The sequence below is a fragment of the Ranitomeya imitator genome, chromosome 2 (genome assembly GCF_032444005.1).
Source record: "Ranitomeya imitator isolate aRanImi1 chromosome 2, aRanImi1.pri, whole genome shotgun sequence".
Classification (NCBI taxonomy): Eukaryota; Metazoa; Chordata; class Amphibia; order Anura; family Dendrobatidae; genus Ranitomeya; species Ranitomeya imitator.
The window spans coordinates 360,631,135-360,775,313 of NC_091283.1; the positions used below are offsets into that span (position 1 = coordinate 360,631,135).

At 46.6% G+C, this 144,179-nt stretch overlaps 1 protein-coding gene across 3 annotated transcripts; it reads left to right on the forward strand.

The window, feature by feature from the left end:
- The first annotated feature begins 48,092 nt into the window (after positions 1–48,092).
- Positions 48,093–94,710, forward strand: LOC138663839 (oocyte zinc finger protein XlCOF6-like). Of its 3 annotated transcripts, XM_069750189.1 has the most exons (8): positions 48,093–48,158; positions 53,210–53,924; positions 54,901–55,051; positions 55,177–55,356; positions 55,440–55,563; positions 55,647–55,741; positions 56,749–56,839; positions 92,779–94,710. In XM_069750189.1, the coding sequence occupies exons 3-8, from the start codon at positions 54,974–54,976 to the stop codon at positions 94,347–94,349; spliced, it is 2,139 nt and encodes a 712-aa protein (XP_069606290.1). In that variant the 5' UTR covers positions 48,093–48,158; positions 53,210–53,924; positions 54,901–54,973; the 3' UTR covers positions 94,350–94,710. The 3 variants fall into 3 exon arrangements, with proteins under 3 accessions (XP_069606290.1, XP_069606291.1, XP_069606289.1); XM_069750190.1 differs by lacking the exon at positions 53,210–53,924 and having other exon boundaries at positions 48,103–48,158; XM_069750188.1 differs by lacking the exons at positions 48,093–48,158; positions 53,210–53,924 and having other exon boundaries at positions 54,960–55,356.
- Positions 94,711–144,179: the final 49,469 nt, after the last annotated feature.

Below are 144,179 nucleotides of genomic sequence, written 5' to 3' on the forward strand. Positions count from 1 at the left end.
GACAGAGTTCTGTGCGGTCAGTATTAAAATCCTTTCAAAAATATCCACAGCAGATTATACAAAAAATTCCTCCATCTAACTAAAGACGTGGAACGTATATCTGCAACTCCAGAGAATCCTACACTCAGAGCAGGAATACAATCAAAAAACAAGCACATAGCTTGTGTGCCATAGAAAGAGAAACAGACACTTATCTTTGCTGAATTGGCAGCTAAGCAGGTGAAGCCAGACAGAGATCCAACACTTCCCAAGAAACATTGACAACTGGCAAGGACTAATGAGTCCTACAAACCTAAATACCCCAGTCAGCATTGCAATCAGCAGATGCACCTGTCCAAGACTGCAGCCCAGGGACAACTGCATTACCACCTACAACCACCGGAGGGAGCCCAAAAGCAGAATTCACAACAGTCCTGGCTGTGGGCTGCTGCTGGTGGCCGCTGTTGTGGTGGCAGTTGAGGTTATCCGTTGCCGGCGGCGTTTCTCTACACAAAAATAAAAGAAACGCAATATTTAGACACCAAAAGTACAGGGCTCTAGACTTAAAAAATAAAATAACTAGGCGCCATTGACAGCAAAAGTTAGGAGCCAATTGAAATTTGACTGCATCTGTAATGTATACAATATTTCAGCTCCCCTCTAATGTCCCTTATGCAGTCATAAAATTGCAATGAATGATGGTTAACTTACGTGACGGTCCGGGGTGTGGTCTGCTGCTGGTGGCCGCTGTTGTGGTGGCAGTTGATGTTATCTGTTGCCGGCGGCGTCTCTCTCCTCTCTACACAAAAATAAAAGAAACGCAATGTTTAGACACCAAAAGTATAGGGCTCTAGACCAAAAAAACAACCTAGGCCATTGGCGGCAAGGAGTAAAATTGAATTTTGAGTCGCCAAATGTACGTACATATATAGAACATAGGAAGCGCCTCACGGCAGCGCGCGTCTCCTGATTCCCCCTCCTGGCAGTGCACGCAGGGTTGCCAACCTCCTCGTAATGATTTCTGGACAATCTACATAACAATTGCGGACATCCATAAAATTTAAATATGGGGGTGGAGATTCTGGAACCCCTGACCTGACCATTTTTTCACGGACACCGCATTTGCTCTCAGACAATACGGACATGAGAAAAAAGTGGCATGTTTTTCTAGAATTTCCAGGACAAGTTGGCAACCACGAGCGCGAGTCTCCTAATTCCCCCCTCCCGGTACCGTGCGTCTCCCAATTACACCATACTGGTACTTGCCTCGCCTTGTCTCCGCCCGCAACTCTGCCAGATGAAGTGGGTGTTTGTAGCGGAGGTCGGCCCACTTTTTCCGCAGCTGCAGCGCACTGAGGCGGATGCCAAACCTCCGCTCCATCATGTGCCCAATGCGGCGCAGCACTTCTTGTTTGTGGAGATTCGGGTGGGCAGGGCGAGTCTCCCGGCCCTCGTAGTCGAGGGCATCCATCTTCTTGACGAAGAAACGGACCTCGGTCTGCCCCAGAGGAGCAGATCGCTGTCTCCCCGCCATTTTTGCAAGAAAGACGCTGTACGGCACCGCCTAACCACGCCCATAGGAGGTCCATGCTGCCGCGCGATCCGCATCGCTATAGCGTCTCCGTTTATGAACACCGTCGCGGTTGTGACGCCGGTATACACTGCGTCACGTTTGTGGCGCCGGCTCCAGAAATCACTCTTTGGCATTCCCGTTTTCAAGCTGCAGCGCTCATCGTCCTGGTTTCAGTGTTTCAGTGGCTTGTACAGTAATTTTAGGGTATCTATGGGGTATGTCTGTTGTGTCAACACTGCTTATTAGCCCTGTGTATATATTAAAGCCTACGTTAACATTTTTGTTGAGCGGTGCAGCGTCGGCGACGCAACGCAGAACGCAAATGTAAACGCATGCACAACGCAGCGTTTTGTGATGCATGCATTAACTTTTCCATGGTTTTTGGCGCAGAAAAAGACTGCATCATGCAGCGTCCTCTGCGCCCTGACGCATGTGACACATGCGTCACAAAATGCTAGGGCAACACATGTCCATGCAGCCCCCATGTTAAAAATAGGGGCGCATGACGCATGCATCGCCGCGGCTGCGCCGAACGCAATGCTAATGTGAACGTAGCCTTATAATTGGCAAAAACACGATGTGTGAACGCTACGTTACAGTATTGGATGTCTTGTGTCAGTTAAGCAAATCATATGTACTAATTTTTTTTTATTTTGCTTTTTCAGGTTGCCATGTCTATTACAGATGTACCTGTGATTGTAGCGGCTGCGTTGTTCTGTCCTCACTAGCTGAGGCAGGCTCATACGTAGCTATACAGTCAGCTAAACCGCTATACCGGGGTCCAATAAGGAGACTGTGGTTGAGCCTGTGCTTTATTAAACGTAGTGGTATATTGATGCGGTGAAACTGTGAACAATGATATACATAGAATCAGTGCATGGTATAGAACAGATACATAATACACATGATATACATTATGCATAACATTTAGAAAGCTAGTGACTAAACTGGGAGTACAACTGGCTAGGCTAGGCTAATATGGAGCAGAAATATCTACGGAAAGCATAAAGACATACCGGCAATGCAATCGCAAGGGGGATGAAGTGAAGCGTCTTTCCTTGAAGGCAGACTGAAGAAAGTGAAAGGAAAAATGGAGGGAAATGGAGGCTGAGCTACCATAATGCATTGCAAAGGAGGAGGAGAATCAGACATGGATAATACAAACACAGAAGATTGAACTGTCAACATAACTCTGACCGCTAGAGGGAGCCAAAGCACTAAAAACAAATAAAGATATGAACATCCATACTGAGAAACCTGCAATTACGCAAACAGATAATCAGGGTAACAATATTAGATGGCGGAGACAGAACACTCCCAGTCTGGCATCAACGGATGTCACTACTCCTTTCTTCCGAAGGCAACAATAGGACCAGTTCAGATACCGGTCTGGAAAATGTCTTAGGTTCATTCCCTTTGGTCAACCTTAGCTCAACTTTGCGGACGTTGCCGTCCTTGCTCAGGAACGTTGCGGTAACTAGGCCAAGTGGCCACTGGTTCCGATGAATTTGACAGTCTTTCACAAGAACAAGGTCACCTATGTTCAGATTAGGTTTAGTAGATTGCCACTTCGTCCGTGGCTGCAGGGTAGACAAATATTGTTTGCGCCACCTGTCCCAGAAAGTATTTGCAAGACTTTGTACCTGTCTCCATTGGCGCTTGTAGAGGTCCTTAGCGTCGAATCCTCCTGGAGGGGTACTGGACAGTCCTGTTTTCTGGGTAAGTAAAGTAGCTGGAGTCAATAACAAGGGCTCCTCAGGGTCGTTAGGAACTGGAACCAGGGGTCTTGCGTTAATTATAGCTGCAGCTTCAGCCATGAAGGTGATGAGACTTTCGTGGGTGAGCCTCGCTGCTCCTTCTTGAAATAGTCTTCCTTGGTGCTTGACCAGATTGTGGTAATGTTGTACGATTCGGTAGGCAACGTGGCATTTTCCGGGAAGTATAAGAGGGAATTTCTCCACAAACTCCATCTCAGCTTCTTTGAGTCGGCCTCCTACTCTCAGTAGGCCGCTGTTGTCGATGAATGGGTCGAGTTTTCTCAAAACGCTGCTCGCTGGTATTGGAGCTTTTTTAATAAGACATTGGATTTCTGCAAAGTAGGTTTCTCTTTGAACAGTGAGGATGATGTGATTTCTAGAGAACTCTAAGTCGGAAGTAACGTAGGTATTTTTACAAAGATGCCAACCTTTACATTTTTCTGTGCCACAAGTTCTGGTGGTCCTGAATGAGCGAGCTATATGAGTCAGGCAGGTAATGGCTCGAGTAAGTGACTTCCAACTTGAGAATCTGTCGAACCTGCAAGATCCAAGCTGGATAACAGAGGTCACTGTATGAAGGGTAGACACCTGAGGGCGGATTTCAGCATCTGAGTCCTCTCCTACTAGTTCAAAGGTGTCTGGAAAACATTCCTCAATGTACAATAGTTTTGGTCCCGAGAGCCACGTTGTGCTTCCTAGTCGACTTGCGTCAACTGCTCTAGTTGCATGATCTGCGGGATTCTGGTCTGTGGGTATGTAATGCCACTGCTTTGGATGAACTGATCTCCTGATTCGTAGCACTCTGTTATTGACATAAACGTAGAATCGCCTGGTTTCGTTGTGGATATATCCCAGGACTACTTTGCTGTCTGAGTAGAACTTGGCCTGTGTCAGGTCGATATCCATTTTGGATGCGATGAACTCCGCTAACTCAATGGCTAAGACTGCGGCACAAAGCTCTAACCTGGGTATAGTGTGCTCTGGTTGTGGTGCGAGTTTGGCCTTTCCCATGATGAAACCAATGTGGCTCTGACATTTGGAGTCTACAGTTTTGAGGTAGGCAACAGCGGCAATTGCTTTGACAGAAGCATCTGCAAATACGTACAGTCTTTGGCTCTGTATCTCAGTAGATGGCACAGGGGTGTACGGTCTTGGCACATGCAGGTTGGAGAGTGCCGCTAACGAGTTCTTCCACTCTTCCCACTGGATCTTCTTATCAGGTGGCAGAGGTGCATCCCAGTCAGATGTTTCCCTAGTTAAGTCTCTTAGTAGGGCCTTGCCTTGTATAGTAACAGGAGCTGCGAAACCCAAGGGATCATACAGACTGTTGATGGTAGACAGGACGCCTCTACGTGTGAAAGACCTTTCTCCCTGGCTGACCTGAAAGGTGAAAGTGTCTGATTGTAGATTCCAGAGAAGCCCGAGGCTGCGTTGCATTGGTGCGGGGTCTGACCCCAGGTCCAGGTCTCTGAGACCATTACATAGGTCCTGAGAAGGGAACGCTTCCATGAGTTCTTGGCTGTTTGAGGCTATTTTATGAAGCCTAAGGTTTGAGCAGGCAAGCATGTCCTGGGCTCTCCTGAGAAGACTGATGGCAGTCTCATTTGAAGGCATGGCTTTTAGACAGTCGTCGACATAAAAGTCCTTTTCTATGAATTGTCTGACATCTGCTCCGTATTCTGCTTCTCCTTCCTGAGCCGACCATTTGAGTCCGTAAATGGCAACTGCAGGGGAAGGACTGTTGCCAAAGATAATAATAATAATAATTTTATTTATATAGCGCCAACATATTCCGCAGCGCTTTACAAATTATAGAGGGGACTTGTACAGACAATAGACATTACAGCATAACAGAAATACAGTTCAAAACAGATACCAGGAGGAGTGAGGGCCCTGCTCGCAAGCTTACAAACTATGGGGAAAAAGGGGAGACACGAGAGGTGGATGGTAACAATTGCTTTAGTTATTCGGACCAGCTATAGTGTAAGGCTCAGGTGTTCATGTAAAGCTGCATGAACCAGTTACCTGCCTAAGTATGTAGCAGTACAGACACAGAGGGCTAATACTGCATAAAGTGTATGAGAACATGATGCGAGGAACCTTTTTTTTTTTTTTTTTTTATTATAAATAGGCCACACAGGGATCGTTAGGTTAATGCATTGAGGCGGTAGGCCAGTCTGAACAAATGAGTTTTTAGGGCACGCTTAAAACTGTGGGGATTGGGGTTTAATCGTATTAACCTAGGTAGTGCATTCCAAATATGTGCACTCTCATGCGATACTCTGTGACTTCTTTAGTAGGATCATTGTCTCTGTACCAGAAGAATCTTAGGAAGTTCCTGTCTCTCTCTCTCACAAGAAAACAATGGAACATTTGCTGGATGTCAGCGATGAAGGCAATGGAATCCTTACGGAAGCGCATAAGTACACCCAGTAGTTTGTTATTGAGGTCTGGTCCTGTCAGCAGAACGTCATTCAGGGAGACATCATTAAACTTAGCACTGGAATCAAACACGACTCTGATCTGGCCTGGTTTTTTAGGGTGGTAAACTCCGAACATGGGTAGGAACCAGCATTCTTCAGAGTCTTTGAGAGTGGGAGCTAGTTCTGCGTGACGGTTTTCAAAAATCTTTGACATGAAGGAGAAAAAGTGATCTTTCATCTCTGGTTTCTTTTGCAGATTACGAATGAGGAGAAACGTTGTAATGCCTGATTTCTGTTGTTCGGTAGACGTGGTCTGTGGGTTTTGAAGGGAAGAGGTGCGACCCAGCTGTTGGTCTCATCTTTAACGAGTCCCTTGTCCATTACCTCTAAGAGCAACTTGTCCTCTACCGACATTGCCACTTGGTTGTCCTGCTTAGTTCTCTGGAAGACTGTGCACCCTAACTGATCCTCATAGCTTCCCGACACTATACTGCTGTCGTGAGTAAAGTCTATTAGATGGTTGGGCAGTTGGATGCTGTGTGGCAGCTCCCTGACATGGAGCTCATTGTTACAAGGTTGAAACAGAGATGGACGTCCTTTCTCCAATGTATTTGTCAGCATGCTTGTCACAGAAGATGGGGCGTGCATGCATCCCAAGCATACGTTGCCAATTATGACCCATCCTAGATCTAGCCTTTGGGCATAGGGAGCATTGTGAAGTCCATTGATATGACGTCTCACTTTATGAACCTGTAGGATATCTATCACCAACAGCAGAATTATCTGGGCCTGATGGTCGAGTTCCGGTATAAGGTGTGCTATTCGTTTTAAGTGAGCGTGATGGATTGCTACATCTGGTGTAGGGATTTCAGATCTGTTGTCTGGGATCTGGTTACATTCGATGATCGTAGGTAGCGGTAGGCAGAATTGTCCATCTAAAGACTCGATCTGGTAGTCAGTAGCTTTCCTGCCTGCTGTTGTCACAGTACCTGCACACGTCTTTAAGGAGTAGGGAGTGCTTGGCCCTTTGATGTTGAATAGGTCAAAGAACGTTGATCTAGCCAAGGATCGATTACTTTGATCATCCAAGATAGCATACAGTCTTACAGCTTGGTCTCTATGGCCCTTCGGGTATACTCTGACGAGGCATATTTTTGAACAGGACCTACTGTCTATTGTCCCTTTGCAGACCTCGGTACATTGTGAAGTGATCTCTGGCGTAGCTGTATCAGTGCTCCTTTCCTCCCCGCCATGCTCACTGTTAGCTGGCGTGTTTTGTGTACTCCATGGAGCTGGGCCAGGGTGTAGAGCGGTGTTATGATCTGTGGTGCCACATTCTGTGCATTTTACACTGACCTTGCAATCCTTGGCGAGATGAGCTGTGGACGAGCAGCACTTGTAGCAGATACCGTTTTCTTTCAGGAAGCTTCTGCGATCTGGCATAGATTTTCCTCTGAAGGCTCTGCATTTCAGGAGAGGATGAGGCTTCTGATGAAGTGGGCACTGCTTGTAAGGGTCCTGCACCTTTGTCTCTGATTGGGAGCAGCCAGCAGACCTGTAATTAGAATCTGAAGAAGAAACATAAGTCTTGTGTACTGCCACAGATGTTCTGCGTGGATTTGATTTGCAGGTGGTGATGGTGTGGCATACGGTATTGCAAAGTCAAAGCTGGGATCGTTTCTAATTCTCGCATGTTGGTGTATGAAGTCTACAAAAACAGAGAAGGGAGGGAATGGAACGCTGTGTTTGTATTTGTACGTGGAACCATGTGTGAGCCACCTCTCCTGTAGATTGTAGGGCAACTTCTAGACTATAGGATTAACACCTCTGGCTGTGTCGAGAAATGCAAGTCCCTGTAGGTCGACCTCGTATTTGGCAACTTGGACTTCCTTTAGCAAGTTGCTTAGCTCTCTAAGTTTCTGGAGACCTTTGTTAGATATTTTAGGAAAGTCATCGATTCTTTTGAACAAGGCTTTTTCTATTACTTCTGCTGAGCCGTAACACTCATCCAGCCTTTTCCAGATCTCTTTGAGGCCAGTCTCAGGGCGGTTTATATTAATGTCTCTGATCCTTACTGTGTGTTTGACTGACTCTTCTCCCAGGTATTTGACTAACAGGTCTATCTCTTCCCTGTGTTGTAGCCCCACGTCTCTAATGACATTTTGGAAGGAAGCTTTCCAAGCTCTGTAACCTTCAGCTCGGTCAGTGAATTTCATGAGTCCCTTGGCAACCAGTTCACGTCGTGTGAAGAACTTGGCAAATTCTGTCGTGAACCGGTTGTCAGCAGAGTATACTGGTGATGGATCGCCCTGATAATGATGTGAGGTGCGTTCGTACCTGTTAGTGTCCTCAGGGTGGCGCCAGCCAGTGTCGTATTGCTTCGGTCTGACGTGAGGTGTGTCAGCAGGGTGATTCATGTTGGTTACCTGGTGAGGGGCAAGGTAGTCATTAGCAGAGTTGTTTTGCCTCACATTTTTGAGTTTGTTTCTGTCCTGAGCCTCGTGACGACTCTCGCTCACTTCGCTGGAGGTGTCGTATTCTGGTTTTGGTACTGGTTCAGGGTTATAGTTTGGATCAGGAAGGTCATTAACATACTGAGATGTGCGTTGTGGTGAGTCTTGCAGTGGAAACTCCAGATTCGACGTACTGCTTTGGCTATGCAGCTTGGGATTTTGCGCGGCTTCTAGCGATTCTGCTTCGGCGAGGGCTGCGGCAGCTTCCCTTTTTGCTGCTAGGCTTTCTAAGGCGGCATCCACACGTGCCTTCTCTAACTGCGTTCTTCTCTCTTGGTCGGCTCTCTCTAACTGCATTCTTCTCTCTTGGTCGGCTCTCTCTAACTGCATTCTTCTCTCTTGCTCGTCTCTCTAAGCGTGACCTTCTCTCTTGCTCGTCTCTCTCTAAGAGTGACCTTCTCTCTTTGTCATCTAGGCGTGCTTTTTCTAATTTAAGTTGCATCTCTTGGTCAGCAAAGCTCGCTCGTATTTTGGCGGCTTCAGCATTTGCGCGGGCAATGGCGACCGCGCTGCTGATGGATGTTGTCTTTGAGGAGACGGAAGTAACAGATCTTGTCCTATGTGATTTGTGAGACATGGTGTCTTGTGAAAGTGCTTGGCTGTGCAGAGATTGCTGCAGCTGTATTCAGTCTCTGTGTAGCCGGTGACTTGAATCCCACTAGTTGGATGGCTGCCGTTTCACTGTTCTGTCCTCACTAGCTGAGGCAGGCTCATACGTAGCTATACAGTCAGCTAAACCGCTATACCAGGGTCCAATAAGGAGACTGTGATTGAGTCTGTGCTTTATTAAACGTAGTGGTATATTGATGCGGTGAAACTGTGAACAATGATATACATAGAATCAGTGCATGGTATAGAACAGATACATAATACACATGATATACATTATGCATAACATTTAGAAAGCTAGTGACTAAACTGGGAGTACAACTGGCTAGGCTAGGCTAATATGGAGCAGAAATATCTACGGAAAGCATAAAGACATACCGGCAATGCAATCGCAAGGGGGATGAAGTGAAGCGTCTTTCCTTGAAGGCAGACTGAAGAAAGTGAAAGGAAAAATGGAGGGAAATGGAGGCTGAGCTACCATAATGCATTGCAAAGGAGGAGGAGAATCAGACATGGATAATACAAACACAGAAGATTGAACTGTCAACATAACTCTGAACGCTAGAGGGAGCCAAAGCACTAAAAACAAATAAAGATATGAACATCCATACTGAAAAACCTGCAATTACGCAAACAGATAATCAGGGTAACAATATTAGATGGCGGAGACAGAACATGCGTTGTTGGTAGAAGCTCACAACCAGCTGGAGGCTCAGGCACGGAACACTCGTGCTAAGCGACAGCGCCGCATGTGGACCAGACAGTGGCTGCAGAAGAGGAATGAATTGTCCTATATGGGCCTAATAAGGGAACTGCAGGAGAACAACCCGCATGATTTCAGGAACTACCTGCGAATGTCGGAGGATTCCTTTAATGCCCTACTTGCAGCTGTGGAACCTTATATCAGGCGGCAAAATACCAGGATGTGAGCTGCTGTCCCTGTGGATGAGAGACTGGCTGTCACACTGCGGTTCCTGGCGACTGGCAGGTCTATGCAAGACTTGCATTACTGCGCAGCTATTTCCCGATCTCTACTCACCGTCATCATCCCAGAGACATGTAAAGCAATCGTCTCAGCTTTACACTGCACTTACATGCCTTTCCCGGAGACCACGGATGATTGGAAACAGATTTCCCAGGGATTTCAGCAGCAATGGCAGTTCCCTAATAGCGGTGGGGCCTTGGATGGGAAACATGTCCGCATCACCCAACCACCACACTCCGGCTCATTTTTCTACAATTACAAGGGTTATTTCAGCGTTATTCTGATGGCCCTCGTTAATGCAAACTATGAATTTATAAGTGGTGCTGTAGGGATGAACGGGAGAGTATCTGATGGCGGAGTTTTGGAGCACACCGATTTTGGGGAGCGCTTGAAAGAACACAAACTGGCCTTGCCGCCCAACAGCGACACTACTGGAAACATGAACATTGTGTTTGTCGGAGATGAGGTGTTCCCACTGCATCCCAACCTTCTGAAGCCCTTCTCCCAGAAAACTCTGACACCGGAGCGACACATTTTTAATTACAGACTTTCCAGAGCTAGATGCGTTGTGGAGAATGCTTTTGGAATTATGGCAAACCAATTTCGGGTTTTCCACACTGCACTCAACATGAAACTATCGTCTATTGACTCTGTGGTGCTTGCTTGTTGCGTCCTCCACAACTTTCTACGCCGCCGTGATGCCAGTGCATACAGCCCTCCACAATATGTTGACTCTGTTGACCAGGCAAACGGAGATGTAACCCAGGGCGAATGGCGTCTAGATGAGCACAGGGTTTCAGGCTTGGAAAGTCTTGGATCCGGAAGGAACTATGATGATGCGACGAATTGCAGGGAGAAGAACTGTGACTTTTTCAATGGGCCAGGGCCTGTCCCATGGCAGCATCAACAGCAGTAGCGTAACTGTAGCCATTTCTTTTACCATGTATTATGGATTACATTTTTTTGGGGTTGATGTGCTCTCGTGTACCATTTTTTTGATGACCCATGCAATTCCTTTTTCTGTAAAAAATGTCTACATAATGATATATATATTTATGTACATTCTCTAGTTCTTTTTCATACATACCAATAAATATATCTATCTATGCACATACTCTACTTCTGTATCAAACATATGAATCCTGGGAGTCCGCAGCATCCTCTGCCCTAGCGCTTTCATGATGTTCATATATATACTGTATAGTAGATGGTGACCCAATTCTAACGCATCGGGTATTCTAGAATAAGCATGTCCATGTAGCATATTGCCCAGCCACGTAGTATATTGCCCAGCGACGTCGTTTATTGCCCAGCCACAGAGCCACGTAGTAAAGAGACTTAAAAAAAATATATTTTATTATTATTTTTTGACATGACATTTTTACTGTTGATGCTGCATAGGGGATTACGGAGTAGGGGAGGGAGTAATCGGACTTGTTTATTAACATATAAATATATTTATATACTCACCTTCCGAAGTCCCGTTGAAGTTCTGCTATACTAACCCTACGCCGCCTTTCCCTGGGACCGTAAGCTGCCGCTTGCAATGGAGCGGTCCCGCAAGTGGGAAAGGCGACGGAGGGTGAGTATAGCAGGTGTGATAGCAGGTCTTTTTTTTTACATGAAATTTTTTTAAACTATTGATGCTGTATAGCCATAGGGGATTACTGACCCGGCGTCGGGCAGTGAGTGCAGGGGAGTAGGCATAGGGGATTATGGAGCTTATAAAACAGAAGTCTCTATTATTTTCAAGACAAGAACCCTACAGATTTTGATAGTAGGTGTCCATCTCGCTGTACTAGTGTGTGGCCGTAGGAGGTCCTTGGGCTGACGGTCGCTGATGTTCACCGTTGATGTGTCGCTCAGTTTTCCCTCTGCAGTAGTAGGCAGACCCCCCATAGGCAGATCCTGTAGTATTAGGCAGACCCTGTAGTATTAGGCAGACCCTGTAGTATTAGGCAGACCCCCCATAGGCAGACCCTGTAGTATTAGGCAGACCCCCCCATAGGCAGACCCTGTATTAGGCAGACCCCCCATAGGCAGACCCTGTAGTATTAGGCAGATCCCCATAGGCAAATCCTGAAGTATTAGGCAGACCCCCCATAGGCAGACCGTGCAGTTTTAGGCAGACCCCCGATAGGCAGACCCTGTAGTATTAGGCAGACCCCCATAGGCAGACCCTGTAGTATTACACAGACCCCCCATAGGCAGACCCTGTATTAGGCAGACCCCCCATAGGCAGACCCTGTTGTATTAGGCAGACCCTCATAGGCAGATTCTGTAATATAAGGCAGCATCCCTTATAAAAATAAATACTCACCTCTCTTCTTCTTGGTTCCTGCGCTTCTCTGAGCTCCCGCTCGTCTCCTGACAGCATCCCTGTCAGCGTCGCCGACGTCAGACGCTCACAGGGGGATGATGGGGGAAGGAGCGCAGTGCTCCTTTCCTCATCATTGCAGTCAGCTGTACCGGCTAAATGTTGACCCTGCGATGACAGCCGGGGGGGAACACTGCTGGCACCGGGCCGCCCGTCTGCTCAGGTGCTCCATAGCGGCCGGCGGCAGAGCAGAGAGATCGATTCTCCCTGCTCTGCTGAAGAAGGTAACTGTATCGGCGTGCTGCACGTGCTGATACAGTTACAGTAGCGTAGCTCCGGGTGGGCCCCCTCAGAGCACCGGGCTCCCACAGAGCTCCCACAGAGCACCCTCTACCCTCCCTTACCCTCCCGGTAGCTACGCTACTGAACCACAGATTTTATGTAATCAAGAAAGGTATACAATCTATAGGGAGCGCTATGATACAGTGGATAGGGATAAATTTAAAATGAGAAAAGTCCGGGTGACCCATGGTGCCTGCTGGGGCCAGTGTGCAGAGATAGTCCAGCATGACCGCTGTGCGCGCTCTGGCACACGTGACCGCGGGTCCTGAGGGTAACATGAGGAAGAGTCCTGGCAAGGATGAATTAAGAAATAGCCCAGTGAGAAGCAGCTCTAGACACATGCCCTCAGAGAGGGATAGAGAATAAAAACAAAATAGTGTGCGGCCTGTGGAGGAGCGCTGAGAGACCGAATGGGTGAGGATAAAATTTTAAGGTGCAACGTGTTTCAATAGTACATCACCTGATGAAGACGGCGTCTTGCCGTTGAAACGCGTTGTGGAATTTATCCATTAATTAAGGTTTTTCAGTTTTTGATTTTCCACAAAAATTTTAAATTACCAATACATTTCGTTCAACTTCACTATTGTGTTCCACTTGTCATTTATTCTTCACCAAAAATTTATATTTGGTATCTTTATGTTTGAAGCATGATATGTGGGAAAAGGTTGAAAAGTTCCAGGGAGCCAAATACTTTCGCAAGGCACTGTATATATGAGAAAAAAGGGCATAGAAGTTCAGGAAAAGAATATCTTGTCAACCATTAAGCATGGGGTGGATAAATCATGCTTTGGGATTGTATTTCAGCCAATTGCCAGGGGATCATTTCTCTGTTACAGTGAAGAATGGATTCAATGAAATTTCAGCAAATTCTTGATGCAAACATAGCACTATCTGTAAGGCCTGTTTCACACGTCAGTGTCTCCGGTACGTGAGGTGACAGTTTCCTCACGTACCGGAGACACTGACACACGTAGACCCATTAAAATCAATGCATCTGTTCAGATGTCATTGATTTTTTGCGGACCGTGTCTCCGTGTGCCAAACACGGAGACATGTCAGTGTTCGTGGGAGCGCACGTATTACACGGACCCATTAATGTCAATGGGTCCATGTAAAACACGTACCGCACACGGACGTTGTCCGTGTGCAGTCCGTGTGCCATGCAGGAGACAGCGCTACATTAAGCGCTGTCCCCCCCACTGGTGCTGAAGCCCCGATTCATATCTTCCCTGCAGCAGCATTTGCTGCAGGGAAGATATGAATAATAGTGTTTAAAATAAAGATCTATCTGTCCCCCGCCCTCCCACCCCCTGTGCACCCCCCCCGCTGTTCTGAAAATACTCACCAGGCGCCCTCGTTGGCTGTCGCTGCTTCCTGGTCTGGCCGCATCTTCTCCTGTATGCGGTCACGTGGGGCCGCTCATTTACAGTAATGAATATGCGGCTCCACCTCCCATAGGGGGTGGAGCCGCATATTCATTACTGTAATCGGCGGCCCCACGTGACCGCATACAGGAGAAGATGCGGCCAGACCAGGAAGCAGCGACAGTAGCCACAATTTTGCATCAGCTGACTTTTCTTTTTGTAATTTTAAAATATAAAAAATGGCAACACATACATTTTTTAAATGTATCATCTTTAACCTTAGCCCTTTTAGAGATCATTTCATTGTCAACTTGTGTAAGTGTTTACAATAACAACTAGATGGGTATTTCCTGAAGGAACTACAGATAGTGCTTTGGAATGGTGCCCGGGCTGCCCCTGCAAGACTTTCACACTTGGGTGCCCCTCAGGTGGTCCGATTTGGTAGGCGGAGTCACACTGGGTCTGATTTGGTGGGTTGGGTCAATCTGGGTCTGATTTTGTGGGCGGGGTAAATCTAGGTCTGATTTGGTGGGCAGGGTCACTCTGGGTCCGATTTGGTAGGCGGGGTCACTCTGGGTCCGATTCGTTGGGCGGGGTCACTCTGGGTCCGATTCGGTGGGCGGGGTCACTCTGGGTCCGATTCGGTGGGCGGGGTCACTCTGGGTCCGATTTGGTGGGCGGGGTCACTCTAGGTCCGATTTGGTGGGCGGGGCCACTCTGGGTCCGATTTGGTGGGCGGGGTCACTCTGGGTCCGATTTGGTGGGCGGAGCCACTCTGGGTCTGATTTGGTGGGCGGGGCACCTCATGGACCGATTTGGTGAGCTGGGCACCTCAGGGTCCGATTTGGTGGGCGGGGCACCTCAGGTGCCAATTTGGTGGGCGGGGTCACTCTGGGTCCGATTTTTTGGCGGAGCACCTCAGGGTCTGATTTGGTGAGCGGGGCTCCTCAGGGTCCGATTTGGTGGGCGGGGTCACCCTTGTGGGTCACTTTGACCTTTGGGCGTCCTGTTATGATCCGGTGACCTTGGAACTGCATGAGAACTTTCACTGGAGAAAGTGGCCACTATACTGACCGCAATCCTGAACTTAACACCGCAACTAGAAGTAGCCGTGGAGTGTAACTAACAAACCTAGACACCTTGTCACAGCCGGAGAACTAAATACCCCTAAAGATGGAAATCGGAATATTATCTTGCCTCAGAGAAAATCCCCAAAGGATAGACAGCCCCCCACAAATATTGGCGGTGAGTCGGAGAGGGAAAAACATACACAGGCAGAAAAACAGGATTTTAGCACAGGAGGCCACTCTAGCTAGATAGGACAGGATAGGACAGAGTTCTGTGCGGTCAGTATTAAAACCCTTCAAAAAATCCACAGCAGAATATACCAAAAACTTCCCACATCTAGCTAAAGATGCAGGAGTGTATATCTGCAACTCCAGTGAATCTTACAAACAGAGCAGGAATAAAACTGAAACAAGCACACAGCAGTGTGCCACAGATACAAGAACAAAACACTTATCTTTGCTGAATTTGGCAGCAAGCAGGAGAGGCCAGGCAGAGATCCAATACTTCCAAAGAAACATTGACAACTGGCAGGGACTAATGAGTCCTGCAAACCTATATACCCCAGTCAGAATTGCAATCAGTAGAAACACCTGTCCAAGACTGCAGCCCAGGTACAACTGCATTACCATCTACAACCACCGGAGGGAGCCCAAAAGCAGAGTTCACAACAGTACCCCCCCCCTTGAGGAGGGGTCACCGAACCCTCACCAGAGCCCCCAGGCCGATCAGGATGAGCCAGATGAAAGGTACAAACCAAATCAGCGGCATGGACATCAGAGGCAAAAACCCAAGAATTATCCTCCTGGCCATAACCCTTCCATTTGACAAGGTACTGAAGCTTCCGCCTCGAAAAACGGGAATCCAAAATGTTCTCAACAACATATTCCAACTCCCCATCAACCAACACAGGGGCCGGAGGTTCAACAGAGGGAACAACGGGCTCCACATATTTCCGCAATAAAGATCTATGGAAGACATTATGGATGGCAAAAGAGGCCGGAAGCGCCAGACGAAAAGACACCGGATTAATAATCTCAGAAATCCTATAAGGACCGATAAACCGAGGCTTAAACTTAGGAGAAGAAACCTTCATAGGAACATGACAAGAAGACAACCAGACCAGATCCCCAACCCGAAGCCGGGAACCAACACACCGACGACGGTTAGCAAAACGTTGAGCCTCCTCCTGTGACAACACCAAATTGTCCACCACATGAGCCCAAATCTGCTGCAACCTGTCAACCACAGAATCCACACCAGGACAGTCAGAAGGCTCAACCTGCCCAGAAGAAAAACGAGGATGAAAACCAAAATTACAAAAAAAAGGCGAAACCAAAGTAGCCGAACTAGCCCGATTATAAGGGCAAACTCGGCCAATGGCAAAAAAGCCACCCAATCATCCTGATCAGCAGACACAAAGCATCTCAAATAAGTCTTCAAAGTCTAATTAGTTCGCTCGGTCTGGCCATTTGTCTGAGGATGAAATGCAGAAGAAAATGACAAATCAATGCCCAGCTTGGCACAAAAGGCCCGCCAAAACCTAGAAACAAACTGGGAACCTCTGTCGGACACAATATTCTCCAGAATACCATGCAAACGGACCACATGCTGAAAAAACAACGGAACCAAATCCGAAGAGGAAGGTAATTTAGGCAAAGGCACCAAATGAACCATCTTAGAGAATCGGTCACAAACAACCCAGATAACAGACATTTTCTGGGAAACAGGAAGATCGGAAATAAAATCCATAGAAATATGCGTCCAGGGCCTCTCAGGGACCGGTAACGGCAAAAGCAACCCACTAGCACGGGAGCAACAAGGCTTGGCCCGCGCACAAGTCCCACAGGACTGCATAAAAGAACGCACATCACGCGACAAAGAAGGCCACCAAAAGGACCTACCAACCAAGTCTCTGGTACCAAAAATGCCAGGATGACCAGCCAACACGGAACAGTGAACCTCAGAAATCACTCTACTAGTCCATCTGTCAGGAACAAACAGTTTCCCCACAGGACAGCGATCAGGTTTGTCAGCCTGAAATTCCTGAAGAACACGTCGTAAATCAGGAGAAATGGCAGAAAGGACCACCTCTTCTTTCAGAACACCGACCGGTTCAAAGACCTCAGGAGAATCAGGCAAAAAACTCCTAGAGAGGGCATCAGCCTTAATATTCTTAGAACCCGGAAGGTACGAGACCACTAAATCAAAACGGGAAAAAAAACAAGGACCATCGAGCCTGTCTAGGATTCAGCCATTTGGCAGACTCGAGGTAAATCAAATTCTTATGATCGGTCAAGACCACAATATGGTGCTTAGCTCCCTCAAGCCCATGTCGCCACTCCTCAAACGCCCACTTCATAGCCAACAACTCCCGATTGCCGACATCATAATTGCGTTCAGCAGGCGAAAACTTACGGGAAAAGAAGGCACACGGTTTCATTAAAGAACCAACATGATCCCTCTGGGACAAAATGGTCCCTGCCCCAATCTCAGAAGCGTCAACCTCAACTTGAAACGGAAGAGAAACATCCGGTTGGCACAACACCGGAGCAGAAGTAAATCGGCGATTAAGCTCCTGAAAAGCGGAGACAGCCGTAGAGGACCAATTCGCCACATCAGCGCCTTTCTTCGTCAAATTGGTCAAGGGTTTAGCCACACTGGAAAAATTAGCAATGAATCGGCGATAAAAATTAGCAAACCCCAAAAATTTCTGAAGGCTCTTCACGGATGTGGGCTGAATCCAATCATGAATGGCCTGAACCTTAACCGGATCCATCTCTATAGATGAGGGAGAAAAAATAAAGCCCAAAAAAGAAACCTTCTGCACCCCAAAAAGACACTTAGACCCTTTCACAAACAAGGCATTGTCACGAAGGATCTGAAATACCATCCTGACCTGTTGCACATGAGACTCCCAATCATCGGAAAAAATCAAAATATCGTCCAAATATACAATCAAGAATTTATCAAGATAATTCCGGAAGATATCATGCATGAAGGACTGAAAAACAGATGGAGCATTAGAGAGTCCGAATGGCATCACAAGGTATTCAAAATGGCCTTCGGGCGTGTTAAACGCAGTTTTCCATTCATCACCCTGCTTTATACGAACAAGATTATAAGCCCCCCGAAGGTCAATCTTCGTAATCCAACTAGCTCCCTTAATCCTAGCAAACAAATCGGAAAGCAAAGGTAAAGGGTATTGAAACTTGACCGTGATCTTATTCAAGAGGCGATTATCAATACAGGGTCTCAAGGAGCCATCCTTCTTAGCAACAAAAAAAACCCCGCTCCCAACGGTGTAGAAGATGGACGAATATGCCCCTTCTCCAAAGACTCCTTAATATAGCTCCACATGGCGGTATGTTCAGGTACAGACAGGTTAAAAAGTCGACCCTTAGGAAACTTACAGCCTGGAATCAAGTCAATCGCACAATCGCAGTCCCTGTGCGGAGGAAGGAAACTGGACTTGGGCTCATCGAATACATCCTGAAAATCAGACAAAAACTCCGGAATTTCAGAAGAGGAAGAAGGGGCGATTGACATCAAAGGAACATCATTATGAACCCCCTGACAACCCCAACTAGTCACAGACATGGACTTCCATTCCAAAACAGGATTATGTACCTGCAACCACGGAAAACCCAGCACGATAGCATCATGCAAATTATGCAACACCAGAAATCGACAATCTTCCTGATGGGCTGGCGCCATGCGCATGATCACCTGTGTCCAAAACTGGGGCTTATTTTTAGCCAAGGGTGTAGCATCAATACCCCTTAAAGGAATAGGGTTCTGCAAAGGCTGCAAGGGAAAACTACAGCGCCTAGCAAAGTCAAAGTCCATTAAGTTCAAGGCGGCACCTGAATCCACAAACGCCATGACAGAAAATGATGACAATGAGCAGATCAAGGACACAGATAACAGAAATTTAGGTTGTACAGTACTGATGGTAAATGAACTGGCGATCCTCTTTGTCCGCTTAGGGCAGACAGAAATGACATGGCAAGCGTCGCCACAATAAAAACACAACCTATTGAGACGTCTGAAACCTTGTTGTTCCGCTTTAGACAGAATCCTATCACACTGCATAGGCTCAGGAATTTGTTCTGAGGCTATCGCCATAGCGCGCACAGTTCTGCGCTCCCGCAAGCGCCGGTCAATCTGAATGGCCAGCGACATAGAATCACTCAGATTGGAGGGCGTGGGAAACCCCACCATAACATCTTTAACGGATTCAGAAAGACCCTTTCTGAAAATTGCCGCCAAAGCATCATTATTCCATTTAGTCAATACAGACCATTTTCTGAATTTCTGACAATACAATTCAGCCGCCTCTTGCCCCTGAGATAGGGCCAACAAGGTCTTCTCAGCTTGATCCACCGAATTAGGTTCATCATACAATAATCCCTATGCCTGAAAGTAGGAGTCCACATTAAGCAAAGCCAGATCCCCAGATTCCAGGGAAAATGCCCAATCCTGTGGATCACCACGCAGCAGGGAGATGATAATTTTAACCTGCTGAATGGAGTCACCAGAGGATCGAGGTTTCAATGCAAAAAACAGTTTACAGTTATTTTTAAAACTCAAAAATTTGGATCTGTCACCAAAAAACAAATCAGGAGTAGGAATCCTCGGCTCCAAAGCAGGAGTCTGAACAATATAATCCGAAATACCCTGTACCCTAGCAGCAAGCTGGTCTACACGAGAAGCTAATTCCTGAACATTCATGCTAGTGCAAGGCTCTTCAGTCACCCAGAGATAAAGAGGGAGGAGTAGACAAAGTAGACTGGAGAAAAAAAAATGGCTCAAGAACTTTCTTCCCTTCTTCTGAGATGCATTTAACTCATTATGGGCCAGTTGTACTGTTATGATCCGGTGACATTGGAACTGCATGAGAACTTTCACTGGAGAAAGTGGCCACTATACTGACCGCAATCCTGAACTTAACACCGCAACTAGAAGTAGCCGTGGGGTGTAACTAACAAACCTAGACACCTCGTCACAGCCGGAGAACTAAATACCCCTAAAGATGGAAATCAGAATACTATCTTGCCTCAGAGAAAATCCCCAAAGGATAGACAGCCCCCCACAAATATTGGCGGTGAGTCGGAGAGGGAAAAACGTACACAGGCAGAAAAACAGGATTTTAGCACAGGAGGCCGCTCTAGCTAGATAGGACAGGATAGGACAGAGTTCTGTGCGGTCAGTATTAAAACCCTTCAAAAAATCCACCGCAGAATATACCAAAAACTTCCTACATCTAGCTAAAGATGCAGGAGCGTATATCTGCAACTCCAGTGAATCTTACAAACAGAGCAGGAATAAAACTGAAACAAGCACACAGCAGTGTGCCACAGATACAAGAACAAAACACTTATCTTTGCTGAATTTGGCAGCAAGCAGGAGAGGCCAGGCAGAGATCCAATACTTCCAAAGAAACATTGACAACTGGAAGGGACTAATGAGTCCTGCAAACCTATATACCCCAGTCAGAATTTCAATCAGTAGAAACACCTGTCCAAGACTGCAGCCCAGGTACAACTGAATTACCATCTACAACCACCAGAGGGAGCCCAAAAGCAGAGTTCACAACAGGGTCCCCAAGGCCACTTTCAACTTAAAACTGCCCGGGGTCCCTTAGAGGCCTTGAAACTACCCAAGGTCCCTTAGAGGCCTTAAAACCGCCCAGGGTCACTAAGAGGCCTTAAAACTGCCTGTGGTCCTTTAGAGGCCTTAAAACTGCCCGGGGTTCCTTAGAGCAGGGGTCCCCAACTCCAGTCCTCAAGGCCCACCAACATGTCATGTTTTCAGGATTTCCTTAGTCTTGCCCAGGTAATAATTGCATCACCTGTGCAATGCAAAGGAAATCCTGAAAACATGACCTGTTGGTGGGCCTTGAGGACTGGAGTTGGGGACCCCTGCCTTAGAGGTCTTAAACTTTACGGGGTCCCTTAGAGGCCTTAACCCCTTACCGGCATCGGACGTACTATACCGTCCGATGCCGGCTCCCCTGCTTTGATGCAGGGCTCCGCGGTGAGCCCGCATCAAAGCCGGGATATGTCAGCTGTTTTGAACAGCTGACATGTGCCCGTAATAGGCGCGGGCAGAATCGCGATCTGCCCGCACCTATTAACTAGTTAAATGCCGCTGTCAAACGCAGACAGCGGCATTTAACTACCGCTTCCGGCCGGGCGGCCGGAAATGACGTCATCGCCGACCCCCGTCACATGATCGGGGGTCGGCGATGCTTGTATATTGTAACCATAGAGGTCCTTGAGACCTCTATGGTTACTGATGACCGGTGGCTGTGAGCGCCACCCTGTGGTCGGCGCTCACAGCACACCTCCATTTCTGCTACATAGCAGCGATCAGCAGATCGCTGCTATGTAGCAGAGCCGATCGCGTTGTGCCTGCTTCTAGCCTCCCATGGAGGCTATTGAAGCATGGCAAAAGTTAAAAAAAAAAGTTTAAAAAAATGTGAAAAAAATAAAAAAAACATAAAAGTTTAAATCACCCCCCTTTCGCCCCAATCAAAATAAATCAATAAAAAAAATATCAAATCTCCGCATATTTGGTATCGCCGCGCTCAGAATCGCCCGATCTATCAATTAAAAAAAAGTATTAACCTGATCGCTAAACAGCGTAGCGGGAAAAAAATTTTAAACGCCAGAATTACGTTTTTTTGGTCGCCGCGACATTGCATTAAAATGCAATAACGGGCGATCAAAAGAACATATCTGCACCGAAATGCTATCATTAAAAACGTCATCTCGGCACGCAAAAAATAAGCCCTCAACCGACCCCAGATCATGAAAATTGGAGACGCTACGAGTATCGGAAAATGGCGCAATTTTTTTTTTTTTTTTTTTTTTTTTAGCAAAGTTTGGAATTTTTTTTCACCACTTAGATAAAAAATAACCTAGTCATGTTAGGTGTCTATGAACTCGTAATGACCTGGAGAATCATAATTGCAGGTCATTTTTAGCATTTAGTGCACCTAGCAAAAAAGCCAAACAAAAAACCAATGTGGGATTGCACTTTTTTTGCAATTTCACCGCACTTGGAATTTTTTTCCCGTTTTCTAGTACACGACATGCTAAAACCAATGATGTCGTTCAAAAGTACAACTCGACCCGCAAAACATAAGCCCTTACATGGCCAAATTGACAGAAAAATAAAAAAGTTATGGCTCTGGGAAGGAGGGGAGCGAAAAACGAACACGGAAAAACGAAAAATCCCCTGGTCATGAAGGGGTTAAAACTGTGCCCGGTGTCCCTTAGAGGCCTTAAAACTGCCCAGGGTCCCTTAGAGGCCTTAAAACTGCCTGGGGTCGTTTAGAGGCCTTAAAACTGCCCGGGGTCCCTTAGAGGCCTTAAAACTGTGCCCGGTGTCCCTTAGAGGCCTTAAATCTGCCTGGGGTCCTTTAGAGGCCTTAAAACTGCCCGGTGTCCCTTAGAAGCCTTAACCCCTTAATCCCATATGACGTACTATCCCGTCCAGGTGACCTGGGACTTAATTCCCAGTGACGGGATAGTACGTCATATGCGATCGGCCGCGCTCACGGGGGGAGCGCGGCCGATCGCGGCCGGGTGTCAGCTGACTATCGCAGCTGACATCCGGCACTATGTGCCAGGAGCGGTCACGGACCGCTCCCGGCACATTAACCCCCGGTACACCGCGATTAAACATGATCGCGATGTTCCGGCGGTACAGGGAAGCATCGCGCAGGGAGGGGGCTCCCTGCGTGCTTCCCTGAGACGATCAGTACACGGTGAAGTACTCACCGTGTACCGAGCGTCTTCTCCCTGCAGTCCCCGGATCCAAAATGGCCGCGGGGCTGCATCCGGGTCCTGCAGGGAGTACTTCCGGGTCGCCTGCAGGTGCTGGTAATCCTGCAGCGATGTCAGTGAGATCGCCGATCTTACAGAGTGCTGTGCAAACTGTAAGATCAGCGATCTGTGATGTCCCCCCCGGGACAAAGTAAAAAAGTAAAAAAAAAAATTTCCACATGTGTAAAAAAAAAAAAAAAAAAAAACTAAATAAATAAATAAGTAAAAAATATTATTCCCATAAATACATTTCTTTATCTAAAAAACAAACAAACAATAAATGTACACATATTTAGTATCGCCGCGTCCGTAACGACTCGACCTATAAAACTGTCCCACTAGTTAACCCCTTCAGTGAACACCGTAAGAAAAAAAAAAAAAACGAGCCAAAAAACAACGCTTTATTATCATACCGCCGAACAAAAAGTGGAATAACACGCGATCAAAAAGACGGATATAAATAACCATGATACCGCTGAAAACTTCATCTTGTCCCGCAAAAAGACGAGCCACCACAAAGCATAATAAGCAAAACAATAAAAAAGTTATAGTCCTGAGAATAAAGCGATGCCAAAATAATTATTTTTTCTATAAAATAGCTTTTATCGTATAAAAGCGCCAAAACATAAAAAAATTATATAAGTGAGGTATCGCTGTAATCGTACTGACCTGACGAATAAAACTGCTTCATCCACTTTACCAAAGGCGGAACGGTGTAAACGCCTCCCCCAAAAGAAATTCATGAATAGCTGGTTTTTGGTCATTCTGCCTCACAAAAATCGGAATAAAAAGTGATCAAAAACTGTCACGTGTCCAAAAATGTTACCAATAAAAACGTCAACTCGTCCCGGAAAAAACAAGACCTCACATGACTCTGTGGACCAAAATGTGGAAAAATTATAGGTCTCAAAATGTGGAGACGCAAAAACTTTTTTGCTATAAAAAAAGCGTATTTTAGTGTGTGACGGCTGCCAATCATAAAAATCCGATATAAAAACCGCTATAAAAGTAAATCAAACCCCCCTTCATCACCCCCTTAGTTAGGGAAAAATAATAAAATTAAAAAAATGTATTTATTTCCATTTTCCCATCAGGGCTAGGGTTAGGGTTAGGGCTAGGGTTAGGGCTAGGGTTAGGGTTAGGGTTGGGGCTAGGGTTGGGGCTAGGGTTGGGGCTAGGGTTGGGGTTAGGGTTGGGGCTAGGGTTAGGGCTAGGGCTAGGGTTAGGGTTGGGGCTAGGGTTAGGGTTGGGGTTAGGGTTGGAGCTAAAGTTAGGGTTAGGGTTGGGGCTAAAGTTAGGGTTAGGGTTGGGGCTAAAGTTAGGGTTAGGGTTGGGGCTAAAGTTAGGGTTAGGGTTTGGATTATATTTATGGTTGGGATTAGGGTTGGGATTAGAATTAGGGGTGTGTCAGGGTTAGGTGTGTGGTTAGGGTTACCGTTGGGATTAGGGTTAGGGGTGTGTTAGGGTTAGGGTTTCAGGTAGAATTGGGGAGTTTCCACTGTTCAGGCACATCAGGGGCTCTCTAAACGCGACATGGCGTCCGATCTCAATTCCAGCCAATTCTGCGTTGAAAAAGTAAAACAGTTCTCCTTCCCTTCCGAGCTCTCCGGTGCGCCCAAACAGGGGTTTACCCCAACATATGGGGTATCAGCGTACTCAGGACAAATTAAACAGCAACTTTTGGGGTCCAATTTATCCTGTTACCCTTGTGAAAATACATAACTGGGGGCTAAAAAATCATTTTTGTGAAAAAAAAAAAAATAATTTTTATTTTCATGGCTCTGAGTTATAAACTGTAGTGAAACACTTGGGGGTTCAAAGTTCTCACAACACATCTAGATAAGTTCCTTGGGGGGTCTAGTTTCCAATATGGGGTCACTTGTGGGGGGTTTCTACTGTTTGGGTACATCAGGGGCTCTGCAAATGCAACGTGACGCCTGCAGACCAATCCATCTAAGTCTGTATTCTAAATGGCGCTCCTTCCCTTCCGAGCTCTGCCATGCGCCCAAACAGTGCTCCCCCCCCACATATGGGGTATCAGCGTACACAGGACAAATTGGACAACAACTTTTGGGGTCCAATTTATCCTGTTACCCTTGTGAAAATACATAACTGGGGGCTAAAAAATCATTTTTGTGAAAAACAAAAATAATTTTTATTTTCACGGCTCTGCGTTATAAACTGTAGTGAAACACTTGGGGGCTCAAAGCTCTCAAAACACATCTAGACAAGTTCCTTAGGGGGTCTACTTTCCAAAATGGTGTCACTTGTGGGGGGTTTCAATGTTTAGGCACATCAGGGGCTCTCCAAACGCAACATGGTGTCCCATCTCAATTCCAGGCAATTTTGCATTGAAAAGTCAAATGGCGCTCCTTCCCTTCCGAGCTCTGCCATGCGCCCAAACAATGGTTTACACCCACATATGGGGTATCAGCGTACTCAGGACAAATTGCACAACAACTTTTGTGGTCTAATTTATTCTCTTACCCTTGGGAAAATAAAAAATTGGGGACAAAAATATCATTTTTGTGAAAAAATATGATTTTTTATTTTTACGGCTCTGCATTATAAACTTCTATGAAGCACTTGGTGGGTCAAAGTGCTCAACACACATCTAGATAAGTTCCTTAAGGGGTCTACTTTCCAAAATGGTGTCACTTGTGGGGGGTTTCAATGTTTAGGCACATCAGGGGCTCTCCAAACGCAACATGGTGTCCCATCTCAATTCCAGTCAATTTTGCATTGAAAAGTCAAATGGCGCCCCTTTCCTTTCGAGCTCTGCCATGCGCCCAAACAGTGGTTTATCCCCACATATGGGGTATCAACGTACTCAGGACAAATTGTACAACAACTTTTGGGGTCCATTTTCTCCTGTTACCCTTGGTAAAATAAAACAAATTGGAGCTGAAATAAATTTTGTGTGAAAAAAGTTAAATGTTCATTTTTATTTAAACATTCCAAAAATTCCTGTGAAGCACCAGAAGGGTTAATAAACTTCTTGAATGTGGTTTTGAGCACCTTGAGGGGTGCAGTTTTTAGAATGGTGTCACACTTGGGTATTTTCTATCATATAGACCCCTCAAAATGACTTCAAATGAGATGTGGTCCCTAAAAAAAAAATGGTGTTGCAAAAATGAGAAATTGCTGGTCAACTTTTAACCCTTATTACTCCCTAACAAAAAAAAATTTGGTTCCAAAATTGTGCTGATGTAAAGTAGACATGTGGGAAATGTTACTTATTAAGTATTTTGCATGACATGTCTCTGTGATTTAAGGGTATAAAAATTCAAAGTTGGAAAATTGTGAAATTTTCAAAATTTTCGCCAAATTTCCGTTTTTTTCACAAATAAACGCAAGTTATATCGAATAAATTTTACAACTATCATGAAGTACAATACGTCACGAGAAAATAGTGTCAAAATCGCCAAGATCCGTTGAAGCGTTTTAGAGTTATAAACTCATAAAGGGACAGTGGTCAGAATTGTAAAAATTGGCCCGGTCATTAACGTGCAAACCACCCTCGGGGCTTAAGGGGTTAAACCTACCTGGGGTCCCTTTGGGGCCTTAAAACCGCCTGGGGTCCTTTAGGAGCCGCAATACTGCCCGGCGTCCTTTAGGGGCCACAATACTGCCTGGGGTCCCTTAGGGGGCGCAGTGGGCTTCTACATCCACTTTGGTGCATGTTCTCTTTCAGCGGCATGGTCATGTGATTAAGCTAGATTTGCATTTGTGCTCTGCTGTTCCTTTCACTTTAAGAGCTGATATTATCTGGCAAAACCTGTGTCCTGGCTGGGTCATGTAGAGTTCATAGGCGTTGGCGCACTTACTTTTGCACACCCGGGGCGTACTTATTTTTGCACACCCGGGCGCACTTACTTTTGCACACCCGGAGCGCACTTACTTTTGCACACCCGGGGCGCACTTACTTTTGCACACCCGGGGCGCACTTACTTTTTCACATCCGGGGCCAGGGGCTCACTTACTTTTGCACACCTGGGGCCGGGGGCGCACTTACTTTTGCACACCCGGGGCCGGGGGCGCACTTACTTTTGCACACCCAGGGCCGGGGGCGCACTTACTTTTCACAGATGGGACGGGGGCGCACTTACTTTTGCACACCTGGGGCGCACTTACTTTTGCACACATTGGGCCGGAGGCGCACTTACTTTTGCACACACGGGGCGCACTTACTTTTGCACACACGGGGCCGGGGGCACACTTACTTTTCACACACGGGGCCGGGGGCACACTTACTTTTGCACACATGGGGCACACTTACTTTTGCATACCCGGGGCGCACTTACTTTTGCACACCCGGGGCCGGGGGCGCACTTACTTTTGCACACGGGGCACACTTACTTTTGCACACCCGGGGCACACTTACTTTTGCACACCCGGGGCGCACTTAATATTGCACACCCGGGGCGCACTTACTTTTGCACACACGGGGCCGGGGGCACACTTACTTTTGCACACATGGGGCGCACTTACTTTTGCACACCCGGGGCGCACTTACCCGGAGCAGGGGGTGCACTTACTTACTTTTGCACACACGGGGCCGGGGGCGCACTTACTTTTCACACACGGGGCCGGGTGTTGTAAATTCTGCTCTTGGGTTCCCTCCAGTGGTTGTAAGTGGGAATGCAGTTGTCTCTGACTCGCAGTCCTGGCCAGGTGTATCGGATGATTGCAATTCTGACTGGGAGATTTAGGTGTGCAGGATCCTCTAGTCCTTGCCAGTTGTCAATGTTTCTCTGGAAGTGTTGGATCTCTGCCTGGCCTCTCCTGCTTATCTGCCAAATTCAGCAAAGATAAGTGTTTTGGTTCTTGTATCTGTGGCACACTGCTGTGTGCTTGTTTCAGTTTATTCCTGCTGTTTGTAGGATTCACTGGAGTTGCAGATATACACTCCTGCATCTTTAGTTAGATGTAGGAGGTTTTTTGTATATTCTGCTGTGGATTTTTTGAAGGGTTTTAATACTGACCGCACATAACTCTGTCCTATCCTGTCCTATCTAGCTAGAGTGCCTCCTGTGCTAATCCTGTTTTTCTGCCTGTGTATGTTTTTCCCTCTCCGACTCACCGCCAATATTTGTGGGGGGCTGTCTATCCTTTGGGGATTTTCTCTGAGGCAAGATAGTATTCCGTTTTCCATCTTTAGGGGTATTTAGTCCTCCGGCTGTGACGAGGACTAGGTACACTCCACGGCTACTTCTAGTTGCGGTGTTAAGCTCAGGATTGCGGTCAGTATAGTGGCCACCTTCTCCAGTGAAAGTTCTCATGCAGCTCCAAGGTCACCGGATCATAACAGCCGGGGGGCACTTACTTTTCACACACGGGCCGGGGGCGCACTTACTTTTGCACACACGGCCCAGGGGTGCAGTTACGTTTGCACACACGGGGCGGAGGTGCACAAACTTTTGCACACACGGGGCGGGGGTGCACTTACTTTTGCACATACGGGCAGGGGTGCACTTACTTTTGCACACACGGGGCGGGGTTCCCAAACTTTTGCACACACGGGGCGGGGGTGCACTTACTTTTGCAGACATGGGGCGGAGGTACACTTTTGCACACACGGGGTGGGGGTGCACTTAATTTTGTACACACGGGGGCGGGGGTGCACTTAATTTTGCACACCCGGGGCGCACTTACTTTTGCACACCCAGGGCGCATTTACTTTTGCACACTGGGGGCGCACTTACTTTTGCACACCCGGGGCCGGGGCGCACTTACTTTTGCACAACCGGGGCTGGGGCGCACTTACTTTTGCACACACGGGGGTGCAGTTACTTTTCCACACACGGGTCGGGGGTGCACTTACCTTTGCACACACGGGGCGGGGTGCACTTACTTTTGCACACGGGGGTGGGGGTGCACTTACCTTTGCACACACGGGGAGCACTTACCTTTGCACACCCGGGGCGCATTTACTTTTGCACAGTGGGGCGCACTTACTTTTGCACACATGGAGGCAGAGGTGCACTTACTTTTGCACACACGGGGGCGGGGGTGCACTTACTTTTGCACACACGGGGGCGGGGGTGCACTAACTTTTGCACACATGGGGCCGAGGGCGCACTTACTTTTGCACACACGGGGACGGGGGCGTACTTACTTTTCACACACGGCTCCGGGGGCGCACTTACTTTTGCACACCCGGGGCGCACTTACTTTTGCACACCGGGGGCGCACTTACTTTTGCACACCGGGGGCGCACTTACTTTTGCACACCTGGTGTCGGGGGCGCACTTACTTTTGCACCGGGGGCGCACTTACTTTTGCACACCCGGGTGTCGCGGGCACACTTACTTTTGCATACCCGGGGCAGAGGGGGAAATTATTTTGCACACCTCGGGCCGGAGGAGCACTTACTTTTGCACACAGGGGGGTGGGGGTGCACTTACTTTTGCACACACGGGGCGGGGTGCACTTACTTTTGCACACACGGGGCGGGGGTGCACTTTTGCACACACGGGCCGGGGGTGCAGTTACTTTTGCACACACGGGGCGGAGGTGCACAAACATTTGCACACACGGGGCGGGGGTGCACTTTTGCACACACGGGGCGGAGGTGCACAAACATTTGCACACACGGGGCGGGGGTGCACTTACTTTTGCACACACGGTGGTGGGGGTGCACTTTTGCACACACGGGGCGGGGGTGCACCTACTTTTGCACACATGGTGGCGGGATGCCCTTACTTTTGCACACATGGGGCCGAGGGCGCACTTACTTTTGCACACACGGGGTCGGGGGCACACTTACTTTTCACACACGGGGCCGAGGGTGCACTTACTTTTGCACACATGGGGCACACTTACTTTTGCACACCCGGGGTCGGGGGCACACTTACTTTTTCACACCCGGGGCCGGGTGCGCACTTACTTTTGCACACCCGGGGCTGAGGGCGCACTTACTTTTGCACACCCGGGGCTGAGGGCGCACTTACTTTTGCACACCCGGGGCAGAGGGGGAAATTATTTTGCACACCTCGGGCTGGGTGAACACTTACTTTTGCACACACGGGAGTGGGGGTGCACTTACTTTTGCACACACGGGGGCGGGGTGCACTTACTTTTGCACACACGGAGGCGGGGGTGCATTTACTTTTGCACAGACTGGGCGGGGGTGCACTTACTTTTGCACATACGGGGCAGGGGTGCACTTACTTTTGCACACACAGAGTGGGGGTGCAGTTAATTTTGCACACACGGGGCGGAGGTGCACAAAAATTTGCACACACGGGGTGGGGGTGCACTTACTTTTGCACATACGGGGCGGGGGTGCACTTACTTTTGCACACACTGGGACAGGGTGCACTTACTTTTGCACACACGGGGCGGGGGTGCACTTTTGCACACACGGGCCGGGGGTGCAATTACTTTTGCACATATGGGGCGGGGTGCACTTACTTTTGCACACACGGGACGGGGGTGCACTTACTTTTGCACACCCGGGGTGGAGGTGCACTTACTTTTGCACACACGGGGTCGGGGTGCACTTACTTTTGCACACACGGGGAGGGGGTGCACTTACTTTTGCACATGCGTGGGGAGCACTTACTTTTGCACACACGGGGGCGGGGTGCACTTACTTTTGCACATACGGGGCAGGGGTGCGCTTACTTTTGCACACACGGGGTGGAGGTGTACAAACATTTGCACACACGGGGCGGGGGTGCACTTACTTTTGCACATACGGGGCGGGGGTGCACTTACTTTTGCACACACGGGGCGGGGGTGCACTTTTGAACACACGGGCCGGGGGAGCACTTACTTTTGCACACACGGGGGTGGGGGTGCACTTACTTTTGCACACTTGGGGCGGGAGTGCACTTACTTTTGCACACATGGGGCGGGGGTGCACTTTTGCACACACGGGCCGGGGGAGCACTTACTTTTGCACACATGGGGGTGGGGGTGCACTTACTTTTGCACACTTGGGGCGGGAGTGCACTTACTTTTGCACATATGGGGCAGGGGTGCACTTACTTTTGCACACACGGGGTGGGGGTGCAGTTACTTTTGCACACACGGGGGCGGAGGTGCACAAACATTTGCACACACGGGGTGGTGGTGCACTTACTTTTGCACATACGGGGCAGGGGTGCACTTACTTTTGCACACACGGGGACGGGGGTGCAGTTACTTTTGCACACACGGGGCGGAGGTGCACAAACATTTGCACACACGGAGAGGGGGTGCACTTACTTTTGCACACGCGGGGTCGCACTTACTTTTGCACACTGGGCGGGGGTGCACTTACTTTTGCACATGCGGGGGAGCACTTACTTTTGCACACACGGGGGCGGGGTGCACTTACTTTTGCACATACGGGGCAGGGGTGCACTTACTTTTGCACACACGGGGCGGGGGTGCAGTTACTTTTGCACACACGGGGTGGAGGTGCACAAACATTTGCACACACGGGGCGGGGGTGCACTTACTTTTGCACATACGGGGCGGGGGTGCACTTACTTTTGCACACACGGGGCGGGGGTGCACTTTTGCACACACGGGCCGGGGGAGCACTTACTTTTGCACACACGGGGGCGGAGATGCACAAACATTTGCACACACGGGGTGGTGGTGCACTTACTTTTGCACATACGGGGCAGGGGTGCACTTACTTTTGCACACACGGGGACGGGGTGCACTTACTTTTGCACACACGGGGCGGGGGTGCACTTTTGCACACACGGGCCGGGGGTGCAGTTACTTTTGCACACATGGGGCGGGGTGCACTTACTTTTGCACACACGGGGGCGGGGTGCACTTACTTTTGCACACACGGGGGCGGGGGTGCACTTACTTTTGCACACACAGGGCAGGGGTGCAATTACTTTTGCACACACCGGGGCATGGTTGCACTTACTTTTGCACACACGAGGCGGGGGTGCACTTAATTTTGCACACACAAGGCGGGGATGCACTTACTTTTGCACACACTGGGCGGGGTGCATTTACTTTTGCACACACGGGGCGGAGGTGCACTTACTTTTGCACACACAGGGGCGGGGGTGCATTTACTTTTGCACACAGGGGGCGGAGGTGTCCTTCCTTTTGCACACATGGGGTGGGGGTGCACTTACTTTTGCACACACGGGGCGGGGGTGAACTTACTTTTGCACACAAGGGGGTGGGGGTGCACTTGCAGCGCCCCAGAAACCTGGTCGTTGCAGTAATGTCGCTCTGCCACTAAGGGGAGTGATGATACGTCTGATGGCGCTAAAGGAGTTCACCTGACCAGGTATCACCAGCACACATTACACTTCACACTCCGGCCACTAGGGGGAGCAAAAGGTTCTATTTATTAGGCCACTCCTCACACTTTGGTAAAACTGGGGGTTGGATAGGAAGTTAGTCAGAAGCTGGCTGGGTTTTGTCCAGGCAACATCCCGTGGCAGGGGGTGTTGCGGGGAAGATTCAGAGGGGTCCCTGTCAGGCGTGGGAACCTGGCAGTGACTTAGCGACAAGGACAGATCGTTACAGAGCCGCGCCTGCACTACCTTGTGGCGGCATCTAAAGAAAGGACACGAAGTGAGGTATATTGTGGAGAAGTGAGAAACGAGATCAAAGCACAAAGGAGAGCCAGTAGGAGTCGTGCCCCGAGATTGAGGCGCGTAGCCGGTGGCCAGAACGCCGAGGAAGTAACTGACTCCAAGCATTACTTCAAACAGAGGCAGGACAGTTGATTTTAGGTTGGCTGTCTAACATACTTCACCTAAGAAGACATAGGGGGCAAGCGTGGAGAGGGGCGTCTCTAGGGTCCCAGAATAGCTCCGAGCCTTCCCGTCATACGGGTGCGTCCTAGCCATAACAAACAGGGGGACGAAGCAGAACATCTGAATAGAAATGACAGTTGTGAGGACTATCCCGAATGCTCAGCAGGGAAGGACTACAACACACAGGCGGTAGTGGTAGGCACTGATTTCCACCTGCAAAAGGAACTCTGGATGTGCCTTCGGACCGGCCGGTCTCAGACAGCCCTGTTAACTGTGCTCTGGATTGTGGATCCTGAAGTCACCGGTAAAGAGGTAAAGAGACTGCAACCCTGTGTCCTCGTTATTGACTGCACCTCACACCATCGCCACCTACACTACTGGGAAGCCCTGGGGACTCACTTCACCTGTGGGAAGGTATTCCATCTAGCTGCTATCACATCACCCCCAGCGGACCCCAAGCAGGGTCGGTCACCCTGACCAAACACCACAGGTGGCATCACAAACACCTAACAACTTTTCCCACCCTTTCATTGGGTGCCCCTTAGCAGGGTCATGGACCGGGTCCAGCCACCGTGACAATCCTAGGACTGAGACAGAGAGGACCGGTACCGAGAGAACCTGTGGCCCTGTGTCTGGGGGCGCTCCACACTTACTTTTGCACACACGGAGGCGGGGGTGCACTTACTTTTGCACACACTGGGGGGGGGGTGCACTTACTTTTGCACACACGGGGTGGAGGTGCGTTTTTTACCCCTGCGGATTTCTATAATGGAATGGGTACAAAAACGCCTCAGATTCGCAAAAAAGAAGTGACATGCTACTTCTTTTAAACAGCAGCGTTTCCGCAGCGGATTTTCCGCAATGTGTGCACAGCTTTTTTTTTTTTCTCATCGATTTACATTGTACTGTAAATCAATTGCGGATCTGCAGCGTTTCTGCACCGCAAAAACCGCTGCTGATCCGCAGAAAATCCACAACGTGTGCACCTAGCCTTAGGCTATGTGCACACGATGCAGACTTGCTGCGGATCCGCAGTGGATTTTTCCGCGCAGAAACGCTGGAGATCCGCACTGTGATTTACAGTACCATGTAAATCAATGTAAAAAAAAAAAAAAAGTTGTGCAGATGGTGCAGAAAAATCAGTGCGGAATTGCTTCAGATTTAAAAGACGTGCATGTCACTTCTTTTGTGCAGATCTGCAGCGTTTCTACACCCCTCCATGATAGAAATCCGTGCTGGCAAAACCCGCAGAAAATCCGCACAAAATCCGCATAAAAACCGCGGCAAATCCACGGCTGAGGATTCATTCTGCCAGGAGATGCAGATTTTGTGCAGAAAATTCTGCACCACTTTTCCTACATGTGCACATAGCCTAAGTGTTAGGTAGACCATTTGCTATTTGATGTGTGTGATTAGGTAATATGGGTGAAAATATTATTAGGTGATTGTGGGTTTGAATGTGTGGTATTGTTTTGCCATTAGTGTTGCAGTGTAATATATATATACCGTATATACTCGAGTATAAACCGAGATTTTCAGCCCAAATTTTTGGGCTGAAAGTGCCCCTCTCGGCTTATACTCGAGTCAAGGTGGGTGGCAGGGTCGGCGGGTGAGGGGGAGAGGGCGCTGAGGTATACTTACCTAGTCCCAGCGATCCTCGCGCTGTCCCTGCCGTCCCACGGTCTTCTGTGCTGCAGCGTCTTCCCCTCTTCAGCGGTCACGTGGGACCGCTCATTAGAGAAATGAATAGGCGGCTCCACCTCCCATAGGGGTGGAGCCGCGTATTCATTTCTCTAATCAGCGGTGCCGGTGACCGCTGATAGAGAAAGAACTGCAGCACCGAAGACCAGCTGTGACAGGCAGAGGGAGCCGGACGTCGGGACCAGGTAAGTATGTAATATTCACCTGTCCGCGTTCCAGACGCCGGGCGTCGCTCCATCTTCCCGGCGCCTCCATCTTCCCGGCGTCTGCGCTCTGACTGTTCAGGTCAGAGGGCGCGATGACGCATATAGTGTGCGCGGCGCCTGATCAGTCAGAGCAGAGACGCCGGGAAGATGGAGGCGCCGGGACTGGACGCCGGGAGCTGCAAGCAAGAGAGGTGAGTATGTGTTTTTTTTTTTTTATTGAAGCAGCAGCGGCACAGATTTATGGGGCACAGCTATGGGGCACAATGAACGGTGCAGAGCACTGTATATGGGGCACAGCTATGGGGCACAATGAACGGTGCAGAGCACTGTATATGGGGCACAGCTATGGGGCACAATGAACGGTGCAGAGCACTGTATATGTGGCACAGCTATGGGGCACAATGAACGGTGCAGAGCACTGTATGGGGCACAGCTATGGGGCACAATGAACGGTGCAGAGCACTGTATATGGGGCACAGCTATGGGGCACAATGAATGGTGCAGAGCACTGTATATGGGGCACAGCTATGGGGCACAATGAACGGTGCAGAGCACTGTATGGGGCACAGCTATGGGGCACAATGAACGGTGCAGAGCACTGTATGGGGCACAGCTATGGGGCACAATGAACGGTGCAGAGCACTGTATATGGGGCACAGCTATGGGGCACAATGAACGGTGCAGAGCACTGTATATGGGGCACAGCTATGGGGCACAATGAAAGGTGCAGAGCACTATATGGGGCACAGCTATGGGACAAAATGAACGGTGCAGAGCACTATATGGGGCACAGCTATGGGGAAATATGAACGATGCAGAGCACTATATGGCACAGCTATGGGGAAATAATGATCTATTTTTATTTTTGAAATTCACCGGTAAATGCTGCATTTCCACCCTAGGCTTATACTCGAGTCAATAAGTTTTCCCAGTTTTTTGTGGCAAAATTAGGGGGGTCGGCTTATACTCGGGTCGGCTTATACTCGAGTATATACAGTATATATATATATATATATATATATATATATATATATATATATATATATATATATATATATATATATACAGTGGGGCAAAAAAGTATTTAGTCAGTCAGCAATAGTGCAAGTTCCACCACTTAAAAAGATGAGAGGCGTCTGTAATTTACATCATAGGTAGACCTCAACTATGGGAGACAAACTGAGAAAAAAAATCCAGAAAATCACATTGTCTGTTTTTTTAACATTTTATTTGCATATTATGGTGGAAAATAAGTATTTGGTCAGAAACAAAATTTCATCTCAATACTTTGTAATATATCCTTTGTTGGCAATGACAGAGGTCAAACGTTTTCTGTAAGTCTTCACAAGGTTGCCACACACTGTTGTTGGTATGTTGGCCCATTCCTCCATGCAGATCTCCTCTAGAGCAGTGATGTTTTTGGCTTTTCACTTGGCAACACGGACTTTCAACTCCCTCCAAAGGTTTTCTATAGGGTTGAGATCTGGAGACTGGCTAGGCCACTCCAGGACCTTGAAATGCTTCTTACGAAGCCACTCCTTCGTTGCCCTGGCGGTGTGCTTTGGATCATTGTCATGTTGAAAGACCCAGCCACGTTTCATCTTCAATGCCCTTGCTGATGGAAGGAGGTTTGCACTCAAAATCTCACGATACATGGCCCCATTCATTCTTTCATGTACCCGGATCAGTCGTCCTGGCCCCTTTGCAGAGAAACAGCCCCAAAGCATGATGTTTCCACCACCATGCTTTACAGTAGGTATGGTGTTTGATGGATGCAACTCAGTATTCTTTTTCCTCCAAACACAAGTTGTGTTTCTACCAAACAGTTCCAGTTTGGTTTCATCAGACCATAGGACATTCTCCCAAAACTCCTCTGGATCATCCAAATGCTCTCTAGCAAACTTCAGATGGGCCCGGACATGTACTGGCTTAAGCAGTGGGACACGTCTGGCACTGCAGGATCTGAGTCCATGGTGGCGTAGTGTGTTACTTATGGTAGGCCTTGTTACATTGGTCCCAGCTCTCTGCAGTTCATTCACTAGGTCCCCCCGCGTGGTTCTGGGATTTTTGCTCACCGTTCTTGTGATCATTCTGACCCCACGGGGTGGGATTTTGCGTGGAGCCCCAGATTGAGGGAGATTATCAGTGGTCTTGTATGTCTTCCATTTTTTAATTATTGCTCCCACTGTTGATTTCTTCACTCCAAGCTGGTTGGCTATTGCAGATTCAGTCTTCCCAGCCTGGTGCAGGGCTACAATTTTGTTTCTGGTGTCCTTTGACAGCTCTTTGGTCTTCACCATAGTGGAGTTTGGAGTCAGACTGTTTGAGGGTGTGCACAGGTGTCTTTTTATACTGATAACAAGTTTAAACAGGTGCCATTACTACAGGTAATGAGTGGAGGAAAGAGGAGACTCGTAAAGAATAAGTTACAGGTCTGTGAGAGCCAGAAATCTTGATTGTTTGTTTCTGACCAAATACTTATTTTCCACCATAATATGCAAAAAAAATGATAAAAAAACAGACAATGTGATTTTCTGGATTTTTTTTTCTCAGTTTGTCTCCCATAGTTGAGGTCTACCTATGATGTAAATTACAGACGCCTCTCATCTTCTTAAGTGGTGGAACTTGCACTATTGCTGACTGACTAAATACTTTTTTGCCCCACTGTATATACTAGCTATTGAACCTGTTCTACGCCCGGGTGTCGAGCATTTATATTGGTATATGGTCTCCATCCTGGTATGTGCTGCTCCATCCTGCGTCCCCATCCTGTCATGTGCTGCTCCATCCTGCGCCCCCATTCTGTCATGTGCTGCTCCATCCTGCATCCCCATCCTGTCATGTGCTGCTCCCATCCTGCGCCCCCGTTCTGTCATGTGCTGCTCCCATCCTGCGCCCCCGTTCTGTCATGTGCTGCTCCCATCCTGCGCCTCCATTCTGTCATGTGCTGCTCCCATCCTGCGCCCCCGTTCTGTCATGTGCTGCTCCCATCCTGCGCCCCCGTTCTGTCATGTGCTGCTCCCATCCTGCGCCCCCGTTCTGTCATGTGCTGCTCCCATCCTGCGCCCCCGTTCTGTCATGTGCTGCTCCCATCCTGCGCCCCCGTTCTGTCATTTGCTGCTCCCATCCTGTCATGTGCTGCTCCCATCCTGCGCCCCTGTTCTGTCATGTGCTGCTGCCATCCTGCACCCCCGTTCTGTCATGTGCTGCTCCCATCCTGCGCCCCCGTTCTGTCATGTGTTGCTCCCATCCTGCTGCACCTTTCTTTAATTTGCTGCTCCCATCCATATGCCCCATACGCTGCTCCATAAGATGCTCCATAGTATATGCCCCGTATCAGGTGGCGTAAGTAACAAATAGCTGTGGCATGAAGCTGTGGCACTTCATGCCACAGCAATTTGTTACTTGTGCCACCTGATTCCTTTCCGCCGCCATTTTCTTGGTCCTCCTGCTGGCGGAATCGGCGCGTGCGCAGTCCGCGCTTTCCGGCGCCATTTTCTTGAAGACACATTCCGGCAGCAGGACCAAGAAAATGGCGGCGGAAAGGAATCAGGTGGCGTAAATAACAAATTGCTGTGGCATGAAGTGCCACAGCTTCATGCCACAGCAATTTGTTACTTACGCCATTCCTTTCCGCCCATTTTCTTTGTCCTCCTGCTGCCGGAATCGGCGCCTGCGCAGTCCGCGCTTTCCGGCGCCATTTTCTTGAAGACACACCTGCAGTGTGTCTTCAAGAAAATGGCGCCAGCAGTGTGTCTTCAAGAAAATGGAGCCGGAAAGCGCGGACTGCGCAGGCGCCGATTCCGGCAGCAGGACCAAGAAAATGGTGGCGGAAAGGAATCAAGTGGCGTACATAACAAATTGCTGTGGCATGAAGTGTCACAGCTTCATGCCACAGCAATTTGTTACTTACGCCATTCCTTTCCGCCCATTTTCTTCGTCCTCCTGGTGCCGGAATCGGCGCCTGCGCAGTCCGCGCTTTCCGGCGCCATTTTCTTGAAGACACACCTGCAGTGGAGCCGGAGTGTGTCTTCAAGAAAATGGCGCCGGAAAGCGCGGACTGCGCAGGCGCCGATTCCGGCAGCAGGAATCGGCACCTGTGCAGTCCGCGCTTTCCGGCGCCATTTTCTTGAAGACACACTCCGGCTCCTCTGCCTGTGACTGGTAAGTCAGAGGGCGGCGCCGGCGCGCATTAAGCGCGTCATCGCGCCCTCTGAACTGTCACAGCAGAAGAGCCGGGAGACGGAGCCGCACGCAGCGCTGGAACGGGGAAAGGTGAATATACTTACCCTCCTGGCGGTCCCTGACTCTCCGGTGGAGATCGCGGTATGCGTTCAGTGCTTACGCATACCGTGATCTCCTATTAGGTATATACTCACCCTCGGACGCGCCCTGCTTCTTTCCGGCAGCCTTCCTTCCTAAGAATCAGTGCTTGCAGGACCTTGCGGTGACGTCGCGGCTTGTGATTGGTCGCGCGAGCGGTCACATGGTCGGTCGCGCGACCAATCACAAGCCGCGACGTCACCGCAAGGTCCTGCAAGCGCTGACTCGAAGGAAGAAAGGCTGCCGGTTAGTACCAGGGCGCGTCAGAGGGTGAGTATAGCGATATTTTTTATTTTAATTCTTTATTTTACACTTAAATATGGATTCCGATACCGATTTCCGATATTGCAAACATATCGGAACTCGGGATCGGAATTCCGATACCAGATTCAGAAGATCGCCTACTTCATGGCCGACCCCACACAGGGGTCGGGTCGGGTTTCATGAAACCCGACATTGCCAAAAGTCGGCGACTTCTGAAAATGGCCGACCCGTTTCGCTCAACCCTAGACACTGGTATTGCTATAATCGCACCAACCTGAAGAATAGAGTTGTCTAATCACTTATACTGCACGAGGAACGGCGTAAAATATAAAGCCAATTCTTCACCTGCTGTTGATTTTTATTCATTCTGCTTCCAAAAAATTGTAGCAAGACTCAGCTCATATTTATCCTGTGCTCTACGCTGAATGCTTAAACCAAGGTTTCCATGTAAATCTCTGAAATAGATGATTCAGACAGAACCCCTACCTAAAGATTCCGTATTAGTGGTGAGCGAGCCCTAAAATGTTTGGGTAATTGTTAATTGAGTAGAGCAAATCGTAATGCTCTTAATGTGTGCCAGACTGCGAGCAGCCAAGACATCCCAGTCCCCACCAAGAAGACAACTGTTCATGTTCTCCTCCTCATCTTCAGGCTATCCCTGCTGAATAGACGTGCGGAAGGTGGTGTGAGTAGTACCATCTGTAGCGCAGGCAACCAGCTCCTTTTCCTCTTCATTAACATCCAATCTGCATTGAGAAGATGATATGAGGCTCGGCTGTGTAGCATCACCCAGTATCGTTTCTTTCTCAATCCCGACTTGCTTCACCTGCAAAGCCTCTTCTTTAATTGTGAGCAGCAAGCATTTAAGTAGACAGAGAAGTGGGATGGTGACACTCATTATGGTGTCATTGCTGTTCACCATCTAGGTCAAGTCCTCAAAGTTTTGGAAAACCGCACAGATGTCACATATCCATGCCCACTCATCAGCTCTTTTGTGCGGAGTCTGACCGGAATACCGATGGGCAGGGTGTAGCTGGTATTCTACTGCCCTCCGTTGCTTACCAAGCCTTGCCAACATATGTAAAGTTGAGTTCCAACACATGGTGACATCGCACACTAGTCGATGAGCTGGAAATTACAAAAGCTGCTGCAGTAGTGCCAGGGCGGCGGCAGCTGTAGTTGACTTGCGGAAATGGGCACACACGCATCATTTGCTCACAAGTAACTCGGGCAAATTTGGGTAGGTTTTGAGATATCGCTTAACCACTAAGTTGAGCACATGGGCCAAGCATGGGACATATGCGAGATTGCCAAGCTTCTGTCACTGGTGTGTCAGAGGCTGCAGTCGCACTACATCTAGCTGCAGAAGGTCTCAGCAGTTAGCTTTGCAGACTCCTTCCTAGTCCTTGTGATTTTAGGACCCAGTGGCAGCCTCCCCTGGCTCTAATTGGCACACCTGGACCCAGCTTGCTGCTGGAAGTAGCCGGTGATATTTCCATTTCCGACTGTTGAGGCTTGGAGCTATAGCAGTTAGCTACCTTCCTCTTTGATGTTTGTAGGATGTCTGTGTTTCTCTCTGAGTCCACTCAAGCTAAGTGTTCCCCTTGTTTGTCAATCCCATCTATCTTTAGTTATAGCGGGAATTGACCAGTGTCCAAACTGTCCTTCCCTAAGCTGGGCTTACTGCTAGGGTTAGGCAGGGTTTAGGTATCCTGCTCGGTGATAAGTGCGGAACCTATATAGGGACACTTAGGGCAGACAGGGTAACATTAGATCTGCCTGGGGGTCTCCACTCCCAGCTTCCCCAGTGTTGGGCTCCCTTCACCTCATCCACTTGTGTTATACTTAGTCTTTCCTACACTGTACGTGACAGCTTCTGAGCCGCCAACAGTTCATGGCCATTGTCACACAACATCATGCCTGGTTGCAAGTTCAGGGGTGAGAGCCACAGATCAGTCTGGTCTGTTAGACTGTTATGACCTGGTGGTTAGGAGCACCCGGAATGACCTGATAGTTAAGCCTCATACAGGACGAGCTCTGGGATGTGGGAACTCTGCTGACCGCAAGCCCTAATCCTATCACACACATTAGAAATAGCCGTGGAGCGCTCCTGACCAGACCTAGGCGCCTCGTCACAGCCTAAGAGCTATCTAGCCCTAGAGAAGGAAAATAAAGCCTATCTTGCCTCAGAGAAATTCCCCAAAGGTAAAGGAAGCCCCCCACATATATTGACTGTGAGTAAAGATGAAAGTCACAAACGCAGAAATGAAACAGGTTTCAGCAAAGGGAGGCCAGACTTACTAAATAAACAGAGGATAGGAAAGGTAACTTTGCGATCAGCACAAAAACCTACAAAAGACCACGCAGAGTGTGCAAAAAAGACCTCCGCACCGACTCACGAAGCGGAGGGGCCACTCTGCATCCCAGAGCTTCCAGCTAGCAAGACAAAATCATGATAACCAGCTGGACAAGAAAACAGTGAACAAGTAATGACTATCAGGAACTTAGCTTCTGCAGGAGAAGGCAGGTCACCAGAGAGATCCAGGAGCGAACTGAACAAATGCAAAAACATTGACAGCTGGCATGGAGTAACGATCTAAGAGGAGTTAAATAGAGCAGCCAACCAAAGGATAAACCACGTCACCTGTGTAAGGAACCTCAGAAGCCGCAGCTTCACTCATAGCCACCAGAGGGAGCCCATAGACAGAACTCGCCGAAGTACCATTCACGACCACAGGAGGGAGTTCGACAACAGAATTCACAACATTAGACCTTTCAACAACTCTACGGCTGTGTGCAGTTTGTCACCTAAGCAGATTAGCTTCAGCAGAGCCTGTTGGTCGAAGTAGTGCTGCAGTGCTTCCAGCTTGTGACTTATGTTGATGTTCCGGAGATGGCGGCTGAGGAGGAGGAGGTACAGGAACTGCTGTAGAAGGTGGGGGCAACCCTGATTAAACCAGGGCCCTTAATTCTCAGTGTAGGTAGCACATGTTCTGTCCCAGGGTCTGACTTGGTCCCAGCTTCCACAATGTTCACCTAGTGTGCCATCAGGGAAATGTAGAGTCCCTGGCCACAAGCACTTGTCCAGATGTCCATGGTTAAGTGGACTTTCCCATTAACAACATTGGTCATGGCACGGCTGATGTTATAGGACATGTGCTTGTGTAAGGTGGTGACGGTACACAGGGAGAAATGGTGGCTGCAGGCGACCGAGTACCGAGGGACAGCCACCGCCATGAGGTTGCAGAAAGCTTCCGTCTCCACAAGCATAAACTGCAACATTTCCAGGGCAAGCAGTCTGGAAATGTGGCCATTTAGTATTATGGCTTGTGGGTGATTGGCTGTGTATTTACGCTTGTGTTCCAAGGACTGGGGTAGGAACAAATGAACGCTGCACTGGGACAAGGACTTGGATGTGGTTGCTGTGGTGGTTGCAAGAGTGCAACGATAGGTACAGAGTGGGAGGAATCTTCACCTACATCACGGATAGGGGATTGGAGTGCACGTAGGACAAGGGAGAGGCAGTGGTGTCACCCGCAGTCACTGTTTCTGGACCATGGCTTTCGGTCCAAGCAGTCAGGTACTTTGCTTGCATGTGCCTGAGCGCCAGACTCAGAAACATCTAAACCTTGGTCTTGGCAATTTCACCCATGTTGGTGTTCTGGGAAACAGTTGCCAACCTTGTGTTTTTGGCCTCCCCACTGTATGTTTTCATGCTGCGGATCCCTCCCCCTGTGCTCTGCTGTCCTTGCTCTGCATGTCACCTTTCCAGGTTGGGTCAGTGACTTTATCGTCTACTTGATAGTCCACCACATTGTCTTCCACTTCTGCACCTTTGTCCTCCTCCTGACTTGCTGATGTAACAACATCAGTTGTTGGCAATTGTTTCTCATCATCATCCATCTACTGCAACAGTAATTGCATGTTCCCACCATCGCTTTCTGGTCAGCGTGGATGCTCAAATATTGGGCATCGCTACATGCGATGTTCCGCTTGAAATGTGCAGTGTGAGAGGCCAGAATCTTCAGAGGGTCCAAGTGTGGGATCACTTGTCTTCATTCACTCGGCATGGTGGAAGGAAGGAGGATCAGGGTGAGGATTACGTAGTCCAGAAGCATGGCTACTGAGACTGGACCGTGTAGAAGACAGAGTGGTGCTGGCAAAGTGAGTGTAAGCATTATCTGATATTCATCCTTATTCTGTGTGTGGGAACCAAAAAAGGGTTACTATATGGCATCACGAATGGGAGTGAGGATTTATTATATAGCATAGAATATTATGTGGGGCATGTCGTATTATTACAATGTGCAGGGAGGATGGCGGTACTGAGGGAGCATTACACTGTGTGTGCCTAAATATAACATTTCTTTAACAACCCCACAATTTGTGACTCTTCAGGATAAATAGCTATCTCACCATTGAATTAGAGCTGATACTATGAAGTTAAAGTGACTAAGCAGACTTTCTGTCATATCCATATCCAATTGTGGTAAGTCTGGTCGCAACAACTCTCGTCTCTGCAGCTCGCGATGCGGAGCGCAATGCTCACCCTGCTGTTCTTTACCCGGCAGCGGGAAACTCCCCTCAGCTTTGTGCGCTTTTCCTTTTATCTCGTCCCTCCCACGTGTTTCAAGAGGTTGGTCCTTCTAATTATTCTTTCCTCCAGTCAACAAGGGAGGCATCAACTGTTCTGGACCTGGCTCTGTGCAGGCATCGGCAAACAGGTCTTCTTCCGTACACATCTACTAATAAAACCTATATATTTTAGGCCACAGTCAAAAAGCAGTTTGTTCCTCGGAGTCGGCAGCTGAATCTGTTTCTCATAGACTCGTCTTCCATAACAGTAATTCTTGTCTCATTTATCAACACTGAAATCGGGATTCGCAATACAGCAGGAGATAATCATTACACGTGACATGAGAAATAACTACTTCATGATGAGGACGACATCTTCATCTTCTACTACGGCTCTAGAAACATATTTGACCAGAGTCCATCACTGACTCCATCACCACCAGCCGCCTGTATGAATGTTTCTGGGTAAGACTGTGTGGAGGGCAATAGTCACTTTACTATGAGAGTAATACAGGTTTCTTTGGTTCCCGTCTTTCATAGTTGGGTTGTTTTGAATCTATCAGCGGAAAAGGAACAAAACCATTGTTATAAAGTGACATCGCAAAAAAAACTTAAATATAGCATTGTATAACAACCCCCCAATTTGTCACTCTTCAGGGTTGGATTAGAGCTGATACTATTAAGTTAAAGTGACTAAACAGACTTTCTGTCACATCCATAAAGGGGCACTTTTCCGTTTTTGTCAGAACTGTCCGTGGATTATTAGAGGTGATAGTTTCCCCCCAATTAGAAGGGACACCTGTGGATATGGGGGGTCTTTACCTGCTATAGTTCTGCTGGGATTAACTCGATAAAGTGCTGGAATCAATTTCTCCAAAATGGTTAAATGGTGTCTGTAACGTCAAGGTCTTTCTATGAACTTTCTTCCTCTGTTTTCTGCCATATTTCTATTACTCTCTAATCATCAATGTATTAAGTCCTATAGAAACTGTGGAGAAAGAATCATTTCTAATTCTGTGTTTCCAGGATTCTTCTTGTGGGAATTGGCTGCGATATCCCCTGCGCAATATATTTTAAGTATAAGGCTATGTGCACACATTGCGGATTTTCCCGTGGATCCGCAGCGTTTTTGATGCTGCGGATCTGCAGCAGTTTTCCATGTGTTTAATAGTAGCATCTTAACCTATGGAAAATCAAATTCGCTGTGCACATGCTGCGTAAAAAAATGCACAGGAACGCAGCGTTGTTTTTTCCGCAGCATGTCAATTCTTTGTGCGGATCTGCAGCGTTACTGCACCCATAGACTTTCATTGAGTTAGGCATATCTGTATCAAAACCGCAGGTGTAAAAAAGATCTGCAGTTTAGCTGCGGGGGAAACGCTGCAGATCGGGAGGGAAGTGTGTGGGCGGAGCTATGAGCATGTCTGTGTGTGCGGGTGGGGTCTGCGGGCTGTCTGTGGGTCTGCTGGCTGTCCGGGGAGGTCTGTGGGCTGTCCAGGTGTGTGTGCGGCGCAGTCTGGGTGTGTGCGGCGCTGTCCTGGTGTGTGCGTGTGTGTGTGTGTGTGTGTGTGTGGGCTATGCCTGTATGCCTGCTACAGTGATAGACACATTAGCCAATAATGGGACAGTAGTAGCCCCATCATCCGGCTAATGTGTTGAATGTAAAACAAAAACCCAAAAAACACATACATACAACATACAGAACATGCAATATATAGCATACAGCACATACTGTACATACAACATACAACAAAACATACAACATACAGTACAAACAACATATAACATACAGTACAAACAACATATGACATACAGAACATACAACATATGACATACAGAACATACAACATATGACATACAGAACATACATGCAACAGAACATACAACATATGACTTACAGAACATACAACATATGACATACAGAACATACAACATATGACATACAGAACATACAACAGTACATACAACATATGACATACAGCAGTACATACAACATATGACATACAGTACATACAACATACATATAGACATACAGTACAGACAACAGAACATACAACATAGAGTACATACTCACAATCACCTTGATCCCCGAAGCCATTGCTCATCTGTAAATATTATTAAAATAAAAAACAAACAATATACTCCCTGATCCGCAGATATCCAATTAAAATGAGTGTCCCACGACGATCTCCCATGGAGAGCTGCCACATCGGATGATGCGACTACTCTCCAGGGGCCCCGGCGATACAATGACGGAAGGTATACTTCCGCACTGTATCCCTCTGCCGCTGTGAGAAATAATTCCTACTCTCACTTGTGGCACTGCTGTGTGGGAAAATTCCAACGCAGCTTTGCCATAAAGTGAGACCAATGAACTCAGGTAACCTCTTCAGTGGTGCACTGTAGGAGCCATTGTCTCCTGTCAGTGTGTCATTGGAGGCCCTATAGAACAGTGACATCACCCAATGTCACTGTTCTATAGGGGAAATTGTCGTGGGACACTCGTTATTAATTGGACTACGGCGGTAAGTGAGTATACAGTTGGTTTATTATTTTTAATTTTTTGCAAGCGATCGAGTATGGTAAGTATGGTGAAATTAAGAATATTAAAATACTTTTTCTGTCTGTCTATTTTTGTAACCCTTTCACTACTATTGGATTAGTAATAAATAGGCGTCTTATTGACGCCTCTCCATTATTAACCGGGCTTAATGTCACCTTACAATAGCAAGGTGACATTAACACCTTATTACCCCATATCCCACCATTACAGGGCAGTGGGAAGAGAGGGGCTAAGTGCTGGAATTGGCACTTCTTATTTTTAGCCGGGGGGGGGGGGGGGGGGAAGGGGAGGACAAATATCCATGGCCCCTTTCTAGGCTATGAATCTCAGCCTACAGCTGTCTGTGTAGCCTTTCGGGCTATAAAGTATGGGTCCCCCTATTTTAATTGCCAGTTAAGGCTACACAGACAGCTGCGGGCTGATATTCATAGCCTGCGAAGGGGCCATGAGTATTACCCCCTTCCCAGGCTACAAATATTCGTCCCCGGCCATCGGCTTTCCCCCTCTGGTGCAGAAAATTAACTATGGATATATCTATCAATAGATATATTTATAGATATATCTATAGATACTGTAGGGATTGTACTCGCTCAGGTGCGGCAAATGACACTCTGGAGGCACGTTTCATTAAAAGTTCACAGGTTTATTGCTCCATAAACCACATAGCAACAGGAACAACAGGTAAACAGTCTTACTTCAGACAGTTGAATCCTCAATGTCCATATTAGAGCTCCGCTCTCTCTCAGATCTGTGGGCATACAGGCTGTGCCCTGTCCAGCACGTAGGCTCTCCAGCCTAAATATGGTCTCTGTGTGCTGTTCAGGACGTCTGTCCCCACTTGGAACCGTCCAACACACAGGCCACTCTGCACAGGGAAGTCTGTCCACCCTGACAGACTCCCAAACACACTCTCCACATGGGCTACACACACCTCTTTACATAGGTGTAACCACACCCAGATACCTGTCACATGGCCAGTCAGGTGAGTGTGACATCACCACAGGTCCTTCAACACAAAACCATCTTAGGTATTCAAACACGCCTCTTAGGGTGGGTTTGTAGGTGAGTGAACCCACCCATCTCTCCAATCACCTGGAAGCCTTCCCAATGTAAACAAATCCCTCAGCAGTAGATCTGCTTGAGCAAAACATACCCAGGCTTCCATCACAGGGCCACCCACCTCTGCGATACATACCGTCCATTAATAACATGACCTTTAGCCACGCTACAATACATAGATATATCTATCCATATATCTATCTACATCTATCCATAGATATATCTATAGATATATGAATATATATATCTATCACATTCCTTCCATCTATCTATCCCATTCTTTCCTATCTATCGATAGAAGGAATGAGATAGATGAGAGATAATAGATAGATAGAAGGAATGAGATAGATAGAAGACAGATCTATAGATATCTATCGATCTATATATACATCTATCTATCTATAGATCTATCTGTCATCTTTCTATCATCTATCTATACCATTCCTTCCATCTATCTATCTATAGAAGGAATGAGATAGATGATAGATATAATAGATAGAAGGAATGAGAGATAGATGATAGATAGTATAGATAGATGACAGTTCTATAGATAGATAATATCTATCGATCTATCTACAGATCTGTCATCTTTCTATCTATTCTATCTATCTATCTATGTGTGTAATAAGTTGCGGGTTGGACAAATGTAAAAGAGGAGGTTGGACAAGAAATGACATCACAAATCTTTTTTTTTTTGTCCACTTATACATCTTTATTTAGCTTTCACCTGCGTTTTCTGCCAAGAGATGCAGATTCAGTGCAGAAAAATCCGCAGGGAAATCTGCAACGTGTGCACACAGCCTAAATGTGCCAGTAATGGGGGATCTCCACATCCCTCCACCTGCAGAGCCCCCACTAGATGAGGACAAGGCTAAATCCAACATCAGGCCCATGTGACCATGTGAGGAGATGATGTCACAGGAGGGGCGGAGCCTCTTCCTCCATTGCAAACCTGATACCAGGAAGATTACACTGAGGTGATTTGGGGGCACTCCTGTGTGGATATTCCTGCAAGGGGGGCTGCATGTTTGAGGGGCGCACAGGGAACAGGGAGACTTTGTATTTGTTGGATTGGGATCTGCGTGGCAAAGAAAGGGTCCTGTTACTTGTGTGACTGGGGGTCTGCATGGGGAAGGAGGGGTCCTGTTCCTTGTGTGTGGCTGAGTTCTGCATGGAGAAGGAATGGTTCTGGTAGTGGTATATGTGTGTGGCTGGGGGTCTGCTTGAGGAATTAGAGGGTCCTGTTACTTGTATTTGGCTGGGGGTCTCCATAGGGAAGGAGGGGTCCTGTTACTTGCATGGGGCTGAAGGTCTATGTGAGGAAGGAGGGGTCCTGTTACTTGCATGGGGCTGAAGGTCTATGTGAGGAAGGAGGGGTCCTGTTACTTGCATGGGGCTGAAGGTCTATGTGAGGAAGGAGGGGTCCTGTTACTTGCATGGGGCTGAAGGTCTATGTGAGGAAGGAGGGGTCCTGTTACTTGCATGGGGCTGAAGGTCTATGTGAGGAAGGAGGGGTCCTGTTACTTGCATGGGGCTGAAGGTCTATGTGAGGAAGGAGGGGTCCTGTTACTTTCGTGGCACTGGGAGTCTCCATGTTTAAGGAGGGGGTCCTGTTACTTGCGTGTGGCTGCGTCCTGCGGGTCTGCATGAGGAACGATGGGTTCCTGTCACTTGTTTAGGGCTTGGTATCTGCGTGGGAAGGAAGGACTTCTGTTACTTGTGTGGGGCTGCATGATGTGGTCTGCATGGAGAAGGAGGAGGTCCAGGAATCTTTGTGTATCTGTGTGCTTGGGGTCTGCGTGGGGAGGAGAGGGTCCTGTTACTTGTAGGTGGCTGTGTGCTAGGAGACTGTGTGGGGAAAGAGGGGGTCCTGTAATTTGCATGGGGAAGGAAGGGGTGCTATTACTTGCGTGTGGCTGGGGGTCTGCGTGGGGAAGGAAGGGGTCTTGCTGGTTGCATTGGTCTGCATGCTGGGGGCTGCATGGGGAAAGAAGGGTTCCTGTCACTTACATAGGGCTTGGGATCTGTGTGGGAAGGAAGGACTTCTGTTACTTGTGTGGGGCTGCATGTTGTGGCCTGCGTGGAGCACGAGGAGGTCCTGGAACTTTTGTGTATCTGTGGGCTGGGGGTCTGCATGGGGAGGAGAGGGTCCCGTTGCTTGTATGGGGCTGGAGGTCTCCATGGGGAAGGAGGGAGTCCTGTTACTTGCATTGGGCTGAAGGTCTGTGTGGAAGAAGGGAGTCATGTTACTTTCGTGGCACTGGGAGTCTGCATTGGGAGAAGGGAGTGCTGTTACTTTCGTTGTACTGGGGGTCTGCGTGGGGAGAAGGGAGTGCTGTTATTTGAGTGGGGCTGGGAGTCTGCATATTTAAGGAGGGGTTCTGTTACTTGCGTGTGGCTGCGTCCTGCGGGTCTGCATGGCGAACGATGGGTTCCTGTCACTTGGATGGGGCTTGGGATCTGCATGGGAAGGAAGGGTTGCTGTCACTTCTGTGGGGCTGCATGATGTGGTCTGCGTGGAGGAAGTCCTGGAACTTTTGTGTATCTGTGTGCTGGGGGTCCTGTTGGCTGCATTTATCTGTGTGCTGGGGGCTGCATGGGGAAAGAAGGCGATATGTCACTTGCATGTGGCTGCGTGCTGGGAGTCTGCCTGGGGAAGGCAGGGGTGTTGCTGCTTGCTGGAGGGCTGATGTGGGGAAAGGGATGATGTTTTTTGTGTGGGGCTGCATGGGTAAGGAGGTGATGTTGCACGGTGCAGTGCAGGATAATGTGTAAGGCCAGTTTCACATTAGCGTTTGCATGAGCTGCGGAGGGCTGCGGACTTCCTCCGTGTAGCCCCGCCCTCGGCCACATCGCCGCCGCTAGCTCTGCCTACTTCTGCATGCGGCCTGCGTATTTATCTTTAACATTCGGTACGTAGGTCGTGCGGCTGTATGCGGATGCTTCCGCATGCGTCGTTTTGACGATGTGGCGACCAGCGTAGAATGCAGCTTGTAGCAATATTTTTTTTTCTCCGCATCGTCAAAATGACGCATGCGGAAACATCCGCATACAGCCGCACGACCTACGTACCTAATGTTAAAGATAGGTACGCAGGCCGCATGCCGGCCGCATGTAGAAGTAGGTGGAGCTAGCGGCGGAGGTGCGGCCGAGGGCGGGGCTTCACGGAGGAAGTCCGCAGCTCATGCAAACACTAATGTGAAACTAGCCTTATGTCACTTGCTTTGGGCTGCATGTGGGGGGGTGTTTTGAATATATAGCGCCTTTCCTCATTAATAATATTGGGTGATGCAGGTCTGCAGGTTTACGCCCCGCCACCAGGAGGCTCCAAACTGCGTAAAAAAGTCTCTAGGTAGCGGGCTATATACTCTCTGCTCAATTGTATCCCTCTTTTGTACAAGTACTCCCACTTATTGGTTATCATTGCATTCTTCTTTTCTCCTTTTCCTCATTGGGGGGACACAGGACCATTGGTGTTATGCTGTTGCCACTAAGGGGCTGACACTAAGTTAATACAAAGAAAGCTAGCTCCTCCTCTGCAGTATACACCCTCATGCTGGCTCCAAGAGAATCAGTTCATGCTTAGTGTCCGTAGGAGGCTTTTTCATTTTAACTTTTCAATTTTTTGATTTTTACTTTTCTCTTTTCTCTTTGGATGAAGAGGCGACGGATCCTTACAAGGTTCCGATCTCCCTAGACCAACAACAGGCAGGAACGTGGAGTGCTGCCTCCACGTACCCCCTCCTGCGACATGGAACGCCATGCCTGAGCTGATTTTTAGGGCCTACGGGTTCCTTAAAGGGCACCTTTCTCCCCGCACCATCAATAGACAAGCACATGGAGTGTCACCTCCATGTACCCTCTTCTGCAGCCAGGCCTAATGCCGGTCAACCAGCCCTGTCCATCCTGTGGGATTGAACCCCGTGGATGTACAGAGGCACTTTTTTGGCATCCATGCAGCCCCCACTGCATCACCACTGTTAAAGCGGAGGATACAAGGAGGCGGACGGTCTCTGTCCACCGCCCTATGAAAGAGATGGTGGATTGAGGGTTCACCCTTTATCACTGCACCGTCCAAAACCAGCGGCGACAGAAGGGAGGACTTAGGCTACGTTCACATTTGCGTTGTGCGGGGCTGCGTCGGCGACGCACCGCACAACGCAAACTAAAACGCTGCGTTTTGCGACGCATGCGTCCTTTTTTGCCGAAAAATGGACGCAAAAAAAAATGCAACTTGCTGCGTCCTCTGCGCCCTACGCTTGCGGCAAAAAAACGCATGCGTCGCAAAACGCAGCACAACGCATGTCCATGCGCCCCCCATGTTAAATATAGGGGCGCATGACGCATGCATCGCCACAGCAGCGCCCGACGCTGCGTCGCACAACGCTAATGTGAACGTAGCCTTACTGTATCCTGACCTGCTGCATACAGCTGCGTTACCTTCCACCCGGTAAATTCTCTGGGTAGATGCTAGAGCTGGAGGGCTCTGAGCAAGCGGTCCGGAGCGGGACTGGCATTGGGGTCCCATACTGACAGCAGGTGGACGAACATCCGGCTTCTCATGTTCGGCACCAGCACTTAAAAATTTAGCCCCGGCTTTGGCCTTGTGCAGGCCGCAGCTGGAGACTCTGATGGCCTTGCTCACTATGCAGATCTCGGTGGCCATGTTTCTCATTACCCTGCCGCCTCCGGACACACACTGGCATCTGGAAGCGGCTTCCTGGCACAAGGATCTTGAGGCATCAGCGCTGAGGACAGCGCTAACCACATCAGGAGTGCCACACTGCAAAGATGAGACAGGGGACACAGGATCTGGGTAAGGGAGCGCTGCACTATCGCTCTCCCGCACCTCTGCTGTACCCCATACTCTGTAGGAATCCCTTTTACAGGTGCACATAGAGGGGTACATCATGTCTGAGCCTAAGGCACCAAAGAAAACTTATAAGACTATTAGGCTATGTGCACACGTCAGTATTTCTTGCAGAAATTTCCTGACAAAAAACGGACATTTCTGCCAGAAATCCGCATGCGTGTTTTTTGCGCGTTTTTTGTGCAGATTTTTTGCGTTTTTTTCCGGACACTCCAAATTAATGGGAAATCCGCAAAAATAATGAACATGCTACTTCTTTTTGCGGAATGCGTTTTTTTGGCGGAAAAAACGCAAACATGTGCACAAAAAATGCGGAATGCATTCTAAATTATAGGATGCATAATGTTCGCGATTTTTAAGCGATTTTATAGCGTTTTTATCGGGAAAATCCGGAACATGTGCACATACCCTGAGGCCATGTGCACACGTTCAGGTTTTTTGGCACTAAAAACGCTATAAAAACTCATTAAAAACGCATACATTATGCATTCTATCATTTAGAATGCATTCTGCATGTTTTGTGCACATAGATGCGTTTTTTTCCGCAAAAAACCGCATCGCGGTAAAAAAATGAGCATGTTCATTATTTTTGCAGATTTTCTGCGTTTTTCCCGCAATTCTATGCATTTGGGAAAAACACACAAAAAACTCACCAAAAATGCATGAAAAACGCGTGAAAAACACGGTAAAATCGCGGTAAAAACGCATGCGGATTTCTGGCAGAAATGTCCGGTTTTTGTCAGGAAAATTTCTGCAAGAAATCCTGACGTGTGCACATACCCTCACAGTCTATTTCAATTCATGTAACTCCTGCCAGTCTGCATTTCCTAAAGCTGAGAATTCAATGCTCTGCAAAGCTTGTGACCCCAAATACATTCAGGAGCCCCCCGCTGCCACATAGCCCATTGTATTTAGTCCCCCTGATTGGGTTTCGTCACTGCTGCTTCTCTGGCCAAAGCGATTGAATCCTTCCGTGTTCCTTCTGTGGATTGTGGCATTTGCATGACTGACGTAGATTGATCCTCCCCGACAAGGGAGCTGTTGGCTAGCAGCACTCTATAAACGTACAGGCGTCTAGAAAACGGATCCGTAGTATGTCACCCGAGCAGCCACGTGCCTTGGCGTCCGTGAGCTCAGTTTCTCGCTCTCCCTCTCCAGGGTTTTGTTATGAACACGATTCGGAGTATGAATCGGACGTCTCCTTGGATCCGGATTCACCAGATTTTCAGAAAACGGGGGATTCACTGATTGAGACTGTCAACAAGACTCTGAAGGTTGACGAAGACTCCAGCTCCGTGTCGGGTCATGCTGTGTCCTTCAAGAGGAATAAACGCCCTTATAGAGCATTTGACATTTACCCGGAGTTACGGGCTATAGTTTATCCGGTCGCTCACTGTGCTGATTAACGCTTCACAGGACAAAGGCCTCTTGAGGCGAAGTGTCTTTTTTCAGCTGATCTAAGGAAAGATTGGGCTGAATCTCCTGTAGTAGACCCGCCAGTGTCTCACCTGGCATCCAAAACCTTTCTATCCCTGCCAGATGGATCATCCATTAAAAATCCCACGGACCGTCAGAAAATTTGGCTCGCTCTGTCTTCGAAGCATCAGGCTCGACTTTCTGTCCATCTTTCGCTGTAGCATGGGTAGCTAAAGCAATGGTCTCCTGGTCTGAGACCTCGGATAATTCCTTTCAGAGCAGTAATCTTCCTCCAGAGGCAGTGCATCTGGCCAGCCAGATTTCTCGGGCAGGAGATTATCTGGTACACTCATCTTTGGATGCGTTTAGCTGTGCTGCTCTGTCAGCGGCAAATGCCATCACGATCAGAAGGGCCTTATGGCTCAGAGAATGGAAAGCGGATTCTGCATCAAAAAAAGTAAGTCTCTGACATCCCTTCCTTACCAGAGTGGATGTTCATTTGGAGAGAAGTTGGATTAGCCACTGATTGGGATCATGGAGGAAATGTCTTAAGGTACCTTCACACATAACGATATTGTTAACGATATCGTTGCTATTTGTGACGTAGCAACGATATCGTTAATGAAATCGTTATGTGTGACAGCGACTAACGATCAGGCCCCTGCTGGGAGATCGTTGGTCGCTGAAGAAAGTCCAGAACTTTATTTCGTCGCTGGACTCCCTGGAGACATCGCTGGATCGGCGTGTGTGACACCGATCCAGCGATGTCTTCACTGGTAACCAGGGTAAACATCGGGTAACTAAGCGCAGGGCCGCGCTTAGTAACCCGATGTTTACCCTGGTTACCATGCTAAAAGTAAAAAAAAACAAACACTAGATACTTACCTACCGCTGTCTGTCCTCCAGCGCTGTGCTCTGCTCTCCTCCTGTACTGTCTGTGAGCCGGAAAGCAGAGCGGTGACGTCACCGCTCTGCTTTCCGGCTCCCAGACAGTACAGGAGGAGAGCAGAGAAGCAGAGCGCAGCGCTGGAGGACAGACGGCTGTAGGTAAGTATCTAGTGTTTGTTTTTTTTACTTTTAGGATGGTAACCAGGGTAAACATCGGGTTACTAAGCGCGGCCCTGCGCTTAGTTACCCGATGTTTACCCTGGTTACCGGCATCGTTGGTCGCTGGAGAGCGGTCTGTGTGACAGCTCTCCAGCGACCAAACAGCGACGCTGCAGCGATTCGGATCGTTGTCGGTATCGCTGCAGCGTCGCTAAATGTGAAGGGGCCTTTACTCAGAAATTCAACTTATGTTCCAGTCCACACAAGATTACAAGATACAACACCTACATGTTCTATCTTCTGAAATGTTTCCTCTTATTATCTCCAGTAATTGTATTATTACATAGGATTTTTATGATGTTACATCGGCTCATCTTCTCATTCAGGACTCTACAATATCAAATCCTGTCAGTGAAGATCTTCTATATAAGAACATTTTCCTGATTTTACCCATCAAGGATGGATATGGACAGAGACAAGATGGTGGAGAGGATATTACACCTCACCCTAGAGATCCTCTTCAGTCTTACTGGAGAGGTGAGCGATTCTGATGTTGCCACATTACATCATTCTTATCTATGGAAATAACAGACAGAACTGGAGAGGTGAGGACTTTGGAAATGTCTATAGTTAGATTTATTAATGTGTCTCTCTATAACCAGGATTATACAGTAGTGAAGAAGACCTCTAGTGAGCACTGTCAGGTCTCTGTGTCTGAGGGATGTGGAAGACCCCTTAGCCCAATCACAGGGCCTCCTCCTCACCCCCTGATACATGAGGACATCAATGACCAGAAGATCCTAGAACTCACCTCCAAGATCATTGAGCTGCTGACTGGAGAGGTGACGCTGCTGGGAATGCTGGGACATTATACAATAACACTATGAAGGGATCGGGGTGATGACAGTATCATTGTATGTGTCAGGTTCCTATAAGGTGTCAGGATGTCTCCATCTATTTCTCCATGGAGGAGTGGAAGTATTTAGAAGGACGCAAAGATCTGCACAAAGACATCATGATGGAGGTTCCCCAGCCCCTCACATCACCAGGTAATAGACAGGGCTGAATACAAACTGTCTATAATTATCTGTATATAAAGAATGAATTCAGTCCCTGTATGTGTTTCCTCCAGTTCTATCCAGTAAGAGGACAACACCAGAGAGATGTCCCCGTCCTCTTCTTCCACAGGACTGTAAACAAGATCCCAATGTTCCTCAGGATCATCAGGTAGATGGAGAGAAGGTGTCATGAGAATTCCCTTATGATGTGTAGATGGCTGTGAAGGTCTTGTGCTCAGTCTTGTTTTATCCACCAGTATTAAAGGAAAGGAATCCAAAAAGTTTGCTAAAATGTGTATGGTGGGTGCATTGCATTCAGCAAACGTTTCCAGCACACCGACCAGTTAAAATGAAAAAAGTTTATTTGGACATGATTAAAAATAAACAATGCCTTTGATAGAGCACTGCGTGGCCGTGATTCTTACGTTTCTTGTAAAAAGTTTGGTATGTGAGAAAATTCAATATAAACGATTGAACAAAAAATAAACAATAAAAACAACCCGACTAAGGGCACACCTTTGTGCCAGAAACACGTCATGTTGTTTTTATTGTTTTATTTTTAATCATGCCCAAATAAACTTTTTTCATTGTAACTGGTCGGTGTGCTGGAAACGTTTGCTGAATGCACCAGCAGGTTTGGCACCCACCAGACACATTTTAGCAAACTCGCTTGGATTCCAGCTGGCTACTACCCACGTAGAGACTCCCTGTCCCTCCTCCCTGCATATTATATGTGTTAGGCTATGTGCATACGTTCAGGTTTTTTCCGTGTTTTTTGCGTGCTAAAAACGCTATAAAAACTCATTAAAAGCGCATACATTATGCATTCTATCATTTAGAATGCATTCTGCATGTTTTGTGCACATGGATGCGTTTTTTTCCGCGAAAAAAACGCATCGCGGTAAAAAAATTAGCATGTTCATTATTTTTGCGGATTTTCTGCGTTTTTCCTGCAATTCTATGCATTTGGGAAAAAACGTGTTAAAAAACGTGAAAAAAACGCATGCGGATTTCTGGCAGAAATGTCCGGTTTTTGTCAGGAAAATTTCTGCAAGAAATCCTGACGTGTGCACATACCCTCATACTTGTGTAATGAGAATGGTGGAGATGGCAGGATTAGAGCTGATCATAGATGTGACTTCTGTCTGTCGGTGACTTTTACAATATTTGTTTCAGGGTGAAGATCTGACCTATATAAATACTGTAGAGACATATGTGAGGGGTGATGAGCAGTGTAAAGAGGAGATTCCTACATATGACTACCCAGGTGAGTAGTAACTACTAAATGCAGAGAAGTCACGGATTAGGAGATGCTGACGGTAGCCTGCCCAGGTCTGTAAACTACACAGACAAATAACCTAAAACGTAGAATGTACTGACAAGTTAAAAAATAATTTGAAGAAAAATATTATGATGGGCCTGTGAGAGAAAGCGGGTAATGATGCTGTTGGCTTCCTAGAACTCTGATATTTTATTATTATTTTATTATTATTTATTTATATAGCACCATTAATTCCATGGTGCTGTACTTGTGAAAAGGGGTTGCATACAGGGTTATAGATATCGATAACAGTAAACAAATTTACAATGACAGGCTGGTACAGAGGGGAGAGGACCCTGTCCTTGTGGACTTACATTCTTTGGGATAATGGGGAAGAGACAGAAGGTCGGTGTCCTGCAGCACAGGTGGTGGTGAGGCAGCAGTTCGGTTGGTTGCTGAGGTGGCAACTCTGGCTGTGGCGATGCGGCAGCTTGGGTGGTTGGCGACGTGGCAGCGGCTTGGGTGGTTGGTGAGGCGGCAGCTCGGGTAGTTGGTGAAGCGGCAGAATGGTTATTGTAGGCTTTCCTGAAGAGATGGTTTTCAGGTTCCGTCTGAAGGATCCGAGGGTGGTGGATAATCGGACGTGTTGAGGCTCGGAATAACAGAGGATGGGGGATATTCAGGAGAAATCTTGGAGGCGGTTGTGTGAGGAACAAATAAGTGTGGAGGAGAGTAAGAGGTTTTGGGAGGATCGAAGATTACGTGAGAGAAGATTGTGGGAGATTAGTTCAGAGATATAGGGAGGGGACAGGTTGTGGATGGCTTTGTAGATCAGTGTTAGTAGTTTGAACTGGATTTGTTGGGGAATTGGGAGCCAGTGGAGTGATTTGCAGAGGGGTGAAGCAGGGGAGTAGCGAGGAGAGAGGTGGATTAGCCGAGCAGCAGAGATGAGGACAGACTGGAGTGGCGCAAGGGAGTTAATGGGGAGGCCACAAAGGAGGGTGCTGCAGTAATCGAGGCGGGAGATGTTGAGGGCATGTACAAGAGTTTTAGTAGATTGTGGGCTGAGGAAGGGACGGATTCTGGCAATATTTTTGAATTGGAGGCGACAGGAGGTGGCAAGAGTTTGGACATTCGGTTTGAAGGACAGGACAGAATCGAGAGTTACCCCGAGGCAGGGGATTTCAGGTGTGGGAGAGAGCGTGATGCCTTTTACCATAATTGATAGATCAGGTAGGGGGGATACATGAGATGGGGGAAAGATGATGAGTTCGGTTTTGTCTACATTGAGTTTAGGAAGCGAGAGTTGAAGAAGGAGGATATGGCTGACAGACACTCCGGGATTCTGGCCAGAAGAGAGGCAACATCTGAGCCAGAGAGGTAGATCTGAGTGTCGTCCGCATATAGGTGGTACTGGAAGCCATTGGACTTTGTGATTTGTCCTAGGCCAAGGGTATAGATAGAAATAAGTAGAGGCCCTAGGACAGATCGTTGAGGGACTCCCTACAGAGAGGGGGTGGGGTGAGGAGGTAGTGTGTGAGCGGGAAACTCTAAATGTGCGGTCGGACAGGTATGAGGCAATCCAGGACAGGGCAAGGCCTTTGATGCTGAGGGAAGAAAGAATCTGTAGCAATAGGCAGTGGTCGACTGTGTCGAAAGCAGAGGACAGGTCGAGAAGGAGGAGGATGGAGAACTGTCTTTTAGCTTTGGCTGTGAGTAAGTCATTAGTAATTTTGGTCAGAGCAGTTTCGGTGGAGTTGAGGGGGCGGAAGCCAGATTGGAGATTGTCAAGGAGGGAGTTAGATGAGAGGTGGGAGGAAAGTTGAGCGTGGGCATGCTGCTCAAGGAGTTTGGAAGCAAACAGGAGCAGTGATATGGGGCGATAGCTGGGCATAGCAGTTGGGTCAAGGTTAGCTTTTTTGAGGATGGGTGTGGTGGTGGCATGTTTGAAGGCAGAGGGGAAAGTACCAGAAGATGGCAATAGTTTGAAGAGATGGGTTAGGGCTGAAATGAGTGTGTTAGTGAGGTTGGGGAGCAGGTGGGAAGGGATGGGGTCAAGTGCACAGGTGGTGAGGTGTGATTTGGAAAGGAGGCGAGTAAGTTCTCCTGTTGGAGAGGGAAGTTATTGAGGAAGGGCAGAGGTCTGGTATATGGAGTGGTTGGGTTGGTGGAACAGTAAAGGTTTGCCTTGTTTGGTCGATCTTGTTTTTGAAGTAGGTGGCAAAGTCCTCAGAAGAGATGAGGGGAGTTGGAGGTGGCAGTGGTGGGCGGAGGAGAGTTAAATGTGCTGAACAGTTGTTTTGGGTTGTACAGTCATGGCCAAAAGTATTGACACCCCTGCAATTCTGTCAGATAATACTAATTTTCTTCCTGAAAATGATTGCAAACACAAATTATTTGGTATTATTATCTTCATTTAATTTGTCTTAAATGAAAAAACACAAAAAGAATTGTCCTAAAGCCAAATTGGATATTACTCCACACCAAACATAAAAAAGGGAGTGGACAAAATTATTGGCACTGTTCGAAAAATCATGTGATGCTTCTCTAATTTGTGTAATTAACAGCACCTGTAACTTACCTGTGGCACCTAACAGGTGTTGGCAATAACTAAATCACACTTGCAGCCAGTTGACATGGATTAAAGTTGACTCAACCTGTGTCCTTGTGTGTACCACATTGAGCATGGAGAAAAGAAAGAAGACCAAAGAACTGTCTGAGGACTTGAGAAACCAAATTGTGAGGAAGCATGAGCAATCTCAAGGTTACAAGTCCATCTCCAAAGACCTGAATGTTCCTGTGTCTACCATGCGCAGTGTCATCAAGAAGTTTAAAGCCCATGGCACTGTTGCTAACCTCCCTAGATGTGGACGGAAAAGAAAAATTGACAAGAGATTTCAACGCAAGATTGTGCGGATGTTGGATAAAGAACCTCGACTAACATCCAAAAAAGTTCAAGCTGCCCTGCAGTCCGAGGGTACAACAGTGTCAACCCGTACTATCCGTCGGCGTCTGAATGAAAAGGGACTGTATGGTAGGAGACCCAGGAAGACCCCACTTCTTACCCCGAGACACAAAAAAGCCAGGCTGGAGTTTGCCAAAACTTACCTGAAAAAGCCTAAAACGTTTTGGAAGAATGTTCTCTGGTCAGATGAGACAAAAGTAGAGCTTTTTGGGCAAAGGCATCAACATAGAGTTTACAGGAGAAAAAAAGAGGCATTCAAAGAAAAGAACATGGTCCCTACAGTCAAACATGGCAGAGGTTCCCTTATGTTTTGGGGTTGCTTTGCTGCCTCTGGCACTGGACTGCTTGACCGTGTGCATGGCATTATGAAGTCTGTAGACTACCAACAAATTTTGCAGCATAATATAGGGCCCAGCGTGAGAAAGCTGGGTCTCCCTCAGAGGTCATGGGTCTTCCAGCAGGACAATGACCCAAAACACACTTCAAAAAGCACTAGAAAATGGTTTGAGAGAAAGCACTGGAGACTTCTAAGGTGGCCAGCAATGAGTCCAGACCTGAATCCCATAGAACACCTGTGGAGAGATCTAAAAATGGCAGTTTGGAGAAGGCACCCTTCAAATATCAGGGACCTGGAGCAGTTTGCCAAAGATGAATGGTCTAAAATTCCAGCAGAGCATTGTGAGAAACTCATTGATGGTTACCGGAAGCGGTTGGTCGCAGTTATTTTGGCTAAAGGTTGTGCAACCAAGTATTAGGCTGAGGGTGCCAATACTTTTGTCTGGCCCATTTTTGGAGTTTTGTGTGAAATGATCAATGTTTTGCTTTTTGCTTCATTCTCTTTTGTGTTTTTTTCATTTAAGACAAATTAAATGAAGATGATAATACCAAATAATTTGTGTTTGCAATCATTTTCAAGAAGAAACTGAGTATTATCTGACAGAATTGCAGTGGTGTCAATACTTTTCACCATGACTGTAGGATAGTCAAGATACAAGGTTAGTGAAATAGGTCTGTTTAGAAGAAGTGAGGGCTAGTTTGAAGACAAGTGTAGCTTTTTTGAAAGCAGTGAAGTCGCCTGGCAGGGGTGTTTTTTCCAACGCTGCTCCGTGACCCTGGATGCTTGTCAGAGTTTTTTGGTGAGGTTGTTATGCCACGGTTGCCTATTGATTTGTCGCACTTTGACATGCATGAGTGGGGTGACTGAGTCTATGGCTGATGTGAGGGTGGATATACAAAAAAGGTTGCACTCTATTGTGCAAAAAAAGCATGTCTAATATGAAATATATGAAATATGAATAGCAAAATGGCTTTTGAACATTAGGAAAATATTTAAGAGACGCTTTGCACAGAATTTGATATAATCAAATAGTGTGAGCCCATCAACCAGTCGTCAAGGTGGTCTCATAACTGATGGGTCCCTGACCCCCCTGTCCAAATGTGAACACTTACCAAAGGCCAATGTCTGTATGCCTGGGTGAATGTGGACACCTCTGTTCAGCAAAGCCTACATATGAGTTGGCCGGGACCAAGTGTGATGAAATGCAATTAAAAACCACATGGTGATGGGAGGAGTTCACATTTGGACAGGGGGGTCAGGGACCCATCAGTTATGAGACCACCTTGACGACTGGTTGATGGGCTCACACTATTTGATTATATCAAATTCTGTGCAAAGTGTCTCTTAAATATTTTCCTAATGTTCAAAAGCCATTTTGCTATTCATATTTCATATATTTCATATTAGACATGCTTTTGCACAATAGAGTGCAACCTTTTTTGTATATTCATGTATGGAGGTAGCTGCTCCTGGTATGCACCTATTCACACTAGTTTGGATGTGCGAGTCTTTTTTTGTCATTTTTGATGTGAGGGTGGAGTTATAGAAAGTGGTGGCGCTATCCTTGCCGTGGAGTGAAGATATGGAGGACAGGGGTAGAAGAGAGTCTGAAAGTCTATGAATGTCTAGATGTGCAAGGTTTCTGCGAGGTTGTGGTGCTGGCTGGACGTGGGGGGCGGGTGAGGAGGACAAGGAAGAGAAGGTGAGTAGATGGTGGTCAGATAGGGGGAAGGGAGAAGTTGTGAGAACAGAGGCGGCTGAAGATGAGGTGTAACGTATGTCCGTCTGTGTGGGTGGCTGTGGATGACCACTGAGTAAGTCCATAGGATGAGGTAAGGGCCAGGAGCTTGGAGGCTGCTGGTTGGCGAGTGTCAGTAGGGATAGTAAAGTCACCCATTATGATGGTGTGGATGTCAGCAGAGAGAAAGTGAAGATGCCAGGTGGAGAATTGGTCAGTGAAGGCAGTGGCTGAGCCCGGTGGTCGGTATATGACAGCCATTTTGAGATTAGAGGGAGAGTAGATACGGACAGAGTGAACCTCGAAAGAAGGGAGGATAAGGGAGGGTGGGGGTTGGATAGGGTTGAAGTAGCAGTTTTTAGAAAAAAGGAAACCCACTCCTCCGCCATGTCTGTTGCCAGAGCGAGGAGTGTGGGTAAAGTGGAGGCCACCGACTGTAACTCAGTGCAGCAGGAGAGGCCGTGTCAGGGGGCGTCAGCCAGGTCTCATTGAGGGCCAGGAAGGAAAGGTTGCGGGAAGTAAAGAGATCGTGGATTTTGTGGCAGACAGAGCGGGCATTCCAAAGTGCCCCAGAGAGAGGAAGCAGGGGGGTGGGGGTCAGTTGCACAGGTTTTAAGTGTGAGGGACTGCAGTAGTTTATTTTAGGATAGGGGTGATGATTAGTGGGATGTATGAGGTGGGGGGGGGGCAAGATTGGGGGATATGTCGCCAGGAGTGAAAATGAGAGAAAAAAAAAAGGGAAGGAAGGTCGGTGAATGAGAGCCGTCGGCTTATATTATATGTTAGTAGGTGCGGATGAACTACTGGATGAATCTACCTTCTCTCCTTTCTGTGCTACTGAATGTGCTCATATGGTCCCTACAAGACCAGGTCCAGTCTTTCTGGCCGAGCTTCACTTCTATGATTGACAACAGTAAATGTGCAGTGAGGCCAAGTGTGAATTTCTGTACAATACCAGCAGAGTTTCCCTTTATCCTGACTTTTCAATTTCTTTTAAAACCAAAAATAAATTAAGGTGCCGCTCTATAAAACAAATTGAGACTGGTGCTGCAAGATCGCCCTCTGTGCAATGTGGCTGGTAAAAATAAAAAAAGGCACTTAACTGGTGCATTCCTGAAGTTGTCATTTCCAATAGTTCAATCCATGCTAGTGAGGTAGATCTTCTGCATATAGTCCAGAGAGGGGGAAAAGGAAAAAAGACAATCAAACAGTCCAAAGTATGTAGGAAAAAATAACAACTTTATTGTACAAAATATATTAGGAAATATTGAAACAACCGTGAAACATACCGTATATACTCGAGTATAAGCAGAGACTCCTACTTTTGCCACAAAAAACTGGGAAAACTTAATGACTCGGGTATAAGCCTAGGGTGGGAAATGCAGCAGCTACTGGTAAATTTCAAAAATAAAAATAGATATCAATAAAAGTAAAATTAATTTAGACATCAGTAGGTTGTGTTTTTGAATATCCATATTGAATCAGGAGCCCCATATAATGCTCCATACTGTTCATTATGGCCCCATAAGATGCTCCATATTAAAATATGCCCCATATAATCCTGCATAAAGGTTGATTATGGCCCCATAAGATGCTCCATAGAAAATGTACCCCATATAATACTGCATAAAGGTTGATTATGGCCCTATGAGATGCTCCATAGAATATTCTGCCCCATATAATACTGCATAAAGGTTGATTATGGCCCTATAAGATGCTCCATAGAAAATGTGCCCCATACACTGTTGCATAAAGGTTGATTATGGCCCCGTAAGATGCTCCATAGAATATTATAACCATTAATATCATATAATGTTTATTAATAGAAGCTTAAAACAATGAGATCAAAAATCCATAAATATGTTAAAATATATAAAAACACTTTCTGTATATTAGTGTAAAGACGCAAGTATATCCAGTATACCATTCATTATAGAATACACTGACATCAATAATTGGCTTATAAATGTGTAAATAATATATTTATAGTGCACATGTAGTGCTAACAAGTAATGTGCATAAAACTATAAACAATAAATACCAAACTTTATAAAGTGCATATATCAAATTTCATCAAAAAATTCATAATAAACGTGTGGTAAAAGTTCACAATATAAGATCTATTCAAAGTGCAAGAGTGCAATTTGCCAAACCGCCAATAGGAGTCAGTGTCTCCACATATATATAATTAGACCAGGGCCATAGTATAACTGTAAGCTACGTACTTAACATTTAAGCCTCAAAAACAAAGGAATGAAATATGAGAAACTTACAGAGCGATATAGTGTATACTTGGTCTCCTGGAATGGCGTCCAACACCCGACGCGCATTTTGGCACGTTGCCTTCGTCAGAGGGTGGCGCCATTAGGAGAGAGGTAAGTATAAACAGAACATCCGACCAATAAGAAAAGAAGGTGTGTTAGACAAAAGCCAATGAGAAGAATAATCATTTATGCCTCTACTGCGCCATGAATGCCGTCCTGCTCTGCCAAGACAAATATATAGTACGAATGCGCATGTCTAAAAAGACCTTAATCCTTCTATCTGTGATAAATGCCTCTAGACTGCGCATGACCGGAAGTACTATGCGAGCGGCACTTTATCAAAATGAAAATACTTACATTGCCCCCAAAAATATATTAGTATATAGCAACAGAATCAATCCATAAATGTAATGCCATGTTATAAATAAACCCTATTGCACATATAAAAAGCATATCACCGCAAAACTACGCAAGTGTAAGCAGAAAACGGCGCATGAACGGAAGTGGATCTAAAACAACGCACAAGGCGTCACCATGGTAACAAAAGGAATATGCTCCAACAGCCCGACGTACACATCACCATAATGTGCGGAAAGGTATAGGTTTTAATTGAGGTCCTAAAAGATTATATGGCGCAATGCAACCATTGTAAACAAATCCAGACCGCATGCAGAAAGTCGCCAGAGCAGCAAAAAATAAGAAACTATACAAAACCAAAAATAAAATGTAAAACCGCAGCGGTAACATTCTTATTGGTAAACAGAGACATCCATTCCAATACGTTCTCCCAAATCCAAATGTGTTGGCATGGTGAACTTATAAGATTGGGAGCAGAATAAGGTGCAAAATAACGCACAGATTGCAAAAGCCAAAAAACATATCTTAAACAGAGCAAATCGTGTAGCCACAAAGAGTGTATTTCTATTACCAACAGCAGTATAATGCACAACAAAAGATAATACACTAAAAGGCAATAGACTTGCGGGAATGAAAGCATGTTGGCGCACAAAGTGCAGCGGCCCCCGGCAAATCCGAGCCAGGCGCGTCAAGTCGCCACGGCAACTAATTGCCATGGAGACTGGAAAGACGCAGTTGATTATGGCCCTATAGGATGCTCCATAGAAAATGTGCCCCATGCAATGCTGCATAAAGGTTGATTATGGCCCCATAAGATGCTACATAGAAAATGTGCCACATACAATGTTGCATAAAGGTTGATTATGGCCCCATAAGATGCTCCATAGAAACATTTGCCCCATATGCTGCTGTTGCGATAAAAAAAATGGCATACTCGCCTCTTGTCCTGAGCAGGCGGGGACACCGGCATGTGCGATATTCACCTGTCCCCGTTCCACCACCATGCGCCGCTCTGTCTTCCGTCTCTCTGCAGTGACCGTTCAGGCAGAGGGTGGCGCGCACACTGAACATGTCATCGCGCCCTTTGACCTGAATGTCACAGCCAGAGGACGTGGAAGACGGAGCTGCCCTTGGCGGTGGAACGGGGACAGGTGAATATCCCCTGGCTCACCTCCCCCGTTATACTCACCCTCCCGGCGCGGTCCCTGCTTCTCCGATGCGATGGTCTCTGACGCCGGCAACTTGTTCCTGTGTTCAGCGGTCACTTGTACCGCTCATTAAAGTAATGTATATGCGCTCCACCCCTTTGGGAGTGGTCACGTCCATATTCATTTATTTAATGAGTGGTACCACGTGACCGCTGAACACAGGAAGAGCTGCGGGATCCTGAGAAGCAGGGACATGCAGACCCCGCCGACCCCCTGGGACATGACTCAAGTATAAGCCGAAAGGGGCATTTTCAGCCTAAAAAATGGGTTCAAAATCTCGGCTTATACTCGAGTATATACTGTACATGAATATAAAATACTAATGACTGGCAAGATCCGTTAGGACCATGGGTATGTAATAACAATGTTTAAAGGTATGTTTGGAAACACATAGTATATACTATTTTAATGAAGGTATGATATCAGAATAGCATTGTAACATATCATATCATATATATCAAAGAGGCTTGTGTCTATCAGATTGTTCGATAGCTACCATTTAGTGCAAGTAAAAGCCCACTCAAGATTAAATTGGTTATATAGCAGCATATAAATAGTGGCTATATCCCGAGGCAGTAAAGTGCAATAGTGCAAGTAATGGACCATATATATAAGGGGAGGGCTACTCGGATAGACCGATTAAATACCATACCTAATGGATAACACCAGTAAGGACCTAGGGGATCCGCCTGTTTGCCCCTATGAGCGTTTCGGATGGCACCTTCTTCAGGGGGCGCAGTGTATTAAAACATGCTGGACTATATAAATGCAAGAGTCCCGGAAGTAGCGTTGCCGTGGACCGGAAGTGGCGCATCCGTCACCTCGGCAACCGTGACGCCAGCCGTCGCCCGCATCATGCAGCAGGATGTGTCGGGAACACGCAATGCCCCACGTGACCTGCCCCGGGCTGCATAGAGACATGGGAAGTCGGTGGGGATAGCGGAGAAAAGGCGCGCATGCATACTGCCCGCGGCAGCGCTATCGTGACAGATGGACAGAAATACATACCATATAACAGTGCCACAACAATGTCATTGATTTAATGTGGGGATCTTTTAGATGTATCTATTTCTCTCCATATCTCACTCTTGTGCCACACCATGCATTAGATAGAACACCCTTTAGAGAGGGAAATAGTAATAGTAGCGTCATACAAAGTCCCAGAAATATATCAAAAATATCCCACAGTTACATATCAGTATGGCAGAATTATAATACTAATATCAAATAGTCACACTGATGGCATCAAAACTATGAATTAACACATGTGGAATTATATACTTAACAAAAAAGTGTGAAACAACTGAAAATGTGTCTTACATTCTAGGTTCTTCAAAGTAACATAGTAACATAGTTAGTAAGGCCGAAAAAAGACATTTGTCCATCCAGTTCAGCCTATATTCCATCATAATAAATCCCCAGATCTACGTCCTTCTACAGAACCTAATAATTGTATGATACAATATTGTTCTGCTCCAGGAAGACATCCAGGCCTCTCTTGAACCCCTCGACTGAGTTCGCCAGTAGCCACCTTTTGCTTTGATGACTGCTTTGCACACTTTTTTTCTTGATGAGCTTCAAGAGGTAGTCACCGGAAATGGTCTTCCAAGAATCTTGAAGGAGTTCCCAGAGATGCTTAGCACTTGTTGGCCCTTTTGCCTTCACTCTGCGGCCCAGCTCACCCCAAACCATCTCGATTGGGTTCAGGTCTGGTGACTAGAGTTGAGCGACTTTTACTTTTTTCGGGTTGAGTCGGGTTTCGCAAAACCCGACTTTGTCAAAAGTCGGGTCGGGTGAAGTCGGCCGATTATTGCGAAAAGTCGGGTCCGACTGAAACACGAAACCCAATGCAAGTCAATGGGGAATCAAAGTCGGCAGTGAGTGGAGGACAGAAAAAACACCTACAGAGCCCTTTTTAATTCCAAAAACATCAATTCTTATTACTTAAGCTTGTCAATCTTAATTTACTTTATAATAATAGTTAGGCATTGAAAACTGGGGGTCATTTGGCTAAAGTTGTGGGGGGGGGGATAGGGCTGGCTCAAAATTTTCGTGGGCCCAGGAAACGCGGAATACGTCACGGCGGTGGAGCAGGGAGAGGTAAGTATTTCAACTTTGCAAGTGTTGTGATCCTGAGCAAGCAGGGGGGGCCCACTCGTTGGCAGTAGCACTGGCACAGGTCCCCTCATAGTACAACGGTGTGTTTGATGGCGGGTGGCGCCTCCCACTGGCAGAGACACTTTTGAGTACTATGAGGGGCCCTGTGCCAGTGACGTCACCAACAAGTATGCCCACCCACCTGCACTTTCATCTGCACCTTCCTCTTTGTCCCCGTGTAAGGTGGTATAGTATGTGGGAAGGGGATCCTGACTTTCAGCAGGGTCAGATTCTGGCTGTGTAGAGTGCAAGGGGAATGTAGTGGTCTGGGTCAATGTACCAGCAGACTCATCTAGCAGTGGCTGGGCAATGGGCAGGATGAGGAGGAAACACAGATCTAGGCCCAAAGAATAAAGTAGGCTAAATGCAGTTCAAAATTGGTTACAGGACTAAATAGGCGGCATTGCTTTGTTCAGTGGAGGGCAACTGTAATGAGTGGCAGACACAGTTAGTAGGCCCAAATCATAAAGTAGGCTAAATGCAGTTCAAAATTGGTAACAGGACTAAACAGGTGGCATAGCTAGGTACAGGGGTGGGCTCCTCTGCTAAGTAGCAGACAGTGGTAGTAGGCGCAAAGTATTAACTGGTTTAAATGGAGGCCAGGGCCCCTGTATATTTTAACTATCATCTATCATTTCAACAAATTTGTATTGGCAGTGCCATTGAAGGATTTAACAGCACAGACTACACAGTGGTGGAGCAGGGAGAGGTAAGTATTGCAAATGGTAGAGCACTGTTCAAGCTGGGGGGGAACACTCTCGTGGGCGGCGGTACTGGCACATGGCCCTTCATATTACGACGGTGTGTCTGACGTTGGTTGTGCACCACCACCGTCAGAGACACTTCATTGTACTATGAGGGACCCTGTGCCAGTGCCGTTGCCCAAGAGTGGGCCCACCCACCTGTCCAGGCAAACGGCACTCTGCTTGCGACAGGTGGTGACCACGGCCCTGTGGGGGGAGTCAGCCCATTTAGGGAGGTATAAAAATGGCCTATGGTGGACATTCAGCAGCTGCAAATGGAGGAATTGGAGAAGTCAGTAAGAGGAGGCCAAAAGCAAGACATTTTTCAGGCAAGCTACGTGTCAGCAGGGGAAGGTGAGGCCAAATAATTTGAAATCCATGATTGGTTCATTTTAATGAAGGTTAGATCATCCGGCTTTAAAAGCTATTTATTCAGTCGCCATGACAGCACAACGAGAGAGGGGATCCGCCCTTCAGGGACAGGAAACCTACAGACATAAAAAGGGCGGCACCTCTCTCCCACGTCAGTTTGGTTTCCTGTCCCTGACAGCGGAACCTCTTGCAGACAGGCCCTGACAAGAGGGTCGAAGTAAGAAGACTCCCCACTCCTGGCGGCCCGGTACAGGTAGCGGGGGTCCCCTACGTCGGCCCGTCCAGGGGGCAGGAAGCACCACACGGCAGGGGCACTGCGCGGTGTAGGTGACAGCAGGAGGAAGCAGCCTCTGATAGGCTAGCTTCTCAGGCAACCGCACATACCTATGGAGGTGCTTGGCTACTCAGGGTCCCGGGAGTCACGCTGGTCCGGGCGGGGACGCGGCATTGGTCCGGGGGGTTTGCTGGCGTCCTGGTCCGCGTGTCGGCTTGGCGCCGCCGCCGTGTCCTGAAGGGGGCGTGTCCGGATGACGCGGCGGGCGGCGCGGCCGGATGACGCGGCTGGGCATGCGCAGTAGCGTCATCTCCGGCTAATGGCGGCGCCCAGCTGCGGGATCAGTCTGGGCTTCAGGGAGGGGTAGCGCAGCACAGCGGCAGACGGTTTAATGGCCACCTGGGATTCCCTGCTGGCCCCCATCCAGGGGCGGTACCTTGGGGGTATTTAATGTGGCAAGCTGGGATAATCAGAGTTCCTCACCCATTCCATAATGGAGTCGCCAGAAGGAACTACCAGCCAGCAGCAGCAGGAGCCGCAGCAGCTGTCAGAGATAAAGTCCCTAGGTCGGAAATTTTTATCTTTTTCAGGGGCTCAAATTGACCAAGAACCATGTATTAACCAGGTTCTTGAATTTTTTACAAAAAGGCCTGGAAATGGGCTTGGCCACAAGTACTCTTAGAGTTCAGGTGTCAGCGCTGGGAGCGTTATATAATCTTAATTTAGCCAGTAATCACTGGATTGCTAGTAAGCCTCGTAGAAGCTCCCAGCGTCGGTCTAGTGGCAGTAGCCGCGCTGGTGGAGCTAAGGAGGCACGGATCTCTATACCAAAATCCTCAGCCCGTAAAGATTTGCCGGCTTCGAAGGATCCCCCATCTACGGTACCACTCATTACTGGACGGGGTAAGTGAGCTTCGTGAAAGTCCACTTAGTGATGGTTGTGTTCCCCTTGTCTTTTTTCCTCTATCAGGGGAGGAAAAGTTTGTCCAAAGCCAAACATAGGCAGTGTGCCGAATGTGCAGAGCCGCTTCCAGATGGACATTTGAGGAAGTTATGTAAAATATGTATTCAACGTTTACTGGAGGAGGAGGCGCCTGATCTAACCTCTACAATAAGAGAGATGGTGAGACAGGAAATTAAAGGTGCCGAGAGATCCAAATCTCGGGGGGCAGAAGCTAAAAGGTCATCCCCTTTATCTGAGGTAGATTCGGATTCGGGTGAGCTGAGCTCAGGGTCTCTTCCGTCCATTTCCTCCTCTGAGGATCAGGAGTCTGCTCGAGCCTGTTTGTCCCTAGAAAGGGTTAACCATCTGGTCAAAGCAGTTAACAGCACAATGGGGATAGAAGATACCCAATCGGAATGTTCCATTCAGGATGTTATGTTCAGGGGTATTGAGCGAAAATCCCGAAGAGCCTTTCCAGTGATTGACAAGATCAAATCGTTAATCTCAAAAGAATGGAAGAAACCAGAAAGGAAGGGGTCGCTTCCGCCAGCCTTTAAAAGACGGTATCCCTTTGAAGAAGCGGCTTCGTCCTCATGGGATAAAGTCCCGAAGTTGGATGCGGCAGTCGCTAAGGCTACTAACGATAAAGAACGTAAATTCCATTGCTTAGATGTGAGGAGATGCCTCCTTAGATATATTACAGTTTCAGATTCCTGGAAAAAAGATAACTCTTTATTTGTAGCCTATCAAGGGGTAAGGAAAGGTCTTAGAGTATCTAAAAACACTCTAGCCAGATGGATTAGGGAGGCAATCTCTCTCGCTTATACCGCAGGTGGCAACGAAGTTCCAGATGGTATAAAGGCACACTCCACGCGAGCCATGGCATCTTCCTGGGCGGAGAGGTCAGAAGTGTCAATCGAAGACATATGTAAGGCGGCCACATGGTCTTCCCCTTCTACCTTTCTTAGACATTACAGATTAGATCTGGGTAGTTCCTCAGACCTTACGTTTGGGAGAAGAGTGCTAGAAGCTATTATCCCCCCCTAAATCTTTCGTCTCTGAAAGTCTCTCGTTGTGCTGTCATGGCGACTGAATAAATACGTACGCTACTCACCTGGTAGCAGTGTTTTTTCAGGAGCCATGACAGCACCCTTAGATTCCCTACCCTATATTTTTGGATGATGCAACACCCTGTTAATCTTGAGTTAAAGTTTATTTTCACTTGCATAATAAAAAGTATTCATGTATATACTGCATCTGTGTTATTAACCAAGGTGGTCCTCTCATGCTCTGGAAACAACTGACGTGGGAGAGAGGTGCCGCCCTTTTTATGTCTGTAGGTTTCCTGTCCCTGAAGGGCGGATCCCCTCTCTCGTTGTGCTGTCATGGCTCCTGAAAAAACACTGCTACCAGGTGAGTAGCGTACGTATTTTCCTACTCCCAGATAAGGGAGCCTTCGAGGCCTTGTGTAGCCAGACGATGACGCTGGCTCAACACCTCCAGCCTTAGGTGCTATTGTGCTTTTGCCACTACCACCAGCTGGCAACCACCGCCCATGGGCTCTTCCACCAGACTTTCTCATTTTTGGGAAAATCTAACCAAAATAACAACCGTTATATGGTACTGTAAAACAAGGTAGAAGGTGTATATAAACTTGTTGAGAATTTAAATCTCCCTTTTTTTGGGGAGACTGAACCAAAACTCAGGCCCTGTGCATAAAACAACACAATGTTAGTGGCAGAAAGTGGCTGGCTGATATACGACAAACTAACAGGACTGAAGTATATCCACTTTGTGAGAATTTGAATCTCCCTTTTTTTGGGAGACTGAACCAAAACTCAGGCCCAGTGTATATAACAACCAACACAATGTAAGTTGGAGAAAGTGGCTGGAAGATATATGAAAAAATACAAGGACTGTAGTACAATTTCAATCTCCCTACAATGATCTCAGGAAAAGTATGGCAGCAATAAAAAGGACTGCTGCACACAAAAGTGTGGACAAATAAACAAGATAACTGTGCAGAAAGGAGCAACATGATTTTTGCTTTTAAAAAAGCAGTTGGTTTGCAGAGCAGCGTGCAAACAGCAATGCAGCTATCAGGGAGCTTTATAAGGCAGCCTAATAAGCTACAGAGCTGATGCACAAAAATATAACCGCCACTGTCCCTTCAAAAAAATGGTGGTGTTGGACAGTGGAAATCGCTACAGCACAAGCAGTTTCGGAGTTAATCTTCCCTCCCTAACTACAGTTATATGAAAAAGTTTGGGCACCCCTATTAATCTTAAGCTTAATGTTTTATAAAAAATTGTTTTTTTTGCAACAGCTATTTCAGTTTCATCTATCTAATAACTGTTGGACACAGTAATGTTTCTGCCTTGAAATGAGGTTTATTGTACTAACAGAAAATGTGCAATCTGCATTCAAACAAAATTTGACAGGTGCATAAGTATGGGCACCCTTATCATTTTCTTGTTTTAAATACTCCTACCTACTTTTTACTGACTTACTAAAGCACTTTTTTTGGTTTTCTAACCTCATTGAGTTTTGAACTTCATAGCCAGGTGTATGCAATCATGAGAAAAGCTACTTAAAGTGGCCACTTGCAAGTTGTTCTCCTGTTTGAATCTCCTCTGAAGAGTGGCATCATGGGCTCCTCAAAACAACTGTCTAATGATCTGAAAACAAAGATTATTCAACATAGTTGTTCAGGGGAAGGATACAAAAAGCTGTCTCAGAGATTTAACCTGGCAATTTCCACTGTGAGGAAGATAGTAAGGAAATGGAAGAACACAGGTACAGTTCTTGTTAAGGCCAGAAGTGGCAGGCCAAGAAAAACATCAGAAAGGCAGAGAAGAAGAATGGTGAGATCAGTCAAGGACAATCCCCAGACCACCTCCAGAGAGCTGCAGCATCAACTTGCTGCAGATGGTGTCACTGTGCATCGGTCACCTATACAACGCACTTTGCACAAGGAGAAGCTGTATGGGAGAGTGATGCGAAAGAAGCCGTTTCTGCAAGCACGCCACAAACAGTCGGCTGAGGTATGCAAAAGCACATTTGGAGAAGCCAATTTCTTTTTGGAAGAAGGTCCTGTGGACTGAGGAAACCAAGATTGAGTTGTTTGGTCATACAAAAAGGCATTATGCATGGCGGCCAAAAAACACAGCATTCCAAGAAAAACACTTGCTACCTACAGTAAAATTTGGTGGAGGTTCCATCATGCTTTGGGGCTGTATGGCCAATGCCGGCACCGGGAATCTTGTTAAAGTTGAGGGACACATGGATTCCTCTCAGTATCAGCAGATTCTTGACAATAATGTTCATGAATCAGTGACAAAGTTGAAGTTACGCAGGGGATGGATCTTTCAGCAAGACAATGATCCAAAACACCGCTCCAAATCTACTCAGGCATTCATGCAGAGGAACAATTACACTGTTCTCGAATGGCCATCCCAGTCCCCAGACCTGAATATCATTGAACATCTGTGGAATCATTTGAAGAGGACGGTCCATGCTCGGCGACCATCAAACTTAACTGAACTGGAATTGTTTTGTAAAGAGGAATGGTCAAAAATACCTTCATCCAGGATCCAGGAACTCATTAAAAGCTACAGGAAGCGACTAGAGGCTGTTATTTTTGCAAAAGGAGGATCTATTAAATATTAATGTCACTTTTCTGGTGGGGTGCCCATACTTATGCACCTGTCAAATTTTGTTTGAATGCAGATTGCACATTTTCTGTTAGTACAATAAACCTCATTTCAAGGCAGAAACATTACTGTGTCCAACAGTTATTAGATGTATGAAACTGAAATAGCTGTTGCAAAAAAAACAATTTTTTTTTATAAAACATCAAGCTTAAGATTAATAGGGGTGCCCAAACTTTTTCATATAACTGTATATCCCTTCTTCTGATGAAGCTGCAGCAACCTCTCCCTATGCTAAGATCTGCTGAAGTAAGATGGCGGCCGGCATGCACGCCCCTTTATAGCCCCTGTGACGCCGCAGAAAGCAAGCCAATCACTGTCATGCCCTTCTCTAAGATGGTGGGGACTGAGACCTATGTCATCACGCTGCCCACACTCTGCATCCTCCTTCATTGGCTGAAAAATGGCGCTGAAAGCGTCATACGAAATGCAACTTTTGCGCGCAGATCGCCGACCTCATGGCCAATCCCACACTAGGATCGGGTCGGGTTTCATGAAACCCAACTTTGCCGAAAGTGGGCGATTTTTGAATTTGTCCGATTTGTTTTGCTCAACCCTACTGGTGACTGTGGAGCCCAGGTCATCTGGCATAGCATCCCATCACTCTCCCTCTTGGTCAAATAGACCTTACACAGGCTGGAGGTGTGTTTGGGGTCATTGTCCTGTTGAAAAATAAATGATGGTCCAACAAAACGCAAACCGGATGGAACAATATGCCGCTGCAAGTTGCTGTAGTAGCCATGCTGGTTCAGTTTGCCTTCAATTTTGAATAAATCCCCAACAGTGTCACCAGCAAAGCACCCCCACACCATCACACCTCCTCCTCCATGCTTCACGGAGGGAACCATGCATGTAGAGTCCATCCGTTCACCTTTTCTGCGTCGCACAAAGACACGGTCTTTGGAACCAAAGATCTCAAATTTGGACTCACCAGACCAAAGCACAGATTTCCACTGGTCTAATGTCCATTCCTTGTGTTCTGTAGCCCAAACAAGTCTCTTCTGCTTGTTGTCTGTCCTTAGCATTGGTTTCCTAGCAGCTATTTTACCATGAAGGCATGCTGCACGAAGTCTCCTGTTAGTAATTGTTGTAGAGATGTGTCTGCTGCTAGAACTCCGTGTGGCATTGACCTGGTCTCTAATCTGAGCTGCTGTTAACCTGCGATTTCTGAGGCTGGTGACTCGGATAAACTTATCCTTATAAGCAGAGGTGACTCTTGGTCTTCCTTTCCTGGGGCGGTCCTCATGTGAACCAGTTTCTTTGTAAAGCTTGATGGTTTTTGCAACTGCACTTGGGGACACTTTCAAAGTTTTCCCAATTTTTTAGACTGACTGACCTTCATTTCTTAAAGTAAAGCTGCTTTTTTCTTGCCATAATACAAATTCTAACAGTCTATTCAGTAGGACTATCAACTGTGTATCCACCAGACTTCTGCACAACACAACTGATGGTCCCAACCCCATTTATAAGGCAAGAAATCCCACTTATTAAACCTGACAGGGCACACCTGTGAAGTGAAAACCATTTCCGGTGACTACCTCTTGAAGCTCATTAAGAGGATGCCAAGAGTGTGCAAAGCAGTAATAAAAGCAAAAGGTGGCTACTTTTGAAGAACCTAGAATATAAGACATATTTTCAGTTGTACATACGATTCGATATACTTTATTGATCCCGGGGGAAATTACGGTATTACAGCAGCAATACAAACAGCAGTGCATGAAATATTAGGACACAAATCTTGCACAAGTATACCAACATTACATAACAAATAAATTTGGGTAGTACAGGTATATAAGTTACTTGACATTAGTACACCTGCAATCAGTCATTGTTGTCTAGCACCCTTACGAAATGATTATATATCCCCATATCAGTAGGTTCAAATGATTTCCTGAATTTCTTCTTCTTACACCTTAGTAGGATTAGATGGCTGCTGAATGTGCTCTTCTGCTTCAAGAACAGCTCGCATAGTGGGTGTGTATTATTATTCATTATAGCCCTACACTTCTGAATTCTATCCTTCAATACCTCCTCAAAAGAGTCCATATGGAGGCCAACAGCCACTCTTGCCTTCTTGATAAGTTTGTTGAGCTTATTAGTGTCAGATACCCATACACTACTGCCCCAGCATATGATAGCAAAAAAATGGCGCATGCCACAACGGACTGGTAGAACATTTCCAGCATTTTACTGAACACATTGATTGACCTGAGCTTCCGACAAAAGTCTGCTCATTCCCTTCTTGTAAACATTTTCTGTATGACCCCTCCAATCGAGTTTACTGTCAAGGTGAACCCCCAAATATTTGTAGCTCTCAACAATCTCAACCTTCTGGCCAGCAATATTGATTGTAAGTAATCCTCCTTTTTCCTTCTATAACTCACCACCAACAGTTAGTCCGGGACCAATCCACAATGCCCCCTACAATCACTGAGTCATCTGAGAATTTTTGGAGGTGACAAAAATCTGATTTATACTGAAAGTCAGCTGTATACAATGTAAAGAGGAAGGATGACAGCACTGTACCCTGAGAGGCTCCAACAATGCTCCATATGCTGCCAGATACCACCTCCCCCATCCTTACAAACTGCAGCCTGTCCATCAGGTAGTCGCTTATCCAGTTCTCCACACCCTCACCACTGCCATATCAGTCAACTTATTACATAGTAAGAGCGGCTGTAAGGTATTAAAAGCACTTGAGAAGTCAAAGAAAATGGCGCATACTACAGTTCCATCATTGTCCAAGAATGAATGTACTGTATGTAGCAGAGACACTACAGCATCATCCACCCCTAATCTCTGCTGGTACACAAACTGTAGGGGGTCAGTAAAAGCCCTCGGTCACAAGTAGGCGAGTATTAAGGTACCTTCACACATAACGATATTGTTAACGATATCGTTGCTTTTTGTGACGTAGCAACGATATCGTTAATAAAATCGTTATGTGTGACAGCGACCAACGATCAGGCCCCTGCTGGGAGATCGTTGGTCGCTGAATAAAGTCCAGAACTTTATTTCGTCGCTGGACTCCTGCTGACATCGCTGGATCGGCGTGTGTGACACCGATCCAGCGATGTCTTCACTGGTAACCAGGGTAAAACATCGGGTAACTAAGCGCAGGGCCGCGCTTAGTAACCCGATGTTTACTCTGGTTACCATCCTAAAAGTAAAAAAAAACAAACACTACATACTTACCTACCGCCGTCTGTCCTCCAGCGTTGTGCTCTGCACTCCTCCTGTACTGGCTGTGAGCGTCGGTCAGCCGGAAAGCAGAGCGGTGACGTCACCGCTCTGCTTTCCGGCTGACCGACGCTCACAGACAGTACAGGAAGAGAGCAGAGCACAACGCTGGAGGACAGACGGCGGTAGGTAAGTATGTAGTGTTTGTTTTTTTTTACTTTTAGGATGGTAACCAGGGTAAACATCGGGTTACTAAGCGCAGCCCTGCGCTTAGTTACCCGATGTTTACCCTGGTTACCGGCATCGTTGGTCGCTGGAGAGCGGTCTGTGTGACAGCTCTCCAGCGACCAAACAGCGACGCTGCAGCGATCCGGATCGTTGTCGGTATCGCTGCAGCGTCGCTTAATGTGAAGGGGCCTTTATTCTCTCCAAGGACTTCATAGCATGTAATGTTAAGGCCACTGGACGATAGCCTTGTAGGGAAGATGGAAAAATGGTCTTTGGAACCGGCACCAGGCAGGTGGTCTTCCACAGCTCTGGTACACTCTATGATTGAAGGCTCCAGTTAAACAGTTGCTGGAAGACAGTACGCAGTTGGTTTGCACTCGCTCTGAGGACACGTGGACTGAGGCCATCAGGCCCAGCTGCTTTGCCAATAACTAGTCTACTAAACTGTTTTTTCACGTCGCTTTGGAAGACCATGAAAGCAGACCGTTTATCCCCCAATGTCAATGCTGCCGATCATTTCCCAGTTCCATCCCCCATTCCTGATGATGCTGTGCTTGTGTTGGTGAATCTGTTGAAAAACTCATTAATTTAATTAACCAAGGGCAGATCCACTTCCTCACTCTCCGGCTTTGCCTTAAACCTAGTTAGCTGTTTCATGCCAGAACACACCTCAATGGAAATGTTGTGACAATTTATTTTCTTATTTAATTCGGAACGCCTCATGGGCATTCTTAATTTTGCCCTTTAAATCCCTTTGGATCAATTTCAGTTTCTTTGTATCCTTCATTTTTAATGCCAGTTTTTTCTTGTTTAGTAAGTGTTTCAATTCTTTTGTAATCCAAGGCTTGTTATTTGCGTAACATCGGATGTTTTTAGCTGGTACAACAGTGTCAGTACAAAAATATATATAATCAGTTACTAGTCCAACAATATCATTTACATCATCATGCTCTCCCCTATCGCATATCACCTCCCAGTCTGTGAGGTCAAAGCAGTCTTGTAGAGCCTCCTCGGCCGCTGGAGTCCACTTCCTGATTAGTTTTATTATCGCTGGTTGTTTGCTAAAAACAGGTTGGTATGATGGAGACAATAGTATGAGGTTGTGGTCTGATTTCCCCGGGGGGGGGGGGGGGGGGCAGTGCAGACGACAAATAGGCTTCTTTAACATTGGCATAGAGGAGATCCAATGTACTGTTGTCCCTTGTGGCACATTTTACATATTGATAGAACTTTAACAGAGCCATGATCTCAAAGGTTCTTGCAAAGTCCCCAGAGATTGCAGTTAACGAGTTTGGGTGCTTTGTCTGAGGGCAATCTAACACCCCCTGACAATACTTTCCCAGCTGCCTCTTGGTTTGTGGATAGAGGTATATACATGACTACTTTAATGCAAATGGAGAATTCTCTAGGTAGATAGTAGGGCCTGATGCCAACTGCTAAGAGTTCAATGTTTTGACAGCAGTGACTTTCCTTCACAGTTACGTGCCGCTGTTTGCACCATCTGTTATTAATATACAATATCACCCCACCCCCTTCTTCTTACCACACTTAGCTTTGTCTCTGTCAGACCGAACCATGTGAAACCCTGGAATCGAGACACTTGAATCCAGGACCTCCCCAAATAACCAGGTTTCTGTAAAGCACATGAGACTGCATTCCTTGAACTCCGTCTGGGTTTTACACAGGGCTAGCAGTTCCTCCGTCTTATTTCCCAGCGAGCGTACATTACACATGATAACGGATGGGACTGCTTGTTTAAACCTTCTTCTCCTGGACTTCACCTTTTTTCCTGCTCTGCAGCCTCTGAAAGGTCTCCACACTTCACGGGGAACAAGTGGTATGGTCACAGCTGGAGTAGCCTTCATTCTGCTCAGCTCCAGAAGTCGATCAATTGAATACACAACACGTTTAGTGACACTTAGGGGCAACCAGCAGATCAGTGTCCCTGTCCTTTGCGCCAGTACGCACCATATCTGACTGTTTCCAGTGTTCTCCTCTGTACACGGATGGCTGCATCAGTAAACAACAAGGTAGAAGCTGTGTGCGTTGTGGAACTGTGGCTGGTAGTGGTTGCATTAGATTCATGTCCATGGGTGCGACTTATCACTGGTATCCATTTAGGAGTTGCATGTAACTGTAGGGGGGATGTACGTAGTAGTAGCAGATCCAGGTGCTGATCCAGTGCTGCGTGTCCAGAGGCAGTTGGTTGTATGGGTGAATGGTTTCCGCCTTACCACAATGGTCCGTCATACAGGAATAGTGCGATCCACAGAGTATAAACGATCCATCAATCCGCAGTTACAAATTAGTCCATAAAGGTACCAAAGCCAGTAGAAAGTCCAAAAGAACAGACAACATACAGAGACAAGAGTATGTATGTATGTACATGTGTATATGTGTGTGTGTATATATATATATATATATATATATATATATATATATATATATATATATATATATATACACACCAAAAGTTTGGCCACGCCTTCTCATTTAAAGATTTTTCTGTATTTTCATGACTATGAAAATTGTACATTCACACTGAAGGCATCAAAGCTATGAATTAACACATGTGGAATTATATACTTAACAAAAAAGTGTGAAACAACTGAAATTATGTCTTATATTCTAGGTTCTTCAAAGTAGCCACCTTTTGCTTTGATGACTGCTTTGCACACTCTTTGCATTCTCTTGATCAGCTTCAAGAGGTAGTCACCGGGAATGGTCTTCCAACAATCTTGAAGGAGTTCCCAGAGATGCTTGTCACTTGTTGGCCCTTTTGTCTTCACTTTCCTTGAGTGCTTGTGTCTTGTGCATGCTTTCGTGTGATCCCCCTGTTTCTGACCTGGTCTGTTCCCATTTTGCTCTTGTTTGATGATTCTGTACCGTTTGTCATTTGCCTGGTATTGACTCCTGCTTCGTCTTGTGACTGCCCGTTTTGCCTGTTCCTCGAGTACCTCCGTCGCTCTCCCGGTATCTGACTCTCGGCTTTCACCTGACCATTCTCTTGTCTCTCTTTCTGATTCCCCTCTGATCTCCCGTCACTGATCTCTGTTCGCCTGACCTCCCCTCGGCCCTGCCGGTCCCTGCCGCTCTCCAATATCTCCCCTCGGGGAGCTCGCTGGTTGGCTCCACCCCTGACCCTCCCTCTAAGGTCATGTGTCGCAGGTCCTGCACCCTTGCAGTCACATCCGTCCCGGAAAACCCTCCGTGTACTAAGAACCAGGTAACCCAGTACTCAGGTTGGACACGTGTACTGATCCGATCTGTGCATCAGTCACGGTGTTCCAAATTTTATCATTGACCCAAATAAATTTTCCTGGCGCATGGGGATATTATGGATCCTGTGCGCACCCTTTCTGAGCAGGTGAAACATCTGATTCAAATGATGCATAAACTGAATGTTGAGCAGCAAGCCCTTGTTCAGTCTCAGCAGCAGGCGACTGATACGGTGCAAGGGGCTTTGTCATCAGGAGTCGGGTCCAGAGATGTTACTTTGATACCTCCGGTGAAGTTGCCAGACATTCTTCAAGGATGGATGTAAACTTTTTTTCTCGTTAAGACCCTGCTCTTCAGGGGATGAAAGTCAGAGAGTGGGGGTCATTATATCTCTGTTAAGAGGATCCCCTCCGGCTTGGGCTTTTTCTCCCTTCCGCGGCCCCTGAGAGAATGTCGGTGGATGCATTTTTTGAGGCCCTTGGGCATGTCTATGGTGAATCGGATCGTGTGCGTCTGGCTAAGGATATGGTCATGAGTGTGTGTCAGGGGAGGCATTCAGCCAAGTGGTTTTGCTCGGAGTTCAGACACTGGGCTGCTTAAGTTTCTTGGGATGACTACGCCCTCCGAGGCTTTCTCCGCAGAGATCTGTCGCAGCGTTTAAAGGATGCCTTGGCCTTACATCCCCCACCTGATTCTCTGTAGGACTTCCTGACCCAGGCTGTATGTATGGATTGTAGGCTGTCGGCAAGGGGTGTGATGCAATTGGAAACCCTGTTGTTCCCCAGTGGGAGTGAAGCCATTCCCGCATCTGAGTCTATGGAGGTGGGCGCCATCACCTTTAAGGAGAAAGAAATGAGACGCCGTCGCGAGAAGCAGCTGTGCTTCTATTGTGGGGAATCTGGACATTGCAGGATGGACTGTCCCTTCCGTCCCTCATCAGCCAAGGTGTCGGGAAACTACTAGGTGTGGGTGGTGATCGAAGAGACCACCAGACCCTCAGTTACATTCTTCCTCATTTTCAAAGGTTTTGTTGCAAGTGGAACTGCTGCTGGACGGTTGTCCTTATTTTTCTACAGCTTTTGTTGATTGCAGTTTGTCCATCAACTTGATCAACTCGCATTTGATATCTCAATATGTAACAACCCTGCCGGCATCACTGTTCCGCACCCTGCGGGACTTCGCTTTTCTAGTCAGAACAGGTTCCAAGCCGCTCCCAAAGCCACTCATTCCAGTCCATATCTCTGTCCTTCCCAAGTCAGTCCCAGCTCTACCCCTTCCTGTATCCCACTCTTATCTGTCTATATTCTAGTCCCTTTTGTATCAGATACTGCACCTCCAGTGTGAACAGGTCACTACCTGTCCCCATATACCTCACATACCTGTCTATGCACCGCCTGCCAGTCTCAGCCATGCCCGCCTGTCCCGCCAGAGTCTTAGCCATGCCCGCCTGTCCCGCCAGAGCCTCAGCTCTTCTCATTGACACTTGCCCGTACCTGTTCTGTTCAACAGTGAGATCATCAGCCACAGTCAGACACCACCCTGGAGTGGTACCTAGCAGCTACCTGCCACACAAGCCTGACCTCACCATCAGTGAACACCAAGGTAGCTGCTTAGTCACACCGCTTCCAGGGTAGTCTGGTTTGTGGCACAGTAGGGCCACACACCCCACACTCGTGCCAACCAGTCAGGGTGCGAGCGTTAGTTTGCTCAGGCTATCGTCCCCGCTGAGTCCCATGGTCCTTTGCTCTCGGAGCAAGATTAATTTTTTTTCCAGTATGAGCAACCTAATGAATTTGTTTCCCCAATGGTGGTTTAGTCTACTCCTGCACCTACCCGAATCGTAGTTTCTGATGCGATCTTCAATCAACTTCTGGCTTACAAAATCAACAAAAAAATCACTTTGGATCTGCCAAAGTACTATGGAGATCCTAAGGAGTGTCTAGTTCCTGGAGCAGTGCTAGCTGTACATCGAATTAAATGCATCCATTTTCCCCTCTGATCGAGTCAAGGTGGGATTCCTTATGTGCCACCAAGCAGGAGATGCTTTGATGTGGATCAACCCCCTTTGGGAAGCAAGGGATCCTATCCTCACGGACCTAGAGACCCTCCTGATGGCCTTCCTTTCAGCTTTCAAGGAGTCTAAATTAGCCTCTCCTGCAAAGTCTTCCCTGTCCAGGTCCGAGAGGTGGTCCAGACGGGCGAAACGAGTGAGGAAACCACCACGTCAGACCATGACCGATGAAAATCCATCTGTTCCTCCGCCTGTTAAAGCGGCTACCTGAGCAAAACCCAAGAAGGCTGATGAATGTGGGCTGGCTGAGCAGCAGCCTGAATCTAGTCAAGAGAAGGGTATGTGGTATCACTGCAGTTGTGTGGAACATCCAGACGGTCTCTGCCCTGAGAAGCTAAAACTCCAAAACCCTGGGCCAATAGGAGAGATTGACCATGGTGAGAGTTCCTCCTCTCCACTAAACTCTGTGACTTTTCCAGTACCTTGTGGGAGCTTTGGTTCGGCAGATGTGTTAAAGCTGCAAGCCACACGGAGTCAGTGTGTGGTTCCTGACCAACAGCTCCAGAAATCTGCAAGAGTGTTGTTTGGTGATGGCCGAACTCTGCATATGAACAGTCTAGTCCTGAAGGAACAACTACAGCTCCAAGTTGGAGTGTTGTACACAGAGAGGTTCTTCTTCCACGTGCTCTCCGGTATGCCGAACGGTCTTTCTGAGTCGGGAACTCTATTGCCCATTCTGGTCCGGAGACCCAGCGTGGTGCTGTGTTTGGAACTACCAAATCACGAGGGGTGTCTAGTTCCAATACATCAGGGTCAATTAACTGTCGTCGCCCTTTCCACCTGATCCGCTGGTCATTGAGTCATGATGTGCTGACATCACTGAAGAAAGGGAAGCGGTGGCATTCTCCACACATTTCTAAAGGTGGTACCAGTGATCAGTTCACAGGAACATCCCTGCTGCTTGAATGTTTTCCTCTGGACCATGAGCAGAAGATAGAATCTGAAAGTGTCCTCTCAGAATCTATCTGGCAGGTGGATGACGATGTAGGACCTGAAGCTTTTGTGTCTCTGTGTTCCCTCAACCTGGGGGAAGAGGTCCAGTTTTATCGAGATAACAGGCAGAAGTTGGACCCAGTGAGGGTGTCAGTTTTCAGGTGGCCGGTTGAGATAGATGTCAAAACAGAAGCTTCCGAGTTCCTGCTTTCCTTCAACCTAGAAGAAGAGGTCCAGGTCATTGTATCTTCTGAGGTGGAAGTTGACCTCGTTGGGCACAAAGAGACTTGGCATTCTGTGATTCTTGATGGCATGCCTACTTCATTTTACCCGAAGGATGAAGTGATGGTCTGGACTGTGTGTAGTCCAATACTTCTGCAGGTCATCCTGGCAGGCTTGAAGAAGAGGGCGTAAAAAAAGGGGTACTGTAACAACCCTGCCAGCATCACTGCATGGCCTCCCATCCTCCACCTGCCTTACACACCAACTTACTCATTATTCCCAGCTCTACCCCTTCCTGTATCCCACTCTTATCTGTCTATATCTATATTCCAGTCCCTTTTGTATCAGATCCTGCACCTCTAGTGTGAACAGGTCCCTACTTGTTCCCATATACCTCACATACCTGTCTATGTACCTATCCTATCCGTACCGGTTCCAATCCCGCTAACTGTGCCCGCCTGCCAGTGTCTCAGCCGTGCCCGCCTGTCCTGCCAGAGTCTCGGCCATACCCGCCTGTCCTGCCAGAGTCTCGGCTGTACCCTCCTGTCGTGCCAGAGTCTCAGCCGTGCCCACATGTTTGGCCAGAAGTGCCAGCCGTGCCTGCCTGCCAGTCCTGCCCGTTGACACTCGCCCGCACTTGTCTCCGAGTGTTCCGTTCCCCAGTGGGATTAGCAGCCACATCCAGACACCAACCTGGAGTGGTACCTGGCAGCTACCTGCCACACAAGCCTGACCTCCTCTTCAGAGGCTCCAGTGAACACCGAGGTAGCTGCTCAGTCACGCCCCTTCCAGGGTACTCTGGTTTGTCGCACAGTGGGGCCACACCCCCATGCTCGCGCCCTGACGGGTTGGCTACGCAATACAAGATGGGGACAGTTAGGCTGGAGACTGCGGTTAAAGTGGTGGCCATTGACTCCTCTCACCAAAGAAGGGATTCTCTGTGTCGGAGATCTTTTCACTCAAGGTGGGCTCAATCCATATAGAGAAAAATAAGTTGTTTTGTTTTGGAAAATGTGCATGCTGGGTTGTTATTCGGAATGCCCTGGTTGCAACTCCACAACCCAGTCATCAATTGGTTGACTGGGGAGATTATTCAATGGGGTCCTAACTGTGTCGTTCAATGTTATAAATCTGCATTGTTGTCTAAATCTGTCTTTGTGTCGTCTGTTGGTCTGGAGGGTATTCCGGAGCACCTAAAAGACTTTGAAAATGTATTCTCTGAAAGCGAGGCCGAGGTCTTACCGCCTCATAGACCTTTTGAATGTGCCATTAAGTTGGTTCCTGGGGCTAAGTTGCCTAGAGCCCGTCTGTTCAATTTTTCTGGCCCTGTACGTTCAGCCATGAAGGAGTATATTGCGGAATGTCTCTGCAAGGGGCATATACGTCCTTCTGGCTCCTGTGGCGGCAGGGGTTTTTTTTCGTAAAGAAAAAGATTGCGGTTTACGTCCCTTCCTAGACTTCTTGAGAACTGAACAAAATTACCTTGAGAAACACGTACCCTCTTCCCCTTGTTTCAGATTTGTGTAACCAGTTGTCAGGGGCTAAATGGTTCTCCAAACTAGACCTTCGGGGAGCCTATAATCTGATAAGGGTTTGGGAGGGGGATGAGTGGAAAACTGCATTTCTCACATCTGAGGGACTCTTTGAAAATCTGGTTATGCAAATGCTCCCGCTATATTTCAAAATTTCATTAATGTGGTATTTGCTGACCTTACGGGCCGTTTTGTAGTTATCTACCTTGATGACATTTTGGTGTACTCCCCTGATAGTCATACCCATCTGTTTCATGTATGAACTGTTTTCCAAAGTCTCAGGGAAAATGAATTGTTTGCCAAAATGGAGAAATGTTTATTTTTTTGTACAGGAGCTGTCTTTTCTTGGACTGCTTGTGTCATGTGAGGGGTTTTGCATGGATCCCAAGAAGGTGCAGGCTATTGTTGACTGGGTCTAACCCTGGGATCTTAAGAGTCTTCAGCGCTTCTTAGGATTCGCCAATTATTACCGAAAATTCATTAATTGGTTTTCACAGGTGGTCAAGCCACTTAATGATCTCACACACAAGGGTGCAGATGTAAAAAATTGGTCTGTACCTGTCAAGGATTCCTTTTTGACGCTGAAAAAATGTTTTATGTCCGCTCCGATTTAGGTCCAGCTAGACCCATCCAAATCTTTTATTGTGGAGGTGGATGCTTCTGCGGAGGGAGCAGTGTTGTCCCAGCGACCTGCCACTTTGACCAATCTCAAGCCATGTGCCTTCTTTTCCAGGAAGTTCTCTTCAGCCGAAAGAAATTACGATGTAGGCAATAGAGAACTTCTTGCTGTCAAATTGGCATTTGATGAATGGAGGCACTTTTTGGAAAGGGCGATTCATCCGATCTCCTGATCATAAAAATTTGGCATATATTGAGTCTGATAAAAGATTGCCCTCGAGACAGGACTCCTGGACGCTTTTTTATCTCGGTTCTCCATTACTTTTCGTCCTGTGTCCAAAAATGTCAAAGCTGATGCTTTATCTTGAAGTTTTGATTCTGTGTCTCCCTCCATACCACCGTCCTCCATTCTTCGTCCTGGGATGGTGGTGGCTGAGGTCTCATCGGAGCTGGGGCGAGAGATTGTTGAAGCTCAGTCTCTTGCTCCTGTCTCTACGCGGGGGAGTAAATTGTTTGTCCCAAAACAGTTTCGGCATAGACTCCTTCAAGAGTTTCATGAGTCTAGGCTGATTGCTCATCCTGGAATTTGGGCCATGCGAGAGGCCATGGCTAGGGCTTTTTGGTGGCTCTCGTTGGGTACGGATGTCAAAAAATTTGTATCTGCATGTGGTGTTTGAGTCTGTTCTAAGAGCTTTCATAGCCGGCCAGGAAACTGATGTGTTTGTCAGTTCCTGATAGACCATGGGCTCATCTGTCCATGGACTTTATCATCAATCTCCCTCCTTCCAGGGGTAGTACCGTTGTGTGGGTGGTAGTGGACAGGTTTTCCAAGCAGGCCTGCTTTGTACCCTTATCCGCATTACCCTCTGCTGAAAACATGTCCAAGTTGTTTGTGCAACACGTGGTCCGTCTGCATGGTGGTGTCTGACAGAGGTGTGCAATTTGTGGCTAGGTTCTGGAGGGCGTTCTATAAAAAAAACTGGATATTACATTGTCTTTTTCTTCTGCATACCACCCTGAGAGTAATGGTCAGACTGAAAGTATCAATCAGTCCCTTGAACAAATTCTTAAAGGGAACCTGTCACCTGAATTTGGCGGGACCGGTTTTGGGTCATATGGGTGGAGTTTTCGGGTGTTTGATTCACCCTTTCCTTACCCGCTGGCTGCATGCTGGCCGCAATATTGGATTGAAGTTCATTCTCTGTCCTCCGTAGTACACGCCTGTGCAATCTTGCCTTGCGCAGGCATGTACTACGGAGGACAGAGAATGAACTTCAATCCAATATTGCGGCCAGCATACAGCCAGCGGGTAAGGAAAGGGTGAATCAAACACCCGAAAACTCCGCCCATATGACCCAAAACCAGTCCCGCCAAATTCAGGTGACAGTTTCCCTTTAAATGTTTGGCCTCTGTTGATCAGGATGACTGGTGTGATGCATTGCCTTTGGCCGAGTTCGCCTTCAACAGCGTCCACTGGTATGTCCCCATTCCTGGTTAACTATGGGTTCAGTCCACATTATGGGGAATTTTCCCGCTTGGATTCGGGTTGTCCTGGGGCAGAGGGGTCTGTACAGCTTTTAAAAAATCTGTGGGCTGAGGTCCATCGTAATATCTCCAAAGCTCAGGGTAGGTATAAGTTCTTCGCAGACAAGAAGAGAGTCTCGGGTCGTACATTTCAGGTTGGAGAAAAGGTTTGGCTTTCCACGCAGAATATCAAACTCAAGGTTCCGTCAGCCAAGTTGGGTCCAAAGTTCATTGGTCCATATGAAATTGTGGAAATAGTTAATCTTGTAGCCTATAGATTACGCCTTCCAGCCTCATTCATGATTTACAGTGTGGTCCACAAGTCCCTTTTGAAACCCTAGGGGCCTGTTTAGGAGGATTCTGTGTCAGCTGTTCCCCAGGTGTTGGTGGAGGGTCATATGGAATATGAGGTTGGACACATTGTAGATTCTCGTTTCTCATCTTGTACGTCGCTCGTTGCAGTATCTCGTACACTGGAAGGGGTATGGTCCAGAGGAGCGATCTTGGGTCCCTGCCCCGTCTGTACACGCCGATCATCTGGTTCGAGACATATTGTACTTCATGATAATGGTAGCATTTCTTCGATATTACTTGCGATTATTTCTGTCTCCACACCCTCCATGACATATTGTACTTCATGATAATGGTAGCATTTCTTCGATATTACTTGCGATTATTTATCTGTCTCCAAACCCTCCATGCACATAACTGCACTTGATACTTGACTATTGCACTTAAACACTTGGGCTGATGACCGGATCATGCAGCTTTATATGAAAATCCCTATTTATTATAATTGCCAGACCTGAAATAACAAGCACTTTTCACCTATTGTGTCCCCCCATTTCCTTGTAGATTGTAAGCTTGCGAGCAGGGACCTCACCCCTAATGTCACTGTTTAAATTGTCTTAACTTGTACTGAATTTATTGTCTGTACATGTCCCCGCTTAATTGTAAAGTGCTGCGGAATTTGTTGGCGCTATATAAATAAAAATTATTATTATTATTATTATTTATGAAAAAAACGGAAATATGGCAAAAAAAAATAAAATTTTGCAATTTTCAAACTTTGTATTTTTATGCCCTTAAATCAGAGAGATGTCACAAAAAATAGTTAATAAATAACATTTCCCACATGTCTACTTTACATCAGCACAACTTTGGAAACAAAATTTTTTTGTTAGGGAGGTATAAGGGTTAAAAGTTGATCAGCAATTTCTCATTTTTACAACACCATTTTTTTTTAGGGACCACATCACATTTGAAGTCATTTTGAGGGGTCTGTATGATAGAAAATAACCAAGTGTGACACCATTCTAAAAACTGCACCCCTCAAGGTGCTCAAAACCACATTCAAGAAGTTTATTAACCCTTTACGTGCTTCACAGGAACTGAAACAATGTGGAAGGAAAAAATGAACATTTAACTTTTTATTGCAAACATTTTACTTCAGAACCATTTTTTTTTTATTTTCACAAGTGTAAAAACAAATTTAACCATAAATTTTGTTGTGCAATTTCTCCTGAATGCGCCGATACCCCATATGTGGGGGTAAACCACTGTTTGGGCGCACCGCAGAGCTTGGAAGAGAAGGAGCGCCGTTTGACTTTTTCAATGCAGAATTGGCTGGAATTGAGATCGGATGCCATGTCACGTTTAGAGAGCCCCTGATGTGCCTAAACAGTGGAAACTCCCCACAAGTGACACCATTTTGGAAACTTCACCCCTTAAGGAACTTATCTAGATGTGTGGTGAGCACTTTAAACCCCCAGGTGCTTCACAGAAGTTTATAAAGTAGAGCCGTGAAAATAAAAAATCCTTTTTTTTCCCTCAAAAATGATTTTTTTTAGCCTGCATTTTTTTATTTTCTCAAGGGTAACAGGAGACACTGGACCCGAAAATCTGTTGACCAGATTGTCCTGAGTATGCTGATACCCCATATGTGGGGGGGCACTGTTTGGGCACCCATGGGGCTCGGAAGGGAAGGAGCGCCGCTTGGAATGCAGACTTTGATGGGATGGTCTGTGGGGGTCATGTTGCATTTGCAGAGCTCCAGATGTACCTAAACAGTAGAAACCCCCCACAACTGACCCCATTTTGGAATTTAGACCCCCCAAAGCGCATACCTAGATGTGTCGTGAGCACTAGAAACCCCCAACTGCTTCACAGAAGTTTATAATGTAGAGCCATGAAAATAAAAAACATCATATTTTTTTTCCACAAAAATGATCTTTTCACCCCAATTTTTACTTTCACAAGGGTAACAGGAGAAATTGGACCCCAAAATTTATTGTGCAATTTATGCTGAGTAGGCTGATACCCCATATGTGGGGGGACCACTGTTTGGGCGCATGGCACAGCTCGGCAGGGAAGGAGCGCCGTTTTGGAATGCAGACTTTGATAAAATGGTCTCCGAGCGTTATGTTGCGTTTGCAGAGCCCCTGATGTACCTAAACAGTAGAAACCGTCCACAAGTGAGCCCATTTTGGAAACTAGGCCCCCCAAGGAACTTATCTAGATGTGTGGTGAGAAGTTTGAATGCCCAAGTGCTTCACAGAAGTTTTTAATGCAGAGTCGTGAAAATTTAAAAAAAAAATTTTCCACACAAAAGATTTTTTAGCCCCCAAGTTTTTATTTTCACTAGGGTAACAAGAGAAATTGGACCCCAAAAGTATGCTGGTACCCGATGTGTGGGGGAGACCACTGTTTGGGAGTACGGCAGAGCTCGTAAGGGAGCGCCATTTTGGAATGCAGACTCAAGGGAGGGAGCACCATTTGACTTTTTAAGCGCAAAATTGGCTGTTGTGTTTGGAGACCCCCTGATGTACCTAAACAGTGGAAACCCCCCAATTCTAACTCCAACCCTAACCCAAACACACCCCTAACCCTAATCCCAACCCGATCCATAATCCTAATCACAACCCTAACGATAATCACAACCCTAACCCCAAAACAACCCTAACCATAACCCTAATCAAAACCCTAAGTCCAACTCACCCCTAATCCTAGTCTCAACCCTAACCTCAAACCTAACCCTAATCCCAACCCTAACCTTAACCCTAATCCCAAGCGCAACCCTAATGCCAACCCTAACACCAACCCTAATCCAAACCCTAATCCCAACTCTAACCCTAACTTTAGCCCAACCCTAGCCCTAACCTTAGCCCTAACCCTAAATTTAGCCCCAACCCTAGCCCTAAGGCTACTTTCACACTTGCGTCGTGTGGCATCTGTTGCAAACCGTCGTTTTGGGCAAAAACGGATCCTGCAAATGTGCCCGCAGGATCTGTTTTTGCCCATAGACTTGTATTGCCGACGGATCGCGACGGATGGCCACACGTCGCGTCCGTCGTGCACTGGATCCGTTGTGTTTTGGCGGACTGTCGTCACAAAAAAACGTTCAATGTAACTTATTTTGTATGTCGCGTCCGCCATTTCCGACCATGCATGCGTGGCCGTAACTCCGCCCCCTCCTTCCCAGGACATAGACTGGGCAGCAGATGTGGTGAAAAACTGCATCCGCTGCCCACGTTGTGCACAATTTTCACAACGTATGTCGGGCCGACGCAAGTGTGAAAGAAGCCTAACCCTAGCCCTAACCCTAATTTTGGCCCCAACCCTAACCCTAAATTTAGCCCCAACCCTAACCCTAAATTTAGCCCCAACCCTAAATTTAGCCCTAGCCCCAACCCTAACCCTAAATTTAGCCCCAACCCTAACCCTAAATTTAGCCCCAACACTAAATTTAGCCCCAAACCTAACCCTAATTTTAGCACCAATCCTAACCCTAAATTTAGCCCCAACTCCTCTAGCTGCCGGCCGGCAGATCATGGCGGGCGCACTGTGCATGCGCCCACCATTTTCTTACTGGATGAAAAAGCCGGCGGGCAGGAGGGGACGCAGGAGGACCCAGGGACACCAGTAAGTATAGCAGGGTCCCCGAATCCCCCTATTTCTCTGTTCTCTGATGTGCGATCACATCAGAGGACAGAGAATGACAGATCGCTTTTTTTTTTTTGCGGCCGCCGGTAAACAGTTAATTAGCGGCGATCGCAAAACAGGGGTCGGTAAAAACCAACCCCAATCATGTTCTTTGGGGTCTCTGCTAGCCCTGGCAGCCAAGACCCCAAAGATTTTCCGGGTGCCAGCTAGCGGGCACACTGCGCCCGCCATTTTTTGGCCGGAACAAGATGGCGGCGCCCATCGGGAGCCACGAGGAGCATCGGGGGAGACAGGTGAGTAGCGGGGACCCCATTTCTCTGTCCTCTGATGTGCAATCACATCGGAGGACAGAGAAATTAAATGGGAAATCGCGTTATGGTTTTTTTTTTACGACCGCCGGGAAATGGTTAACTACCGGCGATCGCAACCCGGGGGCGGTAAAACCCCCCCGAATCATGTTCTCTGGGGTCTTGGCTACCCCCGGCAACCGAGACCCCTGAGAAAATCCGACTCTGGGGGGCGCTATTCACTTTTTCCACAGCGCCGTTAATTAATGGCGCTGTGGTTTAAGTACCCTTAACTGCCGCCGTTAAAAGGCGTATCGGGGGTTACGCAACTAATAATGTGGAAACAACTGTTTTTCCACTTACAGATGATTGACCTGAGTGGGGACTTTTTTTTTTTTTTAGAAGAATAGAAGTTTTTATTGGTATTATGTTCATCAACATAACGTTTCTTTGTGGGTTTTTATTTCATATTCGGGAGGCAGAATGAACTAACAGTTCAACACCACGCTCTACTGGTTCATCCTATGAGATTTTCAATTAGACCTTGAACTGTCATTGTCTTAAGCTACTTTCACACTAGCCTATAGACTAGACTTTAGTCTTAAGCTACTTTCACTGTGGCAGGGCTGCGGACTTCCTCCGTGAAGCCCCGCCCACTGCCGCGCCGCTTCATTCAGCTCTGCCTACGGCTGCATGCGTCCTGCATACCCTATCTTTAACATTGGGTACGCAGGCCATGCGGATGTATGCGGATGCCTCCGCATGCGTCGTTTTCACGCTGTGCCGACCACAGCAAATTGCAACATGTTGCGTTCGGCGCAGGTCGGTGCAGCGCGAAAACGACACATGTGAAGGCATCCGCATGGCCTCCGTACCCAATGATAAAGATAGGGTACGCAGGACGCATGCAGCAGTAGGTGGAACTGAATGAAGAGGCGCAGCAGTGGGCGGGGCTTCACAGATGAAGTCCGCAGCCCTGCCGAACGCTAGTGTGAAACTAGCCTTAGTGAAGAATTCAGTATTTTTACCTAACTTGCCATTTTTACAGACAGTTTAAGTAGAAATGTGAAATGACATTCAAAGATATTTTATTCAAAAATAATTGGTTTATATCTTGGCAGATGACTGTACCATGAAATCAGAGGAACAGCTAACATCTTCAATTTTTAAATCAGATTATTTTGAGATCCCAGTGGATACAAATGAATTGAACACCGTTACTCCACATATACCATCATCCCTTCACAGCAAAGATCTCTCATCTGATCCTTTGAAACAAATCCTGTCTTCTGATTCATTAGCGACAACTAAGGAAAATCAGAGTCAGAAAATAAGCATTAAACATGGAAATACTCCTAAATCAAAGAAGCCATTTTCATGTTCTGAATATGGAAACAGTTATCCCATCCAGGAGTCTTTTCTTAAACATCCAAAAATTTACACAGTGGAGAAAAATTTTTCTTGTTCCAAGTGTGTTAAATGTTTTAAACGCAAATCACATCTTGTTAGACACCAAAGAACCCACACAGGGGAGAAGCCTTTTTCATGTTCAGAATGTGGGAAATGTTTTAATCAGAAATCGACTTTGGTTACGCACCAGAGAACCCACACAGGGGAGAAGCCATTTCCATGTTCAGATTGTGGGAAATGTTTTAATCTGAAACGTAATCTTGTTAAACACCAAAGAACCCACACAGGGAAGAAGCCGTTTTCATGTTCAGAATGTGGGAAATGTTTTAACGAGAAATCAGATTTGGGTACGCACCAGAGAATTCACACAGGGGAGAAGCCCTTTCCCTGTTCAGAATGTGGGAAATGTTTTAATCAGAAATCGACTTTGGTTACGCACCAGAGAACCCACACAGGGGAGAAGCCCTTTCCCTGTTCAGATTGTGGGAAATGTTTTAATCAGAAACGTAATCTTGTTAAACACCAAAGAACCCACACAGGAGAGAAGCGGTTTTCATGTTCAGAATGTGGTAAATGTTTTAATGAGAAATCAGATTTGGTTAAGCACCAGAGAACCCACACAGGTGTGAAGCCGTTTTCATGTTTAGAATGTGGGAAATGTTTTAATCAGAAATGTAATCTTGTTATACACCAAAGAACCCACATAGGGGAGAAGTATTTTTCCTGCTCAGAATGTCGGAAATGTTTTAACGAGAAATCAGATTTGGTTAAGCACCAGAGAACCCACACAGGAGAGAAGCGTTTTTCCTGTTCAGAATGTGGGAAATGTTTTAATCAAAAATCGGCTTTGGTTACGCATCAGAGAACCCACACAGGGGAGAAGCCTTTTTGCTGTTCAGAATGTGGGAAATGTTTTAATCAAAAATCGGCTTTGGTTACGCACCAGAGAACCCACACAGGGCAGAAGCCTTTTTGCTGTTCAGAATGTGGGAAATGTTTTAACGAGAAATCAGATTTGGTTAAGCACCACAGAACCCACACAGGGGAGAAGCCTTTTTCCTGTTCGGAATGTGGGAAATGTTTTAAGCAAATATCGGCTTTGGTTACGCACCAGAGAACCCACACAGGGAATAAGCCTTTTTGCTGTTCAGAATGTGGGAAATGTTTTACACAGAAATCAGATTTGGTTAAGCACCAGAAAACCCACACATGGGAAAGCCCTTTTCCTGTTCAGAATGTGGGAAATGTTTTAACCGGAAAGAGAATCTTTATTGCCACCTGAGAACTCACACAGGGGAGAAGCCTTTTCCATGTTCAGAATGTACGAAAAGTTTTAATCAGAAATCAGATTTGGATAGACACCAGATAACCCACTCATCGGAAATGCAATCTTGTTATACATCAAAGAATTAACACAGGGGAGAAGTCTTTTTCATGTTCATAATGTAGAAATTGTTTTGCACTAAAAGTAACTCTAACATCAAAAAAGTCACATAGGGGGTGAAGACTTTTTCATGTTCAGAATGTTGGAAATGTTTTAACCAAAAAATGTATTTCCCAAATGGGTTGTCCATTACTAGGACAATCCCTTGTCATTCCTAATGTTTGTCCTATTTCAAATAAAAATATTCATACTTGCTTTCTCTGCCAGTGTCGTTCCAGTGGTCTTGGCACTCATGTTTCTGGGGCTCATGTGAGATTGTTACAAAATCAGTGCTTGCTTCACTGTTCCTGCCTTCGGATGTATTGAACATCAACAGGAAGCTAGGGCCACCGCTTCCCTCTGACTTATGCTTGTTGTTTGATATGTCCAAAAGTGAAGACAGTGAACCAAGTTTAAGAATGCACATGCTTTCAAAACACATTTGGTATTCTATTAGTCTTTTCCCTATGTTCCCTGTGATTTTTTTAAATACAGTTTTCCTACATGTTTCAACCAGAAAGAAAAAAAAGACTTTTTGATATGACTAATTATTTTTTCAAAATTAAAATACTATCAGTTTAAACATGTCTTGGATTTGTAGAGTAGAAGCTGGATCAATCTTTCCATTTCCAGTGAGAAGGGGTTGTAGTGGACATCCCCTTTAACCCTGCTGTGGAACCATGGGGTCATAAAGACCCCAGCGCTGAATAAGTTGAAATATTTCTAAGGGTACCGTCTCACAGTGGCACTTTTGTCGCTACGACGGTACGATTCGTGACGTTCCAGCGATATCCATACGATATCGCTGTGTCTGACACGCAGCAGCGATCAGGGACCCTGCTGAGAATCGTACGTCGTAGCAGATCGTTTGGAACATTCTTTCGTCGCTGGATCTCCCGCTGTCATCGCTGGAGCGGTGTGTGTGACACCGATCCAGCGATGCGTTCGCATGTAACCAGGGTAAACATCGGGTTACTAAGCGCAGGGCCGCGCTTAGTAACCCGATGTTTATCCTGGTTACAAGCGTAAATGTAAAAAAAAAAAAACAGTACATACTTACATTCCGGTGTCCGTCAGGTCCCTTGCCGTCTGCTTCCCGCACTGACTGACTGCCGGCCGTAAAGTGAAAGCAGAGCACAGCTCTCCAGCGACCACACAACGACTTACCAACGATCATGGCCAGGTTGTATCGCTGGTCGTGATCGTTGGTAAATCGTATAGTGTAACGGTACCCTAAAACTGGTCAATCTCAGACATTGACCTTCTATGTATTTAATGTTACATATTTCTGCATATGTTGATATTTTGAATTTATTTCTCAATATAGTTTCAAAGTTATTTTAAATTTTCTGTGTTCGGGAATCTCCTGACCCCATAGTACCTTTATTGTCTGACTTTTTTTTTTATATTTTCTGTTTATTCACGGGTTTTGTAATATAATTGTAAATAAACAATGGCAATGGCTGTAACACCAGCAGTGTTACAGCATAGCGCAAACGTTGCTATGTTTGTCCTCGATCGAAGGACAAAAAGACGAGATTTGTTTGCAATGACTGCAAGAAGTTCATTTGTGAAGAACATGGCACTATGACGTGCAGTGAATGCAAGGGCTAAATTTATTGGCAGATCATTCGTTGTCATTATGTTTTTACTACAATCCAATAAATGAAAAATTGGTGCGCTCTAGGTGATCAAATAGATGATGAGATGCTGGTGTAATGGAATATGTAAGTCCGCATATGTCAGGATAAATAGAATACACCGCACTCTCTGAGACTATATATTGCAATGATAGTGAAAATTTATTTAGACTACATTAAACAGAATTCAATAATGCATAAAGCGACCAGAAGTAAAACTGACGTTTCGATTCCTCCAGAGTATTAATCATATGATCGCTTTATATAGGTTTAATAGGGTATGTAGGGAGATCCCTTGAGATTTGAAAGTGCACTGTTACACAGCATTGCTATGGTGTAACTATGTGCCAACCGTCATGGGAATACAGGGCCTGTTTATCAGGCTGTATGAGCTGCCACCACAGCTAGGCGCAGGAGCGCCGCTCATACAGCCAGCTAAACAGACCCTGTATTCTTGGGACGGTTAACATATAGTTACAAAATAGCTCCAACAACATGTTAATCCGCACAGCGGGGAAGCCCACTCGGTGCACAAGTAATTGCTTGAACTGATGCTGCAAGCATGTATACAGTAGTAAGTGCTCCGCGAGCCTGGGTGCCACTCCAAAGAAAATAGCCACAATGGATACAAAAATTGAGAGGAACGGATGGCACTCACCGGTTAAAAACTTCTTTATTGCAATACTTTAAAACATGGGCGTCGGGAGGATGGGAGCAGGAGTGGAATGGATGACAGCCGTTCCGCTCTGCAGTGGTGATTCTACTGGTCACACAGGGCCTGTTTAGCTGGCTGTATGAGCGGCGATCCCGCGCCTAGCTGTGGTGGCAGCTCATACAGCCAGCTAAACAGGCCCTGTATTCCCATGACGGTTGACACATAGTTACACCATAGCAACGCTGTGTAACAGTGCACTTCAAATCTCACGGGATCTCCCTGCATACCCTAATAAACCTATATAAAGCGATCATATGATTAAAGGTACCGTCACACTCAGCAACTTTGCAACGAGAACGACAACGATCCGTGACATTGCAGCGTCCTGGATAGCGATCTCGTTGTGTTTGACACGCAGCAGCGATCTGGATCCCGCTGTGCCATCGCTGGTCGGAGCTAGAAGTCCAGAACTTTATTTCGTCGTCAGGTCGGCGTGTATCGTCATGTTTGACATCAAAAGCAACGATGCCAGCAACGTTTGACATGGAGCTAACAACCAGCGAGAACGATAAGTGAGTCACCGTTACGTCACTGGATCGCTCCTGCATCGTTCTGGAGCTGCTGTGTTTGACGTCTCTACAGCGACCTAAACAGCGATGCTCCAGCGATCGGCTCGTCTATATTGCTGCAGCATCGCTGAGTGTGACGGTACCTTAAGACTCTGGAAGAGTCGAAACGTCAGTTTTACTTCTGGTCGCTTTCTGCATTATCAAATTCTATGTTTAATGTAGTCTAAATAAATTTTCACTATCATTGCAATATATAGTCTCAGAGAGTGCGGTGTGTTCTATTTACTAAAATCCACACAGTTGCATTTATTGTGCATTTTTTTTATTGAATACTTTGTTATTAGTAAAGCATTTTGGAGCTGCCAGGTTATTAGTCGCCTCAAGATGGAAAGACACTAATCCTCCCAATATTAGTGAATTAATTAATAAACTTAATGTCCACTGCCAATATGAACTTGCTTTGGCTCACTCCATGACTGCCAAAACCAAAAGACAAAATATTTGGCACCCTTGGTTACATAGTGGTCATTCCTCTATTGACCCGCACCACTTTGTTTGATCGTTTACTTGAGTGGGAATAAGTAAGCATAATTGACATGTCTATAACTGAATTGCTAGATAATGTCTTGTGAATGCCTATACTCCTTTCCTCCCCCCCCCCCCATTCCCCCTACTGTAACTATCCCTCCCCCCACCTCTCTCCCCTACTTCTTCCTTTCTGATTGGTTTGGTTTTTCTCCTTACTTATTTCTGGTCATTTTTAGTTGACCACTGTTACTGTTATTACTGTTTGACTGCACTGTATTGTTTTGGAAATCTTCAATAAACACTAATTGATAAAAAAAAAAAAAAGTAAAGCATTTTGGCATAAATTTCAGTTGTGTTTGATAATGACAAATCACTTCAAAGTTATGTTTGATTTCATAACTGCTCTGAAATGATGACAGAATAAAACTTTATTATTCTGAACACCCAGCATGTTCTTTTTAATGAACTATGACGATTTTGAGCCTGGGCTCATATAGACCCCATGGTACCAAAGCAGTGATTTTTTTTTTTCATGGTTCCACAGCAGGTTTAAACATCAAAAATCTCACACAGAGAGAAACGATTATCATACCTAGAAAATCGTATTTTGTTGACCATCAAAAATAACTCAGACTGGGAGACACTCCATATGTTATTGACAAATTGTACAAAAACAACAGATATTTAGAACAGAAATCAAAACAAATATAACAGAATATCCGGGCTGAGAGGGACTAAATCCCTGCTCCCTACGTAAATGCATGTATGCAGCCAAAGATAACAGTGGGTGTTAAACTCCCAAGATATATGAACAACTAGAGGACATGGAGTATAATGAACACCAATCAATTAGAAAGATAAAAAACAATTCTTTTATTGGTACATCTTAAAATCTATAACACAAGCCCAATCACAAGTCTTGTTACACATCAGATAACTCACACAGTAGAAAAGCCATATTCATGTTTAGAATGTGGGAAATGTTTTACAAATCACATAATTTTAAACATCGGAGAACTTACAGGGGAGAAACCATTTTCAGTGTCGGAAATCTTTTAAGTGGATTTCACATTTTATTAATCACCAGAGAAATCACACGGGAGAAACCATTTCCATGTTCAGATTGTGAAAAATATTTGACCAACAAAAGTAGTCTCACTAAACATGAAATATCTCACAAAGGGAGAAGTCCTTCTCATACCTAGGAGGGAAATATTTTACTGAAAAAAATCACATTTTGTTGACCACAAAGGAAAACTCACACATGGAGAAACCATATGTTAGGGCTGGCTGAACGCACCAAATAATAAGAAAGTAGTAATTAGGTGAGTCCACAGCCTGGAGTCCACTGTGAAGAGATGTTACCTGCTGCCTGGTAATGGCAGACACTATATGGCAGTATAATTATGAAAACACATGGGTTAACGTCACCCGGTATGTATAGAGATGGACTCTGTTGCCTCACAGAGCTGCTTTACGGCAGAATGTGTGTTAGTGTTCGGACACAGGACACTGCCCCAAGGACAGGGGGTTAGAGTCCATCTAGACGCACTAATGCACGGTGCCACAACTGCGATGCCTGGACAAACTAAATAACAGATTTAGCGCACTGAGTGCATGCAGCGTCGCACTGGCGAACACCACTTAGCACCCTAACAAGGGAGTATATACGCGCACTAACTGCGCATGGCATTGCACTGGAAAACACCACTAATTGATTCTGGTAATCGTGCACAGTGTAGGTATGCACTGACTGGCACTGTACTTGCTCCAAACACCCAGACTCAGAAAACTCTAGGGAAGGGGATGATTAGGAGCTTGCACCAGTATTATAGACGCATCCACACACACCACGATTTCTGTTTATACTAGCGCATGGCCGAGCAACCATGCAGACCATTTATAGTTGTAGCCTTCCAGGACCTTGCCAGTGATCCAATCAGAGCCGCTTGAGGACCTGGGCATGTGGCCTCCGACCTCCAATGAGAGGTCGTTTCACAGGCATGCTCAGTAGGCAAAAATCATGACTTAGTCCCAGGAGCGTCTGCTCGCCAATGACTAATGCTGGTTACAATAGCTGGACCTGGGATGCCAGAAGCAACCAGACACACAGCATCAGCTTGAGCAAGACGCTAGGACCGACGTCTCTGTGGAGCGGAATCCTCTGCGGCTGAGGAAGAATAGGAGACCACAGAGGACATGGTTTGAGATTCCCCCGATGCAATGGCAGGAACTCGACACCTAACACCATATATTTTTTACAAACTGCAAAAGAAAACACATAGCAGAGAGTCAAAATATTGACCAATAAGTGAACTGCTGGAGATGTGTATGTTGTGTGTGTATCAGAAGCCCCCTTTCCTTCAAAAGACATGATCCCAGTGTGTTTGTCTTATACAAAGGTATGCCTATTCTGGGCATATCAAAAGCAGATGGATAATAGTTTTGCTAAGATAGTGTTATCAGGAAGGCGGTAAAACCAGTTGTTCCATTCTGTCCTCTGAGCCGAGGTTACAAAGGTACATCATATAGTGGCATGTAAAAGTAAAATGTAACACATTTACATTGTGTTTTAGGCAAAAAATAACCCGCACATATATATATATATATATATATATATATATATACATACAGCATAGACCAAAAGTTTGGACACCTTCTCATTCAAAGAGTTTTCTGTATTTTCATAACTATGAAAACTGTACATTCACACTGAAGGCATCAAAACTATGAATTAACACGTGGAATTATATACTTAACAAAAAAGTGTGAAACAACTGAAAATATGTCTTATAGGTTCTTCAAAGAAGCCACCTTTTGCTTTTATGACTGCTTTGCACACTCTGCATTCTCTTGATGAGCTTCAAGAGGTAGTCACCGGAAATGGTCTTCCAACAGTCTTGAAGGAGTTCCCAGAGATACTTAGCACTTGTTGGCCCTTTTGCCTTCACTCTGCGGTCCAGCTCACCCCAAACCATCTCGATTGGGTTCAGGTCTGGTGACTGTGGAGGCCAGGTCATCTGGCGTAGCACCCCTTCAATCTCCTTGGTCAAATAGCCCTTACACAGCCTGGAGGCGTGTTTGGGGTCATTGTCCCGTTGAAAAATAAATGATGGTCCAACTAAACGCAAACCGGATGGAATAGCATGCCACTGCAAGATGCTGTGGTAGCCATGCTGGTTCAGTATGCCTTCAATTTTGAATAGATCCCAAACAGTGTCACCAGCAAAGCACCCCCACACCATCACACCTCCTCCATGTTTCACGGTGTGAACCTGGCAAGTAGAGTCCATCCGTTCACCTTTTCTGTTTCGCACAAAGACACGGTGGTTGGAACCAAAGATGTCAAATTTGGACTTATCAGACCAAAGCACAGATTTCCACTGGTCTAATGTCCATTCCTTGTGTTCTTTAGCCTAGACAAGTCTCTTAGGCTTGTTGCCTGTCCTTAGCAGTGGTTTCCTAACAGCTATTTTACCATGAAGGCCTGCTGCACAAAGTCTCTTCTTAACAGTTGTTGTAGAGATGTGTCTGCTGCTAGAACTCTGTGTGGATTGACCTGGTCTCTAATCTGAGCTGCTGTTTACCTGCGATTTCTGAGGCTGGTGACTTGGATAAGCTTATCTTCAGAAGCAGAGGTGACTCTTGGTCTTCCTTTCCTGGGGCAGTCCTCATGTGAGCCAGTTTCTTTGTAGCGCTTGATGGTTTTTGCAACTGCACTTGGGGACACTTTCAAAGTTTTCCCAATTTTTCAGACTGACTGACCTTCATTTCTTAACCCCTTAGTGACAGAGCCAATTTGGTACTTAATGACCAGGCCAATTTTTGCAATTCTGACCACTGTCAATTTATGAGGTTATAACTCTGGAACGCTTCAACGGATCCCGCTGATTCTGAGATTGTTTTTTCGTGACATATTGTACTTCATGTTAGTGGTAACATTTCTTCGATATTACTTGCGATTATTTATGAAAAAAGCGGAAATATGGCGAAAATTTTTAAAATTTTGCAATTTTCAAACTTTGTATTTTTATGCCCTTAAATCAGAGAGATATGTCACGAAAAATAGTTAATAAATAACATTTCCCACATGTCTACTTTACATCAGCACAATTTTGGAAACAAAATTTTTTTTGGTTAGGGAGTTATAAGGGTTAAAAGTTGACCAGCAATTTCTCATTTTTACAACACCATTTTTTTTTAGGGACCACATCACATTTGAAGTCATTTTGAGGGATCTATATGATAGAAAATAATGAAGTCTGACACCATTCTAAAAACTACACCCCTCAAGGTTCTCAAAACCACATTCAAGAAGTTTATTAACCCTTTACGTGCTTCACAGGAACTGAAACAATGTGGAAGGAAAAAATGAACATTTAACTTTTTTTTTGCAAACATCTTAATTCAGAACCATTTTTTTTATTTTCACAAGTGTAAAAACAGAAATGTAACCATAAATTTTGTTATGCAATTTCTCCTGAATACGCCAATACCCCATATGTGGGGGTAAACCACTTTTTGGGCGCACCGCAGAACTTAGAAGTGAAGGAGCGCCGTTTGACTTTTTCAATGCAGAATTGGCTGGAATTGAGATCGGACGCCATGTCACGTTTAGAGAGCCCCTGATGTGCCTAAACAGTGGAAACCCCTCAAGTGACACCATTTTGGAAACTAGACCCCTTAAGGAACATATCTAGATGTGTGGTGAGCACTTTGAACCCCCATGTGCTTCACAGAAGTTTATAACGTAGAGCCGTGAAAATAAAAAATCGCTTTTGTTTACACAAAAATGATGTTTTCGCCCACAAATTCTTATTTTCACAAGGGTAACAGGAGAAATTAGACCACAAAAGTTGTTGTGCGATTTCTCCTGAATACGTCGATACCCCATATGTGAGGGTAAACCACTGTTTGGGCGCACCGCAGAGCTTGGAAGTGAAGGAGCGCCGTTTTACTTTTTCAATGTAGAATTGGCTGGAATTGAGATTGGACGCCATGTCGCGTTTGGAGAGCCCCTGATGTGCCTAAACAGTGGAAACCCCCCACAAGTGACACCATTTTGGAAACTAGACCCCTTAAGGAACTTATCTAGATGTGTGGCGAGCACTTTGAACCCCCATGTGCTTCACAGAAGTTTATAACGTAGAGCCGTGAAAAAAAAATTGCATTTTTTCTACAAAAATGATCTTTTTGCCCACAAATTTTTATTTTCACAAGGGTAACAGGAGAAATTAGACCACTAAAGTGGTTGTGCAATATCTCCTGAGTACGTCGATACCCAATATGTGGGGGTAAACCACAGTTTGGGCGCACCGCAGAGCTTGGAAGAGAAAGAGTGCCGTTTTACTTTTTCAATGTAGAATTGGCTGGCATTGAGATTGGACGCCATGTCGCGTTTGGAGAGCCCCTGATGTGCCTAAACAGTGGAAACCCCCCACAAGTGACACCATTTTGGAAACTAGACCCCTTAAGGAACTTATCTAGATGTGTGGCGAGCACTTTGAACCCCCATGTGCTTCACAGAAGTTTATAACGTAGAGCCGTGAAAAAAAAATTGCATTTTTCTACAAAAATGATCTTTTTGCCCACAAATTTTTATTTTCACAAGGGTAACAGGAGAAATTAGACCACTAAAGTTGTTGTGCAATATCTCCTGAGTACGTCGATACCCAATATGTGGGGGTAAACCACTGTTTGGGCGCACCGCAGAGCTTGGAAGAGAAAGAGTGCCGTTTTACTTTTTCAATGTAGAATTGGCTGGCATTGAGATCGGACGCCATGTCGCATTTGGAGAGCCCCTGATGTGCCTAAACAGTAGAAATCCCCCACAAGTGACCCTATTTTGGAAACTAGACCCCCCCATGGAACTTATCTAGATGTGTGGTGAGAACCTTGAATGCCCAAGTGCTTCACAGAAGTTTATAATGCAGAGTCGTGAAAATAAAAAATAATTTTTTTTCCACAAAAAAGATTTTTTAGCCCCCAAGTTTTTATTTTCACAAGGGTAACAAGAGAAATTGTACCCCAAAAGTTGTTGTCCAATTTGCCCTGAGTATGCTGGTACCCCATATGTGGGGGTAAACCACTGTTTGGGAGCACGGCGGAGCTCAGAAGGAAGGAGCGCCGTTTTGGAATGCAGACTTTGATAGAATGGTCTGCGGGTATTATGTTGCGTTTGCAGAGCCCCTGATGTACCTAACCAGTAGAAACCCTCCACAAGTGACCCCATTTTGGAAACTAGACCCCCCAAGGAACTTATCTAGATGTGTGGTGAGAACTTTGAATGCCCAAGTGCTTCACAGAAGTTTAGAATGCAGAGTCGTGAAAATAAAAAATATTTTTTTTTCCACAAAAAAGATATTGTAGCCTACAAGTTTTTATTTTCACAAGGGTAACAGGAGAAATTGGACTGCAATAGTTGTTGTCCAATTTATCCCGAGTACGCTGATGCGCCATATGTGGAGGTAAACCACTGTTTGGGCGCACGGCAGAGCTCGGAAGGGAAGGAGCGCCTTTTTGGAATGCAGACTTTGATAGAATGGTCTGTGGTCATTATGTTGAGATTGCAGAGCCCCTGATGTACCTAAACTGTAGTAACCCCCCACAAGTGACCCCATTTTGGAAACTAGACCCCCCAAGGAACTTATCTAGATGTGTGGTGAGAACTTTAAATGCCCAAGTGCTTCACAGAAGTTTAGAATGCAGAGTCGTGAAAATAAAAAATATTTTTTTTTCAGAAAAAAGATATTGTAGCCCCCAAGTTTTTATTTTCACAAGGGTAACAGGAGAAATTGGACCACTAAAGTTGTTGTCCAATTTATCCTGAGTATGCTGATGCCCCATATGTGGGGGTAAACCACTGTTTGGGCGCACGGCAGAGCTCGGAAGGGAAGGAGCGCCTTTTTGGAATGCAGACTTAGATACAATGGTCTGTGGGCATTATGTTGCGTTTGCAGAGCCCCTGATGTACCTAAACAGTAGTAACCCCCCACAAGTGACCCCGTTTTGGAAACTAGACCCCCCAAGGAACTTATATAGATGTGTGGTGAGAACTTTGAATGCCCAAGTGCTTCACAGAAGTTTATAATGCAGAGTCATAAAAAAATATATATATTTTTCCACAAAAAAGATTTTGTAGCCCCCAAGTTTTTATTTTCACAAGGGTAACAAGAGAAATTGGACCCCAGAAGTTGTTGTCCAATTTATCCCGAGTACGCTGATGCCCCATATGTGGGGGTAACCCACTGTTTGGGAGCACGGCAGAGCTCAGAAGGGAGGGAGCACCATTTGACTTTTTGAGCGCAAAATTGGCTGTCGTGTTTGGAGACTCCCTGATGTACCTAAACAGTGGAAACCCCCCAATTCTAGCTCCAACCCTAACCCCAACACACCCCTAACCCTAATCCCAACCTGATCCATAATCCTAATCACTAACCCTAACCATAATCACAACCCTTACCCCAAAACAACCCTAATGTCCACCCTAACCATAACCCTAATCAAAACCCTAAATCCAACACACCCCTAATCCTAATCTCAACCCTAATCCCAAACCTAACCCTAATCCCAAGCGTAACCCTAATGCCAACCCAAACCCTAATACCAACCCTAATCCCAACTCTAACCCTAACTTTAGCCCCAACCCTAGCCCTAAGGCTACTTTCACACTTGCGTCGTTTGGCATTCCGTCGCAATCCGTCGTTTTGGACAAGAAACGTTTTTTGCCCATAGACTTGTATTGCCGACGGATCGTGACGGATGGCCACACGTCGCGTCCGTCGTGCACTGGATCAGTTGTGTTTTGGCGGACCGTCGGCACAAAAAAAGTTCAATGAAACGTTTTTTTTGTACGTCGCATCCGCCATTTCTGACCGCGCATGCGTGGCCGTAACTCCGCCCCCTCCTCCCCAGGACATAGATTGGGCAGCGGATGCGTTGAAAAACTACAGCTGCTGCCCACATTGTGCACAATTTTCACAACGTGCGTCGGTATGTCGGGCCGACGCATTGCGACGGCCCCGTACCGACGTAAGTGTGAAAGAAGCCTAACCCTAAATTTAGCCCCAACCCTAACCCTAAATTTAGCCCCAACCCTAACCCTAAATTTAGCCCCAACCCTAGCCCTAACCCTACCCCTAACCCTACCCCTAACCCTACCCCTAACCCTACCCCTAACCCTCCTTTTAGCCCCAACTGCTGTTCTCCTGCCGGCCGGCAGATGGAGACAGATGGCGGGCGCACTGCGCATGCGCCCGCCATTTTCTTCTGCCGGCGGCCAGGAGGAGCAGCAAGAGGATCCAGGGACACTGGTGAGTATTGTAGGGTCCCCGAATCCCCCTATTTCTCTGTCCTCTGATGTGCGATCACATCAGAGGACAGAGAATTACACTTTACTTTTTTTTTTTTTTTTTGCGGTCGCCGGTAAACAGTTAATTACCAGCGATCGCAAAACAGGGGTCGGTAAAACTGACCCCGATCATGCTCTTTGGGGTCTCGGCTACCCCCGGCAGCCGAGACCCCAAAGATTACCGCGGGGCCGGCCGGCGGGCGCACTGCGCATGCGCCCGCCATTTTGAAGATGGCGGCGCCCACCGGGAGACACGAGGAGCACCGGGGGAGCTAGGTAAGTATTGGGGGGCCACCTGGGACCCCTTTTCTCTGTCCTCCGATGTGCGATCACATCGGAGGACAGAGAAATTAAAAAGAGATCGCGTTTTGTTTTATTTTTGCGATCGCCGGTAAACAGTTAATTACCGGTGATCGCAAATGCGGGGTCGGTACAAAACCCCCCGAATCATGTTCTCTGGGGTCTCGGCTACCCCCGGCAGCCGAGACCCCGGAGAAAATCCGACTCTGGGGGGCGCTATTCACTTTTTCCACAGCGCCGTTAATTAACGGCGCTGTGGTTTAAGTACCCTTAGCGGCCGCCGTTAAAAGGCGTATCGGCGGTCGCTAAGGGGTTAAAGTAATGATGGCCACTCGTTTTTCTTTGCTTGCTGCTTTTTTCTTGCCATAATACAAATTCTAACAGTCTATTCAGTAGGATTATCAGCTGTGTATCCACCAGACTTCTGCACAACATAATACAAATTCTAACAGTCTATTCAGTAGGATTATCAGCTGTGTATCCACCAGACTTCTGCACAACACAACTGATGGTCCCAACCCAATTTATAAGGCATGAAATCACACTTATTAAACCTGACAGGGCACACCTATGCAGTCAAAACCATTTCCAGTGACTACCGAAGCTCATCAAGAGAATGCCAAGAGTGTGCAAAGCAGTAATCAAGGTGGCTACTTTGAAGAACCTAGAATATAAGACATATTTTCAGTTGTTTCACACTTTTTTGTTAAGTATATAATTCCACATGTGTTAATTCATAGTGTTGATGCCTTCAGTACGAATGTACAATTTTCATAGTCATGAAAATACAGAAAAATCTTTAAATGAGAAGGTGTGTCCAAACTTTTGGTCTGTACTGTATATATATATATATATATATATATATATAGTCATTTTTGACATTTCAAAAATACAGAAAGGAAAATGGGCTGATGCAAAAATGTGTGCACCCTTGGAGATTTGTGTGCTCAGATAACTTTGACTAAGGTTTCGTACCTTAAAGGGCCACTGTCACCCCCCTGCAGCCGTTATAAACTAAAAGAGCCACCTTCTGCAGCAGTAATGCTGCATTCTAACAAGGTGGCTCTTTTAGTTTTGTGTTCAGGTATTACTAAAATAAAGCGTTTTGAAACTCTGCAGAAATACCTGTCTTTGTCCACGGAGGCGGGTCTGAAGCCTCCTCTGTGAAGCGCCCAACAGCCGTCACTCACATCTTCTGGGGCGATGGTCGCCGCCCCCTGCACGCTGTTTTCTTTTCAAATCCAACGCCGGCGCTGTGTAAATATTTGTGGGGCAGGCGCAGTAAGCTCTGGCTGTCTGACGTCACAGCCAGGCTTGCAGACTGCGCCTGTGCTGGCAGTGCGGCCACCCACCTCGGGACGCCCTGCCCCGCACTGTGTTATGCATTATGCACAGTGCGGGGCTAGGATTCCTGGGCATGCGCACTGCATGTCTCAGACTCTCACCCACGTCCCCCGCCTTCCAGCCTCTGGCTATTCATCCTGCCGCCTCCTCCTTCTGCTCATAGCAATCGCCGGGAAAGAAACAACCTACGAAACTTGCCTGCTAGCTGGCTGGGGGGCGGGGGGCGTGGGTGAGAGTTGGATTTGAAAAGAAAACAGCGTGCAGGGGGCGGCGACCATCGCCCCAGAAGATGTGAGTGACGGCTGTTGGGCACTTCACAGAGGAGGCTTCAGACCCGCCTCCGTGGACAAAGAGAGGTATTTCTGCAGAGTTTCAAAACGCTTTATTTTAATAATACCTGAACACAAAACTAAAAGAGCCACCTTGTTAGAATGCAGCATTACTGCTGCACAAGGTGGCTCTTTTAGTTTATAACGGCTGCAGGGGGGTGACAGTGGCCCTTTAATTAGCCTGTTAGGGTTATGGCTTGTTTACAACCATCGTTAGGAAAGTTCAGGTATTGCAAATTTCCCAGCTTTATAAAAACCAAGTCTCCTCTAACCTTGGGCTGAAAACCATCAGCCATGGATTTTTCTAAGCAGTTGCTCAGCACTCTGAAAATGGTGAAGGTCCAGTAAGCAGGTGAAGGCTATGAGAAGATAACAAAGCGTTTTCAAGTTGCCCTTTCCTCAGTTTAAAATGTAATTAAGAAAGGTCAGTTAACAGGAACATTGGAGGTCAAGATAAGGTCTGGAAAACCAAGCACAATTTAATTGAGAGCTGCTGACCTTCAGAAAGCTTTGGCAAACTCTGGAGTTATGGTAAATTGTTCCACTGTTCAGAGACAGCTGCATAAATAAGGCCTTTATGGATGAGTCATCAGAAGAAAACTTCTCTTGCATCCTCACCATAAAATTCAGTGTTAGAAGTATGCAAAAGAACATCTGAACAATCCTGATGCTTGGAAACAAGTCCTGTGGACTGATGAGGTTAAAGTAGAACTCTTAAGCCACAGTGATCGAAGGTACAGTATATGTGGAGAAAAAAGGGCATAGAATTTCAGGAAAAGGATATCTTGCCAACCATTAAGCATGGGGATGGATCAATCATGCTTTGGATTTGTGTTGCAGCCAATTGCCAGGGGACCATTTCTCTGGTACAATGAAGAATGGATTCAATGAAATTTCAACAAATTCTTGAAGCAAACATAATACTACCTGTAAAACAGCTGAAGTTGAAAAGAGGATTGCTTCTACAAATAGATTATCCTAAAAACACATCACAATCCACAGTAGAGTACCTCAAAAAGCACAAGCTTATAGTTTTACACACAGTCACAGTTCAAAATTGGTAACAGGACTAAACAGGTGGCATTGCTCTGTTCAGTGGAGGACAACTGAAATGAGAAGCTGACACAGTTAGTAGGCCCAAATAAGTAAGTAGGCTAAATGTAGTGCAAAATAGCTAACAGGACTAAACAGGCGGCATTGCTTTGTTCAGTGGAGGACAACTGTAATGAGGGGTAGACACAGTTAGTAGGCCCAAAAAAGTAAGTAGGCTAAATGCATTTCAAAATTGGTAACAGGACTACACAGGCGACATAGCTTTGTTCAGTAGAGGACAAATGAAATGAGAAGCTGACAAAGTTAGTAGGCCCAAATAAGTAAGTAGGCTAAATGTAGTGCAAAATAGCTAACAGGACTAAACAGGCAGCATTGCTTTGTTCAGTGGAGGACAACTGTAATGAGGGGCAGACACAGTTAGTAGGCCCAAAAAAGTAAGTAGGCTAAATGCAGTTCAAAATTGGTAACAGGACTAAACAGGCGACATAGCCTTGTTTAGTGGAGGACAATTGTAATGAGTGGCGCAGACACAGTTACTAGACCCAAAATAAAAAAGTAGGCTAAGTGCAGTTCAAAATTGGTAACAGGACTACACAGGCAACATAGCTTTTTTCAGTGGAGGACAACTGTAATGAGTGGTGCAGAAACAGTTACTAGGCCCAAAATAAAAAAGTAGGCTAAATGCAGTTCAAAATTGGTAATAGGACTACATCAGCGACATAGCTTTGTTCAGTGGAGGACAATTGTAATGAGTGGCGCAGACACAGTTTCTAGGCCCACAACACAAAAGTAGGCAAAGGCTGGTTTCACATTTGCGTTTTTTGCCGCTGCGTTTTAGCGCAAAAAAACCCATGCGTTTTTTTTCCTATACTTAACATTAAAAACGCATGCGTTTTTTTGCATGCGTTTTGCCGCCGCATGTGTCTTTTGTATGCTTGCGTTGTGTTGCAGAAATGCAACATGTAGTAAGTATTGCTGTCTATGTAAATGCATGCGTTTTTAAGCACATGCGTTTGGTTGCGTTAAAAACGCATGTGTTTTTATAAAAAAAAAAAACAAGAAAACACACTGATAATCCACCCCACACCATAAAATTGATAAAGGGATCCTACCCCTAACCCTAACCCTTGGGATCCTAACCCTAACCCTAACCCTAACCCTTGGGATCCTAACCCTACCCCTAACCCTAACCCTTGGAATCCTAACCCTACCCCTAACCCTTGGGACCCTACCCCTAACCCTAACCCTTGGGATCCTAACCCTAGGGGTAGGGTTAGGATCCGTTAGGGTTAGGGGTAGGGTTAGGATCCTTTAGGGTTAGGGTTAAGATCCCTTAGGGTTAGGATCCCTAGGGTTATTAGGGATCCAAACCCTAACCCTAAGGGATCTTAACCATACCCCTAACCCTATCCCTAACCCTAGCTATTTCTGTTTAATGTTGGTGTTTCTTGTTGATTTTGATGATTGGCAGCTGTCACACACTTCTCATCATGCGTTTAAAAAACGCAAACGCATGAAAAAACGCATGTAAATGCGTCAAAACGCTGTGTTTGTAATAAAACATGCAAAAACGCATGCGTCTAAAAAACGCGTTTTACCGCGTTTACATGCGTTTTTTTTCACCACATGCGTTTGCGTTTAAAACGCTGCGTTTTTAAACGCAAATGTGAAACCAGCCTAAAAGCAGTTCAAAATTGGAAACAGGACTTTTTTAGGTGGCATAGCTTTGTTCAGAGGAGGACAACTGTAATGAGTGGCGCAGACACGGTTAGTAGGCCCAAATACAAAAGTTGGCTAAAAGCAGTTCAAAATTGGTAACAGGACTAAACAGGCGGCATAGCTAGGTACAGGGGTTGGCTCCTCTGCTGAGGAGCAGACAGTGGTAGTAGGCGCAAAGTATTAACTGGTCAAAATAGAGGCCAGGGCCCCTGTATATTTTAACTATCATCTATCATTTGTGATGCAGCGATGTCCTTGCTGTGCAGTGAATAGGCAGTGACCCATATAAAGTTCAAACAAAGTCTTGTTTATTTTGTAGCATACTCACAAACCAAACACATAAGCAACAAGTCCTTCAGTATGCAGCCGGGAAAAGTAAAGTCAGTCCACAATCCGTTGCCGTGGACGTATTACACCACTGTGTACGCTGGGGTGTCAGGCGTTTTAGTCTCTGCCTGGCCCGTGTTGCTCCACACGGAAGGAGCTCCTCATGAGCCTCCTGCTAGGTCTGACTCCCAGACCAGACTGACACACCCAAACTCTCTTGCAGGTTTTTTTTTTCTATCCTCCAGATTCTATGGCCATGGGCCACTATAAGATCTGGACTGGAGGAAACGGACCGGCCCCACTACCATCCTGCAGTCCGTTTCAAAATAAAAGCCCATACCGGGTTTTCCTGAATAATTTCTGGGACAAATAACTTGACCCAGTTCACACTCACTTTTAATCTTCCCTGTGTCTCACAGGTAACCTGCTGTGAGCACAGGGCACTCCAGCGGATCTAATATGCTTCTAAGCACATGCTGGGGAATACATAGCGACTCTCGCATATGACACCGGTCACTGCCTCACATACACCTCCCTCTGTTCAGACTTGTGGGGTTGAACATTTGTCAGCATACATGGTGCCCGTGACAGGGCATCTGCATTTCCCTGTGATTTCCCAGCCCGATGTTCCACAGAGAAACTGAAATTTTGTAGGGACAAGAACCATCTGGTGACACGGGCATTCCTTTCCTTTGCATTTCTCATCCAGACGAGGGGTGAATGGTCCGTTACCAACCGAAACTGACGCCCGAGCAAATAGTAGCGTAGGGACTCCAAGGCCCATTTGATCGCCAAGCACTCCTTCTCCACTGCGCTATAATTTTTCTCTGCCGGGGTCAGTTTCCTGCTTAAATAGGTGACTGGATGCTCATCCCCGTTCACCTCTTGCGACAACACCGCTCCTAAGCCTACCTCTGAGGCATCGGTTTGCACAATAAAGGTTTTCTTGAAGTCGGGGCTGATGAGGACCGGCTGTCCACACAATGCCGAGTTCAGAGACTGGAACGCTTCCTCTGCTTGAGGATTCCACTTGACCATCACCGTTTTCTTCCCTTTTAACAGGTCTGTTAGGGAAGCCGATTTACCAGCAAAATTGGGTATAAATCGACGGTAATACCCAATGATCCCAAGGAATGCCCTCACTTGTTTGGTATTTAAGGGCTTGGGCCAGTTTTGAATGGCCTCAATTTTGTTCACTTGAGGTTTGATAACCCCCCGGCCGATCACATATCCTAAGTACCGGGCTTCCGTGAGACCTATCGCGCATTTCTTTGGGTTTGCTGTTAACCCTGCAGCTCTAAGAGACTCCAGCACTGCTTGTACCTGGGACAGATGGGTATCCCAGTCGGTACTAAAGATGACTATGTCATCCAAATAGGCTGACGCATAGTCTCTATGTGGCGCTAACACAATGTCCATCAGCCTCTGAAATGTGGCCGGAGCTCCATGTAACCCAAAAGGTAAGACAACGTATTGAAAGAGACCCTCTGGGGTTATAAAAGCAGTCTTTTCCTTCGCTGACTCTGTTAAGGGAACCTGCCAGTAACCTTTTGTAAGATCCAGCGTGGTGAAGTACTGGGCCTTCCCCAGTCTCTCAATTAGCTCGTCCACCCGTGGCATGGGATAGAGGTCAAATTTTGACACTTCATTTAACTTCCTAAAGTCATTACAGAAGCGTAATGACCCATCTGGTTTTGGTATTAGAACAATGGGGCTAGCCCACTCACTTTGGGACTCCTCAATGACTCCCAACTGAAGCATTTGCTTTACCTCGGCCGCGATGGCTTGCCTTCGGGCCTCTGACACTCGGTACGATTTCATCCGCACCTTTACCTGGGGCTCAGTGACAATATCATGCTGAATCACCGAGGTTCGCCCCGGCAGCTCTGAGAACACATCCATATTCTGCTGTACCAAAGCTCGAGCCTCCCGCCGCTGCTGCTAGTACCAACACCCGGTCTCCTTCTTTAAAGGTCCTGACCGTGGCCCTTTTATTATATGTATGGCTCTGAGCGGCCTGGGCATCCAACAGATGCTCCTTTACTATGGGTTGCACGACTGCAATCCGATCCTGCATACTTGCCATATACTCGATAACACTCTTATGTGGAGTGGGCTCCTGTTCCCACGTCTCTTTGGCTACATCCAGCAGTCCCCTCGGGTGCCTGCCATACAATAGCTCAAATGGGGAGAACCCTGTGGACGCCTGCGGTACCTCGCGTATGGCGAACATTAAATATGGCAATAACATATCCCAATCCTTCCCATCCTTGGCGACCACCTTTTTAAGCATGGCCTCGAGGGTCTTATTAAACCTCTCGACTAACCCATCGGTTTGTGGATGGTACACTGACGTACGCAACTGTTTAATTTGGAGCAATTTACATAGCTCCCTAGTCACTTTAGACATAAAAGGGGTTCCCTGATCTGTAAGGATCTCCTTGGGAAGCCCAAGGCGACAAAACATGGCAAACAGTTCACGGGCTATTAGTTTAGCCGAAGTGTGCCGGAGCGGTATCGCCTCTGGATACCGGGTGGCGTAGTCTACGACTACTGATATGTGCTGATGGCCCCGGGCGGATTTTACTATTGGTCCTACCAGATCCATCGCTATCTGCTCAAAGGGTACTTCTATGATGGGCAGAGGCACTAATGGACTCCGGTAGTTCGTGGTGGGTGAGGTTAGTTGACACTCAGGACATGTGTCACAGTACTTTGTAACCTCAGCATAGACACCAGGCCAAAAAAACCTCTGTAATATGCGCTCTAACGTCTTTTTGGCCCCCAAGTGCCCCCCCAACATGTGAGTGTGAGCCATGTCGAGCACCGCCCGACGATAGGGTTGGGGCACTACCAGTTGTTCCACCACCTCATCTGTTATGACCTGGTGGTTAGGACAATAATGGACCTGGTGGTTAAGAGCACACGGAATGACCTGATAGTTACTAAAAATATAGGATGAGCTCTGAGACGTGGGAACTCTGCTGACCGCAATCCCTAATCCTATAACACACACTAGAAATAGCCGTGGATTGCTCCTAACGCGCCCTATGCAACTCGACACAGCCTAAGAAACTAGCTAGCCCTCAAGATAGAAAAAATAAAGCCTACCTTGCCTCAGAGAATTTCCCCAAAGGAAAAGGCAGCCCCCCACATATAATGACTGTGAGTAAAGATGAAAATTACAAACACAGAGATGAAATAGATTTAGCAAAGTGAGGCCCGACTTACTGAACAGACTGAGGATAGAAAAGGCAACTTTGCGGTCAGCACAAAAAACTACAAAAAGACCATGCAGAGGGCGCAAAAAGACCCTCTGCACCGACTCACGGTGCGGAGGCGCTCCCTCTGCGTCCCAGAGCTTCCAGCAAGCAAAACAAAAATCAAAATAGCAAGCTGGACAGAAAAACAGCAAACAAAGAAAACCAAGCAGGAACTTAGCTTCTGCTGGGAAGACAGGTCACAAGAACGATCCAGGAGTGACCAAGACCAATACTGGAACATTGACAGGTGGCATGGAGCAATGATCTAAGTGGAGTTAAATAGAGCAGCCAGCTAACGAATTAACCTCGTCACCTGTGGAAGGAAACTCAGAAGCCGCAGCCCCACTCACAACCACCAGAGGAAGCCCATGGACAGAACCAGCCGAAGTACCATTCACGACCACAGGAGGGAGCTTGACAACAGAATTCACAACACTCATCCCGGATTTTATCAACCCTGTACAGTAACTCCTGGTTGATCATCATCCGGGGAAACTCCTTTTCTGCACCAGGTTGTTGTGCCACCCCATTCACCTCGATTACTCTTTCCCTCGCCCGGGTCAGAGTGGGATCCTGGAGCTGGGCAGTCCCAAACTTACCAGGTGACACCTCCAGCTCAAGAATTGGTGGATTCTCTTCCACTTCTCCTGCCAACACCTCTAGGGGAAACCTATCGGGATTACACACTGTCCCTATTGTGGCGACCCCTACGGCAGGTGTCCCTGACTCGGGATCTTCGGGTTCTGCAACCGGAATGCTTTTTACCCTGAGAGGGTTAACTCTGGTCTCCCAGAGGGACCAGAACAACGACAAGTCTCTACCTATCACAGTCCCATACCGAAGAGTCTTTACCACTCCCACCACATGTTTTATATCTCCACATGGGGTGGAGAATGTGACCTCCGCAGTCGGGTACTCTCGGAGGTCCCCATGTATGCACACTACCCCCACCTTTCGTCCATTAGGACTGTCCCCAGCAACCAGGGACCCGTGTACCAGGGTCACCAAGCTCCCCGAGTCCAAGAGAGCATCTGTCTGGTACCCATTAACGAGCACTCTGCACAGCTGAGGTTCGGTACCGGCAGGGTCTGTAGTGGCAATGCAGACTGGCTGGACATACATAGACACACGGCGGGTATACCCGCAGTCCATGGGTTCCGTTGTTAGGGGGCAATTAGCAACCACATGTCCAGGTTCTTGGCACCGCCAACACGTAATGACTGTGGCACGAGGTAACCTTGGAGCCAGTTTAGGGGACACAGGTCTGTGGTCACTCTCTTTCCGAGACAACCCCTCAGCACGGACTCTGTCTGGTTTTGTCTCAGTGGAGGGTCGTGGACTTTTCTCAGACTCCTGAGCTGGCGGAGCCTTACGTGACAGCCGAAGTGGAGCAGTGTCCCGTATAAAGTCCTGGGTGGCCTTATATCGCTCTATCAGACCTACAACCTGGTCTAGGGTACCCGGGTCCCCTTGACCCACCCAACGCTGTATGGCTGCTGGCAGAGCCCTCACCAGTCAGTCGACCACCACCCTCTCCACTATCTGACTTGTGGTTAAAGTCTCAGGTTGGAGCCACCGTTTCACAAGCTGCAATAAGTCAAAAATCTGAGACCGGGCAGGCTGGGCTTCCACAAAAGTCCAAGAAAACACCCGTTGAGCTCTCACATAAGTATTAACCCCCAGTCGGGCATGGATCTCACCTTTTAGCTTGGAATAGTCCTGGGCATCCTCCCGACTGAGGTCAAAGTAGGCCTTTAGCGCATCACCCCTCAGGAACGGAGCCACAACTTCAGCCCACTGTGCTGCTGGCAGATTCTCCCGTTCTGCCGTGCGCTCATAGACAGTGAGGAAAGCTTCCACGTCATCTTCCGGACTCAATTTCCTCAAAGGGGAGCCGACCTTGTCTCAGGCATCGCGACGTTCCGGGGTCGGTGCTGGAGGTGCCTCACGCAGGGCTGTAATTTGCTGCAGCAACAGATTATTAGTTTGTTGCTGTTGTTGCTGTGTGAGGACCAGCTGCCTCAGGATCTCCTCCATTTTGTCTGTAGGCCTGAGTTGCAATGTAGCAGGCTTAATAACAGACATGCAAATGGCGTTGGGGTATGCCTTAATTCACACTGCCCGCATTCTCCACCATATGTGATGCAGCGATGTCCTTGCTGTGCAGTGAATAGGCAGTGACCCATATAAAGTTCAAACAAAGTCTTGTTTATTTTGTAGCATACTCACAAACCAAACACATAAGCAACAAGTCCTTCAGTATGCAGCCGGGAAAAGTAAAGTCAGTCCACAATCCGTTGCCGTGGACGTATTACACCACTGTGTACGCTGGGGTGTCAGGCGTTTTAGTCTCTGCCTGGCCCGTGTTGCTCCACACGGAAGGAGCTCTTCATGAGCCTCCTGCTAGGTCTGACTCCCAGACCAGACTGACACACCCAAACTCTCTTGCAGGGTTTTTTTTTCTATCCTCCAGATTCTATGGCCATGGGCCACTATAAGATCTGGACTGGAGGAAACGGACCGGCCCCACTACCATCCTGCAGTCCGTTTCAAAATAAAAGCCCATACCGGGTTTTCCTGAATAATTTCTGGGACAAATAGCTTGACCCAGTTCACACTCACTTTTAATCTTCCCTGTGTCTCACAGGCAACCTGCTGTGAGCACAGGGCACTCCAGCGGATCTAATATGCTTCTAAGCACATCCTGGGGGATACATAGCGACCCTCGCATATGACACCGGTCACTGCCTCACACATTTCAACAAATTTGTATTGGCAGTGTCATTGAAGGATTTAACAGCACAGACTACACAGTGGTGGACAGGGCCGGACTGGGACTAAAATTTAGCCCTGGCATTTGAAGTCACACAGGCCCACTTGTCACATGGTGACTGTATAATATCTTTGTACACTTGTAGGTTACAAAAAGTGAGGGGAGTGTAACACGACTATATAACATATAATTACAGCTGTATCCAGCATTACAGCTCAGTCCCCATAGAATGTAATGCAGCCAGTCCCCATAGAATGTAATGCAGCCAGCCCCATAGAATGTAATGCAGCACAGCCCCATAGAATGTAATGCAGCCCAGCCCCATAGAATGTAATGCAGCACAGCCCCCATAGAATGTAATGCAGCACAGACCCCATAGAATGTAATGAGGCCAGTCCCCATAGAATGTAATGCAGCCCAGCCCCATAGAATGTAATGCAGCCAGCCCCCATAGAATGTAATACAGCACAGGCCCCATAGAATGTAATACAGCACAGGCCCCATAGAATGTAATGCAGGACAGCCCCCATAGAATGTAATGCAGCCAGTCCCAATAGAATGTAAGTTAATGCAGCCAGCCCCCATAGAATGTAATGCAGCCAGCCCCCATAGAATGTAATGCAGCCAGCCCCCATAGAATGTAATGCAGCCCAGCCCCATAGAATGTAATCCAGCACAGCCCCCATAGAATGTAATACAGCACAGCCCCCATAGAATGTAATGCAGCACAGACCCCATAGAATGCAATGCAGCACAGCCCCATAGAATGTAATGCAGCACAGCCCCATAGAATGTAATGCAGCCAGCCCCCATAGAATGTAATACAGCACAGGCCCCATAGAATGTAATACAGCACAGGCCCCATAGAATGTATTACAGCACAGGCCCCATAGAATGTAATGCAGCACAGCCCCCATAGAATGTAATGCAGCCAGTTCCCATAGGATGCAATGCAGTGCAGCCCCCATAGAATGTAATGCAGCCAGCCCCCATAGAATGTAATACAGCACAGGCCCCATAGAATATAATACAGCACAGGCCCCATAGAATGTAATGCAGCACAGTCCCCATAGAATGTAAATTAATGCAGCCAGCCCCCATAGAATGTAATGCAGCCAGCCCCCATAGAATGTAATGCAGCCCAGCCCCATAGAATGTAATGCAGCATAGCCCCCATAGAATGTAATACAGCACAGCCCCCATAGAATGTAATGCAGCACAGACCCCATAGAATGTAATGCAGCACAGCCCCATAGAATGTAATGCAGCCCAGTCCCCATAGAATGTAATACAGCACAGGCCCCATAGAATGTAATGCAGCACAGCCCCCATAGAATGTAATGCAGCCAGTTCTCATAGGATATAATGCAGTACAGCCCCCATAGAATGTAATGCAGCCAGTTCCCATAGGATGTAATGCAGCACAGCCACCATACAATATAATGCAGCCCAGCCCCATAGAATGTAATGCAGCCCCCCCCCAATAGCCCCACAATCTAGTTATCACTCATTGATATATAATAATAATAATAATAATAATAATAATAATAATAATAATAATAATAAAAAAAACAAACACTTGACTCTACTCACCTTTCCTCTTGCCCCGCGCTGCTCCTGGCTCCGGTCTCAGCAGCTGCAGTCTGCCCGCCCGGTCACACAGCAGGTGCGCGATGATATGACGTCATCACGCACCCGCAGTGTCAGCAGCAGGCAGAGCGGGGAATGATGGGAGAGGGAGCGACAGCAGACGCTCTCTCCCCATCATTGCATTCAACTGTACCGGCGTCTATGACGCCGGTATAGTTGAATGCGGGGCCGGGAGTGTGCCAACAGCGGCACACTCGAGTGGCCCACTACTGCCACTGGCCCTTCTGGCATTTGCCAGAACTGCCCGATGGCCAGTCCGGCCCTGATAGCACACTTCAAACCTGGCTCGTCTCCATTATGCTGGAGAGGGTGTCGGCTTAAGGGAGATTTGAAACACATATTCTGGACATGCCCAGTTCTCACAGAGTTATGGAATAAGATTTCTACATATATCAGTGAACTTCTTGACAAGAACTTCACTCTTTCCCCACAAACAGCACTCTTTTCCTTGGACTTGGAAGATGTACACCACTCAACCAAAAAGGTCATAATACATTTGTTACTGATAACTAAAAACTTGATCGCCACCTTCTGGCGGAGAGCTGATATACCAAGGTTCTCTGACATTGTGGACAGACTAAAGACGCATAATACCCTGGACTTAAGATTCTCAATAGCTAACGGATGTTTGCATAAATACGACAAAAAATGGAGCATTTGGAACACTAAACACCAAGCCTTAGATTAGTTAATGTTATTTTGTAAATTTTTTTACTTTTAGATTAAAGGTAGCTGGCTTGCTACTTTTGATGTATATAGTTTGAATATAGAAATTATTATTATTATTATTATTTACTTATATAGCACCATTGATTCCATGGTGCTGTACATGAGAAGGGGTTACATACAAGTTACAGTAAGCAAACTAACAGTGATGGACTGATACAGAGGGGCGAGGACCCTGCCCTTGCGGGCTTACATTCTACAGGATTACGGGGAAGGAGACAGTAGGTTGGGGGTTAGAAATTCGGGTTATAGAAATTCATGGATGCTTATTTTACCAAGACAGTTCAATACTGTAGCAACTATACAAGCAACTACAAATCTGCCTGTTATTAATAAAGTATTTTTTTTGTTCTTTCCCCTCCCTTTCCCAAACCCTTTCCACCCCCTTTTCCCTATTTCCAAAGCGAATTATCACATATGCAAATAAAAGCAGATGTCTTAAAAATTGTTAAAGTGTTCAATAAAAAACGTTTGAAAAAACAAAACGTATTAACTAAATACTGGTTTTTTTTTTTCATTTTTTGACTAGCACTTGCTTATTTACTGTGACTTTTTTTACAACAGAGTATTTTTGACCTCGCTGTGCTCTTTGTGTGTCTTCAGGTTTCTTGGTGGTGTGACCATGTTCCTACAGACTTGTTCACTGTGCAAGTAGCCCATGTGTTTTTGGTTCTATGCTTCAGAGGTTGTGCGAACAGAGGCGTGCAGTTATTTATTTATGGGAAGATACACATACACGGGCAGGCACTTGGATGGCAGACATGGAGTTGTCTGGTGTGCAGTGGTCGAAGCTACAAGACCTCTGTCAAGTCCTTCAGTGTTTTGAGGAATGCACACGGCTGGTAAGTGCAGACGACGCCATCATAAGCATGAGCATCCTACTAATGCGTCTGCTGATGCAAAGTTTGATGCACATTAAGGAGCAGGCGTCTGCAGCCGAGGAGGAGGGAAGCCTTGATGACAGTCAGCCATTGTCTGCTCAGGGAACTCTCCTGGATGAGGTGGCGGATGAAGAGGAGGAGGAGGAGGATGATGGGGATGAATATTTATGGGAGGAGGATGCATCTCAGGGGGTAATAGAAACTGGTGGCGTTACAAGGTCAGGTACAGGGTTTTTGCGGGACACAAGTGATGTTGATTTGCAAGAAAGTGCACCACAACCCAGCACAAGCAGTGAATAGACACCTGGAACATTGGCCCACATGGCTGAATATGCCTTGCGTATCCTAAAAAGGGACCCCCGCATTATCAAAATGATGACCGATGACGATTACTGGTTGGCCTGCCTCCTGGATCCACGATATAAAGGAAAATTACAAAATATCATGCCACACGAGAACCTAGAGCAAATGTTGGCTACCAAACAAGCAACTCTTGTAGACCGTTTGGTTCAGGCATTCCCAGCACACAGCGGCGGTGATGGTTCTGAAACGAGCCATAGGGGGTAACATGGCAGAGGTGTTAGAGGTGCACAAATCCGAAGTGGCGTTGGACAGAGGGGTTTTATGATCAGGTTGTGGAGTGATTTCCCAATGACCGCAGACACGACAGGTACTGCTGCATCGATTCAAAGTGACAGGACACAGCATTTTTCCAGTATGGTTACGAACTTTTTTTCCTCCCTTATCGATGTTCTCCCTCACAGGTCATTCCCCTTTGATTACTGGGCATCGAAACTAGACACCTCACCTGAATTGGCAGAATATGCATTACAGGAGCTTGCTTGCCCAGCCGCTAGTGTGCTATCAGAAAGAGTCTTCAGTGCTGCTGGTTCAATACTGACCGAAAAAAGGACACGTCTGGCTACCCGAAATGTTGATGATCTAACCTTCATTAAAATGAACCAATCATGGATTTCAAATTAGTTTGCCCCACCTTCCCCTGCTGACACGTAGCTTGCCTGAAAAATGTCTTGCTTTTGGCCTCCTCTTACTGACTTCTCCAATTCCTCCATTTGCAGCTGCTGAATATCCACAATAGGCCATTTTTATACCTCCCTAAATGGGCTGACTCCCAACACAGGGCCGTGGTCACCATTTGGTGCAAGCACCCGTGCGAGTGCCGTTTGCCTGGACAGGTGGGTGAGCCCTCTCTTGGGCGATGGCACTGGCACAGGGTCCCTCATAGTACAATGAAGTGTCTCTGACGGTGGTGGTGCAGAACCAATGTCAGACACACCATCGTAATATGAGGGGCCCTGTGCCAGTACTGCCGCCCACGAGAGAGTGTTCCCCCCAGCTCGAACAGTGCTCTACCACTTGCAATACTTACCTCTCCCTGCTCCACCACCAGGGCCGGACTGGCCAGCGGGCAGTTGTGGCAAATGCCAGAAGGGCCGGTGGCAGTAGTGGGCCACTCGAGTGTGCCGTTGTCGACACACTCCCCCCGCTCACGGCACACTCCCGGCCCCGCATTCAACTATACAGGCGTCATAGACGCCGGTACAGTTGAATGCAATGATGGGGAGAGAGCGTCTGCTGTCGCTCCCTCTCCCATCATTCCCCGCTCTGCCTGCTGCTGACACTGCGGGTGCGAGAAGACGTCATATCATTGCGCACCTGCTGTGTGACCGGGCGGGCAGACTGCAGCTGCTGAGACCGGAGCCTGGAGCAGCGCGGGGCAAGAGGAAAAGTGAGTAGAGTCAAGTGTTTGGTTTTTATTATTATTATATATCAATGAGTGATAACTAGATTGTGGGGCTATTGGGGGGAAGCTGCATTACATTCTATGGGGCTGGGCTGCATTATATTGTATGGTGGCTGTGCTGCATTACATCTTATGGAAACATGCTGCATTACATTCTATGGGGGCTGTACTGCATTACATCCTATGGCAACTGGCTGCATTACATTCTATGGGGGCTGTGCTGCGTTACATTCTATGGGGCCTGTGCTGTATTACATTCTATGGGGCCTGTGCTGTATTACATTCTATGGGGGCTGGCTGCATTACATTCGATGGGGCTGGGCTGCATTACATTCTATGGGGGCTGTGCTGCATTACATTCTATGGGGGCTGTGCTGTATTACATTCTATGGGGGCTGTGCTGCATTACATTCTATGGGGCTGGGCTGCATTACATTCTATGGGGCTGGCTGCATTACATTCTATGGGGGCTGGCTGCATTAATTTACATTCTATGGGGACTGGCTGCATTACATTCAATGGGGGCTGTGCTGCATTACGTTCTATGGGGCCTGTGCTGTATTACATTCTATGGGGCCTGTGCTGTATTACATTCTATGGGGGCTGGCTGTATTACATTCTATGGGGGCGGTACTGCATTACATCTTATGGGAACTGGCTGCATTACATTCTATGGGGGCTGTGCTGCATTACATTCTGTGGGGCCTGTGCTGTATTTCATTATATGGGGCCTGTGCTGTATTACATTCTATGGGGCCTGCGCTGTATAACATTCTATGGGGCCTGTGCTGTATTACATTCTATGGGGGCTGGCTGCATTACATTCTATGGGGCTGGGCTGCATTACATTCTATGGGGCTGTGCTGCATTACATTCTATGGGGTCTGTGCTGCATTACATTCTATGGGGGCTGTGCTGTATTACATTCTATGGGGGCTGTGCTTCATTACATTCTATGGGGCTGGGCTGCATTACATTCTATGGGGGCTGTGCTGCATTACATTCTATGGGGGCTGGCTGCATTACATTCTATGGGGACTGGCTGCATTACATTCTATGGGGACTGAGCTGTAATGCTGGATACAGCTGTAATTATATGTTATATAGTCGTGTTACACTCCTCTTACTTCTTGTAACCTACAAGTGTACAAAGATATTATACAGTCACCATGTGACAAGTGGGCCTGTGTGACTTCAAATGCCAGGGCTGAATTTTAGTCCCAGTACGGCCCTTTGTGCTATCCTAGACGGAGTCAGGTACCATCTTGTTAATAATTTATAGAATGATTCATGTAGCGGTATGGATATATTTGAAGAGTATGAATTTTTTATTGCCTTCTCCCATTGTTCCTTTGTTGCGCAGAACTGGAGATCCCTCTCCCATTTGACCATATATTTGTTTTTTTATGAACTCGCTATCCTTATTGAAAGAACCCTAAAGGAATTTAGTGCTCCAGAAGATTTTATGAGTTGGGTTGTTTAGAAGGAGATGAATTACTTCTGTTTTCGGGGGAACCATACTGATGAAATTTTGAAGGTACTCCTTAACCATGCAATATTGCATAAAGTCTGAGGAGGGTATCTTGAATTTGTTTTTAATCTCGGAAAAACTGAGTAACCTATCAGTTGCGAGAATGTCTCCCAACTTTCGGATGCCATTTTTTGGCCAGAGTTCAGGTACCGAGAATCCGTAAACAGAAGCAATCAGGAAAATCGGGAAATTCTCTTTCAGTTTTGACTTCTCAGTTTTATTCAGTGAGGCAAGATGATCCCAAGATTGGGTAATTGCCAGAAAAATAGGATGGTTTAGTTTATATTTTAAGTTGAATATATGATTGAGGAGGAGATTTTTAAGAGGGCTTGAGATGCTATGGTCCTTTCTTAGATCCATCCAAGATGGTTTGACATCTTCAGTTATCCAGTATTGGCTTTGTTTGATTAGGTTAGCATGGTAATAAGCATGGTAATGTTTGGTATCCCCATGCCTCCGTTATATTTATGTTTATAAAGAACTGCTCTGTCTACTCTGGCTCTCTTCTCTCCCCAAACAAAGGAGAAGATTTTTTTGTTGTAGCTGTTAAAAAAAGTTATTGGGAAGATAAGAGGGAGAGCCCTAAAAATGTATAAAAGTTTCGGGAGTATCACCGTTTTTATCGCTAATACTCTACCCATCCACAACAAGCCTATATTTCCTCAGGGTTGGAGATCTCTTGTGATATTGGTCAGAAATGTCTCGCAATTTGCATTAACTGTGCTACGTATTGTTTTTTTAAACACAATACCTAGGTGTGATATTTGTTCCTCTTCCCAGCCGAACTCTGAATTATTTTTAATAGCGTTTATTGTGGTGTTTGTAAGGTAAAATTGCAGGATTTTTGATTTACCGTTATTAATTTTAAAGTTTGATATTGGTGAAAATTCCTCTATTATCTCAAGCAGTGTTGCAATGGATTGTGTCGGATTTGTGAGTGAAAGCAGCATGTCGTCTGCAAATAGACTTATTTTGAATTGTTTAGTCGGTGTGTTAAAGGGACTCTGTCACCTGAATTTGGCGGGACTGGTTTTGGGTCATATGGGCGGAGTTTTCGGGTGTTTGATTCACCCTTTCCTTACCTGCTGGCTGCATGCTGGCTGCAATATTGGATTGAAGTTCATTCTCTGTCCTCCGTAGTACACGCCTGCGCAAGGCAAGATTGCTTTGCGCAGGCGTGTACTATGGAGGACAGAGAATGAACTTCAATCCAATATTGCAGCCAGCATGCAGCCAGCAGGTAAGGAAAGGGTGAATCAAACACCCGAAAACTCCGCCCATATGACCCAAAACCAGTCCCGCCAAATTCAGGTGACAGGTTACCTTTAAGCCCCGTGATTTTTTTGTTTATGCGAATTGCTTCGGCTAATGGTTCTATCGCCAGGGCGAACAGCCGTGGCGAGAGGGGGCACCCCTGTCTTGTGCCATTATTTATATAGAATGATTTTGATAAGGTGTTATTTATGTAAATTTTGGCACTTGGCTGGGAGTACAGTGTGAACACCGTTTCTAAAAAGCAACAAAAGAAAAATAAACAATAGGGAAAATCAAAAACCGTGTAACATGTTGTCCCCTTAAAAAATAATTTTAATCAGATAATCTAAAAAATACCACTTCCCAGTGAGAACAGAGAAAAAAATATATGAACGAATCTACTAGTGCACCTTTCCTCATAAGTAACCCTGCTCTCGCCTGCTGTCCCTTCCTAACAGTGGAGGTTGGCACCCTGATAGATTGTTTCGCGCCCCCACTCCGTGACGGCTAACACCTGCTAGCCCTGTTAAATAACTAGCCAACTATAGGGGGAAAACAATAAGCAATTAAAAGAAATTAAAGAAAGCGTAGGGTAGAGAAAACTAAGGTGCACAAAATATATATACAGTGGGGCAAAAAAGTATTTAGTCAGTCAGCAATAGTGCAAGTTCCATCACTTAAAAAGATGAGAGGCGTCTGTAATTTACATCATAGGTAGACCTCAACTATGGGAGACAAACTGAGAAAAAAAAATCCAGAAAATCACATTGTCTGTTTTTTTAACATTTTATTTGCATATTATGGTGGAAAATAAGTATTTGGTCAGAAACAAACAATCAAGATTTCTAGCTCTCACAGACCTGTAACTTCTTCTTTAAGAGTCTCCTCTTTCCTCCACTCATTACCTGTAGTAATGGCACCTGTTTAAACTTTTTATCAGTATAAATAGACACCTGTGCACACCCTCAAACAGTCTGACTCCAAACTCCACTATGGTGAAGACCAAAGAGCTGTCAAAGGACACCAGAAACAAAATTGTAGCCCTGCACCAGGCTGGGAAGACTGAATCTGCAATAGCCAACCAGCTTGGAGTGAAGAAATCAACAGTGGGAGCAATAATTAGAAAATGGAAGACATACAAGACCACTGATAATCTCCCTCGATCTGGGGCTCCACGCAAAATCCCACCCCGTGGGGTCAGAATGATCACAAGAACGGTGAGCAAAAATCCCAGAACCATGCGGGGGGACCTAGTGAATGAACTGCAGAGAGCTGGGACCAATGTAACAAGGCCTACCATAAGTAACACACTACGCCACCATGGACTCAGATCCTGCAGTGCCAGACGTGTCCCACTGCTTAAGCCAGTACATGTCCGGGCCCGTCTGAAGTTTGCTAGAGAGCATTTGGATGATCCAGAGGAGTTTTGGGAGAATGTCCTATGATCTGATGAAACCAAACTGGAACTGTTTGGTAGAAACACAACTTGTCGTGTTTGGAGGAAAAAGAATACTGAGTTGCATCCATCAAACACCATACCTACTGTAAAGCATGGTGGTGGAAACATCATGCTTTGGGGATGTTTCTCTGCAAAGGGGCCAGGACGACTGATCCGGGTACATGAAAGAATGAATGGGGCCATGTATCGTGAGATTTTGAGTGCAAACCTCCTTCCATCAGCAAGGGCATTGAAGATGAAACGTGGCTGGGTCTTTCAACATGACAATGATCCAAAGCACACCGCCAGGGCAACGAAGGAGTGGCTTCGTAAGAAGCATTTCAAGGTCCTGGAGTGGCCTAGCCAGTCTCCAGATCTCAACCCTATAGAAAACCTTTGGAGGGAGTTGAAAGTCCGTGTTGCCAAGCGAAAAGCCAAAAACATCACTGCTCTAGAGGAGATCTGCATGGAGGAATGGGCCAACATACCAACAACAGTGTGTGGCAACCTTGTGAAGACTTACAGAAAACGTTTGACCTCTGTCATTGCCAACAAAGGATATATTACAAAGTATTGAGATTAAATTTTGTTTCTGACCAAATACTTATTTTCCACCATAATATGCAAATAAAATGTTAAAAAAACAGACAATGTGATTTTCTGGATTTTTTTTTCTCAGTTTGTCTCCCATAGTTGAGGTCTACCTATGATGTAAATTACAGACGCCTCTCATCTTTTTAAGTGGTGGAACTTGCACTATTGCTGACTGACTAAATACTTTTTTGCCCCACTGTATATCGTCCTCCTTTATTGAAATCCCATATAGGACAAAAAGACTAGAAAAATATTGTTAGAGCACAGGGTTACTTATGAGGAAAGGTGCACTAGTAGATTCGTTCATATATTGTTTTCTCTGTTCTCACTGGGAAGTGGTATTTTTTAGATTATCTGATTAAAATTATTTTTTAAGGGGACAACATGTTACAACGTGAACACCGTTTCTATCCATTTGTTGTTGAAGCCAAAATTTAGAAGAACACTTTTTAAGTAAGACCAGTTGACTCTATCAAACGCCTTCATGGCGTCTAATGTTAGAAGAATTGAGGGGGTTCGGGTAGAATTAATTCTATTAATAATGTTGATAAGCCTCCTAGTGCTATCAGAAGTTTGCCTGCCTTCAATGAAGCCTGATTGGTCATCATTGATTAAGCTTGGTAGGATTCCTTTCAATCTTGTAGCTAATAATTGCCCTGAGGTCGGTTCTCCTTATTGTCCTCTCTATGGTACTGGAGGTCTGTTACCTGGAAGTTCTACCCTGCCTGTAGGTTTTTAAACTGCTTCCTGCTGTCCCTCTGTGCCTGGTTATCATTTGTTCATTCAGGTGTTCCTGGCCGCTCTTAGTCTCGTTTTTCCTCCGTTACACGTGGTACTTCTCTTTCCCAAACCACTGCAGCTTCTTCCTCTTCTTCCCCTGAGCCTATGCAGGTTGATCGCCTCAAGCCTGCTGAACAACGTCGAAAGGAGAGACTTGCACAGGGCTTATGCTTTTATTGTGGCAGCGCTTCTCATCTTCTGCGTTCTTGTCTCCAGAAGCCGGGAAACGCCTCCGCCTAGGTCAGGTAAGAGAGGCCTCCCTAGGTAGCCATGATACCTCTCCACCTTTGATTTTGCCTGTCATTTTACACATGGGTTCCAGTCGTTTCTCTCTTGAGGCTTATGTGGATTCTGGTGCGGCTGGGAATTTTGTTCAACTTGAGCCGGTCGAGAGGCTTAGGATTCCTGTCAGATCCTTGGAGGTTCCTAGGCAAATAACTTCTGTCGACGGTCAGCCTTTGCGGGAGGTCGTTTCTTCTGTCACAGACGAGATTGAGATTCAAATTGGAGCTTTACATCGAGAAAAGTTGGCATTTTATGTTTTACCGTCTTTATCCCATGCATTTCTTTTAGGACTCCCCTGGCTAAGAAACCATGAACCTACTCTGAATTGGCGTACTGGGGACGTCCTATCCTGGGGACAGTGTTGTCAAGACAGATGTCTGCTTCCCGTCAAGCTTGCTAGTCTCTCTCCCTCGGTTCCGGAGCTAGCGAATCTACCCGCAGCTTATCACTCTTTTTCGGACGTTTTCAACAAAAAGGAAGCAGAATTCTTACCTCCGCATCGCCCATACGACTGTCCGATAGATCTTGTATCCGGCTCTATTCCTCCTAGAGGTCGTATTTATCCTCTATCACCCTCCGAGACTTTAACCATGTCTGAATACGTTCAAGAGAATCTGGCCAGAGGCTTTATACGGAAGTCCTCCTCACCTGTAGGCGCTGGATTTTTCTTCGTCAAGAAGAAGGACGGTTCCCTTCGTCCCTGCATTGATTACCGTGGCCTCAATAACATCACCATTAAAAACAAGTATCCACTTCCTCTCTTCTCAGAACTTTTTGATCGTCTGCGTGGAGCACGAATCTTCACTAAACTGGATCTCAGAGGAGCTTACAACTTGATCCTAATTCGTTCGGGTGACGAATGGAAGACTGCGTTTAACACCAGAGACGGTCATTATGAGTATTTAGTGATGCCTTTCGGCTTATGTAATGCTCCTGCAGTTTTTCAAGAGTCGGTGAGTGATGTTTTTCGGGACCTACTTTACACCTGTGTAGTGGTGTACTTGGACAACATCCTTGTGTTTTCACCGGATCTGCTTTCTCATAGTAGACATGTGCGGCAAGTTCTTCTCCATCTGAGGGAGAATCGTCTATATGCTAAACTTGAGAAGTGTGCCTTCGAACAGTCGTCCCTGCCATTCCTGGGCTTCATCATCTCTGATTCTGGTCTGTGTATGGATCCGGCTAAAGTTTCTGCCATACTCAACTGGCCACGTCCGCTTGGGGTTAAGGCGATTCAGCGCTTTCTAGGATTCGCGAATTACTATTGGCAATTTATTCCGCATTTCTCCTCCTTGTCGGCTTCCATCTCCTCTTTGATAAAGAAGGGTGCCAATCCTCATCTTTGGCCAGCAGAGGCAGAAAAGGCTTTCCACTCTCTCAAAGAAGCATTTGCCTCCGCTCCTTTACTCCATCGCCCTGAATCTAATAAACCCTTCTTCCTAGAGGTTGACGCCTCTGCTGTCGGTGCCGGAGCTGTGCTTTCTCAGAAGTCTTCTACTGGTCGTCTTGTGCCCTGTGGTTTCTTCTCCAAGAGTTTCTCTTCTTCTGAAATAAATTATTCCATTGGCGACAGAGAACTTTTGGCCATCAAATTGGCCTTTGAGGAGTGGAGATGTCTGTTGGAGGGAGCCTTACATCCCTTTGTCATCTTTACGGATCATAAGAATTTGGCATACATCCGTTCAGCGCACCGACTGAATCCACGACAGGCCAGGTGGGCCTTGTTCTTTGCCCGATTTGACTTTGAACTTTGCTTCCTGCCTGGAAAAAAGAACTTCAAAGCTGACACTCTATCCAGGTCCTTCTTGTCGGTGGACACTGAGGAGGAATCCTCGCACATCATTGACCCCGCTAGAATCATCACACTTGCTCCAGTATCTATGACCTCTTTACCTCCGGGTAAGACTTTCGTTTCTGAGAGGAACAGGAGACGTGTGTTACTCTGGGGACATGCTTCCAAGCTAGCGGGACATGTCGGTTTCAAAAGAACTCTTGATCTAATATCTCGTTACTACTGGTGGCCGACTCTTTCGAAGGATGTCCAAGCTTTTGTGGTCTCTTGCCCTTCCTGTGCCAAGAACAAAGTACCCAGGCGGCTTCCTTCTGGACTTCTTCTTCCTCTTCTAGTGCCTACTGCTTTGTGGCAACATATTGCAATGGATTTCTTAACTGATCTGCCTTGCTCCTGTGGTTGTACAGTCATCCTCATGGTTGTGGACCGTTTCTCTAAAATGGCACATTTCATTGCTCTTCCTGGTCTGCCTTCGGCTCCTGAACTGGCGAAGATTTTTTTTTTTTTCACATTCATGGTCTTCCACAGCACATTGTTTCTGACCAGGGAGTTCAGTTCACTGCTCGTTTCTGGAGATCTCTCTGTAAGTCACTGAACATTTCGCTTGATTTTTCTTCAGCCTATCATCCACAGTCTAACGGCCAAGTGGAGCGTACGAATCAGATCCTGGTTACTTATCTCCGTCGTTTCTCCAACGCTCATCAAAATGATTGGTCTGACTTACTACCAAATCTCCATTTTTTGTCGTCTACGGACAACACCCTGGTCTTCCTCTACCAGTTCCTCCTGTCTCTACTGTGACGGCGGCAGATCTTCTGTCTAAAGATTTCTCCAGGGTTTGGCAGGAGACCAAGTGTGCTCTCGAACTAGCTCAGCATAGGATGAAGAGGCATGCTGATAAAAGGTGTCTCGATTCTCCTGTGTTCCATCCTGGGGATAAGGTCTGCCTTTCTTCTAGATTTATTCGCCTTAAAATCTCTTCACATAAACTGGGTCCCCGTTACATTGGTCCTTTCGAGGTTTTGGCACGTTTTAACAATGTCTCTTTCAAACTTAAGTTACCTGCCTCTCTTCGTATCCCTAATTCCTTTCATGTATCTTTCCTTAAGCCTGTAGTTTTCAATCGGTTTCACACCTCGACTCTTTCTTCACCTTCGCCTGTTTCCGCAGACAGTGTTTTTGAGGTTAAGAACATTTTGGCCATGAAAAAAATTAGAGGTAGAACTTTGTTTTTGGTCGACTGGAGGGGTTTCGGTCCTGAGGAGAGATCCTGGGAGCCTCGGGAGAATATTCAGGCTCCTCGAATTTTAGCTAAGTTTCTTTCTGGCCTAAAGAGGAAGGAGGGATGTAAAGATGGGGGTACTGTCATACCGTTGCTGCAGCCTGCCCAGTCAGTGTCTCTTTGTCCGCGCTCGCTCCCGGCCTCTGCTTCTCGTGCGCGCACGCATACCAGGTTCAGTGCTGCGCGTGTGCACTTCTGATCTTCTGTCGGTCCTCCTCTTCATCTCCTCTATGGTCCTGAAGGAATAGTACCCTGAGGTCGGTTCTCCTTATTGTCCTCTCTATGGTACTGGAGGTCTGTTACCTGGAAGTGCTACCCTGCCTGTAGGTATTTAAACTGCTTCCTGCCGTCCCTCTGTGCCTGGTTATCATTTGTTCATTCAGGTGTTCCTGGCCGCTCTTAGTCTCTGTGAAGTTCGTTTTCCCTCTGACTTTGGGTTTATCCTGTCTTACAGCTGCAGTTTACCCATCAGTCCTGTGTCTCTGCAGTTCCTGTCTTTCCTGGATCCTGCTAGCCTCTGTGTTTCCTCAGTTCCTTCGCCAGTCCCTGTACTAGTGCAGTTTACCCATCAGTCCTGTGTCTTTGCAGCACTCTCTATAGGACTGCACTCGGGTGTCATCTGAGTGCAGCCTGTTTCTATAGCATTACTCTGTGGTCCTACTATCCCTGCCTCATCTTGGTCTTCTCCCGTCCTGGTCCTCCAGCTTCCGTGGCGATAGTCCCTCACGGGCCTGCCCCTAACTCTCCCTGTATAGGGGGTGGTCTATCTGGTCAGCTCATCCGTGAGGGGTTCGTCTTCGCGGTCTAGAGGGTCCACTTCCCGTTTTCCTCCTGTGAATCGTCACACTCACTATAGGATTGCACTCGGGTGACATCTGAGTGCAGCCTGATTCTTACAGCATAATAATAATTTGGAGAAAATTTTTAAGTCTGAAGTTAATACGTTTTTTTGCAAAAAAATGTATATTAAGCTGCTCCACCAATCGTCAAGGTATACCGATAATAGAGCAGTCCTATCTAATGTATATAATCCCTATCTGATGTATTTAAAAACCTGATCATCTGTATAGTACCTGTAGCAGGGTTCAGAGAGAAAATATCCATGAGGACATACTAGATGAAACAGCTTCAGAGCAAATGGCCCACAGAGGAGAGAGTTCCCTGAGCAGACAATGGCTGACTGTCATCAAGGCTTCCCTCCTCCTCGGCTGCAGACGCTTGCTCATTAAGGTACCGTCACATTTAGCGACGCTGCAGCGATCTAGACAGCGATCCCGATCGCTGCAGCGTCGCTGTGTGGTCGCTGGAGAGCTGTCACACAGACAGCTCTCCAGCGACCAACTATGCGAAGTCCCCTGGTAACCAGGGTAAACATCGGGTTACTAAGCGCAGGGCCGCGCTTAGTAACCCGATGTTTACCCTGGTTACCAGCGTAAACGTAAAAAGAACAAACACTACATATTTACATTCCGGTGTCTGTCGCGTCCTCCGGCGCTGTGCTTCTCTGCACTGACTGTGAGCGCCAGCCGGAAAGCACAGCGGTGACGTCACCGCTGTGCTCTGCTTTCCGGCCGGCGCTTACACAGTGCAGAGAAGCACAGCGCCGGGGGACAGACACCGGAATTTAAGTATGTAGTGTTTTTTTTTTTTTTACGTTTACGCTGGTAACCAGGGTAAACATCGGGTTACTAAGCGCAGCCCTGCGCTTAGTAACCCGATGTTTACCCTGGTTACCAGTGAAGACATCGCTGAATCGGCGTCACACACGCCGATTCAGCGATGTCTGTGGGAGTCCAGCGACGAAATAAAGTTCTGGACTTTCTGCTCCAACCAACGATGGCACAGCAGGATCCTGATCGCTGCTGCCTGTCAAACTCAACGATATCGCTAGCCAGGACGCTGCAACGTCACGGATCGCTAGCGATATCGTTCAGTGTGAGGGTACCTTTAATGTGCATCAAACTTTGCATCAGCAGACGCATTAGTAGGATGCTCATGCTTATGATGGCGTCGTCTGCACTTACCAGCCGTGTGCATTCCTCAAAACACTGAAGGACTTGACAGAGGTCTTGTAGCTTCGACCACTGCACACCAGACAACTCCATGTCTGCCATCCAAGTGCCTGCCCGTGTATGTGTATCCGCCCATAAATAAATAACCGCACGCCTCTGTTCGCACAGCCTCTGAAGCATGTGCAGTGTGGAGTTCCACCTTTTTGCAACGTTGATTAATAGGCGGTGCTGGGGAAGATTCAGCGATCGCTGATGGTTGAGCATACGGCTGGAGTGTACGGGCGACCGGCGGATGTGCGAGCAAAGTCTTCGCACCTTCAGGAGCAGGGCTGGTAACCCCGGATCATTTTTCAGGAAGCACTGCACCACCAGGTTCAAGGTGTGAGCCAGGCAAGGTATGTGTTTCATTTCAGAAAGGGCTATGGCAGCCATAAAATTCCTTCCGTTATCACTGACTACCTTGCCTGCCTCAAGATGTACACTGCCCAGCCATGACTGAGTTTCTTGCTGCAAGTACTTGGCCAGTACTTCCGCGGTGTGTCTGTTGTCGCCCAAACACTTCATTTCTAGCACTGCCTGCTGACGCTTACCACTAGCTGTTCCATAATGGGACACCTCGTGTGTAACACTGGCAGCTGCAAATGGAGTGGTCATGCGACTGCACTCTGTGGACAAGCTTTCGCTTCAAGAGGAGGAGGAGGGGTGGCGAACGCCTACAGCCAACTGTTTCCTAGACCGTGGGCTAGGCAGAACTGTCCCACTATGGCTATCCCCTGTGGACCCTGCATCCACCACATTAACCCAGTGCGCCGTGATGGACACGTAACGTCCCTGGCCATGCCTACTGGTCCATGCATCTGTTGTGAGGTGCACCTTTCCACTGACTGATTGCCTCAATGCATGGACAATGCGGTCTTTGACATGCTAGTGGAGGGCTGGGATGGCTTGTCTTGCAAAGAAGTGCCGACTGGGTAGGTCATAGTGTGGTACTGCATAGGCCATCAGGTCTTTGAAAGCTTTGCTTTCAACCAACCGGTAGGGCATCATTTCTAACGAGATTAGTCTAGCAATGTGGGCGTTCAAACCCTGTGTACGTGGATGAGAGGATGAGTACTTTCTTTTCCTAACGAGACTCTCTTGTAGGGTGAGCTGGACTGGAGAGCTGCATATGGTGGAACTAACGGGGGTGGTGGTGGATATGGCAGATTGAGAGAGGGTTGGTGATGGTATTCTTGATGTTGGCCTACATACAGTGTTTCCTACCAAGAACCTTGTGATTCCCTGACAGCTTTAGCCTTGTGACGATACCTCCACATTTGCTGCTGCTGGTGTCCTATCCGGAGGGCTTACAGTGAGGGAAGCAATGTAGCGTTGCTGACTACCTTCATTCTGAGCAGGTGCACCAACGGTACGGGACGTTTGGTAGTTAGTCCAGGCTTGCAAGTGCATGCTGGTTAAATGTCTAAGCATGCACGTTTTATTTAAGTTTTGGAGATTCTTCCCTCTGCTAAAGGTCTTTGAGCATTCCTTACAGATATCTTTGCACTGATCATTCGGATCTTGGTTAAAAATTGCCACACTACACTCTTCCTACTATGGAATACCTTTTCAGGCATTGCACGCTGTGCTTCTTTAACAGGATGGCCACGCTGTCCTAAAACTGGTTTTGTTTTTGACAAACGTTTTTGGCCAGATACGGGCCTGCCAGATGAAAGCAGTTGCGATGTAGATGGCTGCTGCGGAACATCCTCCTCCGCTTCTGAGCTACTGGCAGCAGCAACCTCTTCCCCCAGTGGCTGCCAATCTGGGTCAACAACTTGGTCATCTACCACCTCCTCTTCCATGTCATGTGGACCTTCCGCTGTGTCACCGTGTAAGGTGGTATGGCGTTCGGGACGTGGCACCATAGTCTCATCGGCGTCAGATTCTGGCTCTGTACACTGCGAGGGCAATGTAGTAATCTGAGTCAATGGAGCAGCATAATAATCTAGCTGTGGCTGTGCATCAGTGCACGCCATGTCCGATTCATCTTGTAATGGGCTGTTAACAATTTCCCTTTCTAACCCAGGCACATACCGTAAAGAGCTCCATGGAGTAAACTGTAGTGTCGCCTGCCGCATCCTTCATTTTTGGTTTGAGTGAAGGACTCAAGGAAGCGACTTGTTCCTGACCGGTAGCATTCACTGACGATTCGCTGCTTTTATATCTGGAACTTTCTGAAGGCGAAAGAGCTGGAGGCTGAGTCTGCAAGGAAAGCCAAAACATTTTCCTGCTGCTCCGGCTTTAAAAGCAGTTTTCCTACTCCCAGATAAGGGAGCCTTCGAGGCCTTGTGTAGACAGACGACGACGCTGGCTCAACACCTCGAGCCTTAGGTGCTATTTTGCTTTTCCCACTACCACCAGTTTCTCCACCACCACCATCAGTACCAGCTGGCAACGACCTCCCACGGCCTCTTCCACCAGACTTCCTCATTGTTGGGAAAATGTAACCAAAATAACAACCGTTATATGGTACTGTACAACAAGGTAGAAAATGTATATAAACTTGTTGAGAATTTCAATCTCCCTTTTTTTGGGGGGAGGTCGCCCCAAAACTCAGGCCCAGTGTATAACACTACACAATGTAAGTGGCAGAATGTGTCTGGCTGATATACGCCAAACTAACAGAACTGATGTAGATCCACTTTATGACAATTTGAATCTCCCTTTTTTGGGGGAGAGACCGCACCAAAACTCAGGCCCAGTGTATAACTCTACAAAATGTAAGTGGCAGAACGTGGCTGGCTGATATACGCCAAACTAACAGAACTGACGTAGATCCACTTTGTGACAATTTGAATCTCCCTTTATTGGGGGGGAGACCGCACCAAAACTCAGGCCCAGCGTACAACACTACACAATGTAAGTGGCAGAACGTAGCTGGCTGATATACGCCAAACTAACAGAACTGACTTAGATCCACTTTGTGACAATTTGAATCTCCCTTTTTTGGGGGGGAGACTGCACTAAAACTCAGGCCCAGTGTACAACACTACACAATGTAAGTGGCAGAACGTGGCTGGCTGATATACGCCAAACTAACAGAACTGACGTAGATCCACTTTGTGACAATTTGAATCTCCCTTTTTTTTGGGGGGGAGACCGCACCAAAACCCAGGCCCAGTGTACAACACTACACAATGTAAGAAGCAGAACGTGGCAGGCTGATATACGCCAAACTAACAGAACTGACGTAGATCTACTTTGTGACAATTTGAATCTCCCTTTTTTGGGGGGGAGACCGCACCAAAACTCAGGCCCAGTGTACAACACTACACAATGTAAGTAGCAGAACGTGGGAGGCTGATGTACGTCAAACTAACAGAACTGACGTAGATCCACTTTGTGACAATTTGAATCTCCCTTTTTTGGGGGGAGACCGCACCAAAACTCAGGCCCAGAGTACAACACTACACAATGTAAGTGGCAGGACGTGGCTGGCTGATATACGCCAAACTAACAGAACTGACGTAGATCCACTTTGTGACAATTTGAATCTCCCTCTTTTTGGGTGAGACCGCACCAATACTCAGGCCCAGTGTACAACACTACACAATGTAAGTGGCAGAACGTGGCTGGCTGATATACGCCAAACTAACAGAACTGACATAGATCGACTTTGTGACAATTTGAATCTCCCTTTTTTTTGGGGGGAGACCGCACCAAAACTCAGGCCCAGTGTATAACACTACACAATGTAATTGGCAGAACGTGTCTGGCTGATATATGCCAAACTAACAGAACTGACATAGATCCACTTTGTGACAATTTGAATCTCCCTCTTTTTGGGTGAGACCGCACCAATACTCAGGCCCAGTGTACAACACTACACAATGTAAGTGGCAGAACGTGGCAGGCTGATATACGCCAAGCTAACAGAACTGACGTAGATCCACTTAGTGACAATTTGAATCTCCCTTTTTTTGGGGGGGGAGACTGCACTAAAACTCAGGCCCTGTGTATAACACAGCACAATGTAAGTGGCAGAAAGTGCCTGGAAGATATAAGAAAAAATACAAGGACTGTAATACAATTTCAATCTCCCTACAATGATCTCAGGACAAGTATGGCAGCAATAAAAAGGACTAAAGCACACAAAAGTGTGGACAAATAAACAAGATAACTGTGCAGAAAGGAGCAACAGGATTTTTGCTTTTAAAAAAGCAGTTGGTTTGCACAGCAGCGTACAAACAGCAATGCAGCTATCAGGGAGCCTTATAAGGCAGCCTAATAAGCTACAGAGCTGATGCACAAAAATTTAGCCTCCACTGTCCCTGCAAAGAAAAGGTGGTGTTGGACAGTGGAAATCGCTACAGCACAAGCGGTGTGGGGGTTAATCTTTCCTCCCTAACTATATCCCTTCTTTTGTGTAAATCAAGTTTATTAAAAGAAGTTGCATGTAACAAAACTTTGCAAGGTAAAGTAATATCAATCAGAAACATATCAGGTACTCCCAACACAGTCAAGTATTGTGATACAGAAGAAAAATAATAAAGCATTCAAAATCAGCCTGTGAAAAGGCTTCTTTGTCTCCTTGGGTATGTAGAGTGCTATTTTAGAGACTTCAGAGGAGAGTCCACAAACAGTGATCACATTCTAGAAATCGGGCCCAGGGACATCTTCCCATCGACTATGAAGTGGTCTATTGCTTTTGGCAATGATAGTCCTGACCACTATAAGTCTAATTCTTCAGGACCCGCTCTGTTGATTAAGGTTAGTTAATGCTGGGATAAGAGTAACCAGGATGTCTCTTTATATGAACTTTGGTGTAAATTAAACCAACATTATAATTAATAGAAGAAGTAGAAAATTAGTGGAAAGAAATGGAAGGAGAGAGAAGATGGGGTGGGGAAAAAGGACAAGGTCTCCGGTGTCTCGTCCAACTCAGTTGCTAGTTAGTATTTAAGTGTGTTCCACTACCTGAAACAAACATACATAAGAAAACCGATAGCACCTTAGTAGGTCAACCAAGCCAGGCATTAAGCTCCTCAGTCTCCCTGAACACTATCCAGGGGGTCCAGACTTTTAAAACTTTATCCGAAGTTCCGGTATTTTGACCAACCAACTGTTCCATACGAAGGAGGTGGTTTAATTCTGCTACAAATTCAGATTTTGAAGGGGAGTTTGATTGTTTCCAATAACGAGGTATTAGATTACGTGCAGCTGTCAAAAAATGTCTAAGAAAGCTTTTCTTAAATTTGGCTACAGAGAGATCACAGATAGACAGCAGAGCCACCTCCATCGCAGGACGGACCTTATGAATGGATAATTTGTTGAACAGAACAAAAACAGCCTCCCAGAACCCCCTAATGAGTGGACAGGACCACCAGATATGTGCATACGAACCCTTCTCCCTCCAACACCTCCAACACGTGTCTGGGGTAGAGGGAAACATAATGTGAATACTGTCTGGGCATCTATACCAGCGAGTCAGCAGTTTATAACTCCTCTCTTGGAAGTCTGCACATAATGAAGATCGAAACGTGAGGAGGAGACTCTTATCCCTGTCCTCTAATGTTAATGGTTTATGCAAATCATTTTCCCACCTCGAGAAGAAAGCCGGAGGATCAGATGTAGTCATCCGGTGCTCCTGAAACATTTTATAGAGGAGTGATACCGTATGTGTCGGAGGGTCTCCATCCAGGCAAGCCAACTCGAAGGGAGTAAAGGTACCGTCACACTAGACGATATCGCTAGCGATCCGTGACGTTGCAGCGTCCAGTGTGACAGGCAGCAGCGATCAGGCCCCTGCTGTGCTGTCGCTGGTCGGGGAAGAAAGTCCAGAACTTTATTTGGTCGCTGGACTCCCCGTAGACATCGCTGAATCGGCGTGTGTGACACCGATTCAGCGATGTCTTCACTGGTAACCAGGGTAAACATCAGGTAACTAAGCGCAGGGCCGCGCTTAGTAACCCGATGTTTACCCTGGTTACCATCCTAAAAGTAAAAAAAACAAACAGTACATACTTACCTACAGCCGTCTGTCCTCCAGCGCTGTGCTCTGCTCTCCTCCTGCACTGACTGTGAGCGTCGGTCAGCCGGAAAGCAGAGCGGTGACGTCACCGCTCTGCTTTCCGGCCGCTGTGCTCACACAGACAGTACAGGAGGAGTGCAGAGCACAGCGCTGGAGGACAGACGGCTGTAGGTAAGTATGTACTGTTTGTTTTTTTTTACTTTTAGGATGGTAACCAGGGTAAACATCGGGTTACTAAGCGCGGCCCTGCACTTAGTTACCCGATGTTTATCCTGGTTACCGGCATCGTTGGTCGCTGGAGAGCGGTCTGTGTGACAGCTCTCCAGCGACCAAACAGCGACGCTGCAGCGATCCGGATCGTTGTCGGTATCGCTGCAGCGTCGCTAAGTGTGACGGTACCTTAAGAGGTCTAAACAAATCTACCTGTTTGGATATTTTAGTTATATAGCTTCTAATTTGTTCATAAAAGAGCCACGAGCCGGGGGGAGGTCCCATCCCTCCAAAAAAGGACTGCACGGATTTAATAGCAGATTGGGTTATGTAGTCATATACTATTGGATGGCTATCCCTGTGTTTATATAGGAACATAACTTTATCCAGGCCTGCTGGAAAGTCTGGATTGTCAAAAATCGGGGTCAAGGGGCCTGGTACGGATGAGATATTTAGCTTTTGATTGTTATGTTTAACAAAAAGGGTCAAGTTTCTTGTGAGATAGGGCAGGCCCTCCCTCTGATCCTTCGCATCTCCCCTCCGCCAAATGTTTGCCTTGGGATTATTAGTTAGTATTTCTGATTCTAAATCCACCCATTTTTTTATGAATCTGATGATAAAGATCTAAGAGGCAGGCATAATTGTAGAGTAGAAAATTGGGAAGACTCAATCCTCCCTTTTGTTTAGGTTTGCTTAATAGTTGATATGACAAGCGAGGGCGTCTACCCGACCGCACATATCTTGTAATTATTGTCTTGAGCCTGGAAAAAAAGGAAGCGGGTAAGACCATTGCAATAGTCTGAAAAAAATAAAGGAGACGTGGTAGTAAGTCCATTTTTATAGTGTTGATCCTCCCAAGCCAGGATATATGCAATTTATTCCATCTCTCCAGATCAAGTTCTACTCTACGAAGGGCTATTTTATGATTAGCCTCGTATAACTGTGACGTTTTCGAAGTTAGGTTTATGCCCAGGTATCTAAGGGAATCCACACGCCATTTAAACGGAAAAGAGTGTAGCTGGGAAGCAAGAGAGGGTGGCAAAGATATATTTAATATTTCAGATTTATGAGAGTTAATTTTAAAATTACTCAGTTGACCAAAGCGATTCAGTTCCGATAGAATATTGGGCAAAGTGGTTACGGGGGAGGTAATAAACATGAGCACGTCGTCAGCAAAAAGTGCCAACTTGTGTTTTTCTGAAAGGATCTTCACCCCTTTTATAGAAGGGTTGTTACGGATCACGTTGGCCAAGTGTTCCATAGTCAATACATATAGCAAGGGAGAGAGAGGACACCCCTGTCTCGTGCCGTTTCGTATAAGCAAGGGATCTGACCATTGACTTTAATCTGTGCAGAGGGAGATTCATAAAGGGCCATAATACTCCTCAGAGTTTTTGTTCTTAATCCAATACCTTCCAGAGTTTGGTACAAGAACTCCCATCCCACCCTATCGAAAGCCTTTTCGGCATCGACTGAGAATATACACATGGGATTCCCATCCTGTGTGCTCTGTCTATCAGGGAAATAGCTCTTATGATGTTGTCCCTTGCCTCCCTCCCTGGAACAAAACCCACCTGGTCCTGATTAGTCAGGTGGGGCAAGAGACCCCCCAATCTTTTAGCGATCATTTTGGCATAAATTTTAACATCAATATTGATGAGTGAGATAGGGCGATAACTGCTACAGAGCGAGGGATCCTTCTCTGGCTTCGTTATAACAGTTATATGGGCTGCTAGAGCTTGTGGAGGGAAGGATCCCCCTGATGCCACAAAATTACACGCGGCTAGGAATGGAGCACTGTCATGATTCCAATGGCAGGGAATCACAAAAGGACAAGCACCAACGAGCTCTAGGGTGATGGAACCTGAGCTGACCGCGACCCTAAACCTGAACACACAAATAACAATAGCCGGGGAACGTGCCTACGTTGATCCTAGACGTCTCGCACCAGCCGAAGATCTAACTTCCCCTATTAGAAGAAACACAGACCTCTCTTGCCTCCAGAGAAATACCCCACAGAAATAGCAGCCCCCCCACATATAATGACGGTGAAATGAGAGGAAGGCACATACACAGTATGAAAACAGATTCAGCAAAATGAGGCCCGCTAAAACTAGATAGCAGAGGATACAAAAGTAAACTGCGCGGTCTGCAAAAAACCCTTCAAAAAACCATCCTGTAATTACTTGAACTCATGTTCCAACTCATGGAAAATGAGGAGCAATTACAGCCCACTAAAGCAACCAGCAGCAAAGAGACAATTATATGCAAGCTGGACAAGACAAAAATAAAGCAAAACGTGGAACAAGAAAATCAAAACTTAGCTAGTCCTGAAGATTACTGAAGCCAGAAGCTGAGGTAACAAAACACTCTGAAAACCTTGATAGCCGGCGGGGAAATGACAAGAAAGCCCGGTTAAATAGGAAACTCCCAAATCCTAATAGAACAGGTGGACACCAGAGACAGCAGAACACAAATCACCCAGTACCATCAGTAACCACCAGAGGGAGCCCAAAAACAGAACTCACAACAGTACCCCCCCCTTGAGGAGGGGTCACCGAACCCTCACGAGAACCACCAGGGCGACCAGGATGAGCCCTATGAAAAGCGCGGACCAAATCATCAGCATGAACATCAGAGGCAACCACCCAAGAATTATCCTCCTGACCATAACCGTTCCACTTGACCAAATATTGGAGTTTCCGTCTGGAAACACGAGAATCCAAGATCTTCTCCACAACATACTCCAATTCTCCCTCCACCAGCACCGGAGCAGGAGGCTCAAGCGAAGGAACAACAGGTACCTCATACCTACGCAACAACGACCGATGGAACACATTATGAATAGCAAACGATGCCAGGAGATCCAAACGAAACGACACAGGGTTAAGAATTTCCAAGATCCTATAAGGACCGATGAACCGAGGCTTGAACTTAGGAGAAGAGACCTTCATAGGAACAAAACGAGAAGACAACGACACCAAGTCCCCAACACGAAGTCGAGGACCCACGCGGCGACGGCGATTAGCAAACTGCTGAGCCTTCTCCTGGGACAACTTCAAATTGTCCACCACATGACTCCAAATCCGATGCAACCCATCCACCACCATGTCCACTCCAGGATAATCAAAAGGCTCCACCTGACCAGAGGAAAAACGAGGATGAAACCCCGAATTACAAAAGAAAGGAGAAACCAAGGTAGCAGAACTAGCCCGATTATTAAGGGCAAACTCGGCCAGCGGCAAAAAGGTAACCCAGTCATCCTGATCAGCAGAAACAAAACACCTCAAATAAGTTTCCAAGGTCTGATTAGTTCGCTCCGTCTGGCCATTCGTCTGAGGATGGAATGCAGACGAAAAGGACAAATCAATGCCCATCTTAGCACAGAACGTCCGCCAAAATCTAGACACAAACTGGGATCCCCTGTCAGAAACGATGTTCTCCGGAATCCCATGCAAACGAACCACGTTCTGGAAAAACAGAGGGACCAACTCAGAGGAGGAAGGCAACTTAGGCAAGGGTACAAGATGAACCATTTTAGAAAAGCGGTCACACACAACCCAGATGACAGACATTTTTTGAGAGACAGGGAGATCCGAAATAAAGTCCATGGAAATGTGCGTCCAAGGCCTCTTCGGGATAGGCAAAGGTGACAACAATCCACTGGCTCGAGAACAGCAAGGCTTAGCCCGAGCACAAACCTCACAAGACTGCACAAAAGAACGCACATCCCTCGACAAGGAAGGCCACCAAAAAGACCTGGCCACCAAGTCTCTAGTACCAAATATTCCAGGATGACCTGCCAACGCAGAAGAATGGACCTCGGAGATGACTCTACTGGTCCAACTATCCGGAACAAACAGTCTCTCAGGCGGACAACGATCAGGTTTACCCGCCTGAAACTCCTGCAAAGCACGTCGCAAGTCTGGGAAGACGGCCGACAAAATCACCCCATCCCTAAGGATACCAGTGGGCTCAGAATTTCCAGGGGAGTCAGGCACAAAACTCCTAGAAAGAGCATCCGCCTTCACATTCTTTGAACCTGGCAGGTATGAAACCACAAAATTGAAACGAGAGAAAAACAGTGACCAACGAGCCTGTCTAGGATTCAGACGCCTGGCAGACTCAAGGTAAATCAGATTTTTGTGATCAGTCAAGACCACCACACGATGTCTAGCACCCTCCAGCCAATGACGCCACTCCTCAAATGCCCACTTCATGGCCAAAAGTTCCCGATTACCCTCATCATAATTCCGCTCAGCGGGCGAAAATTTTCTAGAAAAGAACGCACATGGCTTCATCACCGAGCAATCGGAGCTTCTCTGTGACAAAACCGCCCCCGCTCCAATCTCGGAAGCATCAACCTCAACTTGGAAAGGAAGCGAAACATCAGGCTGACGCAACACAGGAGCAGAAGAAAACCGGCGTTTAAGTTCCCGAAAGGCCTCCACAGCCGCAGGAGACCAATCAGCAACATCAGCACCCTTCTTAGTCAAATCCGTCAAAGGCTTAACAACACTAGAAAAATTAGTTATAAAACGACGATAGAAATTAGCAAAGCCTAAGAACTTCTGCAGACTCTTAAGAGATGCAGGCTGCGTCCAGTCACAAATAGCCCGAACCTTG

Bases quoted from the DNA above. Each gene is read 5' to 3' on its own strand.
- LOC138663839 (XM_069750188.1), top strand. From the start codon at position 55,093: ATGGAAATAACAGACAGAACTGGAGAGGTGAGGACTTTGGAAATGTCT. The intron at 55,742-56,748 runs GTAGATGGAGAG...TATTTGTTTCAG, and splicing joins ATGTTCCTCAGGATCATCAG to GGTGAAGATCTGACCTATAT. The intron at 56,840-92,778 runs GTGAGTAGTAAC...ATATCTTGGCAG, and splicing joins TCCTACATATGACTACCCAG to ATGACTGTACCATGAAATCA.